This window comes from Anomaloglossus baeobatrachus, chromosome 12 (genome assembly GCF_048569485.1).
Source record: "Anomaloglossus baeobatrachus isolate aAnoBae1 chromosome 12, aAnoBae1.hap1, whole genome shotgun sequence".
NCBI lineage: Eukaryota > Metazoa > Chordata > Amphibia > Anura > Aromobatidae > Anomaloglossus > Anomaloglossus baeobatrachus.
In genome coordinates, this window is record NC_134364.1 from 38,368,118 (window position 1) to 38,512,296 (window position 144,179).

Below are 144,179 nucleotides of genomic sequence, written 5' to 3' on the forward strand. Positions count from 1 at the left end.
ACTTCGGTGCGTTTTTTTACATTTTTTTCCCGCGTGAGCGGAAATCTTTCAGAGCCTGCAGAATTTTCTTAAGAAAATTCCATTTTCTAGTGCGCACAGGCCTTAAAACGGTAACTGCCTTTATGTAATACTCTACTATATCATATGCTCACCTACACGTTGATTGCAGTGTAATCGCACTCTTCTGTAGATCTGCAACAACTTATAAAGAAATATATACACTTAACATATACATTTAACTTAAAACCTTATTCCATAAAAAAAAAAAAACAAAAAAAAAAACCAAGACACATGAGGGAGTGTTTAACCATTTTATTTATGGTCTGTGTGCTCTAATATTCAGACCAGGCCTAGGGCAGCTCATCATATATAAGAACATTTCCAGTTGCACCAAGCCGGCTTGGTAATCTTCATTTTAATATTAACATACAAACCAAAATAAAAAAAAAAAAAAAAATGAATCCCATTAAACTTCTGGCTCCAATTTTAAATACTTTTGACATACAATAATTTAATTAAAAAAAAAAAAAAAAAAAAAAAAATGTTGAAAATAAAATTCAAAACAGACAGGTAACACTCACAGTAAATTGGAAATACTCAAAAAAATTAAAAAAAAATTAAAAAACAGTAGAATTTGCACGAGCTTAACCCCTTCCCTGCTGAAGAGGATCCAGGTGCATTCAGTCTATGTTTAGGAATGGTATATAATTGGCCTATATATAAGAAGAGGCCCAAGCTACATAGTCATAATGTATTATAAAAGCAGACTGTCAACCTTATATTTTTTTTTCTCTTTTTTTTTTTCGTCATTTTAAAATAGCGTTACAACAATTAGTGACATTTCACAGCTAGCAAGCGTGCAAATGATTAACAGATATACATTATACATTCTGGAGATGTCAAATAAAAAAAAACAAACAAAAAACAAAAAAAACCCATACAGTGCATACTGCTCTACTCCGCATCCAACTAGATCTAGGATATGTTTGGTCAAAGCTATAAATTCTGCATATAAGATGTGGCGGGGGCGTCTGATAGAGCCGGGCGTCCAGCTGGAGATTGAGATCTTAGCGCTCCTTTCATTGCCTCTATATATAGGGTGACATTTTTAGTAAGGATCAGCCCCCACAAGGATATCATTTCTATATACGAATGATCCACCACAGGCAATTCTGAAGGATAATCACGGAAGGAGACTGTGTGTCCTGAGGAAGGACACATTTGGCTTCATACAGTAATTGGCTTAGTCATTGACTTTTTTCAGTAGACGACATATTGTAATTTTTAAAAACAAAAAAAAGCCATAACTAATCAATTTTATAAAGAAAAAGACTGATGGCACTTCCTAACACGCAAGTGTGAACAGGTGCATACTGAGCATGAGATATATTATAACAAAGACAGTTGCTCTCTGAAATACTAAGATATGTTAACAATGAACATAGGAATATAGACCTGCATTACTGTTAAGAAAATGCACTTTTCCTCTCAAAAAGCTTATAATCCGAATGTAGCTTACCGGGAGGAGGTGGAGAGGGATAAAAGGAGGCAGGGGCAATGCTGCAGGCACTATGCTGCTGGGGATGCATGCGCTGTGCTGTGGTGGTTGTGCTGGGGGCTTCAAATAATTGTGCCTGGAGTCTGTGCATGCGCAGATGGAGCTCTTGGCTCAAGATCTCATCTGCGCATGTGCCGCCTCTAGCCCACTGATCTCCCAGCAGCGGATGTAAGGAAAATGGCACCCGGAGGTGGTGCATGTGCAGATGAGATCTCGGCGCCTCATTGAGCAGATAGCGCAATCTGTACACGCGCCAACTCCATTTCTTTGAAGCCCGCACCGTCAAAAGTATCAGGATTTTGCTTATTTCAGAGTGCCAGCAGCGAGCATCTGGGACACCCACCTCTGTCTCCTGTGACCCCGCTCCAACCACCCCCCCCCAGTAAGACATCACCAGATTATAAGACTGACCCCTTTTTTTTTCCCCCCTCTAAATTTGGGGTGCGTCTTAGGCTACTTTCACACTTGCGTTAAACGACATCCGTTGCATTGCGTTGTGTGACGGATGCATCGGATGCGTTGCATATAGTGGCACAACAGATGCAACGGACCGTACAAAATAACGCAATCAGTTATAGGTTTTTTTTTTCTTGATTTTACACATCTGGGCATGCGCAGTTCTGTAAAGACGGTTGCATTAACGGAATCTGTCAAATGACGGATTCTAACGGCATCCACCACCATAGGCGTCCATTATAAAAACAACGGACGCCGACGGAATCCTGCAGGTTGCATTTTTTTTAAAAACTCTGCCAAGCGCAGAAAAACGCTACATGCAGTGTTCCATCCGCCAGGCGGATGCAGAGCAGCGTCTGCTGACGGATGCAACGCAAGGCCATCCGTTGCTATTAGAAGTCTATGAGGAATAAAACTGTTTCCTGCAACAGTTACCGTAATTCCTCAAGGCGGCGGATAGCAACGGAAGCCGTCCAACGCAAGTGTGAAAGCAGTCTTATAAACAAAAAAATACGATTATATATATATATATATATATATATATATATATATATATATATATATTTTTTTTTTTTTTTTTTTTTTTTTTTTTTTTTTAAAAAATCAAGATTCTTAGCATTTCAATAGGGGCCAAAAGCCAACATCAAGGCGTATTTCTTATACGCCTTGACATTGGCTGTTGGGCTCACATAAAACTGGCCTTTTTTTATATGCTAAGTATCTCATTTTTTAGATGTATTTTCTTAGAAGAATGCATATATTCCTATATTCATTGTTAACATAACATTTCAGAATGCAACTATGAATTGTATAGATCGTCTTCAACTACTCGCTTACCAAGAGCAAATGCCCTATTAGATCTTGTTAAAAAAAAAACAAAAATGTGTTATGTAATTTATTCAATCATCTACATAGGAGAAAAGTCATCCGAACACACAGATTTTGGCAGTACCGGTCTCTCGACTAAACCAGTCAGATGTCAGAGGAATGATAGATTGAGGGTGTTAAACTTTAGAGATAAGCTGCCACTAGAGGCATCTTGCAGTGACTTACACCCCTTCTGCCTGTTATTAACACATGCATGCTCATCCAAAACGAGCAAGCAAATGTTTGGAGGCATGTTCAGATGAAATATTTTTTTTCCATATTTTGACATAAAAACCACAACCTGCACCACCCTATGTCCTATGACTTGGCAGCCTTTACAGAACGCAAGTCCTAACCCAACCTGCTGGGTTATCTGTGTATAGACCAGACGACGCGCTAAATACTGAACAGTACAGTCCATCTTTGCTCTTGATAGACAACCAAATATCAACTTGTGATGGAAGATAAGAGGCAGCATAATATAATACAAGACACATGTATACAAAAATACATCAACCTGACAAACACAGCTTAATCGTTCACTTACAGCCAAAGGAAGAGAAAAACACACAGATTCATAAACCATGAACATCTGGGTCAGTGCACATGTAATGCCTACAAAATAAATCTCAAAAGCAAAGATAATACATTTTATCTTAAATAGGAATGAGTCGGCCTTTATCCATCAAAACATTCAGTGTTATATTTGGAAGAAAATGGTCTGGGATGAGTTTGGTCTATAATATCAATAATACTCAAAAGACCCCACATGGTTTTCTTGATGCATCCGTCAATCACACTCACATACTAGGCACATAGCACCATGGTGCAGACCGAGGGCACCTTACTACTGTAGTGGACGTAGCTTCAAGCCAATGGTAACACTTGTCAGACTTTGGAAAGGTCTCAAAGTGGTAATAAGTAGTGAAAAATAGACAAAGCTGAAGACGAGGGGTGTACGGAGGGGACAATTTCTAAAACATTTCTGTATTTTACCGGTAGAATCAGGAAACAACCCAATATGAATTAGGCCTTCTAGATTTCCTGATGACAAGTAGGGTTTGGGCAAGGGGATAATTTCCCCTCTGACGTCCGAGATAAGGGACATCAGCGGCATCTGCTCATTGCCCCCTTAAGATTCCATAAAAATTATGGAGCTGGTCAACCACATAATGTACATGTTGGCTTCCTGACATAAGATAGGTATGTTTAATTAGAATTCTTGACACCCCTTAGAAAAAAAAACACGTTTGCAGCACCTCAAGAAGATCCTTGCATGTGGCCAAGCAAAGTGGGACGCACGTCAAGGCCAAGGAGTCCACTTGATACAAGACATACCAAAGCCAAAAAAATGGACAGCATCCCAAAAGGTGAAGAACTCAATCCATCCTCTTTATTCTGTCATAACAGCCGATGTTTCGAACAGATATAGGTCTTTCTCCAGCATAATGAAGACCTGTAACAGATGACGTTTCGAACTGCTATGACAGAATAAAGAGGATGGATTGAATCCGTCACCTTTTGGGATGCTGTCCATTTATTGGCTTTGCTGTCATAACAGCCGATGTTTTGACCTCATAGGTCTTTCTGCAGCATGATGAAGACCTATATCAGGTTGAAACGTCGGCTGTTAGAATAAAGAGGATGGATTGAATTCTTCACCTTCTGTGATGGTGTCCATTTTATTGACTTCCTGGAGAAAATTCTGGGGTGTCTGGCAGTGGTTTTCTGTTCCTTCTCCTATTGCCAAGCAAGCACGGTGTTGAAGGACGAGAAAGCTGCCGATAGTAACAGGGTACCAAACGCTCGTTCTAAGACCCATGGGCTCCTTTAGGCATATCTTGAAGGTTATAACAATTCTGTAACAAGCATAGTTTATATTAACGAGACAATCCAGCATCAGTCGGCTAATTCAGTCGTCCACCATGTGGCACGTAGTCATTTATTTCATGACAATATGAAGGCATACTTGTTACTCTTCCCAAAAGAGGCTTCTAATGACCACTTCAAGTCTCAAAGGCCGGTTATACACATCCATAAAACACCGACCATGCTCGCATCGCAATACCCGGGCCTGACCGCCGGTCTCTTGACCCAACCATAACATAGGCTTGTATCTCTGGCGGCAAGTAGTGCAATCCTTAATTTTATCACTCTGAAGAGAGTCCTACAGTCCATAGAAAACTATGGTGGGGTAAAGTAGTACACTAAAATTTTGGGATCCTGCCAAACATCCGAAAAGCCAAAGTGGCAAAACCAAGATTAACATAAATCTTCTTGAGTAGTTTCTGAATACATTTTTGGCTTTGGAAAAACATACAGCACCAATCATATACAGCACTAAAAAATACCCTGTGCGGGAACATTACACAAGGTAACTCTTAAAAAGTTTCTATTTGACTCTTTGCAATCTCATGAAAGTAATACTGCTATAAAAATGGTAACATAACAAAAACATACAAAAAACAGATTCACACATTGATACTGTATATTAAAACGCATCTGGCCAAGAGTTAAACATCTGCAAGTCAAACATTATAATAAAGGGATAATTACTCAACACAAGCCAAATTTTATGTACTTTAGGTGTTATCTCCTGTAGTCACCGCCGCCCAAAATTATGCACAAAACAGGCAATATTCAGTGTTATTCGTTTACGTGGTATAAACCTGGATCGTCTATAGAGAGCAAAGAAGAGGAAAATAATTCAGAATTTGTTTCATGGAAGTAGAACAAAAATATATAAAAAATGTCAGATTATAAAAAAAGAAAAATACTAAAAATCACTCCAAAAACACCGAATAATATATACAGTACATACCAAAAGTTTGGACACACCTTCTCATTCCAAGAGTTTTCTTTATTTTCATGACTCTGAAAATTGTAGATTCATATTGAAGGCATCAAAACTATGAATTAACGCATGTGGAATGAAATAAAGTGTGAAACAGAAAATATGTCTTATATTCTAGGTTCTGTAAAGTAGCCACCTTTTGCTTTGATTTCTGCTTTGCACACTCTTGGCATTCTCTTAATGAGCTTCAAGAGGTAGTCACCGGAAATGGTTTTCCAACAGTCTTGAAGGAGTTCCCAGAGATGCTTAGCACTTGTTGGCCCTTTTGCCTTCACGCTGCAGTCCAGCTCAACCCAAACCATCTCGATTGGATTCAGGTCTGGTGACTGTGGAGACCAGATCATCTGGCGTAGCACCCTATCACTCTCCTTCTTAGTCAAATAGCCCTTACACAGCCTGGAGGTGTGTTTGGGGTCATTGTCCCGTTGAAAAATAAATGATGGTCCAACTAAACGCAAACCGGATAGAATAGAATGCAAGATGCTGCGGTAGCCATGCTGGTTCAGTATGCCTTCAATTTTGAATAAATCCCCAACAGTGTCACCAGCAAAGCACCCCCACACCATCACACCTCCTCCTCCATGCTTCACGGTGGGAACCAGGTATGTAGAGTCCATCCGTTCACCTTTTCTGCGTCGCACAAAGACACGGGGGTTGGATCCAAAGATCTCAAATTTGGACTCATCAGACCAAAGCACAGATTTCCACTGGTCTAATGTCCATTCCTTGTGTTCGTTAGCCCAAACAAGTCTCTTCTGCTTGATGCCTGTCTTTAGCAGTGGTTTCCTAGTAGCTATTTTACCATGAAGGCCTGCTGCATAAAGTCTCCTCTTAATAGTTGTTCTAGAGATGTGTCTGCTGCTAGAACTCTGTGTGGCATTGACCTGGTCTCTAATCTGAGCAGCTGTTAACCTGCGATTTATGAGGCTGGTGACTCTGATATACTTATCCTCCGCAGCAGAGGTGACTCTTGGTCTTCCTTTCCTGGTTTTTGCCACTGCACTTGGGGACACTTTCAAAGTTTTCCCAATTTTTAGGACTGACTGACCTTCATTTCTTAAAGTAATGATGGCCACTCGTTTTTCTTTACTTAGCTGTTTTTTTCTTGCCATAATACAAATTTTAACACCTCTATTCAGTAGGACTATCAGCTGTGTATCCACCAGACGTCTGCACAACACAACTGATGGTCCCAACCCCATTTATAAGGCAAGAAATCCCATTTATTAAACCTGACAGGGCACACCTGTGAAGTGAAAACCATTTCCGGTGACTACCTCTTGACGCTCATCAAGAGAATGCCAAGAGTGTGCAAAGCAGTAATCAAAGCAAAAGGTGGCTACTTTGAAGAACCTAGAATATAAGACATATTTTCAGTTGTTTCACACTGTTTTGTTAAGTATTTCATTCCACATGTGTTAATTCATAGTTCTGATGCCTTTAATGTGAATCTACAATTTTAAGAGTCATGAAAATAAAAAAAACTCTTTGAATGAGAATGTGTGTCCAAACCTTTGGTCTGTACTGTATGTACACAAAAATGTGAGACTTTTCAAAAAGTCACAATTGATAAATTCAGCCGTAAAATATCTGGAAACCTCAAATCCCACCAACAATTATGAATGGGAAAAAAAAAAATTGGAGTCTTGCATAAATTATTGAAAGGGGTTGTCTTGTCTTATTTTTTCAGTCCATAGACTGATAAAATAAACTGAGCTTTACTCGCCTGTCCCCAGGTCCTGTTTTTGTGCAGGCCTTTATTTATTGTCTGTAGTGTTGAAGTCACATTTACAACACTTGTAACCGCTGCAGCCAATCAGTAAAGGGGTATTCCCATGTCGAAGATCTTACCCAAATATACAGTAGGTGTAATAATAATATTAGCAAATTCCTCCCATTAGAAACGTAGTATAGTTCTCCTGATATAGCAATGTCTTAACCTCATGTGCAGGGCATTGCAGCCTAGTTGCTCGTGGTCATAACATGGATACCTATGCTATTGTAATGCCCTGCACTTAAGGTGACATAGCTAAACAGAAGAACTATACTACATTTCTGTCACCTTAAGTGCAGGGCATTACAATAACTTAGGTATCCATGTTATGACCACGAGCAACTAGGCTGCAATGCCCTGCACATGACGTTTCTGTCACCTTAAGTGCAGAGCATTACAATAGCTTAGGTATTCATGGTTATGACCACGAGCAACTAGGCTGCAATGCCCTGCACATGAGGTAAGACATGGCTATATCAGAAGAACTATACTACATTTCTAATAGGAGGTATTTGATATTATTAGTATTATTATTATACCTAATACATATTGGGACAAGATCTTAGAGATGGGAATACCCCTTTAACTGAATAAAAAGACGGGTGAAATATTGACTGCATCAGCGTAAAACCATGGAAGTGTTGATGCTACAAATAATTCTGAAACGTGGCCCCTTGTGGACGGACACCAACAATTTTAGAAAAAGTTGAAGAATGGATGTGGCATTTTATCGTCAAGCTTACAAAATGTATTTATTGCTTTCCACCATGATTAGAAGAAAGGAACATCCAGCAGGACGCCGCCGTGCAATGCCTTGCTGGATAATACAAGACAATTAAATTGTTGTAAATGGGTTATTGATCGGTAAACGCTCATTCCGCAGTCAGAAAGAAAATATGATTCTGGCGTCTCAGTAAGTAGATGTTAATATGATACCGGAGGAATCAAATCAAAATGTTATCCGGTGGAGCGCAGACACAATTATCCATTGCTTTAGTGTGCACTCGTCTCTGGAAAGAATATCATACTTCATATGTCGTATAAACTACTTTATCTTGTACAGATCCCAGGTCACAGAATGTGTTTAGTCTCCGCTATTCCCTGGACATCGGCAAGTTCAGAGAGATTTTGAGCTTAAATCATTCAGCATTCCCTGCTTATTCAGTGTCTGTATAGATTTAGCTGATGGATGACCCCTTTTAGGGAGTGTGCCGGTTAATGCTTTGTTGTTCTGAGAACTAGCAAGTTTTGTGAATGCAGTACATTACAGGCTCTGACCCCAGGTAAGGACAAGCGGAGTGCAGCAATAGGCCAAACTAAAAAGAAATAGAAAGTAACCAGGCACATTGCGTCTGATCTGGTTATAGAGAACGAGATGATGAGCAGATTGCTCTATAGTTTGTGGGAAAAGTTGCAACTTGTAACGCTGAAATCCAGCCTGCTCTTTGTATGCTGAAGTCCAGTGGGCGGTACTACTCGGTGGTAGTCCAGTGGCCGGTCCTACTCAGTGATTGACACCGCCCACTGGACTTGCATAACCAGCAAGAACTTCAAATCACTAAGTTAAAATTTATACAGACTATTCCACAAAACTACATAGGATGAAAACACCATCTAATAGCTCCACAGCCAACAAATATTCTAATTAAAGTATTAAAACGACTCAAATTTGTCCCCTAAAAAAAAAAGTTTGATCTCACATATGGCTATCAGGATTAAAAACATAGATGCTCTCATGAGTCCATAATGAGAAGAAAACTATCGCTAATATAAAAGGTGGGGAGAAAGAGGGAATTCCAGGTAAAATTAGCATGATGCGTTTCGAGCACAACTGCATAAGTTCTGCTCGAAACACGTCATGCTATTTTATTTTTTCCCATGGATTTGTTTGTGTTTTTTCTTTAAATGATGTCCAAATAATAAAAAAAAAAAAAAGTTAACGCTTCATTACCTGGAAGAATAATGGAATCTCCTCACTCTTCCATTTATCGCTGTGCCGCATCGGATGGATGAGCATCCACCAGGTTTGATTAGCCCCAAATCAATATGGATTTTTAAGCGTTGAACTAATACTTCATGATAATATAATGCTTTTGTACCCCTACAGCATCATGTCAACACTGGTCGATGTACTGGTGAGAATTTTTTTTTTTCAGCAGAAGTAATCTGAGGAACAGGAGGACGAGCGGTTTGCTCATTCGTCTGGCACACGAGCGCCCCCACGAACGTCTTCTAAACTGCTGCCTATATACTTTTTTGCAGGAGAAATTCAGAAACCGCATTCAGGATCCCCCAATTCTTGGATTTGCTCCTTTTACATTGGTATTTTACAGAAGAACCATTCAAAGCACCATTATTATTACGGTTGTTTTAAGAGAGCCTAGAGAAACTTAAGAGGTGCGCCTTAGGCTAGGTTCACATTTCCGTACTTTTCAATCCATCAGGTCCGTCAGTGACGGATCAGTCGTTTTTTAGATGTCAACTGACATGTTTTTCACAGGATTCCTGTCACAGGAATCCTGTCAAAAAACTGATCCGTCTGTGTTTGGGACAGCCCAGTGGGTGTGCGAAACATGCTGGGCATGCTCAGTAGAGCATGACGGAATCCAGCGCTGGATTCCGTCGTAAGACGGATTACGATGGAATCCAGCACCATAGACAAACATTACAAGCTTGACGGACTGCGACGGATTCCTGCGCGGTGTGTTAATTTTGACGGCCTGAAAAATGTTACATTCTGCATCGTTTCCGCCCTGCGGTCAGTCCAAAAACGACTGACCGCGGCGCAGCGGATGCAACGCAAGGTCATCAGTCACAATCTGCCACTAACACAAGTCTATGGGACACAACAGAATCCGCTAAACAGATCCAGTTGTTTACCAGAGCCACGGATTGAGACTGATACAATTTAACGGAAATGTGAACCTAGCCTTAGTCAGGGACTTCGCTCTGGGGTCTAACAGGGATGAGAATTGGGCATAAGATGGACATTTTAGCCAGAAATCAGAATATAAATCTAGACAAAGGAGGACGGGGGGAAAAAAATTGCTAATTTCAATGTTTGGCTGGACCTTCAAAAAACAAAAAAAAAAACCAAGAAAAAAACAAAACACATTAACGCGTAAATTGTTTTCTGAAGAAAACGGCAAAGTGGGTCAGTGTGGGTCAACTATGACAAATATTTCTTAAGCCCTACGTCAGCTCAGTCACACGTATACATTATAATTCACAAACGTCTGTAAAACTACGATCACCCGTCAGCCCAGAACTACAGCGATCCCAACCCCATCATTCAGCTCTGCAGCATGCGGATCACTACGCTACTCTATTACGATACGGACCGGACAAGAGCACCGATATCTAGGCCTTATATATATATATATCTTTTTGGCGAGGCAGTAAGGAAACCATTTCTGTGTGTATACTAGAAATAGCCATGTACTGCAGCTCATACAGTCAATTCATGACTTATTAAAACCCCCCAAAAAAACAAAAAGGGGTGGTCTGGTATTTGATAATAATAGGCTACCCATGCACATATGGAGGACAATAAAAACAGCGTTGTCAAAGGTGAGCAATTGTTAAAGCTGTAGACGTAAAAACAAAATAACACAAAAAAAAAATAATATTTGTGTTTCTTTTAGTTCCAGTGTAGGTTTGAGCCTAATATATGACATTTCCACTGCCAATAATAGCGGAAGGGACAGCAATGTCGATCAACACCATCAGATTCACCGACAGAGGGCACTTATTCAGAAGTTAGCCACAATAAATACATAAAAAGACACACGTTTGCATATATCATTGTGTGACATAAAACAATAGAAATGGGAAGAATAGGTACTGTACAGTGTTTGACTGGAATGGAGAAAGAAAAAAAAAAAAATTGGTCGTCAACGAAACTTCAGCAGTAGGAGAAAAATTAAAAAAAAAATAAAAATTTGGGATACCTGTTTCAGATCTGGTTAATTTTTCAACATGGGGAAAAGAAAAAAAATTAATGACCGATAAAAAGAAGCTCTTGCTGGGTTGTTGAAGTTTCTGAATTTAGAGTATTGCAAAGTCTTCGAGCTGAAAAGGCGTATTTAAGGAGTATTTAAGGATAATCAGGGCGAGCAGCATAATGACTACATTTCATATTGCCTTCCAGTGATCTAATGAATCCTCAAAGTGCATTCAGTGCAAGATACGCGGTCACGTCACACGGCTGCTGGCTGCAGGTAGATGTGCCGCTTTAAGACCAGAACTCTTGTTTTTGTTCACAGGTTGTCGTTTTGAAGGTTTTAAGTTTGGTTCTGCACAGCGGAACAGTGCTATCCTGACTCTGGCCTTCCACGTCCACATCCAGTAGTGTTCGTTCGCCTATAGGGTGAGTCACGTGAACAGGAATGAAACCAGAGAAGCCCGGCCTCTCCTCCACCGTGCTCCCGCTGCTGCTGGCAAAGCAGGAGTCCATGTTGCTTGGGGTTTCAGTGCATGAACTATTAGCAGGGGATTCACCCCGGTTTCTGCTCGGGGATACAAACCACCAGGAGTCCAGTCTCTGTCGGTTGGTGGAAGGTCGAGGTCTTGGAACAAACTCTAAAGTTTTGGGTCTTTCCAGTGCAGAATCTTGCTGAACATTCCAGCGCCGAGGAGTTGGCGGGAACACCAAATTGGGGTCGGGAAGACGGGGAACCTCTTGTGGATCTCGGTTTGGAGACACAACATCTAAAATTAGGAGAAACAAGAATGTTCTTTTGGATGAGATGTTTAAAGTGAGGCTCAGATCATATCTGCATAGAGTTTGATGAGAAAAAAAAAAAAAAAAAAAAAAAGCACCAGGCAGAACTCAACAGACCCAAACGTCACACACACACACACACACACACACACACACACACACACACACACACACACACACACACACACACACACACACACACTTTTTGGATTGTAAAATGCACTTTTCCTCCCAAATATTTGGGGAAAAAAAAAGAAGGGTGCTCATAATGCTAAAGTAGTTTACCGGGAGGTGGAGAATGGGGGCTTTGCTGGCTGCAGTAAGAGCTGTTTGGAGCAGGGCGGTGCGGGCTCTTGGCTGAAGATTTTATCTGCACACGCGCCACCTCCGGCCCATTGATCTGCCGGCAGCGGACTAAAGAAAAATGGCGCCCGGAGGTGGCACATGAGATCTCAGCTCGTCATTGAGCCGAGAGCTCAATCTGTGCACACGCCGACTCCGGGCGCCATTTCTTTGAATCCCGCACCACCGACAGAGCATCTGTGACACCTGCCGTACTACCTACAGCCAGCACGGCGCCTGCAGCCAGCACAGCCTCTGCAGCCAGCGCAGCCTCCGCCGCCAGCACAGCCCCCACCGCAGCATCGCCCTACTCCAGCAGTGCCCCGCCTTCTGTGACCCTGCTCCACCACCACGTGTGTACAGTCACGTATATAATAGCAGGGACTTAAACTTAACCTTTAAATATAACATATAAAATCGAATATCAAACAGTGCAGTTCAACATACAGGAAAAATGCCAAAAAGGCAATAAAATAGATAGATCTCACCCGATCTTTCTCCACAGGTAAGGATGAGCACCAATTAAAAGGAGAGGAATCACAGGCTGGAATCACCAGGGTCAGCAGTCAGGTTATCATGTAACAGCCCCTGTCGTGCCCCGTAAATAGACTTCCGCCCTGACAAGGGCAGCACCCTAGTAAGCTCTCTGCCCCGCACCCTCAAAGAAATGCCCTCCCGTACCACCGTCTATCTCTGCAAACATAAGTTTCTTTACCTGAAACTTTTATACCAATTCCTGCCACTGCAGGTGGATATCCTTCTCTTCCCTTATGAACTCTCTTTATTGAGCGGGAAATGCATTGCAACTGCAGGTGACATCTATTTTATTGCCTTTTTGGTATTCTGTATAATGCAATGCACTGTTTGATATTCGATTTTATCTGTTAGATGAAAGGTTAAGTTTTAGTCCCTGCTATTGTATCTGTATTTTTAGGACTACTGAGCGTTATCTGTTTTTGTTATAGTCATGTATATACATTATATTTATGCCATTGTGGAGTGGCCAAAGATCAGTACTACTTTATATTCCATCTGTTACCCAGAAATTCTTGATTATACATGTGTATGTATGTATACTACGTGTGTATAGTGATATAGATATCTCTCTCTCTCTATATTATATATATATATATATATATATATATATATATATATATATATATATATATATATATATATATGTGTGTGTGTGTGTGTGTGTGTGTGTGTGTGTGTGTGTGTGTGTGTGTGTGTGTGTGTGTGTATGTATGTATGTATGTATGTATGTATATATATATATATATATATATATATACATATACATATATACATATATACATATATACATATATACATATATACATATATACATACATACATATATACATATATACATACATATATATATACATACATATATATATACATACATATATATATACATACATATATATATACATACATATATATATATATATATATATATATATATATATATATATATATATATATATATATATATATATATATATATATATATATATATATATATATATATATATATATACACATACATATACATACATACATACACTAGCTGTACTACCCAGCTTCGCCCGGGTTAATAACTGCTGTTAACAAAATAGAATGTATTAACAAAAATGTATTCTGCACACAAAAAACACAAAACAAATAGATAGAAATGTAATTATAATGTCTGCCTCTCTGTGTCTGCCTGTCTGTGTCTGCCTCTTACCCTGTCTGTGTCTGCCTCTTACCCTGTCTGTGTCTGCCTCTTACCCTGTCTGTGTCTGCCTCTTACCCTGTCTGTGTCTGCCTCTTACCCTGTCTGTGTCTGCCTCTTACCCTGTCTGTGTCTGCCTCTTACCCTGTCTGTGTCTGCCTCTTACCCTGTCTGTGTCTGCCTCTTACCCTGTCTGTGTCTGCTTCTTACCCTGTCTGTGTCTGTTTCTTACCCTGTCTGTCTGTTTCTTACCCTGTCTATGTCTGTTTCTTACCCTGTCTATGTCTGTTTCTTACCCTGTCTATGTCTGTTTCTTACCCTGTCTATGTCTGTTTCTTACCCTGTCTATGTCTGTTTCTTACCCTGTCTATGTCTGTTTCTTACCCTGTCTATGTCTGTTTCTTACCCTGTCTATGTCTGTTTCTTACCCTGTCTGTCTGTTTCTTACCCTGTCTATGTCTGCCTCTTTCACTGGCTGCATTGTGACACGCCAACATTCCATATAAGGGCGTGGCTGCGCATTCCTCTGAAGTTCTGGCTGCACTGTGGCTCCCAGCTCCATTCGCTTTAATGGAGGCAGGTTTTTTGTCGAATAACTAAAGTGCGGGGTTAAAATTTCCCCTCAAAACATAGCCTATGACACTCTTGGGGTCCAGACGTGTGAGTGTGCAAAATTTTGTGGCTGTAGCTGCGACGGTGCAGATGCCAATCCCGGACATACATAAATACATACATACATACATAATACATACATACACACACACACACACACACACATACACACACATTCAGCTTTATATATATTAGATATAAATCTCTAAAAAAAAAAAAAAATCACTATACACACACGTAGTATGCATACATACACGTTTATACACACAATGTTTACATTATCCATACACACATACATACTGTACATGTGTATATATAATACACTATACATACATGCTCGTAATATCCATACATATGTATAAAAGGCAGAGCTGTGAATAATTCTTTACCGCTCCCACTTTTAAAACCCCAAATCTAAAAGTTCCACTTGCATTGGGACTGGGCCATGGGCAGTATGATGCAGGCCCCTCATTACAAATATGTTTTACTCAGACGTGTTGCCGTTTCAGAGATATACATAGTTAGAAACTGGCGCCAGGGAAGGGGTGACTATTCGAGGAGGTAGATCACCGCCGCCAGCTTCCCACCTCTCGCTCAGCTACACAGACACGACGAGTTTCTCCCCGTGTGTAGTCTAGAACCACTAGGAATAAAACATGCTATAAAACTTACTTGATCCGGTACAGCTTACTAAGCAATTATTGGGCGACGTCCCATTACTAATGACTGGGATGGATTTTATGGCACCATCTGAGGGGGTTCTTCGGTGTTCCTGGTGAGCTCGGGAGTTTACAGTCACGTGAGTAGGAGTCAGGGACTGGTTAGGGTCCCGTTTAAAAGTTTCAATGTGAATGTTCACCAGTGGATTGCAGACAACCGGTGCTGGCTCCTCCACAGGACTGCTGGGCATCTCGTAAACTACTATTTCATCACTGTCTGAGCGCAACAGGGAACGAGTAGAATTACATTCAGATATGGAAGACAGGGACTGCATCGTGATAGAGGTTGTTGGCTCTACCGGATGAGACGGAGAATCTTCTTTCCGAAAAAGTTTTTTAGAGGGTGGGCTGGTGCTTCTCCGGGGACGGGCGGCCCGCTGAAATAAACTCTCCTTTTTCTTCTTCTCTTCTTTTGGTTCAGGCTCGTCTTGACCTAGATTGCATTTACCGGCTTCTAACAGGTCAAAGCCAAGCCCCACAGTGGCAAGAAGAGCGCCACAGCCCAAGAGAACCATGGAGCATCTCTTGTGCTGAGAGCCACGCTTCAGGCTGTTGGTGGGAGTCAGCTGTGGAGTGCTCGTAGCAGAGTTCACCGGGGTGGGATTCTCACTGGTATCGCTGAACGGCCCCTCCACATCTTCTCCTTTGTGGAACGGTATGCAGAGGTAGGATTTGTTTGGAGTGGGTGTTTGGGAATCTTTGACATCCACCTGATTCACAAATGGCTCAGTGGCATTTTCAGCTTCTACACAAAGCAAATTTGGAAAAAATAAAAAGCATATCAGGCAACCATGATATTCACAGTATAGAAGAAATATAATACACTTTCATTATGCAACCAACAACAATATCTGAGCCATTAAAACATTGTTTTTTCGCAGAAGGTGCAGGTGAGGAGAGTTAAGGCTGCTTTACACGCAACAACATCGCGAACGAGATATCGTTGGGGGTCACGGAATTCGTGACGCTCATCCGGCTTCGTTAGCAACGTCGTTGCGTGTGAAACGCATGAACGACCGTTAACGATCAAAATTACTTACCTAATCGTTGATGGTTGACGCGTCGGTCCTTTCCAGATTATCGTTGCTGTTGCAGGACGCAGGTAGTTCGTCGTTCCTGCGGCAGCACACATCACTATGTGTGACACCGCAGGAACGAGGAACATCACCTTACCTGCGGCCGCCTGCAATGAGGAAGGAAGGAGGTGGGCGGGATGTTACATCCCGCTCATCTCCGCACCTCCGCTTTATTGGGTGGCCGCTTAGTGACACCGCACAAACCTCCCCCTTGGAAAGGCGGTGATTCGCCAGCCACAGCGACGTCGCTAGGCAGGTATGTGTGACGGGTGTAAGCGATGTTGTGCGTCACGGGCAGCGATTTGCCCGTGAAGCACAACCAACGGGGGCGGGTACGCTCGCTAGCGATATGGATAGCGATATCGCTGCGTGTAAAGTGCCCTTTAGTGTCCTCCTTGGCTTTTCTGCTTTATTACCCTAATCAAACCTGATCGTTAAAAGACCAATCTGAGCTTTTTAAAGACTTTTTTTCCCCCAAAAACCATATTTAGTGACGCAGGGTTTCACAGCTATGCTGAGAGTGTGAAGCATGCATTGGGGTCTATGTGAGTTTAATGCACTGCACTTTGTGGTCACGCGTAGGGATCTTGGATGTCATCCGTTTTCTTACTGTCGGACTCCATCCTCAATTAATACAATACAAGCATAGGTTTTCTTAGGTTGGTGAGGCTTCTCAGCAATCATCCCTATATGTAGATTGTCATTATTAGCAGTCATGGTGCTATTTAAGCCCTTAATCGTCTATCGAACGCTGAGGTAGGACACATAATTTGCTGTTTCGCTCTGTCTCCTACACATCCTGATACTATTACGTCAGTGTCTTCTATAAGTGCTGGATATGATCAAAACCCCACTAACAGATTTTGCAGTATGGCGGAGGGGTGTTGCGGATTATGGGAAATCCTGGAGTCCTCACAACATAATCATCTTAAGGCCGCTTTACACGCTACGACATCACTAAAGTGATGTCGTTGGGGTCACGGAATTTGTGACACACATCCGGCCGCGTTAGCGATGTCGTTGCGTGTGACACCTAGGAGTGATTTTGAATCGTCGCAAAAACGTGCAAAATCGTTAATCGATGACATGCCCCCTTATTCCTAATTATCGTTGCTGATGCTTGGACGATCTAGTTCGTCGTTCCTGCGGCAGCACACTTCGCTATATGTGACACCGCAGGAGCAAGGAACCTCACCTTACCTGCGGCAACCAGCAATGAGGAAGGAAGAAGGTGGGCGGGATGTTACGTCCCGCTCATCTCCGCCCCTCCGCTTTGATTGGGTGGCCGCTTAGTGACGTTGCTGTGACGCCGACCGAACCGCCCCCTTAGAAAGGAGGCGGTTCGCCGGTCACAGAGACGTCGCTAGGCAGGTAAGTATAGTGTGACGGGTGCGCGCAATTTTGTGTGCCACGCGCAGCGATTTGTCCGTGACGCACAATTGATGAGGGCGAGTACGCACGCTAGCGATTTCGCTAGCGAGATCGCAGCGTGTAAAGCGGCCTTTACAGCGCTAAACCTAAAACTATATCACATGATCCAAACGGCAGGATAACCCCAGGACAAAGTGTGAGGACAAGTAACAGGTAAAGCTTGAGTGAAGGAGTTTTAATATTTCTTTTTTTTATGTTAAATATCCTTCTGAATTGTCTACTAGTTATACAAGGAGGTTGATACATCAAACCTTTTAAGCCAGTACTCTGTCGGAGAAGCTTTGAACAACTTTAAAACAATAAAAACAAATATTAAAAATCCGCATCTTTAATAATTTTTTTACACCTGCTTAAAAGGGAACCTGTCACCAGATTTGTCCCCTATAGATTGGGGCCACCACCACTAGTGAGCCCTTATATACATCATTCCAGAATACTGTATATAAGAGCCCCGGTCGCACTGTAGATCATTAAAAACATCCTTTGTAATACTCCCCTGCGGGGCGGTCCGGTCTGGTGGGTGTCGCTGGTCCAAGTCCAGCACCTTATCTCTTCTTACGATCGCCATCCTCCTTCCCTGCTCCGTGTGAATGATTAGTCTTATGTGATCCACACAGTGTTTCCATCGTGATCCTGCGCACTTCAGAGAAGACAGAGCAAAGTATTGTAGTGCTTATGTGTGGGCGTTCTTTGACCTTTCCCAGCGCCTGCGCATGACAAAACTTTGCTCTGCCCTCACCAGGGCACAGAGAAGTGCACAGGAGCACAACGGAGGACACCGTGTGGATGACATAAGACGCATCATCCACATGGAGCTATGAAGGAAGAGAGGAGATGCCGGACTGAGCACAGAGACACCTATTTGACCGGACCGACCTGCAGGTGAGTATAATAAAAGATCTTTTTAGGTTATACAGAGCGCCCTGGGCTCTTATACACAGAATACTAGAACACTATATATAAGGGCTCAGTAGTGATGGTGGCCGCAGCTTATAGAGAACAAATCTGTCAACAGGTTCCTTTTAAAGTAGCTCTGGGAGGAGCTGGAGTGGGGTAGGGTCACGCCTGAACATCAAATTCATTAAAAGTGGCGGCGTTCCTTAAGACTGGAGAAGCATTTCTGGTGAGGCACACATCACTAATAAGATGTATCGAATGCATTAAGATGTGTGCTCCTAATGAATTTGGCCCCTCGTACCCCAGGGTGCGCTTCATTTAAGGCCCCGTTACACGCTACGATTTATCTGACGATAAGTCGTCGGGGTCACTGTTTTCGTGACGCACTTCCGTCGTCGTTAGTGACGTCGTTGCATGTGACACCTACGAGCGACTCCGAGCGATCGCAAAACTAGTGAAAATCGTTGATCGTTGACACGTCGTTCATTTTCAAAATATTGTTAGTCGTTGAGAATGAAGCAGACATATTGCTACGTTTGACACCCTGCCAACGACGAACAACATCGTTAGTGCGTCCATCATCAGTGACGTGGGCGTGTCGTTACGAGCAATGCTCCTCGCCTCCTCCGCTCTGATTGGTGTCACGCCAGGGTGTATGCTATGGACAATTATACGCCTCTGTTGTTGCCGGAATCGTTGGGAGGAATGCTGTGTGACTGTGTCCACACGACCGGCTTGGTCAAACAATATATCGCTGAACGATGTAGCGTCGTTTGTGAGATGTGTACGTGTGACCGCTATGACCGCTACAGAATAATCTATGAGCGATCTCGGCAAATCATAGCAACGATCTGGGCGTATCACATCGCTAACGAGATCGCTAGCGATATCGTTGTGTGTAAAGCGGCCTTTAGGCTGGCGTGCGCAGATCTTAATGAATCTATACCAATGTGTTAATCTCAGAGACAGATCACGTGTACATATACATTATTTATATTATATATACATACAAACATAAATACACACATACATACATACATACAATACTTTTGGTTTTCTTCCAATTCACACTTTGTGCGGCTGAGCGCTCATGTTGCTTACCTGTCTCAGTCACAGTGGTGAATCCAGGAGCAGCAGAAGTTTTCGTTGGCTTCCCGTGGTTGGAGGAACTTGAAGAACAAGACTTTGCGCTTTCTATAGATAACCTGCAGGTTAGAGAAACATTATTTCCATGATTTCAATATTTTTAATAAAAAGGATCAATCTGGTAAGTTGCTTCAGGACAATTGTGCAACATCCTGGGGTCAGATCACAGCATGCCCTACTGGCTCAATAGTGCGAGTGGGCCGCGAGGGGCATTTTGTACTCAAGAATAGGAATCTACTATAGGGTTAGACGGTCTGTAATAAGGCAGGACTGATGATAAATGTATGCTGCCTAATGGGAACTAACCAACCAGCCACAAGAATGAGGGTCCCATAGTCTCGTGTTGATGGAATAGTGTGCACCATACTGCTCCATTCACCAACAAGATCTTTTGAACTGAAGAAGATAGCTGAGCGCTGTACTTGGCCACATCTTCCAGTCCTGTAGTGGATAAAGAGGTAGTGCATATACCTGACCACCTTCCACATGGAAGACAAGACTTTTTTTTTTTTAGATCCGTGGCAGTCCCAGGAAGATATACATTTATCACCCATGGTTTGGACAGATGATGTTCTTAATTAGGGTAAAGCGCCACTAAAATTGTACCAATGTGTCTGAAACCGTTCCTGCTGTAGACTATCATGTTTTCATACACTGGCCTTTATATTGCACGTGGGCATTATAACAGCACTCGCCTGTCCTCGCCACCACTGGAGTCTTTACTACCCAAACTGGCCGGAGCCCAAGGACGAGACTTTTTCTTGGTCTCCTTCTTCTCCTCGTCTTCACTTTCGTCTTTCTGGCCACCAGTGCTGCGGTTTCTTGATTTATTGGAGTCTCCTGGGGTCACTGTGAGATGAAAAATATATAGTGAGAATAAGCAGTGCCAAATCCGTGAGGAGACAACACATAAGCCAACGGCGGTGATACACCAGCAAAAAAAAAAAAAAAAAAAAAAAAAAGGCTCTATGATCTATTGCCAGGATAAAACCGGAGGTCGTGTTAGTCACGGGGCAATACATTCATACAACCAAGAGACCAGAAATGTAATGCCCCGAATCCTCTATAATTTAACATTCCTACCCAGTTTTAGGATTGTTCACATTAATCATTGCCGTTGATTACTTTTTTCTTTTGGCATCTGATGCAGTTTTGTGCCACATTTTTCAAGATGCCGCAGAACTTTCATGTATTTTGTGTAAACCTAAAAATGTTTTTTTCACATTTTTAATCCTTTTTGCAATTATTTAGTGCAAAAAAAATTGCATGTTTGCAAAATAATAGAAAAAAAAAAAAAAAAAAAAAGTGACAATTTTAGGTGTACCTAAAATCCATCCAGTGGGAGGACCGGAATACATTTGTGGGTGGAAACCAGCCGGAAACCCCAAATGTTGCACATATTGGTAATTAAAAAGCAACAAAACAGGTGAACACATTAGGAAAACTTCTGAAAAGGTGCAAAATAAATGAATTATGTGCGAATAAAACAAAGGCAAAATACACCAAGCCCTTAAAAAAAAAGTGCAAATGCATAATGAATCGAGCTGTAAGGCCATGTGCCCACATTGCTTTTTTGTGTGCTTCTTTTCTGCACACAAAACGCATTTCTCTATCGCTTTCATTGGGGGACACAGGACCATGGGGTGTATGCTGCTGTGACTAGGAGGCTGACACTAAATGAACATGCACACTGCCAGGGAGGAGCTAACTCCCTAGCAGTGTACACCCTGAGCCAGAGGCGGATCTAGTTTTTTGCTTAGTGTCGTAGGAGGCTGAAGTGGGCCCATATCTCTGTGGGCCAACCTCAGCCTAGGCTATTCCTTTTTTCCGTTTTTTTGCTATTACGGCGCCGCTCAGCCTTCTCATTTTCTATTCTTTTGTCTCTTCTGCAGGGTTAAAGTCCCTGCAACAGAGAGCACCCCTCCCCTTCTTCATCCCTCCGGGTACCGTCCCCAGGCGTGTTAAAGCTCGAGACACGAGGCCCTCATCCCCCTCCAGCCCTACGGTACTGTCCCAGGGCTGCTTGGGGTAGAGTGTTTTTAAGGGCACACTCCCCGTCCTCCCCTACGCTACCGTCCCAGGGGTGTTTCTGGTGGAGGCAGCGAGGGCTCTCTGCATCACCAGTGGCTCCCCCATCCAGGACCCGGTGAGGATCGCAGGTTTCTGCAGCACAGGAGCGCTCAGCTGCTTCATGCCTCCCCCAGCGTTTACCCTTCTACCCTGGGCCCAAGCAGAGGATCCGGTCACTGAAGCGCAGGAGCGCTCTGCAGTGTTTCCCACAGCTCTCCAGCATCCTCCCCTGATGTCTCCCAGGGGCAGACTGGACTCACAGGCAGCCGCAGCAGGCAAGGATGGGGCCGAGTATCAGAGCGACACCGCCAGGACGCAGGCAAGATCTTCACCGCGTGCAGCGCTGCGCTTCCGGCGGCCGCCCACTAATTTAGTCCCCAGTTTGGGGCCTACCTCAGGCCGGAGCGCTCCGTCCCCCCCTGTTCTCGCGCGCAATCTCCCGGCCACGCCCCCCCCGCATTTTCTGCCCGTAGACAAGCCGGCCAGTCCCTCAGCACGCCCCCCGCAGCTAGAGAAGAGAGAAAAAAAAGCCCGCGCTTTCTGCAACTGCTCACCTCAGCACAGGCAGGCAGGTAAGCAGCGGCAGCATTATTATCTGGTACTGTCCCAGCTACTCTGAGACCCCTGCTGACCTGGGAAGGACACAGGACCTGGGTGAGTGCTGCTCCTGATTAGGACCAGCGACTTTTTATCTTTTTTCTCCCTTCTTCTTTCTTTTCCTAGCTCCTGTCTCCTCCCTAGTGTCACTAGTGAGAGTATCCTGAGCAGCCATGCCTAATTATAAGTCTTCCCGATCCAAACAGGCCCCCTTTATAATGTATTTTGCGTGCTCGTCCTGCAACAAAAAATTCTCCCAAGGCCAGGCTACGCCCCTCTGCTCGGCTTGCGTCCCTGACCTACAGCCCACGCAGATTGTCCCAGATGCCGACAGCCCCCCCCCGTCCCAGTCGCTACTGCAGCAGTACAGGACGCCCTGGGCTCCAATGCGCTCCCTCCCCCGAAGTGGTTGACTTCCCTCTCCCAGTCGGTGGACTCTCTTTCAAGGGCGTCGCTGTCCATCGCGCAGGCGTTGCAGTCGATCCCTACACCCAGCCATGCCCCCCAGGTCCAGCAGGACGACAGTCGGTCTGGCCCAGACCCGGCTACTGCAGCGCGGAAGCGGACCCGCACAGTCTCCTCTTCCAGTTCCCCCCAGAGGTCTCTCTCCCCTCCAAGGCCCGAGTACCACTCGTCTCCGGGACCGTCTGATCTTTCAGAAGAGTTGGATGCAGCCTCACTGCTGGACTCGGATCAGGCAGCCGATGTCAGGCGCATGGTGGATAGTCTGGTCGAAGCGGTGAATAAAACACTGAAGCTCCAGACAGACTCCGTCACCACCCAGGGCTCGCAAGTATCCTTCAAACGGGTTAAGCGTGCCCACAGGCATTTCTGTGACCATCCAGAATTTGCTGAGATTCTACGCAAGCACAGACAGCAACCGGACAGGATATTCAACAATGGTAAGTCGATTGATTTACACTATCCCTTCCCTGAGGATCTCAGGAAAGAATGGGCAGGCTCACCTGTGGTCGACCCTACGGTTTCCCGCCTGGCCTCTCGTACAGTTCTATCTCTGCCGCACGGGACATCTCTCCTAGACGCCACGGATCGGAACAACGAGAGATTCGCCCATTCGGCTTTTGAAGCGGCAGGCGCGGCCCTGTCGCCTGCTTTCGCCGCCGTCTGGGTAGCTAAGGCCATGGTGGCCTGGGCCGACACCCTCCGCAGAGGTCTTCGCTCAGGGTCTAGCGATCCCGAGTTCGCCAACATGGCGGCACAGATTGCTCTAGCGGGTGAGTATATCATTAACTCATCTGTCAGCAGCCAACTGCGCAGCACAAGCGGCTAGCAACACGGTGGCAATCCGTCGGGCGATCTGGCTCAGAGCCTGGAATGCAGACGCGGCTTCTAAAAAATCCCTTACCGCCCTCCCGTTTGCAGGAGGTCAGCTGTTAGGGGACAGGCTCGATCAGATTATCGCCGAGGCTACGGGAGGAAACAGCACCTCTCTTCCACAGCTGAGACCAAGACGTATCCCGCGTCGCCAGCCGACCTCAAGGTTTCAGCCTTTTCGCAGCTTCAGTTCCACTACACATCCTAGGAGGAACAGATCCCCGCAGAGAAACTGGAAGAACCAGTCCTTCAAATCAAACCCTTCCTGGCGTTCTAGGCCACGCCAGCCAGCCAAATCAACATCCAGATCACAGCGCTACCCCACCAAATGACTTGTGGTCTTCGCGCGCCAGCGCAGACCAGGTGGGCGGGCGCCTTTCTCATTTCCAACACGTCTGGCTGCCTTCGATCACGGACGCCTGGGTCAGAGAAATTCTAGTCTCAGGGTACAAAATAGAGTTCTCATCAATTCCTCCAAGTCGCTTTTTCCTCTCATCCTCCCGAGTCAGACGCGCAAGCTCGCCCCTTTTTTCACGCCATCAAATCTCTGCACCGCTCAGGGGTCATGATTCCAGTTCTAAGTTCGGAACGTTTCAAGGGAGTCTACTCAAATCTCTTCGTTGTCCCCAAAAAGGATGGCACTGTGCGTCCTGTTCTCGACTTCAAGATTCTCAACAGATACGTCAAACCCCGAAAGTTTCGCATGGAGTCCCTCCGATCGGCGATTGCCTCCATGGAGGTCGGCGAATTCCTCGCCCCTCTGGATATACAGGACGCATATCTGCACATCCCGATGCCCATCAGCACCAGAAATTCCTGCGCTTCGCTATAGCAGATGATCATTATCAGTTTACTGTCCTATCTTTCGGCCTCGCGTCTGCGCCACGAGTGTTCACGAAGGTCATGGCTGCTGCCATGTCTATCCTACACTCCAGAGGAGTTTTGGAAATCCCATACCTGGACGACTTGCTGATCAAAGGGTCTTCTTTCAACGACTGCCTCCTAAGTGTTCAGGTCACCATCGATACTCTGTCCCGACTAGGCTGGCTCATCAATCGGAAGAAGTCCTCTCTGACCCCGGCCCGCCGGATTACCTTCCTAGGCATGGAGTTCGATACCATCCAAGGACGCGTGTCCCTCCCACAGGAAAAGATTGTCTCTCTCCGGAAGGACCTCCAGACCCTCCACCACTCCAGAGCGGTGTCCATGCCCTTTGGTATGAGAGTCCTTGGTCGGATGGTGGCGGCAATAGAGGCGGTTCCATTTGCCCGCTTCCACCTTCGTCCCCTTCAGCTATCCCTGCTGAACAAATAGGACAAGTCACTTTTTACCTTAGATCGCAAGATACTTTTTCCCCCGGAAGCCCGCCGCTCGCTTCTTTGGTGGACCAACAGCCAAAATCTTTCCAAAGGAATGTCATTCTTACCGGTACACTGGCAGACAGTTACCACCGATGCCAGTCTTCTGGGCTGGGGAGCGGTGCCCCATCAACACACGGCTCACGGTCAGTGGTCCTCCCAGGAAAGCCGGCTCCCGATCAACGTTTTGGAGATCAGAGCGGTCCTCCGAGCCCTGCAGACGTTTCAGCGCTTAATACAGGGATCGCCAATCAGGATACAGTCTGACAACGCCACGGCGGTGGCATACATCAATCACCAGGGCGGCACGAGGAGCGTCATGGCAATGAGAGAGGTGAAGAAGATCATACAGTGGGCAGAGTCTCACCACTCCAGGATCTCCATGGAACATATCCCCGGCATGGAAAATTGGGCAGCCGACTACCTCAGCAGACAGGGTCTGGCGTCGGGCGAATGGTCTCTCAACAGAGAAGTTTTCGAACAGATCTGCCACAGATGGGGGACTCCGGATGTGGACATGATGGCCTCTCGGTTCAACAATCAAGTCCCACAGTTCATCTCCCGTTACCACAACAAGCAGGCGCTAGGAGTAGACTCTCTCATTCTTCCGTGGAATCAGTTCAGACTACCATTCATCTTCCCACCGCTTCCACTGATCCCAAGAGTCCTCAAGAAAATCAAAACAGAGGGCATTCCAGTGATTCACATTGCCCCAGAATGGCCCAGGCGAGCGTGGTTCGCAGAACTCGCACAGCTCATCGCAGACACCCCATGGCGGCTCCCAGATCAGCCAGACCTGCTGTCTCAGGGTCCGCTCTTCCATCAAGATTCAGGGGTTCTCAATATGACGGCATGGCTCTTGAATCCTGGCTACTAGCCCAGTCAGGTTTGCTCCAGAGGTGATACAGACTATGGTCAGGGCTCGAAAGCCTTCATCGTCAAAGATCTACTACCGCACCTGGAAGGCCTTTTTTCAGTGGTGCGAGGTCAACGGCAATTCCTCCCCGTTAGTTCTGTCACTCCCGGCGCTACTGGCTTTCCTTCAGGCAGGTTTACAAGCGGGTCTCTCGCTGGCGACTATCAAAGGGCAGGTTTCGGCTCTGTCTGTCCTTTTCCAGAGAAATCTAGCATCGCCTCCACAGGTCAAGACGTTCATCCAGGGAGTCGCCCATCTGGTTCCGCCCTATCGTTCTTCGCTAGAACCATGGGACCTTAATCTGGTTTTAGGATCCCTCCAACTGGCTCCATTTGAATCACTCAAAGAATCCTCATTCTCACACTTATCCTGGAAAGTGGCCTTTTTGGTGGCGATCACATCAATCAGGAGAATGTCTGAACTGGCAGCTCTTTCATGCCGGTCACCTTTTCTGGTTTTCCACCAGCACAAGGTTGTCCTGTGCCCGTCTCCTGCTTTCCTGCCGAAGGCAGTGTCTCCTTTTCACCTGAATGAGGAGATCGTGCTTCCATCTTTTTGTCCGGCACCCACTCGCTCCTTGGAGAGGTCACTGCACACTCTGGACCTAGTGCGAGCCCTCAGGACTTGCGTCTCGAGAACTGCGCCTTTCCGCAAATCAGACAACCTGTTCGTCCTGCCTTCTGGCTCCAAGAGGGGCATGCCGGCGTCCAAGGCTACCATTGCAAAATGGATAAGGTCAGCCATATCAGAGGTCTACCGGATCAGGGACAAGTCCCCTCCGAGGGGAGTAAAAGCCCATTCCACCCGTGCAGTTGGGGCGTCTTGGGCAATCAGACACCAGGCGTCAGCCGAACAAGTCTGCAAAGCCGCCACGTGGTCCAGCCTTCATACCTTCGCCAGGTTTTACAAGGTCCACACCCAGGCGTCAGCGGATGCCTGCCTTGGGAGAAAGGTGTTGCAGGCGGCCGTCGCACACCTATGAAAAGGTAGTATACAGTTGGACAGAGCTTTCTCACAGAATTTTTTGATTGTTTTTGGATCTGTAGGATTGCTTCTGTACCCACCCAAGGACTGCTTTTGGACGTCCCATGGTCCTGTGTCCCCCAATGAAAGCGATAAAGAAGGATTTTTGTGTACTCACCGTAAAATCTCTTTCTCTGAGTCTTCATTGGGGGACACAGCACCCACCCTGTTTGGATTGTGAGGTCTTAGTTAGCCGGATGTTCCTGGTTCTTTTCGGGACAATGTGTTTTTTCCACCCGGCTATTATACATTTATATATACGTTTTCATAAGGTACTGTGTTTCTCTTGGTATTACCTTGTTTAGTTATGGTTGTTCAGGTTTCCCCTACTACTGCTTGTACACTAAACTGGCGTAGATCCGCCTCCGGCTCAGGGTGTACACTGCTAGGGAGGAGCTAACTCTTTTTATGTTCACTTAGTGTCAGCCTCCTAGTCACAGCAGCATACACCCATGGTCCTGTGTCCCCCAATGAAGACTCAGAGAAAGAGTTTTTACGGTGAGTACACAAAAATCCTTCTTTTTGGCAGGAAAAATCCTGCAGAAAAAAAAATTGTAGTTTTTTTTTTTATTGCGTTTGCACATTTCACTTGCTTTTTTTCTGGTAATGGCGATTGTGGGAGTTCCTGCGCTGTACCACCGTGATTGCCGTCGGATCTCTGGCTGATGTTACAGGCAGGACCCAGCTCTCACTGCCCGGTGCGGTGCCCATGCCGCTCCTGTCAGTTTAACCCCCTGAATAATGTGATCAGTGTGATCGCAGTATTCAGAGGGCAGGGAGAGGGGTCGCATACCTCTCCCTGGCAATTCGGTCCCTTTAATGCGATCACAGGGACCCGATCGGTGCCATGGTAACCCTGGGTTATCACCATGATGACCCCGGGTTACTGAGCTATGGATCGCCTCACAGACCATGCTGTATGCACGGTGTGTGAGGCGAAGTGCTGCGCTATAATCCCCCATAATGTTAAAGCATTGCAGAAGATTATAGAAAAGCAGAAAGAAATGCAGAAACAATTAACACGCTGCTTCTTTTTTCAGCAACAAAATTTGCAAGGAAAAAAGAAGCAGCCTGTGCACAGCAAGTAAGGATTCTCATAGACTTTGCTGGGATGCTTTTTCCTTTCTTTTATTGGATAAAAAAAAAAAAAAAAAAAAAAAAGCAAGAAAAAAACACATGAAAAAACGCAAAAAACAAAGAAGGGAATTTTGTTTACTTACCGTAAATTCCTTTTCTTCTAGCTCCAATTGGGAGACCCAGACAGTGGGTGTATAGCTACTGCCTCTGGAGGCCGCACAAAGAACTACACTTAAAAGTGTAAGGCCCCTCCCCTTCTGGCTATACACCCTCCCGTAGGAGTACGGATTCCTCAGTTTTAGTACCAAAGCAAGAAGGAGGAAAGCCAATAACAGTTTCAAAAACAAATTCAATCCGATAACAAGATCGGAGAACTTAAGAAACAACATGAACAACATGTGCACCCGAAAAACGAAACCCTAAGAACAAATAGGGCGGGTGCTGGGTCTCCCAATTGGAGCTAGAAGAAAAGGAATTTACGGTAAGTAAACAAAATTCCCTTCTTTTTCGCTCCTAATTGGGAGACCCAGACAGTGGGACGTCCAAAAGCAGTCCCTGGGTGGGTAAAAAGATACCACATGAACGGGCTGTCAGACAGCCCTTTCCTACAGGTGGGCCACCGCCGCCTGAAGGACCTGTCTACCTAGGCTGGCATCTGCCGAAGCGTAGGTATGCACTTGATAGTGTTTGGTAAACGTGTGCAGACTCGACCAGGTAGCCGCCTGGCACACTTGCTGAGCCGTAGCCTGATGCCGCAATGCCCAGGACGCACCCACGGCTCTGGTAGAATGGGCCTTCAGTCCAGATGGAATCGGAAGCCCAGCAGAACGGTATGTGTGAAGAATTGGTTCCTTGATCCACCGCGCCAGGGTGGATTTGGAAGCTTGCGATCCCTTATGCTGACCAGCGACTAGGACAAAGAGCGCATCAGAACGGCGTAGAGACGCCGTGCGAGAAATGTAAATCCTGAGTGCTCTCACCAGGTCCAACAGATGTAAACCCTTTTCAAATTGGTGAACTGGATGCGGACACAAAGATGGCAAAGTGATATCCTGATTAAGATGAAAGGAAGAAACCACCTTGGGAGAAAACTCTGGAATTGGACGCAGTACTACCTTGTCTTGGTGAAACACCAGGAAGGGAGATTTGCAAGATAACGCCGCTAGCTCGGACACTCTTCGAAGAGACGTGACCGCCACAAGAAAAACTACTTTTTGTGAAAGCCGAGAAAGGGAAACCTCTTTCAAAGGCTCGAAAGGCGGCTTCTGGAGAGCAATGAGAACCTTGTTCAGATCCCAGGGTTCCAATGGCCGTTTGTAAGGAGGAACGATATGACAAACTCCTTGGAGAAAAGTGCGTACTTTAGAAAGCCGTGCCAAGCGCTTCTGAAAGAATACGGATAGCGCGGAGACTTGACCCTTAAGAGAGCTAAGCGACAAACCTTTTTCCAACCCAGACTGCAGGAAGGAAAGAAAAATTGGCAATGCAAATGGCCAGGGAGAAAACCCTTGAGCCAAGCACCAAGCTAAGAATATCTTCCACGTCCTGTGATAGATCTTAGCTGAGGATGGTTTTCTAGCCTGTCTCATTGTGGCAACAACTTCATGAGATAAACCTGAGGCCGCTAGGATCCAGGACTCAATGGCCACACAGTCAGGTTCAGGGCCGCAGAATTCAGATGGAAAAACGGCCCTTGAGACAGCAAATCTGGATGGTCTGGTAGTGCCCACGGTTGGCCTACCGTGAGATGCCACAGATCCGGGTACCACGACCTTCTTGGCCAGTCTGGAGCGACGAGGATGGCTCGATGGCAGTCGGACCTGATTTTCCGGAGAACTCTGGGTAACAATGCTAGAGGTGGGAACACATAGGGGAGTCGGAATTGCGACCAATCCTGAACCAAGGCGTCTGCCGCCAGCGCTCGGTGATCGTGAGACCGTGCCATGAAAACTGGGACCTTGTTGTTGTGCCGTGACGCCATCAGATCGACGTCCGGCGTCCCCCAGCGGCAACAGATCTGCTGAAACACGTCCGGGTGAAGGGACCATTCTCCTGCGTCCATGCCCTGGCGACTGAGAAAGTCTGCTTCCCAGTTTTCCACGCCTGGGATGTGAACTGCGGATATGGTGGACGCTCTGCTTTCCACCCACGTCAAAATCCGCCGGACTTCCTGAAAGGCTTGGCGACTGCGTGTTCCCCCTTGGTGGTTGATGTACGCCACCGCCGTGGAATTGTCCGACTGAATCCGAATCTGCTTGCCTTCCAGCCATTGTTGGAAGGCTCGCAGAGCAAGATAGATTGCTCTGATTTCCAGAACATTGATCTGCAGAGTGGACTCTTCCTGAGTCCACGTCCCCTGAGCCCTGTGGTGGAGAAACACCGCTCCCCACCCTGATAGGCTCGCATCCGTCGTGACCACTGCCCAGGACGGGGGAAGGAACGACTTTCCCTGTGACAATGAGGTGGGGAGAAGCCACCAACGCAGAGAGTCCTTGGCAGTCTGAGAGAGGGAGACAGTCCTGTCGAGGGACGTCGATTTCCCATCCCATTGGCGTAGAATGTCCCATTGTAGAGGGCGCAGATGAAACTGCGCGAACGGGACCGCTTCCATTGCTGCTACCATCTTCCCTAGGAAATGCATGAGGCGCCTCAGTGAGTGCGACTGGCTCTGAAGGAGAGATTGTACTCCTGTCCGTAGCGAACACTGCTTGTCCAGTGGAAGCTTCACTATCGCTGAGAGAGTATGAAACTCCATGCCAAGATAAGTCAGAGATTGGGTCGGGGTTAGATGAGACTTTGGAAAGTTGATAATCCACCCGAAACTCTGGAGAGTGTCTAGTGCCACCTTCAGACTGTGTTGGCATGCCTCTTGAGAGGGTGCCTTTATAAGCAGGTCGTCTAGATACGGGATGACCGAGTGACCCTGCGAGTGCAGAACAGCTACTACTGCTGCCATGACTTTGGTGAAGACCCGGGGGGCTGTTGCCAGACCGAAAGGTAACGCTACGAACTGCAGGTGTTCGTCGTGTATGACGAAGCGTAGGAAACGCTGATGCTCTGGCGCAATCGGCACGTGGAGATACGCATCTTTGATATCTATTGATGCTAGAAAATCTCCTTGAGACATTGAGGCTATGACGGAGCGTAGGGATTCCATCCGGAACCTCCTGACTTTTACGTGTCTGTTGAGCAACTTTAGATCCAGGACGGGTCGATACGATCCGTCCTTTTTTGGGACCACAAACAGATTGGAGTAAAAACCGTGACCTTGTTCCTGCAGAGGGACGGAGGTCACCACTCCTTCCGCCTTTAGAGCGGCCACCGCCTGCAACAGAGCATCGGCTCGGTCTGGTGGTGGAGAAGTTCTGAAGAAACGAGTTGGCGGACGAGAACTGAACTCTATCCTGTACCCGTGAGACAGAATATCCCTCACCCAACGGTCTTTGACGCGTGACAGCCAAATGTCGCCAAAGTGGGAAAGCCTCCCACCGACCGAGGGTGTGGGAATCGGAGACTGCAAGTCAGGAGGACGCCGTTTTGGCAACGGTTCCTCCGGCTGTCCTTTTTGGGCGTGACTGAGACCTCCAAGAATCTGAGCGTCTCTGGTCCTTTTGAGTCTTTTTTGACGAGGCGAATTGGGACCTGCCCGGTCCTCGAAAGGACCGATAACCAGACTGACCCTTCCTCTGTTGGGGTTTGTTTTGTCTGTGTTGCGGTAAGGATGAGTCCTTACCCTTGGAGTGTTTGATGATTTCATCCAAACGCTCTCCAAACAATCGGTCACGAGAAAAAGGCAAATTGGTTAAGCACTTCTTGGAATGAGAATCTGCTTTCCAATGTCTCAACCACAGGGCCCTACGCAAAACAACGGAGTTGGCTGACGCCACTGCCGTGCGGCTTGTAGCGTCAAGAACAGCATTAATTGCGTACGACGCGAATGCCGCCATTTGCGAGGTCAATGGTGCTACCTGCGGGGCAAATGCACGTGTGACTGAGTCGACTTGCACAAGCCCGGCTGAGATAGCTTGGAGTGCCCATACGGCAGCAAAAGATGGCGCTAACGACGCTCCAATCGCTTCATAGATGGATTTCAGCCAGAGCTCCATCTGCCTGTCAGTGGCATCTTTAAGTGCCGCTCCATCTTCAACTGCAACCAAAGATCTAGCTGCAAGCCTGGAAATTGGAGGATCCACTTTTGGACACTGGGTCCAACCCTTGACCACCTCAGGGGGAAAAGGATAGCGTGTATCTTTAAGCCGTTTAGAAAAACGCCTTTCAGGATAAGCGTGGGGTTTCTGGATTGCGTCTCTAAAGTCAGCGTGGTCCAGAAAAGTGCTTAATGTACGCTTAGGATATCTGAAATGGATTCTCTCGTGCTGCGAAGCTGACTCCTCTACAAGAGGAGCTGGTGGGGAAATATTTAACATCTTATTGATGGACGCTACAAGATCATTAACTATGGCGTCACCATCTGGTGTATCTAGATTGAGAGCGGTCCCAGGATCAGAATCTTGATCAGTTACGTCCGCCTCATCACCCATAGATTCATCTCGCTGGGATCCTGACCATTGAGATGAATGTGAAGGTCCCTCATAGCGAGCCCGCTTAGGCTGCCCGGGGCCATCGTCCGAGTCAGAGTCTTCACCCTGAGGTGTATGTGCCCGTCCCGGAGCTTGGAGGTAATTCAGCTGAGGGGGACCAGGGGGCAATGATTGCACAGTGTCCGTGGCCTGAAGTACAGGCCTAGCTCGCAATGTGTCAAGAATTTGTGACATAGTGAGAGACATTCTGTCAGCAAAAGCTGCAAACTCAGTTCCTGTCACCTGGACAGCATTCACAGGTGGTACACCCTGGGTCACGTCCAGCAGAGGTCCCGACTGTGCAAGCGCCGCAGGGGCCGAGCACTGCACACAATGGGGGTCAGTGGAGCCTGCCGGTAGAAAAGTCCCACATGCGGTGCAGGAAGCATATAATGTCTGTGCCTTGGCACCCTTGCGTTTTATGGACGACATGCTGTTGGCTCTCTGCAATGTGAGAGAGTCTATAGCCAAAAGGGCGACCAGCGCTATGCAGTACAAAGTATTTGCAGGAACAAAATACTAATAATACTACTGGCACAAGAGGGGTGAGCCCTGAGGGCTGCTTACCGCCCGCTGAATAGCGGGTAAGAGGCGCAGAATTCCTTGTCTGGGTCTCCCCGGCTCCCCTCTGCAGCTCAGCGTGTCAGCAGGAATGGCTGCCGGCGTCTGTGGAGAGGGGCGGTCCGTGGGAGTTCCTAAACAAAAGTGCGGGAAACAGTGTCCCCTCTGTGCCTACTGTGAGGGCTGGAGTATGTAAAAACGACTCCAGCCCTCAGCGCTGATGCACTGACCAGCGTCCCGCCCCTCTCCTGACTGGCAGGTCTGGGGGCGGGAACGAACGGAAGCAGGCCGCAAAAGCCGGGGACTCGAGTTATCAGCGCGGCCGCCGTAAAAGCGCGGCCCGCGCTGAAGTCCCCGGCGCACCACAAGTGCCAGCCGCGCCGCAGTCCCAGCGGCCGGCGCGACCGTGTCCCAATAGTGTGCCTGCTTCAGCGAAGCTGAATGAGGCCATGGCACAAGCGCCGCAGCGCTGATGTCCCCCGGCGCACTACAACACCCAGCATGCTGCGGTGTGAGCGCCAAATGCACGGGGACACAGAGTACCTTGAGGAAGCAGGGCCATGTCCCTGATGTACTCCGCTCCATCCAGCATCTTCTCCAGGGGCTGTAGATGGAGCACGGTCTCAGTGCCTGGAGACCAGTAAATCCCACTTCACCCAGAGCCCTGTAAAAAGGGATGGGGAAGGAATCAGCATGTGGGCTCCTGCCGCCGTACCCGCAATGGGTACCTCAACCTTACAAACACCTCCGACATACAGTGGGGTGAGAAGGGAGCATGCTGGGAGCCCTGTATGGGCCCTCTTTTCTTCCATCCGACATAGTCAGCAGCTGCTGCTGACTAAAAACAATGGAGCTATGCGTGCGTGTCTGACCTCCTGCGCACAAAGCTAAAACTGAGGAATCCGTACTCCTACGGGAGGGTGTATAGCCAGAAGGGGAGGGGCCTTACACTTTTAAGTGTAGTTCTTTGTGCGGCCTCCAGAGGCAGTAGCTATACACCCACTGTCTGGGTCTCCCAATTAGGAGCGAAAAAGAAAACAAAAAAAACACAGCCTTACCTTTTTTTTCCTATGTTTCTGGTATACAGAAGTATACAGATGTGTTTTCTCTCTCGCCTTATTGGGGCACACAGGACCGAGTATACAGATGTTTTTTCTCTCTCGCCTTATTGGGGCACACAGGACCGAGTATACAGATGTGTTTTCCCTCTCGCCTTATTGGGGCACACAGGACCGAGTATACAGATGTGTTTTCTCTCTCGCCTTATTGGGGCACACAGGACCGAGTATACAGATGTGTTTTCTCTCTCACCTTATTGGGGCACACAGGACCGAGTATACAGATGTGTTTTCTCTCTCGCCTTATTGGGGGGACACAGGACCGAGTATACAGATGTGTTTTCTCTCTCACCTTATTGGGGGGACACAGGACCGAGTATACAGATGTGTTTTCCAACATATGCCAGCATATGCAATGGCAAAGGGACTAAAAATGCCATGCTGCAGGAAGGCTAAGGCAATACCACACATCAGGATTAGATTACAAAACAATCCGAAAAATTCTGGGGGAAGAAAACCTTACTTTAAAACAGAAGTTTTCTGAAACCCTCAACTTGCACCTCCCCTGTTGTGGTGTTTGTGCTAAAATACCGGTAATGACATTTTCCCAATATCTGATCTACTTCTATCTTCCCTCATTCTTAAGGTGGTGTCACACACAGCGACAACGACGTCGCTGCTACGTCACCATTTGCTGTGACGTTGCAGCGACGTCCCGTCGCTGTCGCTGTGTGTGACATCCAGCAACGAGCTGGCCCCTGCTGTGAGGTCGCCGCTCGTTGCTGAATGTCCAGCTTCATTTTTTGGTCGTCGCTCTCCCGCTGTGACGCACAGATCGCTGTGTGTGACAGCGAGAGAGCGATGAAATGAAGCGAGCAGAGAGCAGGAGCCGGCATCTGGCAGCTGCGGTAAGCTGTAACCAAGGTAAACATCGGGTAACCAAGGTGGTTACCCGATATTTACCTTCGTTACCAGCCTCCGCCGCTCTCACGCTGCCAGCGCCGGCTCCTGCTCTCTGCACATTTAGCTGCAGTACACATCATGTAATTAACCCGATGTGTACTGTAGCTAGGAGAGCAAGGAGCCAGCGCTAAGCAGTGTGCGCGGCTCCCTGCTCTCTGCACTGTGACATGTAGCTGCAGTACACATTGGGTTAATTAACCCGATGTGTACTGTAGCTAGGAGAGCAAGGAGCCAGCGCTCAGTGTGCGCGGCTCCCTGCTCTCTGCACATGTTGCAGCACAGCGACGCGTGTCGTTATGATCGCTGCTTCGGCTGCTGTGTTTGACAGCTAAGCAGCGGTCATAACAGCGACTTACAAAGTCGCTGCTACGTCACAGAAAATGGTGACGTAACAGCGACGTCGTTGTCGCTGTCGTTTAGTGTGACCCCAGCTTTAGTCACCAGTTTTTTTTCTCGATCCCATTACCCGACAGCCTGATGGGACCCACGGATAACAGATCAGTTAATATTTGCTGTCTATTATCATGGGATTGATCCGCGTCTTCTTGGTGGAGATAAGGAAGTATTTAATAGAGAATGCCTTAAATATTCGTTACACAGAATACACACGGCTTCCAAATGTTTGCTCTGGTGTACAGAAGAATCGGACAAGCTGGGTTATAAACAATGCTCCTTTCTGACTGGAGATTAATGGTTTTCCATTCATTTTAATCCTTTATTTCTTAGGCTGCTTTCACACATCCGGTTTTTGCAGAAAAAACGCAACAGTTTTTTTTTTTTTGCCACCGGTTGTGTTTTTTCCGCATAGACTTTCATTAGTGCCAGATTGTGTCGCATTGCCTTGCGTTCGGTCCAGTTTTTGCCGAATGCGGCATATTGAGCCCATGTGGTGGCCGGATGGAACGTTGCTGGCACGTTTTTTTGTCCGGCGAAAAAAACCACATCGCGCCGCATCCTGCCAATGCGGCGCTTTTTCAAATGCATGCCTATGGATGCCGGATGCGGCAAAAACCGCATGCGGTTTTTTGCACTGTGCATGCTCAGTAGCGTGCCGCAACCGGCAAAAACCGGACGGGCCGCATGTAAAAACTTATGCAAAGGATGCGTTTTTTTCGCCGTATCCGTTGCATAGGTTTTAGAGCCAGATTTAGCCGCACTGCTAAAACCGGAGGTGTGAAAGCAGCCTTAGATGATCCAAGCTTAAAAAGTTTTAGGGGCAAAAAAAATAAACGTGGGGTTGGGAGTTTGAGGCAGAAATGGATCCAGTAGGTCCTTTCTTTAGGTTTGCCGATTCCCCTGGCTTTAGCAGTGCCATGTTTTATCAGTTCATTTGCACAGTGTTAATAATGCTGGAGCAAAAAAATACATATGTGCGCAAACTGAGGCTCAGAGGCAGCAATTAGAGGAGCGGCTAAGAATGGATGAGCGAGAGGCATGTGACGTGCACAGCCAGAATGAAGACCAGTCTTTTGCATGGCTACTTACACTGAATGGCTCGGAGGCGCGGGATAATGGTGGGACTGGCGGGAGGGCTGAACTTGGTACTAATTAAACTCTTCCTTTTGTCCATGGTAGGAGAAGCTTGCACAGTGAACTTGTGTTGGAAATCTGTAAAGCAAATCATAAAGCAGAGGAGCGCGGCTCAGCAAAAAGTGACGTCAATGGCTTTTTTGTGTTCAGGAGAATAAACGGAGAATTAAAATACAGCAACAAAACTGCAACACTGTCAGTAAAGTACACAACGACACCGAGATCACAACACTAAGACCTGGAATTAAGGAAATCACAGGATGGATAGACGCGCTACTGATATGCAAAATGATGGAAAAATGGAATCAAATTGTCCAAGCATCGCGATTTCTGCAGTATCGATGACTGGCATTGCAGAAATCCCCGCAGTGCGCAGTTTTTCAACTGCTACTCTGAACAGTGGCCTAAATATCTTACCCGGCTGCAGCATCTCCGGACTTGTCTTCCATGGAAAACATCTGGGACGTCATTGGTTGGGAATTAGAAAAGGGAGCTGCCAGCAGCGGATCTTGATGATTTGCCAAAGTACATTCACATTGGCAGAACAGTCAGACAACCATTAATAATCTCACTGATATGGGATTTCTGCACACAACGCTCACACTCTATATTGGAAAATTTGAGGTTATAAAAATTTAGTTCACTTGCATATCATCAACAGGTCTAACCATCCTGTGATTTCCATAATGTCATGACTTTTCCTTTTTGGTGTTGTAATTTCAATGCTGAGAAGCCCTTTGTCATCAGTGATCTTTTCCTGGTTGTACAGGGTTATTATCATCTTAGACAGTAATGGCCTACTGAAATAGCAGAGTTGTCAATCAGTGGCTGAAAAATACATAATGGCGTATCCTAGCAGTATGTCACCACTATATAAGATGGGGACGTTTTGCATTACATGGGTAGGGGGGCAGATTGTTGTGACCCACTATCAAGTTACATTAAGGAATTAAACAGTGCTAAATTCGCAAAGGGATTGCCATAGACTTTTTATGATATCATGAAAATGTTAGGTGCAAAAGAATCTTGTTAACCCTCTTATTGTATATAGTTAAAAGGGGAATATAATAAGCACTTTTGCAATTTCTTACTTACTGTAGTACCCGGCGTTGCCCGGGATAGTAACTGTGTCGCTGTCTGTCTGTCTGTCTGTCTGTCTGTCTGTCTGTCTCTATCTCTGTCTCTATGTGTGTCTGTCTCTCTCTCTGTGTCTGTCTCTGTGTGTGTGTGTGTTTCTCCCTTTGCCCGGTCTGTCTCTGTCAATCTGTCTTTTTCTGTCTCTCGCTATCCGTCTCACCACCGACATCTTATTACCTCACACATAAGCTTCTTATACGAACAGTTTATTTTGTTCCTATAGCAACCACTGACAGTTGCTATTTATAGCCTGTAGCTCCCACCTCCATTCAGTTTAATAGAGGCAGGATTTTTGGAGAGTAACTGGAAAGCACAGGGTTAAATTTTCCAGCCCAAACATAGTCTATGACGTTCCCTGGGTCACATGGAGTGTCTGTGCAAAATTTTGTGATTGTAAATGCGATGGTGCGGATTCCTATAGCGGACATGGACACACACACATACACTCACAGCTTTATATATTAGATTAAAGTTTTTAGCCATTCTTGAGATAAAGAATTTTCTTTTCTTTACAGCTCATTGCCTAGGAGACCGCTTGCCTCTGCTGTCTAGCAAGTAAGCACTATGCTGCTGACGAGGATTAGGAGGCAACAGTGTGCTCCAGTGATCCAGGCCAGTTTTATATAAGGGCTTACAAGCTTGATAGAAAATAGCTTGTAAGCTCTGCACATCTACTGATGTCGAGCAGCGTTGGTTGGTCTCCAAGGCAACAAGCTGTTCAAAGTATTATCTCAAGAATGGCTGAAAAATTTAACAAGCAGTAAATTGCAAAATTGATTGTATGTACACGCACGATCCAGGTATTGAGATGGGAATAATCTTAAATTGAGCTGCACTAAATCACGCACCTGATGGCAGACTGATGATGTTTCCGTCTTTCAGCTTAAGGCGGCTCTTCTTGAACTTGCCTTTGCGCTTCTTCACCTTAGGCTTCTCTTGGCAGAGCTGATGGATGATAATGTTTAATTCTCGCTCCAAGATGTCGATTTCCCTCTCTGCCAACTCTTGCTCCCTTCTTCGGAGAAGTTCCTCGTGATTCTTCTGCTCCAGGGCTGCCCGCGACAGCTCCTCCTCCCAGCTCCTTAGCTCCTACAAATTAATTAAAAAGGAAATAAAAACATTACGTCTGACTTATTTTGTCCTTTGGAATATAACCACAAAGAACTTAGAAAAGCACATGTCATCCGTACCTTCTCCTTTGCCCTGAGTTGGTCAAACATCTCCTGGATCTCCTGCTTCCAATCTTCTTGTAATGAATGGAAAGAGTCTTTGGGCATCTCAAAAAACCCAGATTCCTCTATTGTTGTCAACTGGAATAGGATGTTAGTAAATGAGGGGCGACAATGGGGATCTGGATTCCAACAATCTGTAGAAAATAAAAAAAAGATGTATACTAATGGCCTGCAAATGGTGATTAAATTAAAAGGATCAGCATAAAAGCTATTCACTAACAGGGCGTATAGGATGAAGAATAAATGGCTGCCTTCTTCACAACCAGCGCCACCCCCTAAATGCAGGCGGTGTGTGGTATTGCAGTTCTGCACTATACACTGCACTGGAGCACAGGTGCAATATCAGACACAATCTGTGGACAGATGTGAAGCTGCATGTAGAAGAAAAAGGAGAGAAAAAGAAAAAAAAAAAAAAAAGAAGAAGAAGAGGTATTCCCATCTCTAAGATCATCCCAATATGTAATCGGTGTGATAATATTAGCAAATGCCTGCAATCAGAAACATAGTATAGTCCTGATAAAGCCATTTGACTTACCTCATGTGCAGGGTATTGCAGCTTAGGTCATAACCATGGATACCTAAGCTGCAATACCCTGCACATGAGATAAGAGACATGGCTATGTCACGAGATTTATACTACAAAAAATTAACGAGATTTATACTACATGTCTAATTGGAGGCATATGCTAATATTACTACCGTATTTCCAGATTATAAGACTCACTCCTCCCCCCACCCCCCACCACCAAAACTGGGTGTAAGATGGGGGTGCATCTTACAATCCAGATATGGCTTACTGGGACGGCGGTGATTGGGCGGGGTCATAGGAGGCAGGGTCAGCAATACTGAGGGCTCGGGGGAGCAGTGGAGCAGCTCAGGAGGGTCTTAGGATGGGGTGTCTTGGTGGCAGGTGCATTAAATTGACTGTGGGCTCCACTGAATCGCCCAGTTAACAAGATGGACTTCAGCAAAATTGCTGTGGAGGCTGCGCGTGTGCAGATTGACGATATGGACATCAAGAGAATGGCCACAGAATCCTATCTGCCTATGCTCCTTCTCGGCGGCCATATTCTTGAAGTCCATCTCGTCAAACGCCAGCGATTCAACTGAGCCCGCAGTCAGAACAATGGCACTCGCCGCCGAGACACCTAGTCCTGTGACGCTCCTGAGTACCTCCCGCAGTATCGCTGACCCTCCTGAGCCACAACACCCCCACCTCTGAACCTGCAGCATCACTGACCCGGCCTCCTGTGACCTTCAAGAGCAGCTCCATCACCGCCGCTCCACCCTGGTGAGGATTAGGATTATGACGCACTAGGATTATAAAACGGACCCTCATTTTAACATTAAAAATTCCTATTTTCCTCCGCTAAAGTTGGGGTGCGTCTTATAATCTGGTGCGCCTTAAAAAATGAAAAATATGGTATATTATTACAACTACTACCTATTGGGACAAGATGTTGGAGATGGGAACAACCCTATAAGTGTGCGCACCTCCACTCTATTCAAGACTCTCAGGGCCCCAGGGATTCTAGTCCTAGCAAGTTGTTCCCTTATAGTATGGATAGGGGTTAACATGTCATATCGGGATTAACCCAATCAGATAAGAGTTTTTATTTTCAGCCATAAATTGACCAAAGTAATGGTGGAAACACTGTGTACAGAATGGCATCAGTCTTGATTATGACCATTGGTGCACATGGGACCTCACCTTCCATAAGTCTGGTGAAGGGTTCTGGGCAGGTGGAGGGAATTGGAAGCGACAGCTTATTCATGGCAACTCCATAAGCGACGGCTAGCCCATCAATTCCCCGAAATGGCACTTCTCCAGTCAACAACTCCCACAGCAGGACTCCATAGCTGTAGGAAAGAGAAGAAAGTCACTATGTCGGCTCTTGGCTCCGGTTATCACCTTTACGGCACATGTCTCGCCAGGGTCTGAGAATATATTCTGTATAAAGCTAAAACACCGCTGATCGGAGCAAAACAATGCCAGTGCATGCACTTCTCCTATCTTGCTACGTCTGGTAAAGGACATCCTCTCTAGAACAGAAGGAAATCCAGACACGCTTATTGTTTAAGCCAGCAACTTCAGTGGAAGCAAACCCTAAATCAAAGTATGAAGCAACCTGCGGATCAGCCAGATATTTTTTTTTTATTAATTATATTTCAATAATGCTATAAATACAGCTGTTCTCTGTAATGCTATAATATGTAAACATTGACTGTATGAAATTAGAACTACATTAATGCTATAGAAATGATAAGAAATTAGGTACTTAGTGCACAAATTGGCCAATTCATGAGTACCCAACGACCAGCGACAAGGCATATCCCTTTGTTGTGATCCAAACCTTATATGCTTCTACCCGGGCATTTTAATTAATTAGAGCTGGATTCTGGCTGCCCTTAAAATTTTAGGCTTTCAGCCCAAGTAGAGGCATAAGGTTAGCGTGCCAACAAAGGAGTAAGCCTTGTTGTTGGCTGTTGGGCTCTCATGAACTGACCAACTTATGAGCCAAGTACCTCATTTTTTAACATCACTTATATACCAGTAATGCAACTCCCAATATTATAATATATATATATATATATATATATATATATATATTTATATTTCGGACTATAAAACGCACTATTTCCCCACAAATGTTGGAGGGGGGGTGTGTGCATCTTATAGTCTGAATGTAGGGCATGGCTGCGAAGAATGAGGGTGCTGCGGTGGAGCAGGTCAGCGGCGGCATGTGCAGGCTGTAGCAGTGCCTGCCGTGACCACGTGTGCCCACTCATTTCATATGCATGCATCCTCCCGCCCATCATCTCTCAGCGCTGAAGCCGACGCTGAGAGGTGGGCGGGATGATGGGCGGGGGATGCACGCATAATAAACAGCCAGCCCGTGTGATCACCCCTGGCAACTACAGCCTGGAGTGATCATGTGTGGCTGTATTCACTGCCCCCCGCACATCATCATCAGCGCAGAGGGCAGTGAATAAGTACGGTATACTCACCGTTCCCTGCAGCATCGCGATGTCCTCCTGTCTGCGGGCTGCTGATATGTGAAGTGAGCGGTGAACACAGCGATGACGTCATCACTGTGCTCACCGCTCTCCACACACATCAGCCGGCAGACAGGAGGGCATTGCAATGCTGCAGGGTACAGTGACCGGCTCCACACAGGTCAGTGACGCTGCTGCTGACACAGACAGCAGGACGAGCGATGCTGCTGGAGTGAGGAAAGTGGAGTCTGAATGGGGTTTTTTTCTGTGCCACAGGATGCAGGCCATATAGCAGGATGGGGGTATATAGCAGGATGAGGGTATATATGAGATTATATATATATATATTATATATATATATATATATATATATATATACACACATATACACACACATATATACATATATATATATACACATATAGATACACATATACATACAGAGAGAGAGAGAGAGAGAGAGAGAGATATGGAATATATATTTATATATATATATATATATATATATATATATATATAGAGAGAGAGAGAGAGAGATAGATAGACAGGTAGATATATATCTATTAGGATGGGGTAAATATATATATATATATATATATATATATATATATATATATATATATATATATATATATATATATATATATATATATATATATGAGCAAGGATGGTTGACCTTAGGGAGATCAACATCCACCACTGCGGAGACACCATCACGTGTTTCTCAACGCAGTGATTCTAGAGCAATGCCCCCTGGGAAATATTCAAAGCAAGAAGGCCTGCGGAGACACCATCACATGTTTCTCAACGCTGGCAGGAAACTAGCCAGGTCTTTCACCTAAGGTCAACCATCCTTGCTCACATAGTCTTTTACTAGGCAATGTCCCACTAGCCAGATTCCTACTCCACACTGATAAGGGGCAAATACCCCGAAACTGCTGTCTGTGGATGGATACCATGTTTGGCATAGGTGGTCTCCTTGACTGGAGACTGCCCTTCCCGTGGTTGTTCCTTCCCGGTGAAAGACCTGGCTAGTTTCCTGCCAGCGTTGAGAAACATGTGATGGTGTCTCCGCAGGCCTTCTTGCTTTGTGTATGTATGTATGTATGTATGTATGTATGTATGTATGTATGTATGTATGTATGTATATATGTATGTATGTATATATGTATATATATATATATATATGTGCGGGTGTATGTCAGGATGCGGGTGTATGTCAGGATGCGGGTGTATGTCAGGATGCGGGTGTATGTCAGGACGCGGGTACATGTCAGGACGCGGGTACATGTCAGGACGCGGGTACATGTCAGGACGCGGGTACATGTCAGGACGGGGGTACATGTCAGGACGGGGGTACATGTCAGGACGGGGGTACATGTCAGGACGGGGGTACATGTCAGGACGGGGGTACATGTCAGGACGGGGGTACATGTCAGGACGGGGGTACATGTCAGGACGGGGGTACATGTCAGGACGGGGGTACATGTCAGGACGGGGGTACATGTCAGGACGGGGGTACATGTCAGGACGGGGGTACATGTCAGGACGGGGGTACATGTCAGGACGGGGGTACATGTCAGGACGGGGGTACATGTCAGGACGGGGGTACATGTCAGGACGGGGTAACATGTCAGGACGGGGTAACATGTCAGGACGGGGGTACATGTCAGGACGGGGGTACATGTCAGGACGGGGGTACATGTCAGGACGGGGGTACATGTCAGGACGGGGGTACATGTCAGGACGGGGGTACATGTCAGGATGGGGGTACATATCAGGATGTGGGTATATATCAGGATGGGGGCTATATCAGAATAAGGGCTATATCAGAATGAGTGACATACATACAAGGATGGGGATCATATACAAGGCAGGATGATCATTACCAAGATGGGGTAACTTAGTAGAGAATTTGGAGCACTGCAGAACCTTGACCGATGCAGTGCGCATACACGGCCTTCACTTATTGTCTAGGGGTCTGCTGAAAATAGAAAGTACAGCGCTTCTCTATTTTAAGCAGTCAGAACCAAAGTGATAAAGTAAACTATCCCCTATACTAGAGTCAAGACAAACTCAAGACAAAGTTAAAACAAAAAAAAACAAAAAACAAAAGGAATAAAGTATTAGATGGGAAGTAGTCCAAGCAGGAGATGAGGAGGGTATGTAAGGAGTCATTCCGCTTTGTAACATTCCTGAATAAAATCTGCCTAGTTGTGCAAGGATATATCTTTGGATTCAATATAGAAGAATAAATTACGTAGACTGACGTCTATACACCAAAAACGTTGGGTGGTAATGGCAATGGTGACCATACATGTTGCTGCATATACACTTTGGACTCTACATCTGTTACTTCTATTATACAGATGTATGCCATTACATATCTTACCTCCACACATCGCTGCCCTTTGAGAACATAGAGGAGCGGATGACTTCCGGAGCCATCCAGGCATACGTCCCGGCCGCACTCATCTTGGTGGTCCTGTGCCATTCTCTCGCAAGGCCAAAGTCCGTGATCTTTAGGACCTTGTTGCTGAGGTCACTGTTCTCCACCATTTCCAGAATTAATACTTTAATAAAAAATAAAGAAAACAAATTATTATTGAGAGAGAACAACTGTGACAAGTGATTGTCCATGTCCAGACAGAGGGGGGGAGGTGAAGTTCACGGTGGCAGCGACATACATTTGGCAAGTATTCTGTAGTAGAAATAATAATGAATACGGATTAAACTTGCACTTACCAGACACTAGTAAGTGTAATTTTTAATCCAAATGGCATTTTCACATTTATTTTTATAGAGAGAAAAAAAAAAAGAAAATATATTCGATCAGTCACCAAAAAGAGCATGGTCGGGTTTTTTTCCTCTTGTTTTATTCCAGACACTCTGAGAATTTTTTTTTCTTAAATCTGCCAAATAGTTATGGACCTTTTTATTTAGAGCAAATGTTAATGGCTTTTACCAAGTGGGCAAATGTCAGTGCATGCCCTCATCATCTCCCGCCTTGACTACTGTGATATTCTCTTCTATGGCTTCCCAACTAACAGACTTGCACCTTTCCAGTCCATCAAGTCTGCTGCGGACTAATCCACCTCCCTCCTAAGGGCAGCTTTGCACGTTGCGACATCGCACGTGCAATGTCGGTGGGGTCAAATCGAAAGTGACGCACATCCGGCGTCACTTTCGACATCGTACTGTGCAAATGCTAGATGATACGATGAACGAGCGCAAAAGCGTCGTTATCGTATCATCGTTGCATTCACCGACATTTCCATAATGCCGGTGCCGCGACAGGTACGATGTTGTTCCTCGTTCCTGCGGCAGCACACATCGCTGTGTGTAAAGCCGCAGGAGCGAGGAACATCTCCTTACCTGCCGCCGGCGGCTATACGGAAGGAAGAAGGTGGGTGGGATGTTTACATCCTGCTCATCTCCGCCCCTCCGCCGCTATTGGCCGCCTGCCGTGTGACGTCGCTATGATGCCGCACGACCCGCCCCCTTAGGAATGAGGCGTGTCGCCGGCCAGAGCGACGGTCGCAGGACAGGTGAGTGCATGTGAAGCTGGCGTAGCGATAATTTTCGCTACGCCAGCTATCACACGATATCGTACCTGCGACGGGGGCGGGCACTATCGCGTGCGACATCGCAGCATCGGCTTGCGATGTCGCAACGTGCAAAGCCCGCCTAACTACTACTACGCAAATTGGTTTCTAAAATTCCCAACAGATTCAGTTTAAACTGCTAAAATTGACCAACAAAGCCATCCAGAATCTGTATACTCCATATATTTATTTGCGAACTAATCTCATATCTTGCCACATGTAATCTTTGGTCCTCCCAAGATCTCCTCTTCTCCTCCTCTTTTGTACATTCTTCACCAAATTGCCTCCAAGACTTCTCCAGAGTATCCCCCCATCTTCTGGAATTCTGCACCCCAACACATCTTATTAACGCCAATATTCAGAGCATTCAGAAGGAACCTGAAAAAACCTCTCAGCCAGCAATACTCCAACTGCCATCCCAAACCTACAATCCCCCTCCCCTTTACTCTGTAGACTGGAAGGGCCCCCTCCTCTCTGTACCCGTCTGTCCATGTTATTTCGATCATTGTAAATTTATATTTGTATGTAAACCTTCCATATGCAAGGCACCATGGAACCAATGGTGCTGTAAAAAAAATAAAATAATAATAAATATAAATAAATATATATATAAATAAATATATATATATATATATATATATATATATATATATATATATATATATTATATAAAAATAAAACAGTACATTTTTCTTTAAAACTGTCATTAGTTTCCATATCACAATCATAAAAGATAAACATATTGCAATTTTCAATATTTCACACTGGATTATTTTTTTTTAGACGAACACCAATTTTTGGAAATGCACATGTAAACCGGCCACAATGAACAAATTGACCCTATCTTTTGTACTGAAGCATCTAATGAGCGTGTGCACAAGCCATTGTGAGGACAGGGTCAGCTGTGACATAACCTTTTATTAATGGGGAATTCTGTGTTATCAGCGGTGTATAAAAGGCGTTACTTGTCTTTACAATCTTGCCATGCTACACAGATATACGTTAATGCTGTAGTGCAAGATCTTAGGACAGATGACCAATATGGCTGCATTACTGTTATTACTTATGCAAAAAAAAGGTACAAAAAAAAGAAGCCAAGCATTCCCTACTCTTATGTCGTATATATCGGTGTGTTTTGGCAGGAAATCCTCTTCGATACCCACAGAATGCAGAGCTTCCTATATAGGTAAACTGCTCGTTCTGCTTCCACGTGTGTCAGGATTTCGGAGGCTGCAGAGCGTTCGGCTCAGAAAGACAAAAGCTCAGTGTTGTTGTGGCCTTATCTTTCCCACGAGCCCAGCAGGCCAGGAGTACATGTGATCCGGGCTTTTGTTCTGCTGCTGTATTATAGAAGACAAGGGATGAGATTACTGGCGGGAGTGGTGTGAGGTCCTGGAGCACATGACGCTTTACACAGAGGAGCTGCGAGAAACACAAGACGTACACCTCAAGACCTTCAGAACCTCCGTGCACACAAACAAAAGCAGAGGCGTGCACAGAAACAAAAGCAGAGGCATGAGCAGCAAAATTTTAGGTGACGTGGCTACCTTGGCTTATAGGTACTGGACACCCCCGCATTATGCATTTTGGAACCTAACTCCCAGAATGAAGTGTCACTTTTTAAAAGCAGCCACATGCGAATATACCCTTAGACTTCGATGTCAAAGAGCGACATCACCGCCGGCTCTTATGCCAGAGCTGTATTCACATCTACACCGCACAGTACTGCAGTGCAATTTGTAATATTCCTCTCCTGTCCCAGCTTAGTGCATGGGAGACATCACTGAGGTTAGAGGAAACAGGAAAGCTAACCATGCTCAGCTGTATGGCTCACCGCTAAATGCTGAGAGCGAGCACTCGTTGAGGTTAGTCTCTTCTTACCAGCTCAGAGTGAACTGCAGATGAGAGACGATGGCATTCAGAAGGGAACACTGATGAAAATGTACAATCTACGTCAGATAATGACCAGGAGTTTTGTTACCCTTCATTTATTCACCCAACAGTTTATTCTGAAAAGTTACCAAAAATGGCAGGTACTTTATTTAAAGGGGTTGTCCACCACTTTTACATTGATGGCCTATCCATAGAATAGTTAATCAATGTCTGATTGGCGGGGGTCCAACATCCCACTGTTGATCAGCTGTTGACGGTCCCGGTGGCGGCAGCAGAAAATGTTTAGTTCCGGAGCTGCCCCGTCTTCTGATAGTTGCCGCGGCCGAGTACTGCACATACACCTCTGATTCTAATCAATAGGAGGCAGATATGCAGTACCCAGCGTTGGCAGCTATCAGAAGACAGGGCAGCTCCGGAACTGAGCATTTCTGCCTGCTGATCATCGGCAGGGGTGCGAGGTGTCAGACCCCAGACGATCAGACATTTATGACCTAGCCTAAGGATAGGGCATCAATGTAAAAGTAGTGGACAACCCCTTTAAGTAACAAAAGGTAGAAAGGGGGGTGGGGGTGGGTGTAACAATTAAGATTCTTTTTAAAACACAATGCACACAGGTGATCCATATGTGTACCAAAATGCATCTATTTAGTTTCAAAAAAGGTATTGTCCATCTGTTATTGTGGTACAAAATGAAATTTTATTAAGGCTAATCTTTTTTTTTCTAATATACTGTATTCAACATTCAATATCCTTCCCTCAGTACTTGGCATTAATTTTTTTTCACACCACATACTCTGATAAATCTTCATTCGAGAATTCCCATTGCATATTGGGATACTCAAACAAGTCATCCTCAGGGTGCAAAGTCGCCGCCATTGTCCCCACCTTCAAATGAAGCGTCATCAGTGACGCCTGTTTCCGAGGCTGGGCGAGTTCCTGCCCTACCGAACATGCGTCCAGTTCTTCTCACTGCACAATGTCAGTGCACTCTCTTGCAGTCTCTAATGAGAGGAGATGAGCCGGCAACAGAGTGCACTGTCATTGCACAATGTAAAGAACGTGCAAGTAGAGACCAGCGCTGCCCCAGCAAGTCAAGCATCATCAATGAGGAAGTAGTGGGGGGAAATAAAATAAATAATAAAGCAGTTTGGCTTTTACACTTTCTGTATTCCTGCATTCAACTGTGATGTGGATTGTGGTCATAAATCATAGGAGAGGCGCTCCGAAAACCACAGATAAGGAGCTCATTGCCAGGTTCTCCGTTAACCCAATTTGTAGCTAGCAATAGACAGAGGCTAAGGGACGAAAACGGGGCAAAATTTTACAAAAATGATGAGCCACCTTGCTGTATTTACACTCTGCTTACTTGTATACTTTTTGCTTTGCCGTCCAGGCTACAATATGGAGTGTGTGAATTTCGACATGTGGATTATAGGATATATTTTTATTATTATTTGTAAAGCCTTTGATCTTCACAGTGCATGGGCACCTCGCCATCATCCAACCTACCCGTGTCGGACGCCTGACAGCGGACACAAACTCAATAAGTGACATAACCATTGCAGTACAGTATTTTCTAGGTACATGTACCCGTGTATCCAATTAGTGTTTTCTTTTTATAAAGTATATACCGTACCGTAATACGCTTTTTTGTTTTAAAACAGTGTGTGTAGTATTTGCAATCTGCAAGAGTTTGGCCCAATCCTTTCATAAACAGATAATGGGGAGTAAAGGATAATTTATAGAAAAGCTAATGACACAAACGAGCCACAAAAGACACGCACATTGCACTTTTGTAATATCTTACAACCCACATTTCTTGCAATGTATCATGTGGCATTAAGGGTATGTGCGTACGCTGCGTTCTGTCGAGTGCAGGAAAAAAACGCACCCTCTGGCAGACTGGAGAACTGTAAACACTGCCTTTGTGTAAAAAAATGCATCCAAAACGCATGCATTTTGAGAGTGTGCGTTCCCCCGGCAATTCAGCTCTGCTACATGCCCGCTGACAGCAGACACAGACAGTCGCGCGATGATAATGAACTCGGATGAACTTCACCAGACTTCATTGTCATCCAGCGGCTCTGTGTGTCGCGTCCTGATTAGCGGTCACCCGTGAAAAACTCACCGGTGACCGCAAATCCCCCGAGTGACTGAAGTGAGCCGCGTGATCAGTGGTGCAGTCACTCAGGTCACCCGCGGTCACAGCTGGCGTCCTCCACCTGAGAGCGGTGGCCGCGGGTAACGTCATCGCTGATCACACGACTCACTTCAGTTGCTGTGGAGCTGACAGCAAGCGGTGGTGTTCTACTGCCGCACCTGTCAGCTTCATGTAGCAGAGCTAAAAGCGTCGAGGGACGTGTGGATTACGCCGGACCTGAAGGGATGTTTGGGGATTTTAATAAAGTGGTGAAAGAGGGAGGTTTTTTTTGTCTTATTCCAAATAAAAGGATTTTTTTGGGTGTATGTGTTTATTTTCTTTAACTTACAGGTTAATCATGGATGGTATCTCGGGGAGACGCCTGCCATGATTAACCTGGGACATACTGGCAGCTATGGGCTACCATTAACTCCTTATTACCCCGATTGCCACCGCACCAGGGCAATTCGGGATGAGCCGGGTAGAGTCCCGGGACTGTTGCATCTAATGGATGCGGCAAATCCGAGCGGCTGCTGGCTGATCTTTTTAGGCTGGGGGCTCCCCATCCTGAGAAAACCAGCCTTCAGCCGTGTGGCTTTATCTTGGAAGTATCAAAATTGGGGGGGACAGCATGTTTTTTGTTAATTATTTACTTTACTGCATGATATCGACCCGCCCATCGGCGGCTGTAATTGGTAGCAGTGAGACAGCTGTCAGACTGCAACCAATCATAGGCGCCGGTGGGCAGGGAAAGAAGGGAATATGAGATGGAATAATGAGTGGCCGGCATTTTCAAAAGAGGAAAAGACGCCGAGCAGTGTGACAGCCGTGCAGCGCCACGCTGGTGATCGGTGAACGGTGAGTATGAAAGAGAGAGGGAGAGATCGACTGACAGAAAGAGACAGAGTGACCAACTGACAGAGAAAGAGACTGACCGACAGACAGACTGAAAGACCTGCGTTTTGTTAATCAAAAAAGCATGCGGAACGCAACAAAAATGCAGTCCAAGTGCATTTTGGTTGCGTTTTGACCCACATCATTGATTTCAATGGGTTGAGATCACAGCTACAACGCACAAAAGAAGTAACATGCTGCTTTTTTTTCCCGCAGCGATTTTTGGCACCCAAAACGCTGCGTTGAAGAACGCAGCCTGTGCATTGAATTTTCAGACTTCTCATAGACTTTGCTGGGGAAGCAGAACGCATGCAATTTGGCACTGAAATGCTGCAGTGTAAAATGCAGTATTAACGAAGGGAAAAAACGCAACGTGCGCACACAGCCTAAGACATTTTTCTTTGGCAGACGGCATCTTGAAACTACTCAGTTTTCCCGAGAGGAAGACACTTCTGCGTTTTTTTTTAGTAATTTCCCGAGCGCTTGCTTTGTTTTTGAGCACAGGCGTTTTAATGTTTTTCATCCTCTTAGGGTGGTCTTTTATTGGCGTTTTTCTGGGTTCTTTTGTACTTTAACAAAATTAGAGTTTTTGAAGTCAAATTGCTGGGACAATTCTCCAAAGTACGCCCAGGTATCTCTCGAGCTGGCCCTTTGACTCCTATTGTACCGTTTTGAGCAGAAGATGCCTGGAGAATGGTCGGATCACTTCTTTTATCTGCTTGCCAACTTCGGAAACCTGACGTGGTTAAAGGCACTCAAAAGCCTTAACCTATGAACATTAGGTGTTTTTTTTTTCCTTACATACAGATGCACATATCCATTCTTTTGAGCATTTTTGGAGCATCCTAAATCCTGCCTGAAAAAGATGGCGTGTGCACATACCCTTGGACTTCCGATTACACAAGAGGAAGGAAGGAGGAAGAAGAAAAAAAAAAAAAAAAGCTTTTAGGCTTGGAAATCCTTAAATATGCAGAAATTAAGGGGTTAATAGCTGACACAGCAGATCATTCAGTGTCATGGACAGCACAGGAAGTCTGCCCTAAGCAGATAATTGGCTTCCTGCGGAAAGGCTTTATGCTAAAATTACTGGCATCCAGTGGCAAAATCCCCAGTTTCAGTTACATTGCTGTGTCCATAACCATCCTCCGCTCATTGATAGTGCAAGCACCAGGAGAAGACACAATCCTGCAGGAGCGGGGAGGCCAGGACGGGTATTCCTGCGCTGCAGAGGATTCACCTTACCTGGGAGGGCATTTACTTCTGCAGAACGTGCTAGGAAGTTTACAATATCACACTCAGACTTTGGAAAACAGCAATTATTGTCCAGATAATACATTTTATAGGAGGAAGAAGTGATCAAAACGCCAACAGAGACGCTCTAAAATCAGCAGATCCTTTACATAAAATCCCGCATAGAACCCGATCCCAGAACCGATCCCGTAAATCTTGGGTAGACATTTGGCAAATTGGTAGCACTAGATTGTATTATATTAATATAATTACATATACACAAATATATTAATATACACATACTTATATATGAGAGAGATAGACATACATACATAGAGATTATATATATACATATATATATACATACATACACATATATATATACATACACATATATATATATATATATATATATATATATATACACACACATATATATATATGTATATATACACATATATATACACATATATATACACACATATATATATATATATATATATATATATATATAGATATATATTTATACACATACATACATATATATATATATATATATATATATATATATATATATATATATATATATATATATATATATATATATATATATATATACACATACATATATATACATATATATATATATACATACATATATATACATATATATATATATACACATACATACATATATATACATATATATATATACATACATACATATATATATTGTGAGACTGTGACCGGGGTTATCTATGACGGCCGGTATGTCTCGCCCCGGTTGTGCTCACTCCATGATAGAAAGTAAATCCACTCTAGGGTTAATGCTGTTTCCCTACAGGCTGAAGGAAGGGTTAAATGGAAACAGGAACAAGGGCAGGTGTGCCGAGTGTGAGGGAGTGAACAGAACTCCCTGAGTTCTCTGCTGGAGAGGCACATGTATATTGTTGTGGACTTTTGTTTGGACATTAAACCGTGTGCTGTGAACCTTAATGCCTGGATCCCGTGTCTTCTGCTGCGCAGCCGACCACGCTACCTCACATATGGTGGAGAATGCGGGCATGCCAGCCCGGTGAGGTGTAGCTTCCATTTCTGGTGACCCGGTAGCACATGTCCTGGATTCAAGCGGCTATACTACAGCCCAAACCCGGCAACGCCATGGAGGACATACTAAAGCAGCTGGCTCAGGCTACTGCACAGCAACAACAGATGAATACACACCTGCTCCTGACGTTGGATCATCAGCAGCAACAGCACCAGCAATCCTTGAAATTGCAGGAACAGAGGCACCAAGAACAGATGGTCCTCCTGGCCAAGTCGATCCGTGCCGGACCGGCAGCAACAACCCCGGGACCGGGTGACGACGGAAGCGTCCGGAAAGCGGTGAGACAAGCGTTGCAAAAGATGACCCCGGGGGATGATGTGGAAGCGTTCCTGGCGGTGTTTGAGCGGGTGGCCGAGCGGGAAAAGCGGTATTGTCGCCCTATCTGACGGGGGAACCCCAAAAAGCGTACCTGGACCTCTGTACCGAGGACGCCATTGACTATGTGACCCTGAAAGCCGAAATACTGGCTCGGTTGGGGGTGAATACCTATGTACGGGCTCAGCGGGTAAATCAGTGGTTCTATGAGGAAGCCAAACCCGTACGCTCCCAGGCCTATGACTTATTGCATCTTGTAAAAAAGTGGTTGCAGCCTGACACTCTGAGCCCGGCGCAAATGGTGGAAAGGGTAGTAGTGGATCGTTTTGTGCGCACTTCACCCGTCACCGTTCAACGGTGGGTAGGACAGGGTGACCCGAGTACCCTGGACCAATTAGTGTCCCTGGTAGAGCGGCATGTGGCTACGCAGGACTTGATACAGGACACTGAGACTTTGCGTACCGCCCGTCGGTCCGGCCCCTCCAAGCCTAGGGCCAAGGACCCACCGCTGACAACGGTGCAGGAGTCCCCTACCGTCCCGTCAGAGGCCGCGCCCGCCATTCCTGAGGTCCGGAAGGTTCTGTACCCTAAACGACAACCCGTCAAGGGGGTTTCCGTCCCCATTAGATGTTGGTGGTGCCAGCGGGTGGGACATATGGAAGCCCAGTGTCCACTCACCACGGAGCCCATGGATTGTGGGGTTACCCGGCGGGGTTCAATGTATGCTCAGGTGGTGTGTACCGCTGACCAGGTCTCCCCAAAGACGGAGCCCCACTTGTGTCAAATACAGGTGAATGGATGTCCGGTTACAGGATTGTTGGATTCCGGGAGCTTAGTGACCCTTGTGCGATCCACCTTGAGGGCTAAAGTAAAGGCCACAGGACGTACCGTGGGGGTGGTTTGCATACATGGGGACCGCCGAGACTATCCCACGGGGATTGTCACCATCACAGCACCTTGCGGTCAGGTGCAACATGAGGTGGGACTTCTTAACACTCTTCCTTATGACGTGATCCTAGGAAGGGATCTGCCCTATTTTTGGACTTTATGGAGGGGACCCCCTAAGTCCCCTCAGATATTGGTCAGTCCGGGACCTGAGCCCTACAATCCTGAATCCGGGACACCTGCCGTAGGGGTCACCATGATAGGGACAGAGTGTGAACCCGATAGGTCACCCCTAGAGGTATTGGCAGGAGAGGCTGAAATGGTCGAGCCCATCCCGGAGTTGGAGGCGTCCCCGGATACGTTTGGGACAGCCCAACTCCAGGACCCTACGTTAATACATGCCCGGAGTCGGGTGACAGTAGTTGACGGGGTGGCACAGCTGCCCGGTGCCCAGGTAAGGTACCCCCATTTCGCTCTTAAGCAAGATTTACTCTACCGGGTAGATGAAATACGGGGCGTGGGGGTAGAACAGTTGGTGGTGCCCCAGCCGTATCGCCGGCGGGTCCTCGACTTGGCTCATAAACACCTGATGAGTGGCCACCTAGGGGTCAAGAAAACGCAGGAGCGAATATTGCAAAGGTTCTATTGGCCCGGGGTTTTTGGGGAGGTAAAACGGTTCTGCAAAACCTGCCCGGAGTGTCAGCTTACCGCACCCCTGACCCATTTTCGCAGTCCGTTGGTACCGTTACCCATTATAGAAGTCCCTTTTGAACGGATAGGGATGGATCTGGTGGGGCCCCTCGTAAAGTCCGCTCGAGGGCACCAACACATCCTAGTGATCGTTGACTATGCCACCCGGTATCCCGAGGCGATACCTCTCAGACATACTGCAGCAAAGCTTATAGCTCGGGAGTTGTTTGCTGTGTTCTGCCGGGTGGGGTTGCCCAAGGAGAACCTTACGGATCAGGGGACCCCATTCATGTCTAAAGTGACCAAAGAGCTATGCCGGCTACTCCAGATCAAGCAGTTGCGTACGTCTGTGTATCATCCTCAAACGGACGGTTTAGTCGAGCGTTTCAATAAAACCCTGAAAACCATGCTCAAAAGGGTGATTTCAAAAGACGGGAAAGACTGGGATATGATGCTTCCCTATTTGATGTTTGCCATCCGTGAGGTGCCACAGGCATCCACGGGGTTTTCGCCTTTTGAATTGTTATACGGGCGACATCCCCGGGGATTGTTGGACCTGGCAAAGGAAACATGGGAGCAAGAGCCCACCCCCCATAAAAGTGTGATTGAACACATTTTCGGTATGCAGAACCGCATAAGCGCGGTCATGCCAATTGTGAAGGAGCATTTACAGGAGGCTCAGGCCGCGCAAAGCGGCCGCTACAATAGACAAGCCACCGTGCGGACCTTTAAACCCGGGGATCGGGTGTTGGTATTAATCCCCACGGCGGAGAGTAAATTCCTGGCTCAGTGGCAAGGCCCCTACGAGATAAAGGAAAGAGTCGGGGTGGTTAACTATAAAGTATTGCAGCCCGGTAGGCGGAAACCTGAACAAATATACCATGTCAACCTATTAAAACCTTGGCAGGAACGGGAAAGCCTGATGGCTGTTTTTTCCCCATCTCCCTCCTCTTCGGGTCGTTCACCTCCGGCTCCAGCGACCTCCGGAGAGGACGAACCGGAAGTAAGGATTGGAGAAGCCCTCACCAAGACTCAGAGGCGAGAGGCCAGACGGTTGGTTCAGCAGAACCCCGATGTCTTCTCCGAGCTGCCCGGTAGGACCAGTCTGATACGACATGATATTGTCACCGAGCCCCACCTGAAGGTACGCCTGAAGTCATACCGGGTACCGGAGGCTCGACGACAAGCCATATCGGAGGAAGTAAAGACAATGTTACGCCTGGGGGTCATCGAAAAATCCCGGAGTGAATGGGCTAGTCCGATCGTCCTAATACCAAAACCCGATGGCTCCTTAAGGTTCTGCAATGACTTTAGGAGATTGAACGAAATATCCAAGTTCGATCTCTACCCCATGCCCCGGGTGGATGAGCTGATTGATAGGCTGGGACAGGCGCGATATTTTACCACGCTCGACCTGACCAAGGGGTACTGGCAGGTGCCACTGACGGAGTCCGCCAAGGAGAAAACCGCTTTTGTTACGCCGGAGGGTCTCTTCCACTATGTTGTCTTGCCTTTTGGGTTACATGGCGCTCCGGCCACGTTCCAGAGGTTGATGGACTTAGTGCTGGAACCCCACCAGGCGTATGCATCAGCGTACCTTGATGACATTATTTACAGCTCCGATTGGCAGACCCACTTGGAACAGGTACAAGCGGTGGTGGACGCGCTTCGAACAGCCGGATTGACAGCCAATCCCAAGAAATGTGCGTTGGGGCTCACGGAAGCCCGCTACTTGGGCTACGTGATAGGCCAAGGAGTGATTAAGCCCCAAATTAACAAGGTTGAGGCGATCCAGAAGTGGCCTAGACCCCTGACCACGAAGCAGGTTAGGGCCTTCCTGGGTATCGTGGGGTACTACAGGAGGTTTGTAAAGGATTTTGCGGGACTATCAGCCCCCTTGACGGACCTTCTCAAAAGGCAAGAAGTCCGTCATGGTGCGCTGGACTCCGCAGGCCGAGGACTCCTTCCGGGCCCTGAAGGGGGTCCTGTGCGGACAGCCCGTTCTCGTACACCCTGATTTCCGGAAGGAGTTCATAGTACAGACTGACGCCTCAGAGGTCGGCCTGGGGGCAGTGTTGTCTCAGGTGGTTCAGGGGGAGGAACACCCTGTCACCTTCTTAAGTAGGAAGCTCACCCCTCCCGAGCGGAATTATAGCGTAGTGGAGAAGGAGTGCCTGGCGATCAAGTGGGCCTTGGAGTCCCTACGCTATTACCTGCTGGGACGGCAGTTTCGCTTGGTGACGGATCACTCTCCACTGGTCTGGATGAGGTCCGCCAAGGAACGGAATGCCCGGGTTACCCGGTGGTTCCTTTCTCTGCAGAACTTCCGGTTTACGGTTGAACATAGGGCCGGTGGGTTGCAGGGCAACGCCGATGCCTTGTCCCGCGGCCCGTGTTTGATGGCGGGAGTTCAACCCCGCACGCTTGAGCTGAGGGGGGGGGGTATGTGAGACTGTGACCGGGGTTATCTATGACGGCCGGTATGTCTCGCCCCGGTTGTGCTCACTCCATGATAGAAAGTAAATCCACTCTAGGGTTAATGTTGTTTCCCTACAGGCTGAAGGAAGGGTTAAATGGAAACAGGAACAAGGGCAGGTGTGCCGGGTGTGAGGGAGTGAACAGAACTCCCTGAGTTCTCTGCTGGAGAGGCACATGTATATTGTTGTGGACTTTTGTTTGGACACTAAACCGTGTGCTGTGAACCTTAATGCCTGGATCCCGTGTCTTCTGCTGCGCAGCCGACCACGCTACCTCACAATATACATATATATATATATATACACACATACATACACATTATATATATATATATATATATATATATATATATATATATATATATATATATATATATATATATACACACATATACATATACATATGATAGATAGAGGTATATATAGATAGAGATATATATATATTATATATATATATACATATACATACATACACACACACACACACACACACACTATCTATACATACATTAAATATACATATATACACACATATATACACATTAGGGTGACCGGATCTCATAGGGGGGGGGGGGCAATGTCGAAATCTTGTTCGTCTGGACCCCACAAAACAAAAAAAGCTGACATATGGAGCCATAACTCCAGAACGGTAAATAATAAAAACACGCTTAATATCTCAAAAGAAAGCTAATGTTGTTCTTCAAAATTTATATATGTTACACACAGGGTGCATGTAATTTCTATTTTAAGGATGGTGATTTTACTTCAGCGTACAACCGACCTTTTATTTATTCAGTTTAGTTTCTAAAGTGCCTTTGAGCTGGTTAGATCGAACAATTATCCAGTGAAGATATTTTAACGTTTTTTTTTTAATTTTTCAAGTGTGTGTGTTATTGTTTTTCCAGCTATTATAGTATTATTTTAAAAGATATTTGAAAATATTTTATTGAAATTAAAGTTTGTGATATATTTTGTTTCGTTTTTCTAGTTAACTGTTATTTACCTATTGGACTCTCAAATGGCATTCACATCAGGTGTACAAAGCTGGAACAAGGATAAAATATTTCTTGTGGGCTATCCCATTCACCAGATCACCGGTTGTAAACTACCCTCAAATCGTCAAGTCTTATGTGCTTTATTTTATAATTTACGTACTGTGAAATTAACTGTAAGAGAATCAGCAAAACCTTTATTTTATAATTTACGTACTGTGAAATTAACTGTAAGAGAATCAGCAAAACTGACAATACGAGAAGTGTTCATTTTTGGGGGGAAAGCTCGAATCCCGACTAAACATGAGCAAGATGCAATTACTAAGCTGGAAAAACTTCACGTCGAGTGGAGAAGTCTTCAAAAAGACCGGAAGAAAACATCGGAAACGGCCAAGAACAAATTTAAACAGTTTGTTGAAAAGTTGAATGATGTCTTTGATATTGGTCAACAAGATGCCTTGGCTCTGAAGAAATCGGAAGAAGATAAGGCGTTTCTCGTGAAACAGGCAGAAGGGCCGCCCAGGTTCCATGGCTGGAGTGGATCTCAAGTTGTCTCGAGCTGAAGAAATCAAGGCGCAAAAGGAACTTGCAAAAATGAATAGACAAACCCAAGAAGAAACTTTTGATATTGGTGAGTTTCTTTTATTATTATGATTCTAAAAAGTAGATAAATAAGTAAATAGTTTCATTAGAATTGAAAAAAAATTGTACATGAGAGCATCATTTGGCATCTTCATGATTGAGTTTATATTCTTATAATAATACCTATTGATAATTAGAAGTAGGTAATTTAGTACCTATGTATTATTACTATTCTGCTAAAACGACAAGTTTTTAAAGTCTTTTTTTTCCTCTTTCTTTTGTTGCTTCTTAGCGACAGATGATGAAGACAAGCTCGAAGAAGGAAAAGAAGAAGAAGAGGACAGCATCTACCAGGAACTTGAGAGCTTGGAGTAAATGGACATCCCTGAAGAAGCTGCAGAAGATCCAGGACCATCTGAGAGCAAGAGGATGAAAGTTTCATTTGCAAGGGGCGTTAAAGAGATTTTAAACATGAAATTATCCATGGTGTTAGATCGATGTAAGGTATCCGACAGAAATGCCACGAGGATTTTAATAGCTACTCTAGAAGCACTAAACCTTGACCTTAAATTTTTGAAGAACAACATTAGCTTTCTTTTGAGATAGTAAGCGTGTTTTTATTATTTACCGTTCTGGAGTTATGGCTCCATATGTCAGATTTTTGGCCAAAAATTTGGATTTTTTCAAACTTTGAGCAACGAGCGGCACGGGTTAACGTTGTTTGATCGAGCTCAAATTTTGGCCATCTCAATATCTGGAAAGGGGAATCGTTTTGTGGGGTCCAGATGGACAAAATTCCGACATCGAATTTTTGTGGTCACCCTAATACACATATACACACACACATACTGTAATATATATATTATATATATATATACATACATACATACATACATACATACATACATATACACACACACACACACACATATATATGTGTATATATATATATGTGTATGTATATGTGTGTATATATATGTGTGTATATATATACACATACATACACACACACATATATAGGTGTATATATATGTGTATGTATATGTATATGTATATGTGTGTATATATATATATATAATATATATATAATATATATATACATACACACACACACACACACACATACATACATATACATACATATATATATATATACACACACACACATACATACATACATATACATACATATATATATATACACACACACAAACACACACATTATTGTAATGTCACTATCACTGTATAGCTCTCCCTCTCCCCATCATGTTACCTTACACATAAGCTACTTATACGATGACTGTCCTTTGTTCTTATAGCAACCAATCATAGCTCCTATTAATAACCACTAGTTCCAGCTCCATTCACTTTAATGGAGGCAGCTTTTTGGAAAGTAACTGTAAAGCACGGGGTTATATTTTCCCGTCAAAACAGTCTACGACGTTCCCTGGGTCACATGGAGTGTCTGTGCAAAATTTCGTGATTGTAAATGCGACGGTGCAGATTCCTTTAGCGGACATATACACACACACACACACACACACACACACACACACACACACACAGCTTTATACAGTATATTAGATTATATACAGTAATATATAGGGATCAGAATACAGCATTTTCTAATCTGCGTACAAATGTTAAACCGGTAAGCAGCTTTGGCATCATCATGTGTTATTGGACTAATCAGTAGTGAGTGCCACTTTCTACTTTTGACTTGTCAGGAGAGCTTAAAAGGGGTATTTGCAGCTCTAAAATCCTATCCCAATATGTAGTAGGAATAATTATTATTATTAGCAAATGCCTCCAATTACAAATGTAGTATAGTTCTCCGGATTAGCCAAGTCTCTTACCTCAAGTGCAGGGCATTGCAGCTGAGATATCCATGCTTACAACCACTCATAGTGAAAGTAATTAGTTGCTCGTGATCGTACCCTGCACATGAGGTAACAGACATGGCTAATCAGAAGAACTATTCTACATTTCTAATGGTAGGCATTTGCTAATATGATTAAATATGACTATTTAAGGCTGGTTCAATGGGTCCAACAGGAATGGTCAGAATACAGATTATGGCGGAACATTGTGGCCTGTAATCAGAATATGAACGAAACCAGCTGTAAATACAATTTCACGCAGTGTGCCATGTGGTGGAGGCAGAACATATTACAATTATGTCATTTGTAAATAAAAGCAGCAAGTAAACTGAACATTGAAGTGTGTTTTTCCCTCCTTAATTACCAGTCTTGTAGTTTATACCGCACCAGACGCTCATCTCCCTGAAGAACCGCATTAAGTTGGAAGAGTGTGCCCGACTCACTGCACCAACGGCTGGAAATGTATAAGCCCTACTGTAAATAATTCAGAGCTGCAATTTATAACAAACCCTGCTGACGGGGCAGGAGTCATCAGATGCTACATGCAGAACAGGAGCGTCCATTACTGCAATACTGTGCACATTAAACTCATCCGTTCTGCGGTACACACACAACAGAGCCAATACTGCAGCATAAAGCCTCATTCAGACGGCACATTTTCTCAAGAAGGAAAACAAGAAAAGCAGATGGATTCTTCTAACCAGACTTTGATCAGAGTGTGGTCCGAGTGTCAGTTTTTCTTGATCGGTGGGGGGGGGTAGTCGGGGGCAGTTTCTCCACCTTCTCCTTCTTGACAGTCTGTGAGACTTGGACCACACCTGGATGTCATCGGAGACACTCAGATCAAAAACTGGTCATGTCTCCGAGATTTTTCACAGACTGACTGATCTATGAAAAATTATGTGAATGGCTCCATACACCAACATAGGTACAACTTCATAGGCAAAAAAAATATACTTCTGAATGTGCCCAAAAAGGTGGCAACGATCAGAATGCTGCAGTGAGATCTCTCTACTCAAACTCTTGTTGGGGGAAAAAAAAAACTAAAAAAAAAAAAACTAAAAACAAAATAAAGGAATACTTATTTACCTGCACCCAGGTAGGTAAATGTCCGTTTAAACATTTGCGGTAGAAAAAAAAATTCAAAGTGCAGCAGCAGGGAGAAAATTTGCTTCTATTCTCCCTGCAGCTGCTGCTCATCCTCGGAGCAGCACTGGGGCTGTAACACTTCTCTGCATCATGACTGCACGCTTACAGCTCTATTTACCTGCAGATTACCACTGAAGCTCTAAGTAAATAGGTTTTGGGTTTATTTACAGGCTCCCTTTAAAATGCTACAACTACTGCACTTTCTTGGATTAAACTGTGTATTTAATTATCAAAAGGTTTCCTAAATCAATAGAACAAGATCAATTAAAACAGACTTGTGTACAGTCATGGCCAAAAGTTTTGAAAATGCTACAAATATTAATTTTTACAAAGTCTACTGCTTAAGTTTTTCTAATGGCAATTTGCATGTACTCCAGAATGTCATAAAGAGTGATCAGCTTAACAGCAATTACTTGCAAAGTCAATATTGGCTAAGAAAATGAACTTCAACCCCCAAAACACATTTCAACATCATTGCATTCCTGCCTTAAAAGGAGCAGCTAACATTGTTTTAGTGATTGTTCCAGTAACACAGGTGTGGCTGTTGATGAAGACAGGGCTGGCGATCAATCAGTCATGATTAAGTAAGAATGACACCACTGGACACTTTAAAAGGAGGCTGGTGCTTGGTATCATTGTTTCTGTTTAGTTAACCATGGTTATTTCTAAAGAAACACGTGCAGCCATCATTGCTCTGCACAAAAATGGCCTAACAGGGAAGAGTATCGCAGCTACAAAGATTGCACCTCAGTCAACAATCGCATCATGAAGAGCTTCCATTGTTGCCAAAAAGGCTCCAGGGCGCCCAAGAAGGACCAGCAAACACCAGGACCGTATCTTAAAACTGTTTCAGCTGCGGGATGGGACTACCAGCAGTGCCGAGCTAGCTCAGCAATGGCAGCAGGCTGGTTGTGAGTGCTTCTGCACGCACTGTGAGGCGGAGACTGCTTGAGCAAGGCCTGGTTTCAAGGAGGGCAGCAAAAAAGCCACTTCTCTCCAGAAAAAACATCAGGGACCAACTGATATTCTGCAAAAGGTACAGGGAGTGGACTGCTGAGGACTGGGGTAAAGTCATTTTCTCAGATGAATCCCCTTTTCGATTGTTTGGGACATCTGGAAAACAGCTTATTAGGAGAAGAAGAGGTGAGAGCTACCACCAGTCTTGTCTCATGCCAACTGTAAGGCTATGTGCCCACGCTAGAATGTCCCTGCGGATTTTTTTGCCTGAAAATCCGCGACTTTCGCGGCAAATCCGCACCCGCGGATTTGCCGCGGATTTACCGCGGATTTTTTTTTTTTTTTTCCCCATTCAAAGCCAAAAATCCGCACCAAATCTGCACCAAACAATTGACATGCTGCAGATTTTTCCGGATCAAAATCCGCGGCAAATCCGCCGCGGAAAAATCCGCAGCATGGGCACAGCATTTCCAAAATGCCATTGAAATGGCTTGGAAGTGCTGCTGCTGCAGATTTTCGGCAAATCCGCGGCAAAATCCGCGGTAAATCCTGTAGCGTGGGCACATAGCCTAAAGCATCCTGAAACGATTCATGTGTGGGGTGGCTTCTCAGCCAAGGGAATCGCACCACTCACAGTCTTGCCTAAAAACACAGCCATGAATAAAGAATGGTACCAGAATGTCCTCCAAGAGTAACTTCTCCCAATTGTCCAAGAGCAGTTTGGCGCCCAACAATGCCTTTTCCAGCATGATGGAGCACCTTGCCATAAAGCAAAGGTGATCACGAAATGGCTCATGGAACAAAACAGAGATTTTAAGTCCATGGCCTGGAAACTCCCCAGATCTTAATCCCATTGAGAACTTGTGGGAAATCATCAAGAGACGGGTGGACAAACAAAAAACAACAAATTCTGGCAAAATGCAAGCATTGCTTATGCAAGAATGGACAGCTATCAGTCAGGATTTGCTCCAGAAGTTGATTGAGAGCATGCCAGGGAGAATTGCAGAGGTCCTGAAGAAGAAGGGTCAACACTGCAAATATTGACTTGCTGCATTAACTCATTCTAGCTGTCAATAGAACCTTTTGGTGCTCATATGATTGCAATTATATTTCTGTATGTGATGTAAACATCAGACAAACACAATTAAAAACCAGAGGGCAACAGATCATGTGAAAATATAATTTTGGTGTCATTCTCAAACCTTTTGGCCATGACTGTAGTCGTCGCTCCCCCTGCCCTACAACACTGCTCATGTAGAACACTACCCGCTATGTTAGCTTCCATACACAGCACACATGAAGAGGAGATATTGAGCAGTGCAGCAAAGGAACAAGCTAAAAAGTAATAGAGGCATTTAAAAAAAAGTGCTATACAGTAATTGCAATACAGACCGAGCAGGTCCTCATCACCTTTTGCAAGGCACTGACTAGTTCACGATCTCTATAACTAGATATCACATGGACTATGCTACTTGACTAAGTTCTCCAGTTCCTTGGAATAATTTAAGTTTCCATTTCACGTTTCTAAATTCTCTGATGTATTCGAACAGCTCCCTGCTGATATATACTTTTTTTGCAGTTTTTGTAAAATTTAGACATTAATGTATGTGGGAGAGTTCGTTGCATCAGGGCATTCCCCTCCTGGGTCTCCTAACCTTCCCGTAATGATGTGTTCAGGACATAACCGAAAAGAACAAGGTCTTTTGAAGTGTTACTTTTTATGACCCATTGCAGACTCCTAATCTCTGGTGTACCTTAAAGTGAACTTAATTATAAATCTGTCAATAAGCTGCCACTTGTGCTTAATGGAGAGCAACCAAGACCCAGCCAAGAGTGCGCAGAATCCTTGATACCAGTCTACTACCATGGTCTGCCCAGAAGACTCAAATTGCCTTACTGACGAACTCCAGGTTTTGCCTAGCCAAGTTTTTACGCCATAAAAAAAAAAAAAAAAAAAAGTACAGAAGTACACATCCAATAAAGATCGGATGTTTCGGCTACGCTGAAGAATGACCCAAGAGACAATGGTTTACTCAAACCTGTATTGGGTTGGTAGCTCAATAAACCATCTTGTCCTCCATGACAGCACCACAGGAGGTTGCCTCCCTGTCCTAATAGAGATGAGAAACAGAATAAATTACCCCTCACCACCTCCAATCCTCTGTATTTTTCCTGTCTCTAGGGGCATGAAGAGTTTTCCTGGGAAGCTGTGCCTCGAGAACAGTCACTCCATATAATTTAACCTTTCTTACATAGCCGGGCAGTAGAGGTTGATTGTGCTGCCTTCTTCCTCAACATGCTGCTCCAGCTTCCCCCAGGAGCAAGACCGCACATTCCCCCATTCATCTGTGCCTAAGGGAAATTCTAAATGGTGGTAGGATGGGGTATTCCCATAGCTCCCGAGCCTCTCTCCCCCGTTCCTTCCAGCATACAGTGCAAGCATCGGAGGTGACATAATACGTTGGTCTCTTTCTGGGGACATCACTTCCGGTTGCATTCCACCTTGGAACGCACGGCAGTTTCCTGGCCATCCGGGGGAGAAAGCACAGTATCAACAGGAGGAGGACGCCAATGGCTGTTAGAGTGTCCTCCTCCATGTGGAATCTCGTGAGAATTCACATCTGAGGGATGCCTACTGCGCTGGGTCGAGGTCACTTTGATATCAGTGTTCCGGACAAAAAGACACACTAAAGATAAGACTGATTCCCTATTGCCATGAAGGGTGCGTCTCCTCTTCCCTATGCATCTGCTAAGCCCAGAGTCAATTAGGGGTAATAGTATGTCAGGAAAACCAAACTTCTCTAGCCACCTTCTCTCAATCAGTTTCTGTGGCTCTGCCTGTGACCAAAAAGAGGAAGATGTAGTAGACAGTCCACAATTCAAATTTCTTGCCGAATAGCGCTACGCTTTCCACCCTTCAAAGGACTAGAAGTGACATCACGCTCCAGTCCTCCTGTGGCTCGCGTCACTTCTCGTGCCCGTGTAGCACGCTAAAGAAGGCAGGGAAGGAGAGGGACGCGGGCTGAGGAGCAATGGGAGAACTCCAGCCCAACACCATTCAGTGTTACCCTGAGGCGCAGAAGAATGGTGTGGTCCCATCCCAGCAAGAACGGGAGCGGCATACAGGGGAGGAAGGCAGAACGATCGATCCTTGGCTGCCCGGCTACTACAACTTAAAACTGCAGGACTGACTGTTTGCAGACCCCAACAGCCTCCTAATTCTCTTAGGGCAATTAACCCCTTCACCCAGGGCCACTAAAACACCCTAATGACCGGGCCATTTTTTGCAATTCTGACCAGTGTCACTTTGACAGGTTATAACTCTGGAACGCTTCAACAGATCCTGGCGATTCTGAGACTGTTTTTTCGTGACATATTGTACTTCATGTCAGTGGTAAATTTAAACCGATAATTTTTGCGTTTGTGAAAATTTAGGAAATTTTGCAAAAATTTTGAAAATTTTGCAATTTTCAAACTTTGAAAATTTATGCCCATGAATCAGAGATATCTCACACAAAATAGTTACGAAATAACATTTCCCACTTGTCTACTTTACATCAGCGCAATTTTCGAAACAAAATTTTTTTTCGTTAGGAAGTTAGAAGGGGTCAAAGGTCATCAGCGATTTCTCATTTTTCCAACAAAATTTAGAAAATAATTTTTTTTAGGGACCACATCACATTTGAAGTGACTTTGAGAGGCCTAGGTGACAGAAAATACCCAAAAGTGACCCCATTCTAAAACCTGCACCCCTCACTCTGCTCAAAACCACATCCAAAAAGTTTATTAACCCTTTAGGTGCTTCACAGGAACCAAAGCAATGTGGAAGGAAAAAATGAAAATTTTACTTTTTAAACACAAAAATGTTACTTTAGCCATAAAATTTTCATTTTCACAAGGGAGAAAAGAGAAAGTACACCATACAATTTATTGTACATTTTCTCCTGAGTACGCTGATACCCCATATGTGGTAAAAATCAATTGTTTGGGCGCACAGCTTAGCTTGGAAGGGAAGGCGCGCCATTTGAATTTTTGAACGCAAAATTAGCTGCACTCATTAGCGGACGCCATGTCGGGTTTGAAGACCCCCTGAGGTGCCTAAACAATGGAGCTCCCCCACAAGTGACCGCATTTTGGAAACTAGAACCCTCAAATAATTTTTCTAGATGTTTGGTGAGCACTTTGAACACCTGGGGGCTTCACAGAAGTTTAGAACGTTGAGCCGTGAAAAGAAAAAAAAATTTTTTTTACCACAAAAAGGTTGCTTCAACTAGGTAGCTTTTTTTTCCACAAGGGTATCAGGAAAAAATGCACCATAAAATGTATTGTCCATTTTCTCCTGAGTACGCAGATACCTCATATGTGGTGAAAATCAAATGTTTGGACACACGGCAGTGCTCGGAAGGCAAGGAGCGCCATTTGAATTTTTGAGTGCAAAATTAGCTGCACTCATTAGCGGACGCCATGTCGGGTTTGAAGACCCCCTGAGGTGCCTAAACAATGGAGCTCCCCCACAAGTGACCCAATTTTGGAAACTAGAGCCCTCAAATATTTTTTCTAGATGTTTGGTGAGCACTTTGAACACCTGGGGGCTTCACAGCAGTTTAGAACGTTGAGCTGTGAAAGGAAAAAAAAATTTTTTTACCACAAAACTGTTGTTTCAACTAGGTAGCTTTTTTTTCACAAGGGTATCAGCAAAAAATTCACCATAAAATTTATAGTGCATTTTTTCCTGAGTACGCAGATACCTCATATGTGGTGGAAAGTAATTGTTTGGGCGCATGGTGGGGCTCAGAAGAGAAGGAGCGCCATTTGACAGCAAAATTGGTTGGAATCATTAGCGGACGCCATGTCACGTTTTGGAGACCCCCTATGGTGCCTAAACAGTGGAGCTCCCCCACAAGTGACCCCATTTTGGAAACTAGACCCCTCAAGGAATTTATCTAGATGTTTAGTGAGCCCCAAGGGGCACCACAGAAGTTGATAATGTTAAGCCATGAATACAATTTATTTTTTTTTCATTACAAAACTGTTACGTGAACCAGGTAGCTTTTTTTTCACAAGGGTATCAAGAAAAAATGCACCATAAAACGTATTGTGCAATTTCTCCTGAGTACGCAGATACCTCATATGTGGTGGAAAGTAATTGTTTGGGCGCACGGCGGGGCTCAGAAGAGAAGGAACGCCATTTCACTTTTCAAACGCACAGACGCGGTGCACTGATCGGCCGCTGCAGGACGCACGGACGGACGGACGGACGCGATACAAAAAGCGTCGCGAATACGGAAAAAAGTCACGCCAAAAATTGAGCAGGGATGCCGATCCGTTATGTGCATCCCTGATCAGCGCTCGGCGGGACGCACAGACGGATGCCATACAAAAAGCGTCGCGAATACGGAAAAAAGTCACGCCAAAAACTGACCACGGATGCAGATCCGTTATCTGCATCCCTGATCAGCGCTTGGCGGGACGCACGGACGGATGAGGTGTAAAAATGGACAGGATACAAGAAAAAAAAAAAAAAGTTATACTCACAGTACCAAGAGGATCACTGACCAGAAGAGCTGCAGAGGAACAAAAAGGCAGTGAGATAGACAGCTTTACACCAGCAGCAGGCAGGACGTTGGACAGATCAGCAGAAGGACCCAGCGATGGAGGCAGATGTGATCGGGCCAGTGAAGACCTCGGACGACCCGTGAAGGCAGGTAAGAGGACGTCGGGGGGGGGGATGGGAGGGGCATGGGGGGGATGGGGAGAGGGGGAGGGCAGATGGGGGGGGCAGAGGGAGAGCAGAGGGGGCGGAGAAGCAAAGGCAGAAGGAAGGAACCTTGGAAGCAGAATAGAGATGACAGAGGAGGCAGGCAGATCGCGTGGGGAGCAGATCGGGATGCCGGGGGGCAGATCGGGGCATAGGGGGGCAGGGCACGGGCAGGGGCCTTCACGGGAGCGCGCAGGGGCCATCGCCGGAGCGCAATACTTACCATTGGAGCAGGAACGGTGACAGCAGAGGTGGCGTCTGCGGCGGCAGCAGCGGTGGCGTGGTACCAAAAGTACCAGCCACTCCACGCTGCAGACATGTTGGGGGAGGGTCCCCAGACCAGGACAGGCCTGGGGAGGGCGGCCACCCGCAGATCAGACCACCCCTCTGCACACTGATTGGAGCGATTGCGCATCATAGCACGATCGCTCCAATCAGTGCTGCAGGGGCTGGGGGCGACATGTTTGAGATCCACCTATGATCTGCTGTAGCTGCTACGGCATCTCATAGCTGGATCTCACAGTCTCGCACTAATTCGGGCATTATTTTTGCCGAAATTAGTGCGAACGATGTGGTTGGCGGTTCAGATTTGAACAGCCAATCACATCGATTGCCTATGGGGGGTGGCTATGCCACCCCCCCTGGGGTCAAGCAAAGGTCCCCTGCTGTAAGAAACAGCAGGGGACATCATTTGAAAGCCGTTGCTATGGCCACGGCAATCAAATGAACTTTAGGCAGTAAAATTACGTCCCTGGTCGTTAAGTCACGTTAAAAATAGGACGTAATTTTACTGCCCGCGGTCGCGAAGGGGTTAAAAAAAAAAAAAACAGAATGGGAGGGAGGGACTATTTAACCTCCTATTGTGCTGTCTCGGAGGGAGATTAGAGAAAATATTTGTAACTGGGTTAACAACTAGCTAAGTTATAGGAAACATCATGGTCATCAATGAAACACACTTCGATTGGGTCACTGAAAAGGATCAGTATTGGGCCCTCTTCTTTTCAATGTACTTCTTAATGACCTTGTAGGAGGACAATAAAATTTAAATATTTGTAGAGTATACTTAACACTACACTGTCATCAACAGAGAAGAATAATTTTTTTTTTGAGAGGGATTGGGGGAATCTAAATATACAGTAAGGTCATGCACTCAGAGGAAGCAAAATGTACAGTTATATACTGAAAAGTAAAATCCCGTGTAGAACTGTCACCAATCTCATTTCAATGTACAAATTATATGAATGGATAATATAGAAAACATACACCTAGGCAAAGATGACAAGAAAGGATTCTCTATGTATGGCGTTAAAGGTTTAATTCACATCACAGACGGGTTTAATTGTAATAGAAGTGCGACTATGAACTGAAATATGATTTCATAATGGTTGAATCACTAAACAAGCTGAACGAGGGCCTGAATGCCTTTCTTGATAAGTATAATATTAAAGGCTATGGGAACTAGATTTTTCGACATGCTATTAATCCAGGGGAGAAGTCTGATTACCATATGTGGGATCGGGAAGTAATTTTTCCCCTAATATGAGAATTTGCATCACTCATTTTGCCATCCTCTGGATCAACATACACTTGCATCTTGGTTAACGAGAACAATCTGTTCTGGGACTGTGCTTGTAAAGCAAGTTACTAGTCTAGCAAAGCAAGATTTCCCATAAGAAATCATTGCAATGCAGACAATTCCTTCCACAACTTGTTCAATGTCCCATTCCACACACACACACACACCTCATCTTCCATCGCCAGCCTCCTGGTTCTTGCAGTTCGCCGGTACAGCATGTGTATTGGGTAACCATCGCAACCGATGCTGAACGTCCGCTGCCAGAGCGCTGACGTCAAAAGCAGGAGCCGCTTGCCTCTGATTGGCCAGCACGCTGTCGTTGAGTAGCGGCTGACAGTGGAAGCTCCTCCATCGTTGCGATGGTTACCCGATAAACATCCTTTAGCGGCGAACTACAAGAATTGGGAGGCCGGTGATGGAACAGAAGGTAAGGTAAGCATAATATGTGTGTGTGCGTGCGTGCGTGCTTGTTTGTGCGGACTGCAAGAGCGGGTTAGAGCACGGTGGATGTACGGAACCAGAAGTGTGTGCAGTATTTGCTCGTACGGCAAAGCTTTCTCGTAAACCGAGTAACAAATTTACAGCAAGCTTTGCTCGTAGAGCGAAATACTCGCTAACTGGGTTACTCGTTAACCGAGGTTCCACTGTATTATGGTACAGATTGAACTGAATGGACTTGTGTCCGCTTTCAACTTTAAAACTATGAAACAATTACAAAACTTTAACAATGAACGATGTTTGAAACAAGTGTTTGACACCATCATGGTCTGAAAAGAAAATCGGCGGTGCTGAAATTATCTAATAGTTCATCCAACCTTCTTAAGATACAGTCACACTAAGCGACTCTCCAGCGATCCCACCAGCAACCTGACCTGGCAGGGATCGCTGGAGCGTCGCTACACGGGTTGCTGGTGAGCTGTCACACATGCAGATCTCACCAGCGACCAGTGACCAGCCCCCAGCCAGCAGCGACACGTGGAAGCGATGCTGCGCTTGGTAACTAAGATAAATATCGGGTAACCAACCCGATATTTACCTTGCTTACCAGCGCACACCGCTTAGCGCTGGCTCCCTGCTCTCCTAGCCACAGTACACATCGGGTTAATTACCCGATGTGTACTCCAGCTATGTGAGCAGGGAGCCGGCACTGACAGCGTGAGAGCAGCGGACGCTGGTAACGAAGGTAAATATCGGGTAACCAAGGAAAGGGCTTCTTGGTTACCCGCTGTTTGCCATGGTTACCAGTGTCCGCAGAAGCCGGCTCCTGCTCACTGCACATTCAGTTGTTGCTCTGTCGCTGTCACACACAGCGATCTGTGCTTCACAGCGGGAGAGCAACAACTAAAAAATGGTCCAGGACATTCAGCAACAACCAACGACCTCACAGCAGGGGCCAGGTTGTTGCTGGATGTCACACACAGCAACATCACTAGCACGTTGTGCCTCAGCAGCGATGTTGCTAGCGATGTTGCTTAGTGTGACGTGGTCTTTATAGAAAGATCGTTCACACCTGCAGATGAATTCTTTGGAGTCCTAAAACTGCAAGGGCTGATCAAAGGGTTGTTTGATTACCTCCTTACCGCTATCTAATAAGTAAGGCCACATGTAACAGACAGCATTCTATTCTAACCATATACAACATCATCTATTAAGCAGGCATCTCAGTAAGCTTATATTGATAAAATATATGAGAACACCGAGGAACAATCCCATCATTGTAGCGTTTTAAAAGGCAACCCGTCAGGTGCTCGAGGTCTCCCAAACTGCCCCCAAACAATAAACCCGCACACCAATCGTGTCCATGATATTCCCTATAATAGTTACATGTGCTAGAACAACTTTTATTGCCATCCTCAGAATAGGACAATTCCTCAGACAAGTTAGACTAGGTTCACATTTCCGTTGTTTATGATCAGTCACAATCCACTGCTCTGATAAACAATGCAATCCGTTTGTCGGATTCCGTTGTGTCCCATAGACTTGTATGAGCGGCGGATTGTGACTGATGCCCTTGCGTTGCATCCTCCGCCTGACTGATCAGTCGTGGAACAACTGACCGTCGGGCGGCAGGAACGTAGCATGTAGCGTTTGAGCAGCGGAATCCTTTTGATTGCGCTGCGCATGCTCTCGCTCGGCGGCCGAGCGATCAGCTGATCACCCGGCAGCAACCTTCTGTGAGCGATCAGCTGATCACCCAACGGCCGGCTTCTGTGAGCGATCAGCTGATTGTTCACAATAGCCGGCCGCTAAGAGATCATCTGATCTCTCTCAAAAGCCGGCGGCCGGCTATTGTGAACGATCACTTATTTTATAACGGAATCCGTTTTCTTGAGACAATGAATTCTAATTCTTGTCACCCGTCGTACATTGCATCAGTCACAAGCATCAAGCAACACGTAAGACTACTTTCACACATCCGGTTTGAGCCCTGCGGCTCAATCCGGCTGTGAAAACTATGCAACGGATGCGGCGAAAACACCGCATCCTTTGCATAAGTTTTTACATGCGGCCCGTCCGGTTTTTTCCGGTTGCGGCATGCTACTGAGCATGCGCAGTGGAAAAAACCGCATGCGGCGACCGGATGCGTTTTTTTCCGCATCGCGCCGCATCCGGCCTCCATAGGTATGCATTGAAAAATGCGCCGCAGCGGCCGGATGCGGCACGATGCGGTGTTTTTTGCCGGAGCAAAAAACGTTGCAGGGAACGTTCGATCCGGCCGCGGCATCGGCTAAATCTGCCACATGCGGCCAAAACCGGACCGAACGCAAGCCCCTGTGGCACAATACGGCACTAATGTAAGTCTATGCAAAAAAAAACCGCAACCGGCGTTCCAAAAGCCGGTTGCGGTTTTTCTGCAGAACGCCGTATTGTGCCGCAGAGCAAAAATCCGGATGTGTGAAAGTAGCCTTAACTGATACAAAACAACGGAAATGTGAACCTAGCCTTAGGCGAGATGACATTTAAGGCTGGTTTCACACTACGTTTATTTAACATCCGTCCATAACGTTTTTTTAGCGGAAAAACGGATCCAGTGCAAATGCGTTTTCACTTCAATGCATTTGCAATGGACTCGCGTTAACATGCGTTCACCTGCGTTTGCGTGCGTTATAGTGAGGATCCAGCGACTTGCAGTTTTTTAACATCTTTCAAAAACGCTACTTGTAGCGTTTTTGAGCTGCGTCCAAATACTGCATGTCACCGGATCCTGACTAAACAGCACGCAAACGCAGGTGAACGCTGGCGTGCTGATAGGCAGGATCCTGCTTGCTCTACTGAGCATGCACAGAACCAGTCTCGGTGATCTGTCTCTCTCTCCTCCTCCCTCCCTCACCCTCTCTCTCTATCTCTGTCTTTCCCCCTTCCTCTCCTCCCTCTCTCTCCCACCTGAGAGCTGCGGACACTCGTAACCAAGGTAAATATCGGGTAACCACTTATCTTAGTTACCCGATGTTTACGTTGGTTACGTGTGCAGGCAGCCCTGCTCCTAGCAGCTGCAGACACTCGTAACCAAGATAAATATTGGGTATCCAAGCCCGATGTTTACCTTGGTTACCAGCGTCTGCAGCTGTCAGAAGCCGGCTCCCAGTCTAGTTCCCCTCACTCCCGATCACATGACTCCAATGCCCGCCCCTAAACATCCAGTGACAGGATCCTGCAAAATAACAGATGCGTTTGCATGCGTTTTTTGCTGTAAAAGCAGGATCCGCTTTTGCAGCAAAAAAACGTTCCTGACGCATGTTAAATAAACGTAGTGTGAAACCAGCCTTATCCAGGGCAATCTGGTCTCAGCTGCTGAAATTACGCCCCCATTCGCCGGTCAGGATCAACATCCTCTTTCAATGGCCACATCATGTCTGCAGAGGTGGAAATGTTGAGCATGTGCAACATACTTCCTGCCCGAGCAAGCACAACAAAGCTTGCTTGCTGTCCTCTCCCTGCTTTCATCTGGACATTGTCCATATGCTAGGGGTGGCAAAAAATGTATTTATTGTACAAAATACTTATTGTAGTGCAGGTCAATATTTCCTGCAGTCCAAGAGCTAATGATTGAGGTTCATTTCCTTATAAGAAGATTTTCAAAACAAGAAAAAAAAAAAAAAAATGTTCAGAAAAACTCTAAAAATGGGCAAAACAGCCATTATCAGAATTCTCCAATCTCGGCTATAAAAGAGCAGAGTGACCACAACATTTTGCACGATTACGTGATGCCGCAGGATCTGTACTCTCAGCACCGTGCAGTACTTGCATACGGACACCATGGGTCAGAAGGGGTTACAAATTAAATGCAATCTCTAAGTGCAAAATCACTAGAGGTGGATGAAAAGCTCAAATAAGTGCACAAACTTCACAAAACAAAATTAAAAAAAAAAAAAAAAAAAAATATAGTCATTGTAAACGGATATGAAAGAACTATGGAAAATTTCCTGGGCCAAAGAACAGGAATCATTTTCCTTATAAAATGTTGGAGTGGACATTGTTAATGTATCCATTTCAGATTGCCCTACCACCAGTATGTACATACTGTATACATGTATACACATACCATGAAATCTGCAAATACCAGCAGTGCAGTCAGGTTTATCAAGATCAACTCCGTGCAGGTGGATATTTCAGCCTTTCACTAGCGTTATGGTTTTCATGGTTAGAGGAACGGCCAAAGAAACCCAAAAAAAAAACCCCCCAAAAAAACAAACTATTTTCCTAAAAATACAAATGAATGTATAGTGTCATTGCCGGTCTCTCATCTCTGTCTTCTGTCTGCGGCGGCCGCTCAGTACTGTGCTGCAGAAAGGAGACCGCGATAACACCGGCAATAACCAGAGATGTCAGCAGCTGCAGCGTCTGCAAAACCACCAGCGTCAATCAAGACAAGACAGAGCTCAATATACAGTGTGTCCACCCATAGCCTGTCCACCGCCATTAACTTGAGAACGGCAGCAGCTATAGGCATAGAGGTGGTGTCTAGGTATAGTAAAGTAGCCATGCGCTACGCAATGAAACCACCTATAGCGTCACCTGGTGGAAAACAACGGAGTTAGCATTTTTATCTCGAAAACGGAACGAGATAGAGAAAAAAAGTGAATTACAAAGTTGTAGGTCATCATCTATTCAATACGAATCGACACCTTGCATACAGAAATGCTATGATTAGAACGTGTAAAACTCACAAGGCTGTGGACGTGAAGCGATACCTCATGGAGACCTTCCTACAAGTCATTGGGTATGGTGGCTGCGTGGCGTGTCCTCCACGCTCACCTGACCTGACCCCATTGGACTTCTTTCTGTGAGGTCACATCAAACAGCAGGTGTATGCGACCCCTCCACCAACAGTGCAGGACCTACGACGACGTATCACAGATGCTTGTGCAAACGCGTCACCTACCATATTGTACAACGTGCAGCAAGATACAGTATGCTGTGCAGAGTCCAGATGTGCATTGCAGCTGACGGGGGCCACTTTCAGCATCAAAGTTACATGAGCGCCATATGCGTGACCAGCATTCAATGTTTTGGGGGCTCATAGGTTTCATATTATAGCATTTCTGTATGCAAGGTGTCGATTCGTATTGAATTGATGATGCCCTACAACTTTGTAATTCACTTTTTTTCTCTCTATCTTGTTCCGTTTTCAAGATAAAAATGCTAACTCCGTTGTTCTCCACCAGGTGGCGCCATAGGTGGTTTCATTGCGTAGCGCATGGCTACTTTACTATAACTAGACACCACTTCTATGCCTATAGCTGCCGCCGTTCTCAAGTTAATGGCGGTGGACAGGCTATGGGTGGACACACTGTATGAATGGAGGGGGAGCAGAACGGTGCACACTGGTCACACCAAGGATGCACAGAAGCCTTTTTTTTATAGCACTGCTGGAGTGGTGCTTTAAATGCAAGTCCCCTGCCCTTTATATTTTAGACCCTCTGGCGACTTCGTCATCTATTGCAGCTTCTCCGGTCGATCTCCTGTGATTTGTGATCTGTCAGCAGCTCCAGTATTTCATGGTGGCACCAAAGGTCCCAACTCGGTACAAGTCTTTGAGACCCTTGTTCAGGCCTCTTTCTGGCTCCCATAGAGATGTATTGGAGCTTGTGACATATCTTGATTTCCAGCCAGTCAAATGTTAATGTCACAAGATGGTGCTGAAGAACAGGAACAGCTCCAGTAAAAGGTAAAGCTGCCTGAATTCGACTAAGTATGAAGCGTAATTTCCGAACGAGTTGCGAGTCTCCTGACCCAAATGCAATGGTCACAGACAAATATTGGTCTGGAGAACAGCAGCCGCTCAGTTGACACTTGAACAGTTTTTCACAGACATCCCAATTTGCCGTTAGAGTCTGTGCCCACGTGTGCGTATTGCACTGCAGCGTAACTGCACGCGTCCTGCGTCCCCAGCACAATCTATGAAGATTGTGCATAATCCATGCACACGCTGCGTTTTAGAACATTGCATGCTGCCAAATCGCTGCGTTCTAAAAAGCAACATGTCACTTATTCCGTGCGCTTTGGATGCAGCCCCCGCTCTGTCTATGGAGGGGGCTGCATCCAGAGCGCATGAAATCGGCTTTTTCACTGTATTCATTACGCAGTGTTTCTGCAGAGATTTGAAGCGCACATGTACTGTTCAAATCACTGCAGAAATTTCTGCAAGGACACAACGCAACGTGGACACATAGCCTTTCCCTCCATCCAACACTTCCTGTAAAGTACAAATCCCAGGCATACACAATCTGGCTTGCATCCTGCAGAATCAAAACTGTGCAGTAATGTTATGATCAACCAGTGCACAAACAAATAGCACCGAGCGTGCGCAGAGAGATGCAAACAGTGGTGTAAATACCGCGGTCACCATTGAGACTGGGTCCGGCAGATCAGCAGCCAGCTCCTTTCTGTGCAGGCGGCCGCTATATGACCCGGTCGCCGCCGCTGACACCGGGCCCCTCTGCCTGGTATCAGCGGTGGCGTCACCGCGCTCCCGTCACCGCACACTGCTTTGATTTTGCATCATAGAGCGGCCGGCGCCGCTCTATGCATAATCATTCTTCCCCCGTGCCTGCGCGGTGACGTCACTCCTGTGCGACTGCTGTGTGTGGGGAGAGCACAGAACGCAGGAGGACGCCGACCGGAGCCACGGGGGAATGAGGACAGAAGTGAGGACGAGCAGCTGTGAAAGAAGTAGAGGTGAGGACAGACCTGCGGTGGAAGTAGAAGAGAGGCGAGTACTTGTTTTTTTTTTTTTTTTTTTTTTTATAAATCAGCGAGTACACATGGGAGGCCCTGGCTACATGACACATGGGAGGCCCTAGCTACATGGGAGGCCCTAGCTACATGACACATGGGAGGCCCTAGCTACATGACACATGGGAGGCCCTAGCTACATGACACATGGGAGGCCCTAGCTACATGACACATGGGAGGCCCTAGCTACATGACACATGGGAGGCCCTAGCTACATGACACATGGGAAGCCCTAGCTACATGACACATGGGAAGCCCTAGCTACACGACACATGGGAGGCCCTAGCTACACGACACATGGGAGGCCCTAGCTACACGACACATGGGAGGCCCTAGCTACACGACACATGGGAGGCCCTAGCTACACGACACATGGGAGGCCCTAGCTACACGACACATGGGAGGCCCTAGCTACACGACACATGGGAGGCCCTAGCTACATGACACATGGGAGGCCCTAGCTACATGACACATGGGAGGCCCTAGCTACATGACACATGGGAGGCCCTAGCTACATGACACATGGGAGGCCCTAGCTACATGACACATGGGAGGCCCTAGCTACATGACACATGGGAGGCCCTAGCTACATGACACATGGGAAGCCCTAGCTACATAACACATGGGAGGCCCTAGCTACACGACACATGGGAGGCCCTAGCTACACGACACATGGGAGGCCCTAGCTACACGACACATGGGAGGCCCTAGCTACACGACACATGGGAGGCCCTAGCTACATGACACATGGGAGGCCCTAGCTACATGACACATGGAGGCCCTGGCTTCATGACACATGGAGGCCCTGGGGGGGGGGGGCTGGCTACATGACACATGGGAGGCCCTAGCTACATGACACATGGGAGGCCCTAGCTACATGACACATGGGAGGCCCTAGCTACATGACACATGGAGGCCCTGGCTTCATGACACATGGAGGCCCTGGCTTCATGACACATGGAGGCCCTGGGGGGGGGGGGCTGGCTACATGACACATGGGAGGCCCTAGCTACATGACACGAGGGGCCATTGCTACATGACACATGGAGGCCCTGGCTTCATGCATGACACATGGGCTGGCTTCATGACACATGGGAGGCCCTAACTACATGACACATGGGAGGCCCTAGCTACATGACACATGGGAGGCCCTAGCTACATGACACATGGGAGGCCCTGGGAGGGGGGGGGGGGGCTGGCTACATGACACATGGTGGCCCTGGCGGGGGGGGCTACATGACACATGGAGGCCCTGGGGGGGCTGGCTAGATGACACATGGAGGCCCTGGGGGGGGGGGGGGCTCTGGCTACATGACACATGGAGGCCCTGGGGGGGGGGGGGGGCAGGCTGGCTACATGACACATGGGAGGCCCTAGCTACATGACACATGGAGGCCCTGGCTTCATGACACATGGAGGCCCTGGAGGGGGGGGGGGCTGGCTACATGACACATGGAGGCCCTGGGGGGGCTGGCTAGATGACACATGGAGGTCCTGGGGGGGGGGGGCGGGCTGGCTACATGACACATGGGAGGCCCTAGCTCCATGACACATGGAGGCCCTGGCTTCATGACACATGGAGGCCCTGGGGGGGGGGCTGGCTACATGACACATGGAGGCCCTGGGGGGGGGGCTGGCTACATGACACATGGAGGCCCTGGGGGGGGGGGGGCTGGCTACATGACACATGGAGGCCCTGGGGGGGGGGGGCTGGCTACATGACACATGGAGGCCCTGGGGGGGGGGGCTGGCTACATGACACATGGAGGCCCTGGGGGGGGGGGGGCTGGCTACATGACACATGGAGGCCCTGGGGGGGGGGGGCTGGCTACATGACACATGGAGGCCCTGGGGGGGGGGGGGGGGGAGGGGCTCTGGCTACATGACACATGGAGGCCCTGGGGGGGGGGGGCTGGCTACATGACACATGGAGGCCCTGGGGGAACTGGCTACATGACACATGGAGGTCCTGGGGGCGGGGGGGAGGGGCTCTGGCTGCATGGAACATGGAGGCCCTGGGGGGGGAGGGGCAGGCTGGCTACATGACACATGGAGGCCCTGGGGGGGCTGGCTACATGACACATGGAGGCCCTGGGGGGGGGGGGGGAGGGGCAGGCTGGCTACATGACACATGGAGGCCCTGGGGGGGGAGGGGCAGGCTGGCTACATGACACATGGAGGCCCTGGGGGGGCTGGCTACATGACACATGGAGGCCCTGGGGGGTTGGCTACATGACACATGGAGGCCCTGGGGGGGCTGGCTACATGACACATGGAGGCCCTGGGGGGGCTGGCTACATGACACATGGAGGCCCTGGGGGGGCTGGCTACATGACACATGGAGGCCCTGGGGGGGCTGGCTACATGACACATGGAGGCCCTGGGGGGGCTGGCTACATGACACATGGAGGCCCTGGGGGGGCTGGCTACATGACACATGGAGGCCCTGGGGGGGCTGGCTACATGACACATGGAGGCCCTGGGGGGGCTGGCTACATGACACATGGAGGCCCTGGGGGGGCTGGCTACATGACACATGGAGGCCCTGGGGGGGCTGGCTACATGACACATGGAGGCCCTGGGGGGGCTGGCTACATGACACATGGAGGCCCTGGGGGGGCTGGCTACATGACACATGGAGGCCCTGGGGGGGGGGGGGGGCTGGCTGCAATGCACATGGAGGTCTATGGGGCTGCATTATACATGGAGGTATATGGGGCTGCATAATAAACATGAAGGACACCTTATACATGGACTATATGGATGCATTATACATGGAGGAGTATGGGGCTGCATAATACAATATGAATGTTTATGGGGTTGCATTGTAATACATATAGGACTATGGGGGCTACATTATAATATATGGAGGACTATGGAGGCTACTTTATACATGGAGGATTATGGGGGTGCGTTATAAAACATGGAGGACTGTGGTGCAGTATAATATATGGAGAACTATGGGGTGAATTATAATACATGGAGGACTATGGGAAATGCATTATAATACATGAAGGACTATGGAAGTGTATTATAATATATGAAGGGTTATATGGGACCCTTTATAGTATACGGAAGGCTATGTGGGGGGCCATTATAGTATTTGGAGAACTATATACGAGGGGGGACAAAGATACAAGCATGGGATGGGAATGTTTTGTGCTGAGGGAAATAGTCTCTCTCTCAGCACCCGGCTTTCCCATGCTCTGATGTACATCTCTCAGCACCCAGCTTTCCCAAGCTCTGATATGGGAAAGCTGGGTGCTGAGGGAAAGATGTATAGCAGAGCATAGGGAAGCTGGGTGCCGAGGACAAGATGGATATCAGAACATGGGAAAGCTGGGTGCTGATAGAAGGATTTCAGATCATGGGAAGCCTGGGTGCTGAGGGTAAGCGCCAAGTGTCAGCGTCATTATCCTGTACCCCAAGTGTCGGTGTACGTGGAGGGGGGGCCCGGTCCAAATTTTGCACCAGGGCCCATCAAACTCTAGTTATGCCACTGGATGCAAACACTGAATATATAATTTTTACTTTGCATTACCACCATGTAGAGACTTACTTGTGTATCTGAGTCTTAAAAGCACAGCACCATTTCTACTGGATGGTACAAGCAGCAGGGCTTTGGAGTCGGAGCTCATTTTGGTGGAGTCGGAGTCTGTATAAAATGCACCGACTCAGACTCCTAAAATATATAATAGATTGGGGACAGTAGTGCAATGCAGAATGTGCTGAATATTTTTTCATATGAATTTGGGAAAGTTATGAAATGTCCTATAAATGTCTGTTCTATTCCTGATCTAAGGTTGCATTCACACACAGCGTTTTTGCTGCGTATTTTAGCTGCAAAAGCAGATCAACTTTTTAAAAACCGAATCACCTGAAAGGTTTTTGAGTGTATAGATGTTTTCAATAGCAAAAGCAGATTAGAAAAACGCCACAAACTGACTGCTCATTCTTTGTGAGGATCTGTTTTTGAGGCCTCCAGTTTCTGCAGTGGAAAAAGTTCTGCAAGATTATGAACTCAAAAAAGATCAGGTTCTTGCTATTGTAACGGACAATGCTTCAAACAGAAGTACAATTAAACTGATGAATGAGAGGAATGAACAACAGCTAGAAGAAAATTTAGGATTCAGTATGCGTGAGACGGAGCCACAATGCTGCTCATGTAACTGAGGTACAAGCAGATATTACAACAGAAGAACAGCAAAATGATACTTTAGGATTAGATGATCTTGTTGAAGCGGCTTCAAAACACTTTCATATTCATCACATGCGCTGTGTTGTGCACACGCTGCAGCTGGCAATAAGAGAGAGTCTGCAAGAGGAACATGCTGGAAATCTGATTGGAAAAGTGAGGAAATTGGTTATTGCCGCCAGAACCCCTAAAATTGATTCCATCTTGAAGAGACGTGCTGAGAAAGGGGCAATTGTCGAACAAGCCACTCGATGGGGCAGCATGTATTTAATGATTGAGCGATTGCTTGAACTGAAACAGTTTCTTATAGATATGGCGAACCTTCAAATAACCCTAAATGAAGGTCCATGGACCCAGGTGGCTGAATTGAAGGAATAACTTCATCATCCATTTACCGTGACTAAAAAATTACAAGCTGAGGATTTAACTCCTGGCATTTTCATAAGGGAGTGGAAGAACTTGCCATTTTGCCCGTCCCAATAAGGAGGTTTAATTGCAGATGGCATTTTCTGAAACGGAGAGAGACACAGCTATTGGAAAATAAAATTCTTCTGGCAGCTGTTTATGTGGACCCAAGTCATCGTATACTATTGATGAGCAACAGTTTACTAAAGGAAAAGAAGCTCTGACTGAGGTAGCAGTTAGGATGAGCAGCTCAAGGACTGCCAGGCGTAAGAGGACTTGGGTTCTAAAGTTGTATTCCAATAAATATATGTTCTACCTAATTATCTTGAATATTGTATCATAAAAATGATTAAATGTCTGATGTTCACATTGTACTACAATAAATTTTTCACTTAAATATAAGCAATATATGTGGGAGTCGGAGTAAGGGAAATCGAGGAGTCTGAGTCGCAGGTTTGGCTTACCGACTCCACAGCCCTGAGAAGCAGCACATGCTTTCAGGCAATTTTTGAGGGATAGATATAGAAATTGTTGAATTGGAATATCAAAATTATAATAATTACCCATAAGCAGCAGATTTCACGATTTATTTCTAAAGGCACAGTGGCAGTGGGGGGAAAGCGGCGGTGGGGATGCCAGATTTTGGCAACATTGCAGCAGCTCCCTGTCTGTAAGGGAGAGCCTGCAGCCAGTCAGGAGAGCCCGCAGCCAGTCAGGAGAGCCCGCAGCCAGTCAGGAGAGCCCGCAGCCCTCAATGGATCCCTCATGAAGCTACAGTTGAACCATGTTACTACATATGGCCAAATGCAGAAGACATAACATGGAAACAAGAATAAAAAAAAAATCTAATAAAAAAGTGCATTACTCATGATATAAAGCACTGTACACAACACTACTAGCTAATAGATTCACCATTTCATCCAATGCCATTTCTTTGTGTGCAGCCTGTATCACACTCACCGTTGCTTGACTTAAGGTCACGATGGATAACGGGGACAATGGCTTCATCATGCAAGTAGTTCATCCCTCTGGCGATCTGTACAGCCCAGTTTACAAGTATATCTGGAGGGATCTTCTTCCCAGAAAGCACCCTATTCAAGGATCCACCTCGGGCAAACTCCATGATCAAACACAGATTGGGTTCCTTCAAGGAAACTCCCCTCAACGCAATGATGTTGGGGTGATCGAGCATCGCAAACAGCTTGGCCTCCTGCCGGACATTCTCGATAGTTTGGCTGATATCTTCATCGGGGTCGTGGCGTGCAGCTTTAACCGCCACCTCCTCTTCTCCCCAGATGGCACGGTAAACTTTCCCAAAGCCGCCAATACCAATTATTTCTTCCAGTAACAGCTCATTAAAGTCAATTTCTTGTACTGTATAAAAATAAAAAACAAAATCAACATAAGATAACTTTTTCCTCTTATGCGACATGGAGAGTAGCAGCACGATAGATAGATAGATATTATATATATATATATATATATATATATATATATATATATATATATATATATATACACATATACATACACATACATACATACATACACATATATATCTTATACCCACGTAACTGGGCACTCACATGTCTATGTGTCTAATGCTCATCAGTCCAAAAAGTAGATAAAGAAAAAGGAGACATCGATAGGAAAAGGGGAGGGGGAGATGAAGCTGCAGATTGCTCGGCATCAGCATTCATGCAACACAGGTGGTAAAGGAATGAGACTATTTGTATAAAAAATAATATAATATTTTCTCTTTCTATTGCGGGGCTGTTCTCGGTACAGATCAGATATTAATGGCTTTGAGATTATAATATTATATATATATATATATATATTTTATAATATAAACAAAGCCATTAATGTCTGATCTATACCGAGAACAGCCCCGCAATAGAAAGAGAAAATATTGTTAAATACATATTTAAAATATAGTATTGTATTTAATATTTTTGGAATTTTATCTTTATTATTTCTGATTTATTCAGGATTATTACATTTAAGATTAATGAAGGTAAGGGAATAAAAAAAAAAAATGCAGTTTACATGACGTTTTATTTTCACAATTTTATTTCTCTCAGAAACCTTGAATATAGTTTCCCCATATCTGGTCCACTCATATTTATAAATATTTTAAATGGAATGGTAAACAACACCACAAAACCTGATAAGAGACGCATTGCTGAAATCTGGTTTACCCTCTACAGCATGCTGTCCCTCAGATTACATAGCAAAAACCTGCTGACAGATTCCTTTTAAAAACATTTTAAAGTGGCACAGATATTAAAAAGTGAGAATAGCTTTAGTGCACCATACCAGATGCAATAGCTGCAAATCCAGAATAGTAAAATTATACATAGTAATGCACGATCAGATATGCAAAACGTATTTCAGAAAAGAAAACATCTGGCACGATTTCCCTTTTGTTGCCGATTTGTAGTGAATGCAATGTGCTGGCGCAGCATTGCTAGGTTTTATTCTGACAGTGTAGATGATTAACGATATTCACTGACAATCATTTAAAAAATATTTTTTTTTAGGTTTCCAGTTGAGGAAATCGCTGCAGATTTTAAAAGGTTACAGCCAGGGATATTTAAAGAGAATTGTATGGGATTTTCAGTCATACTCACAAACAAAGCTACGTAAAGAATATTGTAGAGGGCTGGCCGCCAGCTGCATAATGTAATTTATAACACACGTGGCCGCGCACTGTGCACTGCCTCCGTCCTGCCGAAGAGCATCAGACAAGTGTTGCGGCTACATCCCTGTCGCTAGAAGGAGCTGCCTTGGTAGTGGGCGTGACCGGCTTGGTTAGTGGCCGTGGCCACGTTTCCTCCCGTCCACTATAATTATGCAGGTTTCCCCCCCCCTCTCCCTGCGCCCCCCTCCCCGGAGGTCTTACCTCAGACCCCCGCTTCTATTATAAACAACTTCAGGGCCACGTGGAGTTTCTTTCTGGCATCAGCTGTGTTCACTGAGGCCCCGCCCATTCTGATCACATGGGCAGGACGTCACCACAGGTCCTTTAACACACTGATTTACCATCAAACAAGTCTGTGGGCCGCACGGGAGAGAAGTGTCCCCCAATCATCAACAGTAAAAGCCCCTAGTGTGTGGGTGTGTGTGTGTATATGTATATAGGAATGTGTCTATGTGTATGATTATTTGTGTGTGAATGTTTTCAAATATGTATACGATTCTATTTGACTATATCCGTGTGTGTCTGTGTACATGTGTGTGTATACGGCTGTACACTGTGCGTGGGCGTATACAGCTGTGCGCGTATACGGCTATGCGTATGTGTATACGGCTGTGTGTATACGGCTGTGCTTGTGTATACGTGGGTGTACACAGCTGTGCGTGGGTGTATACGGCTGTACCCTGTGCGTGGGTGTATACGGCTGTGCGTGGGTGTATACGGCTGTGCGTGGGTGTATACGGCTGTGCGTGGGTGTATACGGCTGTGCACGGCTGTGCGTGGGTGTATACGGCTGTGCGTGGGTGTATACGGCTGTGCGTGGGTGTATACGGCTGTGCGTGGGTGTATTCGGGTGTACGCTGTGCGTGGGTGTATATGGCTGTACCCTGTGCTTAGGTGTATATGGCTGTACACTGTGCTTAGGTATACGGCTGTACGCTGTGTAGGTGTGTATATGGCTGTACGCTACATGTGTCTGTGTATATCTATGTGTATACGGCTGTACGCTGTGTGTATGTGTGTACGGCAGTACACTGTGTTGGTATGTGTATACGGCTGTACGCTACGTGTAAGTGTCTGTGTATAGGTGTCTGTATACTGTGTGTGCCCATCTATGCCGTGTTGGTGTACATGTCTGTATATGTGTACATATCTCTGTACTGTATGTTTACAATCAGTGTTTCTGGGGTTGTGTATGTTTGTGCAAGATGCCTGCATGTAAGGCTGTGTGCCCATGATCAGTGTTGACAGTGTTTTGGATTCAGAGTGTTTTTGCTGAATTGTACATGCGCAGTGGATGGGATTTCTAGAAATCCTTTACCCACTGTGCATGTACAACCCACAGCGAAAACTGACCTGTAGTGCGGCTTCCTGTGTTCTGCCATGTCAATTTATTGCTGTGTAGCCACAAGTGTCTCCACAGAGAAGACAGAAGAGAGAGACCACAGCGGCCCAAACCCTGACTGAGCACCAGGGATTAGCCGCCGCTGCTGTCGCTGTCCTACGGGGCGGATGGTAATAGCAGCTAAGATGGTTTCGCTCCCCACAGGTGGAGGTGGAGTGGGACCTGAGGAGGATACTGAGGGGAGTAGTGGCAGTGGCCGTTGGCACCGAAGCGCCGGTAACAAGAGTCTGAGTCGGCTGCTGCGGTTCCAGGTGTCTTTACTAAAAGTCTTTGAATTGACCAGGAGGCACCGCCGTGCTGGGCCCCGTCAACCTCGGATAAGTTGGAGGAAGCCACCGGTGTTTAGAAAGTGCCCTATCCAAGGGGTGTCCCTTCAGGAGGGGGGGAACCCGGGCCGAGCATCTTGCTCCAAGCCTCAGGCCCCATGAAAAGAAAAAGGAGAATAAGTGGTGTTGTGTCGCAAGAACTTAAGTCCCGACTTGACTTCCAGCTGTGTGTGATACTCCTCTTCTACCCCAAGTGGAACCCGTCCCCCAGGTGGTTGTCCTAGTGACCGGGAAAGTCCCAAGCTTCGTGCTGGCCAACCCCCTGCCTACCCTAGTCTAGCTCCCCAGTGAGAAAGCTCCTAAGCTGTATGTAAAGTATGTGGAACACCGGTGATTAACCCCCTCCTTACCCGAGATGAATACTGCACCTTAAATGAGGTGCAGTACCCTGTGGCGACTGGAGCCGCAGGGGCGCCACACTAGTTTCTTTTGCGGGAGATCGCATCAGTGTATAGTCCATGTGCCAGCCGTGTTCCGTAGAAGTTTAACATTGAAAATATAGAAGCTTTTTAATTGTTGTATATGTAGTTAGCTGGGATATGGTACTATATCTATGTAGTAAGAGTGGTTTTGCTTCTATATCAATACAGTAAGCTCAGTTATGGTACCATAGTTAAGCAGTAAGCTTAGGTCTGGTACTATGTTTATGCAGTAAGCTTGTTCTGTTCTCCTAGCTATGTAAGAGGCTTGGTTCTGTTGCTGTTTCTATGTAGTAGACTAAGTACAATTTTGTTCCTGTATGGGTACAGCAAGCTCGATTCTGCTCCCGTATCTCTGCAGCAAGCTCGGTTCTGCTCCCTTACCTCTGCAGCAAGCTCGGTTCTGCTCCCTTACCTCTGCAGCAAGCTCGGTTCTGCTCCCGTATCTCTGCAGTAAGCTCGGTTCTGCTCCCGTATCTCTGCAGTAAGCTCGGTTCTGCTCCCGTATCTCTGCAGTAAGCTCGGTTCTGCTCCCTTACCTCTGCAGCAAGCTCGGTTCTGCTCCCTTACCTCTGCAGCAAGCTCGGTTCTGCTCCTGTATCTCTGTAGTAAGCTCGGTTCTGCTCCTGTATCTCTGCAGTAAGCTCAATTCTGCTCCCGTATCTCTGCAGTAAGCTCGGTTCTGCTCCCGTATCTCTGCAGTAAGCTCGGTTCTGTTCCCGTATCTCTGCAGTAAGCTCGGTTCTGCTCCCGTATCTCTGCAGTAAGCTCGGTTCTGCTCCCTTTCCTCTGCAGCAAGCTCGGTTCTGCTCCCGTATCTCTGTAGTAAGCTCGGTTCTGCTCCTGTATCTCTGCAGTAAGCTCAATTCTGCTCCCGTATCTCTGCAGTAAGCTCGGTTCTGCTCCCATATCTCTGCAGTAAGCTCAATTCTGCTCCCGTATCTCTGCAGTAAGCTCGGTTCTGCTCCCGTATCTCTGCAGTAAGCTCGGTTCTGCTCCTGTATCTCTGCAGTAAGCTCAATTCTGCTCCTGTATCTCTGTAGTAAGCTCGGTTCTGCTCCTGTATCTCTGCAGTAAGCTCAATTCTGCTCCCGTATCTCTGCAGTAAGCTCGGTTCTGCTCCCGTATCTCTGCAGTAAGCTCGGTTCTGCTCCCGTATCTCTGCAGTAAGCTCGGTTCTGCTCCCGTATCTCTGCAGTAAGCTCGGTTCTGCTCCCGTATCTCTGCAGTAAGCTCGGTTCTGCTCCCTTACCTCTGCAGCAAGCTCGGTTCTGCTCCCGTATCTCTGTAGTAAGCTCGGTTCTGCTCCTGTATCTCTGCAGTAAGCTCAATTCTGCTCCCGTATCTCTGCAGTAAGCTCGGTTCTGCTCCCATATCTCTGCAGTAAGCTCAATTCTGCTCCCGTATCTCTGCAGTAAGCTCGGTTCTGCTCCCGTATCTCTGTAGTAAGCTCGGTTCTGCTCTCGTATCTCTGCAGTAAGCTCGGTTCTGCTCCCGTATCTCTGCAGTAAGCTCGGTTCTGCTCCTGTATCTCTGCAGTAAGCTCAATTCTGCTCCTGTATCTCTGTAGTAAGCTCGGTTCTGCTCCTGTATCTCTGCAGTAAGCTCAATTCTGCTCCCGTATCTCTGCAGTAAGCTCGGTTCTGCTCCCGTATCTCTGCAGTAAGCTCGGTTCTGCTCCCGTATCTCTGCAGTAAGCTCGGTTCTGCTCCCGTATCTCTGCAGTAAGCTCGGTTCTGCTCCCGTATCTCTGCAGTAAGCTCGGTTCTGCTCCCTTACCTCTGCAGCAAGCTCGGTTCTGCTCCCGTATCTCTGTAGTAAGCTCGGTTCTGCTCCTGTATCTCTGCAGTAAGCTCAATTCTGCTCCCGTATCTCTGCAGTAAGCTCGGTTCTGCTCCCATATCTCTGCAGTAAGCTCAATTCTGCTCCCGTATCTCTGCAGTAAGCTCGGTTCTGCTCCCGTATCTCTGTAGTAAGCTCGGTTCTGCTCCCATATCTCTGTAGTAAACTCCTTGCAGTTCCCATATCTATGTAGTCATATTGATTCTGTTGCAGTATCTATGTAAGCGCGGTTCTGTTCCACCGCGCTTACATAGTATATGTACCAGTCTGTTCATAAAGCCTGTTACCACTGCTGCTTTAATGTAGCGGCCAGAGAAACAGACCAAAGGTTGGCTGCGGAAACTTGAGGGACACTGCTTTATAATTGCCCCCCAGGCTAAAATCTGCCAGGCAGCCCCAGCACAAGGTTATACAAAGCTAAAATGGCTCACAGCGCCCCAGTATGTTCTACATACACGGCTTATCTCAAGGTCACCTGTATCACAAGGATGAGTTTTTTGACGCTGCATCCAACAGTTCTAGGAACATAGATGGGATTTATAAAAATCTCATACCCACCGTGCGTAAACTGAACTGCAGTGCATGTTTCACATTTGCAACATGTCAATTTCTATCTCCAGGTTTTTAATATGTAATCTGAGAGCAGCAATATGTAGGGGCTGAGACCCTGATTCAAGTGATGTGTCACTTGCTGCCATTTTGATACAGTCTCTAAATGCTGAGCTGTGTATAACCTTGTCCACATCCCTGATTGGCAGCTTTCTGCTTATGCAGTGTACACAGAAAGCTGCCAGTGGTGGGGGTGTAATTATACAGAGCAGTTGCATAGGAAACACAAGAAGCCTAGCCCTGCAGTGAGAAAATCAGTATTTTATAGATTATGAAAACACCACCACAAAGGCAAGAACGTGAAACATCCCTGTAATCAGCCCCTACGTTACACAGGCCTCAGATTACATATCAGAAACCTGATGACAGATTCAAAAAGAGTTAAAATTATGGACAGCATCTCGGGGGTATTTTCCATAGATTTTATTCCATCAAACACTTATGCAACGCTTCGCCCTACAAATGTGCTTTTTCAAGCGTGCAAACGTTGCTCAAGTTTTTGATGGAATAAAATCTATGGAAAATACCCCCGATATGCGGTCTGCTTTTTTGGATATTTTATGCCACGTGAATTCCCTGGATTACTATATATATTTTGTTACTGAATTATTATAGAACTGATATTTGTACAAAGAAACACGACCTGATCTTCACTTCCGGCTTGTATCCGACACAGGAACGTTTTGCTGTGGGGTCTAGACAATTACGATAGGTAAGCTAGTCTCCTCAATATATGCATCTAAGAAGGGGGTTGGCTTAGTTATTGAAATAGGCAACCAGCCCCCTCCAGACATATCACATACTGACAAATGGAGCGCTCTCCTAACTCAAAACACAATCCAGAATTTGTGTGGCCAGGCTTTGGGACCAATTGTTCCTTACCCATATAAATGTCTCCATTCAATGTGTAGCGGCCCCTGCTGGGGACTGCAGAACAGCTCCTATTCACAGTGCTGCTGGAGCAAATGACAACAAATCAGTGAGGGTGCCCGGTGTCAGATGCCCACTGGTCTGAGATTTATCACCAACCCTAAGAATAGACCAACTGTAAGGCTGGGGCCACACGGGGATTACTGAGATCCCCTCGCATGACACTCGGCTCGCGCTGGCAGTACAGCAGAGCCGAGTGTCATGCAAGTGTCCCTGCGACTGAGGTCCGGTCATGCGAGCGGACCTCAGCTGCGGGGGTGGGGGCTGGCCGGCAGGGAGGAGAGGGATTTATCTCCCTCTCTCCTCCGTTGCTGGCTATTGCCATTCTCGCCCTGCACTCGCGACCACCGGTGTTTGCGAGTGCAGTGCGATTTTTCTCCCGCCCCATAGACTTGAATGGGTGCGAGAGAAGCAATGATCGCATTGCACCAGCAGCATGCCGCGACTGTTTTCTCGGTCCGATTAGGGTTGAGAAAATAATTGCTCAGGCTAATATTGGTCCGAGTGGTATGCGTTTTTTTTATCACACTCCTCTCGCACCGATTTTCATGCCGTGTGTCTTAGGCCTAACATGACAGAGGGTATGTATGGTGGCTCTGGGCCTTGGGGGGAGGGGGGGGGGGAATCTGGCTTTCCACATACCATTTTAAAAGACACCATAGGCAGAGGGTGTCTGTTTGTTTGACACATGTTCTGTGTGTGGAGTTAAGACCTCTTGTAGGATCTTGATGAGAGATCCTGAGCGCACCCCGGGGGAGGGGGCTGTGCACCCCAGCCAAGGGGGGGGGGGCTCCCGGCACAGTCTGCACCATAGCAAGGTTACAGGCTCAGAATGAACAGGAAACAATGTAAACGCTCAACAAAGCCGGATCCCTATACCATGAACAGGGAGCAGGTTTCCTCCTCTTCGATCCACAAGGTGTGGAACACATTTACAATAGGAGGCCGAAGCGAGAGAAAAAAAAAAAAAAAAATCAACACAGGGCGTGTATTCATTATGTGTCACCATCTCAGATTAAATCGCCTCTAAAATCCTGAAAAACATTCCATTGAAACACACAGGAGCATTGCTGGGGCTTACTGTGCATTTATTAAAAGGCTGTTGAGCAATTATATAGGAACATGATCTGAATATCCGGCCCAGGGAGGCCTTATATTACACTTATATTACACTGCTGATGCTGCACATCTCAGCTGCAACAAGGGGCGACTCTCCTACAGCGACATGCTCTCATCTAACTGCAGAAACCATGCAAAGACGATAGGTGATCCCAGACCACCACCAACTACTCAAACCTAGGGGTCTTCATGCAATATAGAATATGCATGTGGCAGTAAAACTTTCATGAAAAAGTAAACGTCAGGAGTATTTACTGACAGCAGCCTTTAAGGAAGGATATATACACACATACACAGTATATATATATAATAAAATAGTGTATATATACTGTGTATTATATATATATTATATATAATATAATATATAATATATATATATATTTGGCTGCCTCTATTCAATAGCAGAATATGTATCTCAGTTCGATGGATGTCTGTGTACATGGTGGGAGATTTCACAAGGGAGACATTCCCTGCAAGAAAAAAAAAATAAATAAATAAAAAATATTCAATATATTCACGGTGGAAAAAAAATCAAGACCAAATGCATTAGTGCTACAGTTTTACGTAGTAATACAATTGGGTGAAATGGATTTGTCTCATGGGACTCTTCGGGTGCGCACCGCTCCCAGCCCCCTTCTTTGCTGGAGGCGGTACAGTCTTGAAGATTGACAGTTCAGACCAGCGGCATGATCATCACGCTGCTCCGAGCTGAGTGCGCCCCCATACGGCCTGCGTAGGCAGCATCCGTCCATCTTCAGAGTGATGCAGGCTGGTTGTAAAACACAGTTTTTGTTTTTTCTTAAGATGAGGGAATTTTTAATACAAAGTAAATTGCAACGTTACTACTTTTTCCAACCACTTTGAAATTGTCTCTCCAGGAATGGAGACAAACTGTAGCGCAGCACCACCCAGCCAGATCAGAATCCCAATTTGTAGACACGGTGTTTCGGGGTGCTTGCCCCTCGTCAGTGCAAAGTATGGGGTGTCTGATCTGGCTCATGAGAAGCTTTGTGGGGACCACGGGGGAAGACTGTTCTCCTTAAGGAGACTTTGCAAGCCAGTCTGACAGCCAGACTGGCTTGCAAAGTCTCCTTAAGGAGAATAGTGTTCCCCCGTGGTCCAACCACTTTGTAATTTTACTCATCTATAAACTTGAGTCAAACCCTTGGAGGGGCTGCAGGGCTATATCCAGGGCTCCCAGAAATCATAGCCAAACTTAAAGAAAAGCGAAGGTTATATAGGTGTCTGAAAGTGTTGGCAGCCTTTAAACTGATCCAGAAAATTAAGTATTTCTCCCTGATAATTATTGCAATTACACACGTTTTATTATATACATGTTTATTTCCTTTGTGAGTATTGGGGGGGGGGGGGAATAAATTTTGGACATAATTTCATATAACACCCCAAAAATGGGCCAGAACCTCCAGGACACAAACCCAGTTTTCTAACACTAGGCTCTACATTGCAACCCAAAATCCTATGGTGCTCTTCAGATTTCATGATGTGTTGCATGCAGTCAACACACCCAGTGCCAGAGACCGCAAAACATCTCTGACCGCCACCATATGTGACTGAAGGTAGTGTTTTTTTTCTTTGTGGGCCTCATTCTGTTTTCGGTAAAGAGTAGAATGATGTGCCTTATCAAAAAGCTCCATCTTGGTCTCACTTGTCTACAAGACGCTTTCCCAAAAGGATTTTGGCTTACTCGCATATATTTTGGCAAACTGCAATCTAGCTTTATGTCTGTGTCAGCAGTGGGGTCCTCCTGGGTCTTCTCCATAGCGTTTCATCCCCTTGTGGACAGGTAGTTTGCACTGACACTGATGCCCCCTGAGCTTGCAGGACGGATTGAGGCTATTTATCCACCATCTGGACTATCCTGTCTTGCAAACGGTCATCAATTTTTCTCCACGTCCAGGAAGATTAGCTACAGGAAGATTAGCTACAGCGCCAAGTGTTGTAAATTTCACGATTCTTTTGCACCATGGACAAGCATCAAGATCCCTGGAGATGGACTTGTAAGGTCGGTGTCACACTTGCGCGAGTCTCGCAGTGCATCGCTCAGACTCACACACTCTGGCCAGGAGCGTCTCAGCTGCATAGAGATGCATGTAACCGACCTGCTCCTGTGAGGAGAGTGTGAGTCCGTGCCGGGTGATGCACCGCGAGATTCTCGCAAGTGTGACACCAGCCTAACCGTGAGATTGTTGCTATTTTCCCTCAATTTTATTTCTATAGTCCTCAGACAGTTCTCTTCTCCCCTTTCTGTTCTCCATGCTTAGTGTGCCACACATACAAGTAAGTTGACTCAATCTTTGCATTGTTAGCCTTTTTTTTTTATCTGGTCTTAGGTGTGATTTTCATATTGCCCACATCTGTAACTTGCCACAAGTGAGTTTGAATGATCACATGCTTGAAATAAAATGGTTTACCCACAGTTTAGGAAAAGTGACAACAATTTTTTCTGGACTGTGTCGAATTTCACCGTTTTCTTTTTGCATTGTTCCAATATACACGTTTATTTCCTTTGTGTGTAACAAACGTATAATTGCAATAATTTTCTGGGGAAAAAAAATGCTTTAATTTTCTGTAATAATTTCTAGGGTGACAACACTTTCGGCCATGACTGTATCTCGCATTACTTTAGGAGATGCAAACGTTCCTTTCATTAAATCTGACTTTGGGAACATTACAATTCTGGTTTTGGACTTCGAACTGGATTAATTTTCCGACGTGTAGTCACGTTGGTTCGTTTTCCCCTTGAAACTGGGCCCAACAGACACAGTCAACAAACACAGATACAATCATATAGAAAGATATGGTTCATTTTAGATTTAGTGATTAGCCGATAATCAAAACAAACACAACCTCTAATATACACTGCGATTTTGATCAGATTTGGGGGAGGGGGGGGGGGGCGGGGGGGGAAATCTAAAAAATTCCCTGCCCTGCTCCATCCAGTACTAAAGTGAAAGCTTTACTGCCAAGGGATGAACTGCTCATTGTACATACTGGATGATTTGCTTTGTTTTCTTCACCTGGTTTTATGACACTTTTTTCACTGGCTTTCTTGCTTGCGATTTTAACGTTCAGTAATAGCGCTCGCTCACATGCAGCTCTGGCAAAAATTAAGGGACCACTGCAAAATTTTCAGTTTTTCTGATTTTTCTCTTTATAGGTATAATTTGAGTAAAATGTAAATTGTTCTTTTATTTTATAAACTACTGACGTCTCCGAATTTCCAAGCAATACATGTTATATTTATTTTCTGAATATGAGAAATGGTCAAAATAACAAAACAATGCATTACTTTCAGACCTCGAAAAATGCAAAGAAAAATTCATAATCATTTAGAAACAACAATACTAATAATGTTTTAACTCAGGAAGATTCAGAAATCAATATTTTGTGGAATAACCATGAATTTTAATCCCAGCTGTCATGCGTCTTGGCTGCTTTCCACCAGTCTTTCACACTAAATTTTGGGTGACCTTATGCCACTCCTGGTGCAAAAATGTAAGCAGTTCTTCTTTATTTGATGGCTTGTGACTATCCATCTTCCTCTTGATTACATTCCAGAGATTTTCAATGGGGTTCAGGTCTGGAGATTGGGCTGGCCATGACAGGGTTTTGATGTGGTGGTCCTTCATCCACACTTTGATTGACCTCGCTGTGTGGCATGGTGCATTGTCCTGCTGGAAAAAAAACAGTCCTCAGAGTTGGGGAACATTGCCTGAGAAGGAAGCAACTATTTTTATAGGATAACCTTGTATGCGGCTTGAGTCATACGTCCTTTACAAAGATTAATCTGCCCAATTCCAGCCTTGCTGAAGCATCCCCAGTTCATCACCGATCCTCCACCAAATTTCACAGTGGATGCAAGACACTGACTTGTACACCTCTCCAAATCTCTGTCTAACAATTAGACGACAAGGTGTTGACAAAGCTGAAAATTAGACTCATCAGAGAAGATTACAAATTACCTTACTCCAGTTCTCTATGGTCCAATCCTTATAGTCTTTGGCAAACTTCAGCCTGGCTCTCCCTTGCTTCTCATTGATGGAAAGGCTTGTTTCTAGCTTTAAATGACTTGACCCCTGCCTCTATGAGCCTGTTACGAACTGTTCTTACCAGGCACTTCACCCTAGCTGCCATTTACCATTCCGTTTGTAGGTCACTGTCATGGCTAGCCCAATCTCCAGACCTGAACACCGTTGAAAACCTCTAGAGTGTAATCAAGAGGAAGATGGATAGTCATAGGCCATCAAAGAGAAGCTGCTTAAATTTTTGCACCAGGAGTGGCATAAGGTCACCCAAAAGCAATGTGAAAGACTGGTGGAAAACATGCCAAGACGCATGAAAGCTGGGATTAAAAATCCTAGTTATTGCACAAAATATTGATCTCTGAACTCTTCCCGAGTTAAAACATTACTATTGTTGCTTCTAAATGATTATGAACTTATTTTCTTTGCATTTTGTTATTTTGACCATTTCTCATTTTCAGAAAATAAATAAAAAAAACTTTTTTTGCATGGAAATTTCGAGATGTCAGTAATTTATAGAATAAAAGAACAATTTACGGTACATTTTACTCAAAAATATACCTATATAAGATAAAATTTAGAAAAATTGGATATTTTGCAGTGGTCTCTTAATTTTTGCCAGAGCTGCATGTGAGCGAGCGCTTTTACTGAACACTAAAATCGCAAGCAAGAAAGCCAACAAAAAAAAAAAAATAAAAGTGTCAAAACCAGATGAAATCAGGATGGACGGACCATCCTAGTGGCATCTGATTTTTACAGATGCATTGCCATTCTGTAGCGTAGAACATTGTCAATGGTCCAAAATGATTGTAGAATAATGGCTGCTGAGAAGTAATAATAAAAAAAAAAAACGAAAAAAAACGAAAACTACCACCACACACTTGCATGACACTCGTCCGACTTTTCTGGACCACAGACAGATTTTTATACGCAGATGTGAGATTGCCCAGAGAGTGATTAACTTTATAGTTCTTACTCAGCTGCGTCTTGTTGTGTTCACACTAATTTCTTGCTATATACAGGAAGGATTATTGTGCTTCTTATTTGCATGGATAAACTTAATGGTGTCAGAAGGACTGGAGACACTAGTCATACACCGCAGCAGCTTTAAGGGCTCGTGCGCACATTGCGTTTTTTTTCTTTGCGTTTCTGCAGCGTTTTAAGCTGCAGCGTCACATTGTCAAAATTTATGCGTTGTGGTTCCCCACTAAAGTCATGCAAAATCCGTGCGCACGATGCTTTTTTAAACGCAGCGTTTTGTCAAAAATTTGACAAAATCTCTGCGTTTAAAAAAGCAGCATGTCAATTCTTTTGTCCGTTTTGGCAGCGTTCTACACCCATTGAAATCAATGAGTTGTAGAAAACGCTACCAAAATGCTAAGCAGTGCGTTTGCACTGCATTTTTGTTGCGATACGCATGTTTTTTTGACATAGCAAACGCAGGTCTTACGGTCTCTCCCTCCCACCCCCTCTCTAATACTCACCGATCCATGATCACCGGCGCGGCGATCACACTGTGGCAGCTTCTCTCCTTTTAAAAATGCCGGTCACTCATTATTCCATCTCGTATTCCCTGCTTCCCCCGCCCACCGAGACATATGATTGGTTGCAGGCAGACATGCCCCCACGCTGAGTGCCAGCTGTCTCACTGCAACCAATCACAGCTGCCGGTGGGCATGTCTAGATCATGCAATAAAAAAAAATATATAATTAAAAAAAAAAAACATGCGGTCCCTCCCAATTTGGATACCAGCCAGGGTAAAGCCACACGGCTGAAGGCTGGTATTCTCAGGATGGGGAGCTACACGTTATGGGGAGCCCCCCAACCTAACAATATCAGCAAGCAGCCGCCCGAAATTGCGGCATCCATTCAGTCCCGGCACTCTACCCGACTCATCCCGAATTGCCCTGGTGCGGTGGCAATCGGGGTAATAAGGAGTTAATGGCAGCAGCCCATAGCTGCCACTAAGTCCTAGGTTAATCATGGCACGTGTCTCCCGGAGATACCTTCCATGATTAACCTGTAAGTTAAAGAAAATAAACACACACATCCAAAAAATTCTTTATTTGCAATAAGACAAAAAAAAAAACCTCTTTCACCACTTTATTAATCCCCAAAATACCCCTCCAGGTCCGATGTAATCCACATGAGATCCCACAACGCTTTTAGCTCTGCTACATGAAGCTGACAGCGAGCAGCCACAGACCACGATCGCTCTCTGTCAGCTCCACGCAACAACTGAAGTGAGCCGTCACTCAGGTTACTCGCGGCCACCTCCCTCAGGTGGAGGACTGCAGCTGTGGCCGCGGGTCACCTGAGTGACGGCACCGCTGTTCGTGCTGCTCACTTCAGTCACTGAGGGGCATTTGCGGTCACAGGTGAGCCCTTCACGTGTGACCGCAAATCAGGCTGCGTCACAAAGAGAGAGAGACGCGCAATATCAGTGAAATCTGGTGAAGCTCTGACGTTACTGCTGCGGACTCCTGTGTCCTGGCACTGACCTCGGAGGTTCATCTAAGTTCATGACAGCACACAGAGGAAAGAGCCGCGGGACGACAATCAAGTCGGGTGAAGTTCATCCGAGTTCATTCTCATCGCCCGACTCTGTCTGTCTGCTGTCAGGCGGCATGTAGCAGAGCTGGGGGACTGCACTGACAAAAATGCATCCAAAACGCATGTAAAATGCATTAAAAATACATGCGTTTTGGATGCATTCTTATTGTCAAAATGCCGCGTCAAGTCTGCCAGGGGATGCATTTATTTCTGCACTGGTCAGGACGCAACGTGCGCACGAGCCCTAACACTCGATTTAGACATTTTTAATAATGCAAAAGTTAAGCATGCAGATAGGACGAGTGGGAAAGGTGCAATCAATTAGGCGGCTGGCTACTACACAAAAAAAAAAAAAAAATGTAAATATATATATATATATATAATATATATATTTATTATAATTCCCATCCTCTCTTGAAGTAACTACGACACCCTCCATTCACTTGTATCAGGCTATGCTGCAGAACCCTGCAAAACTAGGGATTTTGGCCAAGTGGTTCTCATAATTAGCAGTAATGTTGCAAAGGATGCTAGCTGACAAAAATTGGGTTGATGATCTTTGTACAGTGCTGTGGAATATGTTGGCGCTATATAGGTCAAGGGAAATTAAAAGGATGTATTCACACGTGGAGGATTTGTTGCAGAAATGTCCAAAGTTGGCAATCATGTGCTAAATTGACCCCAGTCATATGTATGGATGAAACCAGGGCTGTGGAGTCGGAACTCATTTTGGTGGAATCGGAATAAAATGCGCCGACTCCGGCTCCTAAAATATATAATAAATTGGGGACAGTTTTGCAATGCAGAATATTTTACTAAATAATAACATCTAGTATAATGCTGATATTTAAGTGAAAAATGTATTGTAGCACAATGTGAACATCAGACATTTAATTATTTTTATGATACAATAAATCAAGATATTTGGATAGAACATAAAATATATTTATTGGAATACAACTTCAGAACACAAAATAAATTGTAAATATGTAATACAATACAAATATATTATATATATACATTTACACACACACACACAAGATATATATGTAATCTACTGTATATTACATAGTGTATTACATATTTACAATTTATTACAGTGTTGTAAAGTTGTATCCAATAAATATATTTTATGTTCTATCCAAATATCTTGATTATTGTATCATAAAAATTATTAAATGTCTGATGTTCACATACACATGTTCATGTATTACAATAAATTTTTCACCTAACTATAAGCAATATATGGAGGAGTCGGAGTCGGTGCAAAAGAAATTGAGCAGTCGGAGTCGAAGGTTTGGTTTACCGACTTCACAGCCCTGGATGAAACCCCAGCAGGCTGACACATTTCAGCACGGAAACACCAGCAGAATGGTTACAGGTAAAACCTGCAGCAGATTATGGTAGCAGAGAAGAGGATGAGGCTGTAAGATCCATACGTAGCCGTGTCTCCACCCCATACTATAAACACGCTGTGGACTTCTAGCATACTCATTCTTTTGAGAGCTGCAGATCAGGTACCTCTGCTGCTGAATATTCTGTAGAAACTCTATACATCACACAAAGCAGAAGAATTATCGTGATGGACAATCACAAACTACAAGAACCTCCGACTTCCCTTTCATTTATGCAGATTTATTGAATAGGGGGTTTTCTGAATAATTTAACTGCAGTTTTTGACTTCCTTGACCCGGATTTTCAATATTCTGTTACTACAGCTGTCCAGGATTGGGACCAAAGTTTACAGGATGCAAGACTGCTGAATCATGACAGTGCGTAGACTGACCAGTGAGAGCGGGCGGTCACAGGAATACTTATGAAATCTGCTGTTTATTTAGACTCAACCGGCTCCTCTCAATTCACATTTATGGCAAGAAACTGAATAAGTCTAGTGGGCACATGATGCCTAAATACAGTCACATGACGACCGCTCGGACTGGTAATACCAGGGAATCGTGACCGCAGAGTTTCAATTCTGGACATTCCCTTTAATAAGTGACGGATTGTAGCCCTTGGGGACAGGGAAGGGGGCAAAGGAGACGTCTGGTTATAGATGTCCTGACCTGGCCAAAAAAAATAAATAAAAATAAAATCACACCTGTAGTGTGGATTTTAATTATTTACTTAGCAGGCAAAAAATATTTAGAATGCAAATAAGGGGTCTTCGGTGCCCCCGTCTGGCATGGCCAAGAGCTCCGTGCACAGCAAATGCACCTGAATGTGCATACTGAGCGTTCTCTGCGCCTCGGTATGATCCAAGCCTAGCACCTTCAGCAGCTGTGCTTCATAAAAGGTGTATACAGTGCTGGCCAAAAGTATTGGCACCCCTGCAATTCTGTCAGAGAACACACAGATTCTTCCTGAAAATGATTGCAATCACAAATTCTTTGGTATTATTATCTTCATTTAATTTGTCTTCAATGAAAGAAAAAAAAAAAATTGTCATAAAGCGAAATTGGATATAATTCCACACCAAACATAAAAAGGGGGTGGACAAAAGTATTGGCACTGTTTGAAAAATCCAGTGATGCTTCTCTAATTTGTGTAATTAACAGCCCCTGTAACTTACCTGTGGCACCTAACAGGTGTTGGCAATAACTAAATCACACTTGCAGCCAGTTGACATGGATTGAAGTTGACTCAACCTCTGTCCTGTGTCCTTGTGTGCACCACATTGAGCATGGAGAAAAGAAAGAAGACCAAAGAACTGAGGACCTGAGAATCCAAATTGTGAGGAAGCATGAGCAATCTTAGGGCTACAAGTCCATCTCCAAAGACCTGACAGTTCCTGTGTCTACGGTGCGCAGTGTCATCAGGAAGTGTAAGGCTATGTGCGCACTAGGCGTTTTTGCCGCGTTTTTAGCGGCGTTTTTTACCGCGTTTTTGTGCTGAAAACGCAGTGACATTGCTTCCCCAGCAATGTCAATGGGTTTTCAGAAGTGCTGTCCTCACACAGCGTTTTTTTTTAGCTGCGTTTTTGTGGTGACCACAAAAACGCAGCATGTCAATTATTTCTGCGTTTTCCACTGCGTTTTTCACTCATTGAATTCAATGAGATGTTAAAAACGCAATGAATAACGCATATAGCCGCGTTTCTATGACTAAAAACGCAGCTATAAACGCAAGGGGTGGGTACTACAGTGACGTGTACAGGAAGAGGATTCCTTCTGTTGGTAAACACAGAAGCATGAATCCTCCCGGTACCGTCACCGCTGCCTCCACCTCCCGTCCTGTGCATGTCAGCTCCGTGCGGCGCCATGTCTGGGCGGGAGGTGGAGGCAGCGGCGAAAACCAAAGTGAACAGTAGAAAAAAAAAAATGTCATATACTCACCTGTCCCCAGGGTCCCGGTGCCATGCCCGCTCCCAGCTCCTCCCGGTCCCGCCGCTCTGGCTGTGTGCAGTCTCCCCGGCCGGCAGGACCTTGCTTGCAGGACCTGGCGCTGATCACCTGATGCAGTCACCTGACGCATCAGCTGATCGCGGTGTCGCCGGCTTTTTCGCGCCCGGCCGGCTATCAGCTGATCCTGCCGTCAGGGGACTTCATCAGCTGATTACCGGCAGCGATCGTATAGGATCAGACTCCTGTCCAATCGATCGCTCCAGGAGCTGCCGGTAATCACCACAGCACATAAGTGAGTATTATTTTTTTTTTTTTCTACTGATGCATCAGCTGATTGTATAATCGGCTTTTATACAATCAGCTGATGTGTGATGGGATTCAGGCACTTGATCCTGACACATCATCTGATCGCTCTGCCTTCCAGCAAACCGATCAGATGATATTGGATCCGGATTGGACGGCGCGGGACCCTGACCCAGGATTACTGCGGAGGGGGGTTTATTTCAATAAAGATGGAGTCACTAATTGTGTTGTGTTTTATTTCTAATAAAAATATTTTTCTCTGTGTTGTGTTTTTTTTTTATCATTACTAGAAATTCATGGTGGCCATGTCTAATATTGGCGTGACACCATGAATTTCGGGCTTAGGGCCAGCTATACAAGCTAGCCCTAACTCCATTATTACCTAGCTCGCCACCCGGCTTCAGGGCAGCTAGAAGAGTTGGATACAGCGCCAGAAGATGGCGCTTCTATGAAAGCGCCATTTTCTGGGGTGGCTGCGGACTGCAATTCGCAGTGGGGGTGCCCAGAAAGCATGGGCACCCTGCACTGTGGATTCCAATCCCCAGCTGCCTAGTTGTACCCGGCTGGACTCAAAAATTAGGCGAAGCCCACGTCATTTTTTTTTTTAATTATTTCATGAAATAATTAAAAAAAAAGGGCTTCTCTATATTTTTGGTTCCCAGCCGGGTACAAATAGGCAGCTGGGGGTTGGGGGCAGCCCGTACCTGCCTGCTGTACCCGGCTAGCATACAAAAATATGGCGAAGCCCACGTCATTTTTTTTTTCTTTTTGGGCAAAAAACTGCATACAGTCCTGGATGGAGGATGCTGAGACTTGTAGTTCTGCAGCTGCTGTCTGCTCTCCTGCATACACTAGTGAATGGAGGATGCTGAGACTTGTAGTTCTGCAGATGCTGTCTGCTCTCCTGCATACACTAGTGAATGGAGGATGCTGAGACTTGTAGTTCTGCAGATGCTGTCTGCTCTCCTGCATACACTAGTGAATGGAGGATGCTGAGCCTTGTAGTTCTGCAGCTGCTGTCTGCTCTCCTGCATACACTAGTGAATGGAGGATGCTGAGACTTGTAGTTCTGCAGCTGCTGTCTGCTCTCCTGCATACACTAGTGAATGGAGGATGCTGAGACTTGTAGTTCTGCAGCTGCTGTCTGCTCTCCTGCATACACTAGTTCTGCAGCTGTCTGCTCTCCTGCATACAATGAACATTTTGAAGAAGGAAATGACATCAGACCTTTTTTTTTTTTTTTTTTCATCAACAATCTTTAATGGCATTGTGCACTGATTAAAAACGCAGTGAGCAAAAACGCAGCAAAAAACGCACCAAATCGCGGCAAAAACGCATGCGTTTTTGCCGCGTTTTTTTAGCCGCGGGTGCGTTTTTTAGACAAAAACGCACATAAAAACGCAGCGTGAAAAAACCGCCTAGTGCGCACATAGCCTAAAGCCCATGGCACTGTGGCTAACCTCCCTAGATGTGGAAGGAAAAGAAAAATTGACGAGAGATTTCAACGCAAGATTGTGCGGATGGTGGATAAAGAACCTCGACGAACATCCAAACAAGTTCAAGCTGCCCTGCAGTCCGAGGGTACAACAGTGTCAACCCGTACTATCTGTCAGCGTCTGAATCAAAAGGGGCTGTATGGTAGGATACCCATGAAGACCCCACTTCTTACCCCGAGACATAAAAAAGCCAGGCTGGAGTTTGCCAAAACTTACCTGAGAAAGCCTAAAACGTTTTGGTAGAATGTTCTGTGGTCAGATGAGACAAAAGTAGAGGGTTTTTTGGGGGGGGGGGCTAGGCATTCAAAGAAAAGAACACGGTCCCTACAGTCAAACAAGGCGGAGGTTCCCTTATGTTTTGGGGTTGCTTTGCTGCCTCTGGACTGCTTGACCGTGTGCATGGCATTATGAAGTCTGAAGACTACCAACAAATTTTGCAGCATAATGTAGGGCCCAGTGTGAGAAAGCTGGGTCTTCCTCAGAGGTCATGGGTCTTCCAGCAGGACAATGACCCAAAACACACTTCAAAAAGCACTAGAAAAAGGTTTGATAGAAAGCACTGGAGACTACTTAAGTGGCCAGCAATGAGTCCAGACCTGAATCCCATAGAACACCTGTGGAGAGATCTCAAAACGGCAGTTTGGAGAAGGCCCCCTTCAAATCTCAGGGACATGGAGCAGTTTGCCAAAGAAGAATGGTCTAAAATTCCAGCAGAGCATTGTAAGGAACTCATTGATGGTTACCGGAAGCGGTTGTTCGCAGTTATTTTGGCTAAAGGTTGTGCAACCAAGTAATAGGCTAAGGGTGCCAATATTTTTGTCTGGCCCATTTTTGGAGTTTTGTGTGAAATAATCAATGATTTGATTTTTGTTTCATTCTCTTTTGTGTTTTTTCATTGCAAGCAAAATAAATGAAGATAATACCAAAGAATTTGTGATTATTATCTGACAGAATTGCAGGGGTGCCAATACTTTTGGCCAGCACTGTATTATCCCCCGAGACCCCCCCTCAAAAAAAAAAAAAAAAACAACTTTTAATAGTCTCCTGTACTGTATGTAAATCTGGACGGTCTATCCCTCCTCTTCGCTGCTGGTTGTGGTCCTTTTCCTCTAATTGATGCCTCTTGCGTCATAAAAATAGCCAAGAGAAATCTGGCGCCTGTGCAGACATATTGCCATCATGCGCACTTTGTGCTGCAAGACTGCAAACAGGGAATAAAACATAAGTGCGCATGCGCGAGCCGACGATGCGTACACACCAGATTTCCCCCCGACTGTGTGGATGACACAGGAGGTCTCATTCATGTCAATCAGACGAAAAGGACGGCAACCAGCGGCAAAGAGGAGGGACAGATGCTGCAGCAAGGATGTCCATTAGCACAGAAGAATATAAAAGTTTTCAGGGGACATACAGGGGGAGTCAGGGGATAATATACACCTTTATGGGATGCAGCACAGGCTCTGCTGAAGATGCTTGTCTTAGTTCACACATGAAAAATCTGGTGACAGGTTCCCTTAAAGAAGTTCAGAAGCCAAACTGTGAACATATGTCTCCATGTGCCCATCTGCAGCGTGGACGGGTGGAGGAGCAAGCTCCTGTGTACAAGCGCTATTTGTATATAGACTTGAATAGGTGAGGCTTGGCCGATTTACGCGTCCACTAATAGTATGCCGCAATTTTTTTTCTTCACTCCGAAAAGATCTGAGAAAACAATCGCGGATCTGCTCTGCCTCACTGAGTAACGTGCGTCTGAGTGCAATCTCTTTTTTTCCCCCTCACCTCGCACTCGTCTGAGTTATCTGTTATTGTGAGCGAGGTCGGAGGTTGGAGTTTGCATCAAGATACGGACATCACAATCTGTGCCCAGAATGTGCGATACCGGCCCTGGAGATCGCGGCTCAGGATCACACGACGACCTCCAAATGCCCCAACAGTGTCACATAAGGCTATGTGCGCACTAGGCGTTTTTGCCGCGTTTTTAGCGGCGTTTTTTACCGCGTTTTTGTGCTGAAAACGCAGTGACATTGCTTCCCCAGCAATGTCAATGGGTTTTCAGAAGTGCTGTCCTCACACAGCGTTTTTTTTTAGCTGCGTTTTTGTGGTGACCACAAAAACGCAGCATGTCAATTATTTCTGCGTTTTCCACTGCGTTTTTCACTCATTGAATTCAATGAGATGTTAAAAACGCAATGAATAACGCATATAGCCGCGTTTCTATGACTAAAAACGCAGCTATAAACGCAAGGGGTGGGTACTACAGTGACGTGTACAGGAAGAGGATTCCTTCTGTTGGTAAACACAGAAGCGTGAATCCTCCCGGTACCGTCACCGCTGCTTCCACCTCCCGTCCTGTGCATGTCAGCTCCGTGCGGCGCCATGTCTGGGTGGGAGGTGGAGGCAGCGGCGAAAACCAAAGTGAACAGTAGAAAAAAAAAAAAATGTCATATACTCACCTGTCCGCAGGGTCCCGGTGCCATGCCCGCTCCCAGCTCCTCCCGGTCCCGCCGCTCTGGCTGTGTGCAGTCTCCCCGGGGCAGGACCTTGCTTGCAGGACCTGGCGCTGATCACCTGATGCAGTCACCTGACGCATCAGCTGATCGCGGTGACGCGGGCGCCCGGCCGGCTATCAGCTGATCCTGCCGTCAGGGGACTTCATCAGCTGATTACCGGCAGCTCTTGCAGCGATCGTATAGGATCAGACTCCTGTCCAATCGATCGCTCCAGGAGCTGCCGGTAATCACCACAGCACATAAGTGAGTATTATTTTTTTTTTTTTTTTCTACTGATGCATCAGCTGATTGTATAATCGGCTTTTATACAATCAGCTGATGTATGATGTGATTCAGGCACTTGATCCTGACACATCATCTGATCGCTTTGCCTTCCAGCAAACCGATCAGATGATATTGGATCCTGATTGGACGGCGCGGGACCCTGACCCAGGATTACTGCGGAGGGGGGTTTATTTCAATAAAGATGGAGTCACTAATTGTGTTGTGTTTTATTTCTAATAAAAATATTTTTCTCTGTGTTGTGTTTTTTTTTTATCATTACTAGAAATTCATGGTGGCCATGTCTAATATTGGCGTGACACCATGAATTTCGGGCTTAGGGCTAGCTGATAATATACAGCTAGCCCTAACTCCATTATTACCTGGCTAGCCACCCGGCTTCAGGGCAGCTGGAAGAGTTGGATACAGCGCCAGAAGATGGCGCTTCTATGAAAGCGCCATTTTCTGGGGTGGCTGCGGACTGCAATTCGCAGTGGGGGTGCCCAGAAAGCATGGGCACCCTGCACTGTGGATTCCAATCCCCAGCTGCCTAGTTGTACCCGGCTGGACTCAAAAATTAGGCGAAGCCCACGTCATTTTTTTTTTTTTAATTATTTCATGAAATAATTAAAAAAAAAGGGCTTCTCTATATTTTTGGCTCCCAGCCGGGTACAAATAGGCAGCTGGGGGTTGGGGGCAGCCCGTACCTGCCTGCTGTACCCGGCTAGCATACAAAAATATGGCGAAGCCCATGTCATTTTTTTTTTCTTTTTGGGCAAAAAACTGCATACAGTCCTGGAAGGAGGATGCTGAGCCTTGTAGTTCTGCAGCTTCTGTCTGCTCTCCTGCATACACTAGTGAATGGAGGATGCTGAGACTTGTAGTTCTGCAGCTGCTGTCTGCTCTCCTGCATACACTAGTGAATGGAGGATGCTGAGACTTGTAGTTCTGCAGCTGCTGTCTGCTCTCCTGCATACACTAGTGAATGGAGGATGCTGAGACTTGTAGTTCTGCAGCTGCTGTCTGCTCTCCTGCATACACTAGTGAATGGAGGATGCTGAGACTTGTAGTTCTGCAGCTGCTGTCTGCTCTCCTGCATACACTAGTGAATGGAGGATGCTGAGACTTGTAGTTCTGCAGCTGCTGTCTGCTCTCCTGCATACACTAGTGAATGGAGGATGCTGAGACTTGTAGTTCTGCAGCTGCTGTCTGCTCTCCTGCATACAATGAACATTTTGAAGAAGGAAATGACAGACCTTTTTTTTTTTTTTTTTCATCAACAATCTTTAATGGCATTGTGCACTGATTAAAAACGCAGCAAAAAACGCACCAAATCGCGGCAAAAACGCATGCGTTTTTGCCGCGTTTTTTTAGCCGCGGGTGCGTTTTTTAGATAAAAACGCAGCGTGAAAAAAACGCCTAGTGCGCACATAGCCTAAATTGGACTGTTTTGTGATTTGGGTGCAGTTTACAAATGGAATATTTACATGTTTCATCAATAAAGCTATGTATGCGCCTGTATCCCGGCCAGTGAAAAACTTAAGTAAATTTACGCCGCAATCTAGACAGACGACTGTAACGTGGCCACATCTAGTGTCCGTATCACAGAACCGATTCCCATCCCAAACACTGGTTTTATTACCACAACTCCCAGCATCACAAGCGTCTATGCGCACCAGAGCATGGTAGTGCCCGCTCATCACTGGTTACCAGTACAGAGCACCCGAGCACGGTAGTGCCCGCTCATCACTAGTTCCGAGTACAGAGCACCCGAGCACGGTAGTGCCCGCTCATCACTATTTCCGAGTACAGAGCACCCGAGCACGGTAGTGCCCGCTCATCACTATTTCCGAGTACAGAGCACCCGAGCACGGTAGTGCCCGCTCATCACTAGTTACGAGTACAGAGCACCCGAGCACGGCAGTGCCCGCTCATCACTAGTTCCGAGTACAGAGCACCCGAGCACGGTAGTGCCCGCTCATCACTAGTTTCGAGTACCGTAGTGCCCGCTCATCACTAGGTTACGAGTAACGAGCACGGTAGTGCCCGCTCATCACTAGTTACGAGTACAAAGCACCCAAGCATGGTAGTGCCCGCTCATCACTAGTTACGAGTACTGAGCACCCAAGCATGGTAGTGCCCGCTCATCACTAGTTACGAGTACTGAGCACCCGAGCATGGTAGTGCCCACTCATCACTAGTCGCTATAACTGCAGAATAGCCAAGAATTACTTTGTTCTACTAGTCCGGATTTACTAGCCACGGAGGCGTTTCTCTTATAAAGTGAGGGCATATCATGATAAGCCATCACTTTATGATCGGTGAGTGTCCAGAAAACCGGGGCAACTACCAAAATGTTGAAAATGAATGGGACGCAGCACATTTACTCATCAGTTTTTGACAGTCTGTACTTGGTCCATGAACACGGACTGGGCTGCGGGCCTGCAGACAAAACCTGACATCCTCACAGGCACAGGCAGTCAGGAGACCCTTGGCCAGGCATTGGAGTTTGTGCGTAGACGATGAAAAACTAATGTGTGCTTGCGCCATTATCATTCCCTTTAAAGGTCACCCTGCACAGCGGCTCCGTGGGTCAGTAGCCAGCATGGCGGCGGTGGGAGAAGTGTCAAGCATGATGGGGGGCGCACAGAGGCACCGCTCTGCAGGGTGAAATAATGGAGGCAATGCAGCGCTGCTTCCAGTACATTTTCGGGATCAGTGGAGGTACCAGCCATCAGACGCCACTGATCATAAAGAGATGTGCCATCACTTAAAATGGGCACATCACTTCAAACCAACGGACGCCAGCAAAATGTCCCCGTGCTTAAAACCTTGACGTTGGTGAGGCGTTTGATACACAGACACAGGACATCCCTACTGACCGTATGCGACTTGGCCTAACGCCACATTCACCGTAAGACAACCCAATATCCTTACGTTGTAGGGCAGACGCCGGGCAGCAGGGCAGCTCCTCCGCTCGCTTGCCTTGTAGCTTACTGGAGAAGCTCTGTGTCCTGGTCACATAGTTGCTTGGGAAGATGCCCACCCGATCCTGGATCTTTCCAGTCCACCACCCCTCATCGCCGGACACCCGCGAGTCCTTGGAGAGCACTTGGACCAAGTCCCCAAGACGAAGGGTCAACTCATCCTCCGCAGAGGCCTCGTAGTCAAACACGGCAGTCCAATACAGGGGGTTAGAGAGGGAGTCGGGCGCCTGGCCTCCGGCACTGCTGCCGCCCCCATCGTACTCCTCCAGATACTCCGCTCTAGTGGGGGTGCCCTCGCGATCTTCCTGGTCCTCTTCATAGTCGGTGACCAGCGGTACTGGGAAGGCATTGGACGTTCCTCTGGTGGCGGGGAGGGCGGCTTTACTCGTGCCAGGCAGGGAGAGCAGAGATCTGAGGGGCTCCATTGAAGCGATCCATAGGTGAAGCCGGGTGTATGGCGCCTGGTGCCCATGCACTGCAGGTCATAGACTGGCACATGTACGACTGGCACCGTGCCCACCCAAGCTGCAACACAGGCTGCTCCTCCTGGGGAAAAGTTTCTTACCAATCAGCACTTTTCATTTCCTGCAGCAGACAGACGTGCAGTCCCATGCAAAAGGCAAATGCTGCAGTAGGGAGCAGCCCCAGAGTGGGAGGAAGGTGTACAGCAACCGGAGCAGCATGGGCGCCCCACACCGCAGGACTCACACGGCCTAAAGAAGACACCACAACTTGCCGTAAAGAAAGGATGCCAACCAAATCCACCTCCCGTCCACAGCCGAGCGCAGCACTTCACTTTACGGACACACCGGGCACCAAGAGGCTGACCCGCAGCATCTCTCCTCTCCCCAGCGCCCGCTATCTGCTGCCCGCACCCATCCGCCGGCACCCCCTCACCAGGGAAGGAAGCGCTCACACTACGAGGCGCTCAGTCATCCGATTGGCGGCCGCCGCCGTCCATCAACTCCGCTTCCCATTCTGATTGGATAATAGACAACCTCCTCTACAACCTATTGTTCACGCCTCCTCTGTCTTCAAACCTGCTGACCCTCAGCGCTTTTTTTTTTTTTTTTTTTTTTAGACAAAACTTTATTGGTTATACATTTCAAAATACAAAATCGTTCTGTCAGGGAGATGCTTCTAGTTTATGAGAGGAAAGTGAAGAACAACATTAAAAATGTACGCCAAAATTGTCAGAAAGTGACATGGGGGAAAAATTACATTAGTAACAGATATTATTAATTTTTGTCCATTAGTTTGGTTTCCTTTTTGCTTCATGAGGGTGAAAGTGACGTTTCTGACCCCAAAACCGCCCACAAATCTGCATGATTTGCTGCTGAATATTTCCCACAGCGGATAAGTGCCACATGGACGTTTCCTTAAGGCTACTTTCACACTTGCGTTCAACGCATTCCGTTACTATGGAGAATAGCGCAGTCCATTAACGCACTGCGCTATTCTCCATAGACTTATATAGACGACGCACTGTAACGCAAGTATCTGCGTTGCATGTGCTGGACGACGCAGCGTCGTTATTTTGACGCTGCGTCGGGCGGATGGAACGCAGCATGTAACGTTTTTCTGCGCTTGGCAGAGTGTCAAAAAAACGCAACCTGCAGGAATCCGTTTGGCGTCCGTTGTTTTTATAATGGACACCTATGGTGGCGGATTCCGTTAGAATGCGTCATTTGACGGATTCCGTTAACGCATCCGTCTTTGCATCCGTTGCGCCACTATATGCAACGCATCCGTTGCATGCGTCACACAACGCAATGCTACGGATCCCGTCCAACGCAAGTGTGAAACTAGCCTCACCCCTTCTTTCCGTCCACATCGTGGTACGGGGGCTTCTAGTTCCTCACATTTTTTTTTACTATGTTTATAGCACAGGGTAATCAGAGGGATTGTCCCTTTTCAGTTAACCCACAGTTGCAGCTTAGCATTAAAAAAAAAAAAACAACAAAAAAAAAAACAGCCTGTGCTTTACTCACCCTCCCTGGGTTCATCTGTCTCCTCTGCTGCTCCCAGTGTCTGTTATTGTCTGCAGCGCTGATCCCAGCAAAATCAATGAGAATCCTGAAGTCTCATTTACACGTTATTTATTTTCTCCTTGCAGATTTGGTGCAGAAAATAGTCTGCAGCATGGCAATTCTTTCTGCATCTTTGCAGCATTTTTTCACCCATTGACTTCAATGGAGTCAGTCAAAAACGCAGGTATAAAAATGGATTATGCATTTACTTCGTTTTTGCTCTAAAAAAAACACATGGGTGGTAACTAAAGGAAAGCTAGATAGATGACATAGGTAATAGATAGATACATAGATAGATAGATAGATAGATAGATAGATAGGGGATAGATAGAAGGATAGATAGAGGGATAGATAGAGGGATAGATAGAGGGATAGATAGAGGGATGGATAGATAGATAGATAGATAGATAGATAGATAGATAGATAGATAGATGAGAGAATAATAGAAGGAAAGATAGATAGACAGATAGATAGATAGATAGATAGATAAATAATAGATAGAAGGATTGATAGATACATAGAAGGATAGATAGATAGATCAATAGATAGGGGGATAGATTTTAGTGCTGAAGTGCACATTTAGTGCTGGCTTTTTGTTTTTCTTCTTTGGTGCAGAAAATAGTCTGCAGCATGGCAATTCTTTCTGCATCTTTGCAGCATTTTTTCACCCATTGACTTCAATGCAGTCAGTCAAAAACGCAGGTATAAAAATGGATTATGGATTTACTTCGTTTTTGCTCTAAAAAAACACATGGGTGGTAACTAAAGGAAAGCGAGATAGATGACATAGGTAATAGATAGATACATAGATAGATGGATAGATAGATAGGGGATAAAAGGATAGATAGATAGATAGAGGGATAGATAGAGGGATAGATAGAGGGATAGATAGAGGGATGGATAGATAGATAGATAGATAGATAGATAGATGAGAGAATAATAGAAGGAAAGATAGATAGACAGATAGATAGATAGATAAATAATAGATAGAAGGATTGATAGATACATAGAAGGATAGATAGATAGATCGATAGATAGGGGGATAGATTTTAGTGCTGAAGTGCACATTTAGTGCTGGCTTTTTGTTTTTCTTCTTTGGTGCAGAAAATAGTCTGCAGCATGGCAATTCTTTCTGCATCTTTGCAGCATTTTTTCACCCATTGACTTCAATGCAGTCAGTCAAAAACACAGGTATAAAAATGGATTATGGATTTACTTCGTTTTTGCTCTAAAAAAACACATGGGTGGTAACTAAAGGAAAGCGAGATAGATGACATAGGTAATAGATAGATACATAGATAGATAGATAGATAGATAGGGGATAAAAGGATAGATAGATAGATAGGGGATAGACAGAAGGATAGATAGAGGGATAGATAGAGGGATGGATAGATAGATAGATAGATGAGAGAATAATAGAAGGAAAGATAGATAGACAGATAGATAGATAAATAATAGATAGAAGGATTGATAGATACATAGAAGGATAGATAGATATGTCGCGGGCGGGGAGGAGGGTGTCAGCGTACTACGCTCACCCCTTCTGCTCGGGTCCGGTGGTTGCTGCTCAGTGGTGGCTCGAGCTGTGGGCCGGATCCCGGGGGTTCTCGAGCGGCACTCCTCGCCCGTGAGTGAAAGGGGGGTGTTGGGTGTGGGGATAGTTTATTGTCCGTGACGCCACCCACGGTTGTGGTGATTTCACCACCGCTGCTCAATATGGGGATCCCGGGGATGGTGATACGGAGCAGCCAGGTGTTGTGTTGCCCCTCCGTGGGTAGTTGTTGGTGATCCCGGGGCCCGGTGATGAGATGGGAGATGCAGGGCCTGGTGGGCGCAGGGACGCGGGGGCAGCGCTGTGCCTTGCGGCACTGTGGTACTCACTCAGCCTGAGACGTTGACACAGTTTTACGGTAAACCACACGGCTGGAAAGACGGTTCCCACAGACGGCTGCACTTGCTCTCCCAGTAGGTGACGGTGATGTCCCTTTTCCTTGCACCTTTGTTTCTGTGTTGGTAGCGATGGGTTCCCACCGGTAACCCGCTCCCCGGCTTCAAGCTGGACCGGAGGAGCTCTACTCTTTGCCCGCAGGCGCTGGCCTTGAGAAACTGGTGCCCTGGCGGTGGCGGTGTTCCTACTACAATGGTTGGGCTGTTGCCTTCAATCGGGACTTGGTTGTTGGGGGATCTGCGTCCCCTTCACTGACGGATTTTGCAAATTATGGCGACTCCAAGCCTTGCCGGGGTCCGAGAGGCCCCTGCCCTGGTGCTGACTGTCCTTTGGTACACTGCTCCAGACCGCCGGGCCACTACCCGTCCGCGGTCCTTCCAGGAACTTCCAAACGGTCCCCCTCCAGACAGTCACCGCCGTTGCTGACCTTGCTGACCCTGTCCTGCACACAGCTGGACTCACTTCAGGCTTTCTTTCTGTCACCTTTCACCTTCTAAACTCTTCTTCACTCTAGCCCTGCCTGGGCTCAACTCTGTTGTTTCCTCCTTCACTCCCCTCACTAGACTGACTGGTTTCTCCCGCCTCCAGAGCTGTGAACTCCTCGGTGGACGGAGCCAACCGCCTGGCCCACCCCCTGGTGTGAACATCAGCCTCTGGAGGAAGGCAACAAGGATTTTGGTTAGCTTTGATGTACCTAACTGGGGTGTAGGGTGTGTTGGTGCAATGACCTGTGACCCCTGGCTTGCCCAGGGCGTCACAGATAGATCGATAGATAGGGGGATAGATAGAAGGATAGATAGCTAATAGATAGGGGATAGATAGAAGGATAGATAGATTAGATAGATAGATAGAGGGAAGGATAGATAGATAAATAGATACAGAGATTAGAGAAAAACAGAAGGATAGATAGATAGATAGATAGATAGATAGATAGATAGCTATAGAGAAAATAGATAGATCAGGGGTGGGCATATCATTGGTGCAATCAGGCCCAAGAGGTCAGGGGGTCCATTTTTTACCTCTAAAGCAGGTGGAATTGTACATTTTGATAAGTTATTGGGATGAAAAGGGGCCCATATACTGTTCTTGCACAGGGGCCCTTTTCTGTCTATGTCCGCCAGTGAAATACACACTGATGAGGGGCAAATACCCCGAAACAGCTGTCTGTGGATGGATACCATGTTTGGCATAGGTGGTCTCCTTGATTGGAGACTGCCCTTCCCGTGGTTGTTCCTTCCCGGTGAAAGACCTGGCTAGTTTCCTGCCAGCGTTGAGAAACATGTGATGGTGTCTCCACGGCTTTCTTGCTTTGAATATGTCCGCCTGTGAGATAGATAAATAGATAGATAGATAGATAGATAGATAGATAGATAGATAGATGGATAGATAGATAGATGGATAGAGGGATAATAGATAGACAGATGGTAGATAGATTATGATGATGATTATTATTATTATTATTTATGTCCGCTAGTGAGATAGATAGATAGATAGATAGATAGATAGATAGATAGATCTCTGACAGCAGTATTTAACACATCCCTATCAGCAGCCTTTTGACGTGATCACGGGGTGTCGATGGGATGTCATGCCAGCCGGGGGTCAGCTGATGATCCCTGGCACTGTCATGACGTTGCTCCTGCGAAGGTCGGCTGAGCACCAGCAATCATAGGAAGACAGTATTTGTGCTGTTCAGAGCGATTGTCATTGTTGCCAAACAGTAGACAAAGTCAGGTAATTATATACAGACACCGGATACTGTGACACTCAGTGTTTTCTCTCAATGGATATTAAAGGAAGTCCGTCCCCCCCAAAATGCATTTTACATGGGCTCAGTGTTGCAGAGGACTTAGCCCCTGAAGCAACCATATTAGTGCTGTATCTGTTATTAGTACAGTGGTTGAAAAATATAATTTCAATTTATATGCAAATGAGGCTTCGGTGCACCCTTGGTGTGGGCCAGAGTTTGGTGCGCTGTTACGTCTCTTCATTTGCATAAAGCGGCCCTTTTCCTTTCCTGATTGACAGTGCTCGCTTCCCACATCAGTACTGTCTGAATGCTGCCGGCTGTATCAGTGTAGTGAGCAGCATCAGAATAAAGGAGATAGGGAGGAGAAAGCATGGCAGCACACACCCGCAGCATTTAGACTCTTCAGAATTCCCCATAGGTATTTGATTTGGTTCAGATTGGGAGAAATTTGGCTACTGAATCACTTTCACACTGTTTATCAGAATATAAAAGTCGCTTTATATGCATGTTTTGGATCATTGCAATGTAGGAAAATGCACGTCTACCAAAGGCATGGAGTGATGATAGTATGTTCTCCTTCATTATAGAGCCGGCCGTGGTGAGTGAGATGGCGGCGCTACAAGGGGTGACAAAGACAATGGTTCAAATCTATAAAATGTATCAAAAAATTTCCACATCAGTTCTGTGCCTATATAGAAAACACACGGTTTAGTACAAAATCTACATGCATATCATTCATACAAAACTAGGCATCCTTCTTAGGTAACAACCTGTTTTTATGGACTAGTTAAATCCACATTGACTTCAAGCAAAACTATAAAAAGGGAGTTGCTAGGAAAGTGAATATGTTTGTTTAACAAGCTTGAAAACAAACTTTTCTGTTCCTGGAGTTATGTGGCACTTCAACCTCCAACTTGTGTGAGCACGCAGAAGGATCATCATAGCCAACTGGAATAAATGGATGGTGGCCAATACTATTGTGATAACACAAGATAGTATTAGGATTTTCAATAGGTCATTTAGTAAGATCATTATTTTTAATTAGAGTAAGTAATGCTTATAATATAAAACCTAAAGGCCACTTTACACTTAACGACATCGCTAACGAGATGTCGTTGGGGTCACAGAATTCGTGACGCACATCCGGCCTTGTTAGCGACGTCGTTATGTGTGAAACGTACGAACGACCGCTAACGATCAAAAATACTCACCATATCATTGATCGTTGACACGTCGTTCTAATCTCAAATATCGTTGCTGTTGCAGGACGCAGGTTGTTAGTCGTTCCCGAGGCAGCACACATCGTTATGTGTGACACCGCAGAAACGAGGAACAATATCGTACTTGCGGCCGCCGGCAATGAGGAAGGAAGGAGGTGGGCGGGATATTTCGGCCACTCATCTCCGCCCCTCCACTTCTATTGGTCGGCGGCTTAGTGACGCCGCTGTGACGCCGAACGAACCTCTCTTTTAGAAAGGAGGCGGTTCGCCGGCCACAGCGACGTCGCTAGGCAGGTAAGTATGTGTGACGGGTCCGGGCGATGTTGTGCGCTACGGGCAGCAATTTTCTCATGACGCACAACCGACGGGGGCAGGTACGCTCGATAGCGATGTCGCTGTGTGTAAAGTGACCTTCACACTCCAAACCTTATGTGGGCACCGGTGCGATATTTAAAATAGGAGGCAAGTCTCTGATGGATTAGCGACCTATCATTTACCAACAGGAGGCAGACGAAAGCGCCAGGGCACCAAGAGGAGATCCTGCCCACAAGTCCGCCCGGATGCAATAACTTCAAATAATGATTTCACAAAAACATCAAAACGGATTTCTTTAACACAGGTATCATATCAATCAGTATTACAGCGCCAATATGGCGATGCCTGTACTTTACTTAACAAATCCTACTGATAGGTTTTCTTTAAAACATAACTGTTATTGTAATTTTTATTTCATAAATCAGTAGTACACATGAAAATAAGTAACTTTGTAATATATCATATCAGAGAAATCTGCTTCATTCTCTGTCAGAATTGATCAGTTGTAACATCTGTGCCGATTCCGCTTCGGTCGCGAGGCGGCGTCACACTGTTCTTGTGGGTGATGCTTGAGTTAACAATCCTTTTTAGGCTAGTTTCACACATCCGGCTTTTCGCCGGTTTTCCGGATTCGGCACACACCAGTACAGTGTATACAGTACAATGGCAGCGTGACAAGCTCCGGTGACATGCTGTCATGTAACCGGAGCATGTGACTCGGATGTTACAGCGCTGCCACTGTACTGTATACACTGTACTGGCGTGCGCCGAATCCGGAGAACCGGCGAAAAGCCAGATATGTGAAACTAGCCATATTCCTGGGACTTAGGCTATGTGCGCACAGTGCGTTTTTCGCGGCGTTTTTGCGCGTTTTTCGGGTGCGTTTTTGGCCTCAAAACTGCAGGACTTTGCTTCCCCAGCAAAGTCTATGAGTTTTCATTTTTGCTGTCCGCACACAACTGTTTTTTTAAGCTGCGTTTTTGAGCTTGAAAAAAAAAATGGACATGTCAATTCTTTCCTGCGTTTTTCTGCGTTTTTCCCCCATGCAATGCATTGGAAAAACGCAGCAAAACGCAGAGATCAAAAATGCAGCAAAACGCAGCCAAAAACGCACCAAATCGCGGTAAAAACGCATGCGTTTTTTTACGCGTTTTTTCGACGCAGGTGCATTTATGTGCCTTTTTAGCGGCCAAAAACGCACAAAAACGCAGCGTCAAAAAGACGCAGTGTGCGAACCTAGCCTTATGGTTCTGTGCAGTCTGAAAGCTGCAGGGTAAATCTTGTTGTCTTGATTCCTGTCTGGTGTCAGCACTGGGTGGGGCTGTTTTATATAAACCCCAGAGATCCAGCTCCCACTATCAGGCAATAGAGATTCTATCCTGGTTTGTTATAAACGCCTGTGGATTGACCTGATAGTCCCAATCATTGACCAAGGCTTTAGACTTGACCACCCACTTATTGTTGATTCTGTTCCTGACGTGACCACCTGCATTTGACCCAGCTTCCTGATTATTCTTCTTACAAGCTTGTGCCACCGAACAGTAACTGATTCTGTAGCCCTTACCCAGGGACATCCAAGTCCAGATCCCTGTACAGGGGATAAAGGATGAAAAACCGACTTTTACCCTGGGTTCTGAGAAATGGAGTAGCTTTCACTAAGTCTGTCCATGGGAGCCATTTTGGAGCTTAAAACAATAGTTACACTTTAAGTAATTATCTTTTTAATTCTTCTAATTAGGGTTAGAGTACATATAAGTTTTGGAACAGAATAAATGGTTATTATTGTAACGTCTGCCTGGATCCACAGACTCAGATGGGCTGTAAAGGGGAGGCTAGAGGGAAGCCACTCACCAAGCAGGACCCCCAGAACCCTGAAACCCTTTAACCCCTATACAGGGATTTGAAATTACACAGGGCCCTGGAGATCACTACCTGTGGAAGGCTGCAGTCCGAGAGAGTAGTAGTCAGGCAGGGTCAAACCAGGAATAGCAGAACAGGGACAGAATCTGTAGACAAGGACGTAATCAGAAAACGTAGCAGAGGTCAAATCCGGATCGGGCAGTGAGGTACATATACAGCAGGCAGGAGGGTAGTCAGAAAACACGCAGAAGTCAGCACACAGGAATCACAAAACAGAACAGGATGGAACAGGAACCAGAATTTCAGAACTATCTCTGGCAGAGGTCAGCAGACAGGAGGGGAATTAAAAAGGGTGCGGTGTCTCCCCATTGGCTGTAGCCAAACAATGGTAACCTCAGCTAGGAGACACACGCCACCTACAGTCAGCCAGTGGTACTGCGGATCCCAAGGAAACCCAGCCTAGTGGATGAGCGGAGCCTGCGCCCACCGGCGCCGCTGGCATTGACTCCTCTCCCATCACCAGCACTATCCACGGCAGGAACATGGCTTTGCTTGGCGATCGGAGCAGAAGTCACTGGAGCTGACTCCGGTGGTGATGTAACAATTATCTTGTTAGTTGAAGTATGGGTGTGATTTGTTAATTTATTCATTAGTTACATAGCATTGAGGATAAGACCACACAGTCCACCGTGGGTGGGGGGCGTTTTAGACATATACAGCGGCTGCCCACAGGGTCTCTCCCTAACATGTTCTACATTCACTGAACAGAGTACATTCACAATCTTCATATTGCTCCCATTTTTTTAGAGGATATTGAAACCTTTGGGCACATTTTTGTTAAACTAAGGCTATGTTCACAGAGCACATCTTTGCTAACCACAAAGATGCAGCGTTTTTGACCCCAAAAAACACACAAAAGCACACCTGCAGCAAAAACACATCAGAAAACGCGGGCATTTTTTATGCGTTTTTACCGCATTTTGCTCAATACATTTTTTAAGACCCGCAACACACATCCGTTTTTTTTGTATGTGTGCGGTACGTATTTGCACGTACCGGAGACACGGAGACACGGAGACCCATGTTATTCAATGGTAGATGGCACACACACGTAAAATTACACGGAACGTGTGTCCGTGTGGTAAGTATGTGTGTGCGCTTTTCTACACGGACGACATGTCCGTTTTTGGCCGGCAGCACGCAGGCACGGACCCGCTTTAGGAGTATGTCCTTGTTCAGCACGTATCGTCCGTGTCCGTTTTTCATCAGAAAATCTGAAACACTTGTTACCAATCTATCAGGTCAATTGAAAGCAAACAACAACACCAGGATCTCATGATGAATGATTAAAATCGTTAATTGGGTAAGAATGCGGGCCTTTAAAAACGGACAGCACACGGACAGCACACGTACGTATTTTATGTCAATACAGACATTCCACATGCACACACGGCTCGCATACGCCATCACACGGATGCCATACGTACCGGAGAAACGCCCCTAAAAACGGAACACGGACCTGAAAAACGGACCGTAAGACATGTACGTTTTTTTTGCGGAAGTGTGTTTAGGCCTAAGTGACATCTATTGACTGAAAGGGCTCAAAAAGGCTGGAAACACAAAAATAATTGACATGCTGCATCTTTGGTGCATCTTCAAAAACCCAGTCAGAATGCAGAAGAGCAAAATAGAAAGCTCATAGACTTTGCTGGGGGAAGGAAATGCATGCATTTAGGTGCATCTTTGTGACCTCAAAAATGCACCAAAAACGCAAGAAAAGATGCTCTGTGTGAAGATAGCCGAACATGTATTTTTCAGTGAAAAGCATTTACAGAATAGAGTTTATTTAATCATTGTGACATGTTAAAGGGAACCTGTCATCACTTTTTTGCCTTATAAGCTGTGGCCAGCACCAGTGGGCTCTTTTACAGCATTCTAACATGCTGTATATAAGAGCCCAGACCGCTGTGTAGAACATAAAAAACACTTTATAATACTTACCTAAACGGTCGCTGCAGTGGATGTGGCTCAAATGGGCGTCTTCGTCCTCCTGTGCCGGCGCCTCCTCTTTCGGCCATCTTCGTCCATCAGCTTATGAAGCTGCAGTGGTGCATAATGCGTCTACGTCAGACACACTCGCTGGTCCCACGCAGGCGCACTACAATACTTTGATCTGTCCTGCTCAAGGCAGATCAAAGTGCACCTGCTGAGGGCCTGAATGCCGGCGAGTGTGTATGACGTTGGACCCGTCATGCACCCCGGCTTCAGAAGATGGAGGACAAAGATGGCCGAAAGAGGAGGCGCCGGCACCGAAGGACGAAGACGCCCCTTTGACTCACTTCCACCGCAGCGACCGCTATTATAAAGTGTTTCTTATGTTCGAAGCATGTTAGAATGCTGTATATAAGAGCCCACTGGTGGTGGCCGCAGCTCAGCTTATAGGGCAAAAAAATGGTGACAGGTTCCCTTTAAGTTTCACCAGCCTCTACTTTGTTCACACGTTGAATTTTTGTTGTATTCTTTTTTGCAGACAAAACCTGCTCTCTTGGCAGTAAAAAAAAGCTGCTCACAAAAAGCAAATTTTACTGCGTTTCTTTATTGCGTTTTTTCTTGGTTTTGGTGTAGATTTAATGTGTCATTTGTCTACAGTACTTTGACATATCTTCACATGATTGGGGTCTTCACTGATGGCACTATTTTCACACATGTGTGGTTCACTGTGTGATATTTACTGGCATAGTATATTAAGTTATAGGCTTAAAATATAGGGGGGGCAACCTCTTAGTAACCTCTTTTAGTAAATTATGGTTAGTTATCCACTGCCACCTGTTCAAAAGGTTTTTGGACGGATGCCAGGGATATACATACATATGGTATGTATTCAACTATATGATTTAGGTTTAGATTATTATATTAATTATATTTTTTTAATCAGAACTTTGCACTGTATATTTATTCTTATGTACTTAGATATGTAGCATTTTACTAAATAAATATATATATATATATATATATATATATATATATATATATATATATATATATATATATATGATTAGGGTATTTATTCTCTTGATGTTTTGGGGTCTTAGACATTTTTATATATTTCCTATAGTATTTATTATGACAGATTTTATATTTTATTTTGTTTATACTTTATAATTCTGTCATATGGGTTCTCTTATCTTGCCACTATAGCGAATGTTATGATACATATGTTATTTTTTTTAATGTTTTTATGTGTCCTGAATATGACGGGGGTTTATTGACATATGGGTTATTCCAATCTAAGTATTGGGCTTTTGAATGTAATTTGCTGTCATTCTAATACCAGCGATTAATTTGAATTACTGCATTCCAGGTATTCGGTAAGTGCGCATTGTTTTTTGACAGTGAGCTGCTAATCTGGTTGTCTACTGCTGCCTTGGTAACCTAGGACATCAAATGATTGAATTCCAGATGTAACGTATCGAGTTTACTTATCCCGCTATTCCGGATATGACCTAAGGTGGTTGCCCTGGTAATGCGCGACTACTTCGGTTGCGTACTATGCTGGTTTACCATCACCTTGGAGACTGAGGACGTCACATGATTGGTTACTGGGTATGACCTAGTAGGATTGCCTCTTCCGCTACCACGGATACAATTAATACACTCTGGGACCTGCATCATTTAGTACTTGGAAAGCTCAACTTTAAAAGGGACTCTGGATTACCATCTGATCACTCCTGGACAAAGCACTTTACCTGCGAAACGCGCGTTGGGTGCGAGGGGACACCGCATTGTCACCTTGGTTTGGGCCTTGTATGCTAGTAATCTATTTACTAACTTTTGAATGTATGATGCGATGTCTATGCCTATATAGGTTTTCACACTTCTGAATATATAACATATGCCCTATAGCTCAAATTGATGTAGGTTATATTTTCTTGCATCTACTTCTTTGATTGTGATTTATATATATTATACAGCTTAGCTTTGTGGATCCTTATATTACTACAGTGTTGGTGTCGGGTCCCCCATATCAATACCATCCGTCTCTTGAGTCATTCCATTCTTTTTATATTGGGTTTAATATTTTTGGTTAATTAAGATTAACATTTTTATATTTTGTGGATTGCATTGGTTTTCTTGGTGTTTATTTTGTGGTATTATATGCATAGATCCTCCCATATTGGTTATGGCTTTGGTGTTGTATAGTACGTTTAAATAAAGTTATTTTCATTCACCAAAAAAAGCAGCAAAAATGCTGAAAAACAGAGTGGTTCTGTTTTTGCAGCTTTTTCGAACTTTCTCATTGATTTCTATGGTGAAAAAATGCTACGAGAAATGACGTGCTGCTCCTTTCAAAAACGCATCTTTTTTTTTTCCTAACTGAAATGGAAAACTATCATGTGCATACGATTTCTGGAATCTCATATGTCTTGCTGGTACGGTAAAAATCCGATTTTGCATAAAAAAACGCTGCACAAATGTACTGCCCCAGCAGCGGTCGAACTGCTCGGATCCGGGTGTCGCTACTCGTGGCTCGAGGGTCTCCAGACCCGGGGGCTCAGGGTCACTCTAAAATGTGATGGGGGGTTATTTACAGGGGATTAGATAGTTTGTGATGCCACCCGTGGTGTGTAGTAATAGGGAGTACCGCCGCTGCCATTGGGAGTACCCAGGGTGACGGATTGGGGGCAGCCAGATGACGTTACCCTCCACGGGTAGGGAAGGCCCCGGGGCTCTGGATGGTGGGATTGGTTGCAGGGGATAACACACGGATAACACACGTGTCACGGATAACACACGGAGAACACACGTGTGCCATACACACGGCACACCGAGGGCAATACGCACCTTTGACACGTCCGTGAAAAACGTGCGTGATTTTCACGGACATGTAAAAGAGGCCTTAGATGTTGCAGTCAGGACCTCCTGGGCGTTTTTCATGCCCACATCATGTCTGATTTATTCTTGCGGAGACGCTAGTACTTGGAGCAGGAGAACACAAGGAAATTACGCTGGGTCAGTAACTCTGATCTTGGGCACGGAAAGTGCATTCTCCTACCCAGGACACTGGCATCTCTGCAAGAAAAGACACGCTGCATCCAGAACACTGGCACTCCTGATTGTATGCACGTACCCAAAGAGTATGTTTCCACAGTGCAATGATGCAGTAAACTTTCTGAATGCATATTCACTTTTGGCATACGCACTCTGAAAAATCTCTGCAGCGTAAATTGATAAGAGTTGCAGGTATAAAGGGCACGTTACACGCTACGATATATCTAACGATATGTCGTTGGGGTCACGTCGTTAGTGACGCACATCCGGCATCATTTGACATATAGTAGGGTGTGACAGCTACGAGCGTCTGTGATCGAGCAAAAATACTCACCTTATCGTTGCTCGTTGACACATCGCTCATTTTCCAAAAATCGAACGTCCTTCTGTGCGCCGGTTGTTCATCGTTCCCGGGGCAGCACACATCGCTCCGTGTGACACCCCGGGAACGATGAACTGCAGCTTACCTGCGTTCCGCCGGCAATGCGGAAGGAAGGAGGTGGGCGGGATGTTAGGTCCCGCTCATCTCCGCCCCTCCGCTACTATTGGCCGGCTACTGTGTGACGTCGCTGTGACGCCGAACGTCCCTCCCCCTTCAGGAAGAGGATGGTCGCCGCCCACAGCGAGGTCGTTTGGAAGGTAAGTACGTGTAACGGGGGTTTACGACTTTGTGCAACACGGGCAACAAATTGCCCGTGCCGCAGAAGTGATGGGGGCGGGTGCGATCGCAAATGCGATCGCACGACATATCGACAGGTGTAAAGCGGGCTTAACTTCTGTAGCATGTTGATATATTCTGTGGATGTCAGGGTGAAATCTGTTTCTTTCCCACCTTCTTTTCCGCAAGGGTAAATGCTTCTGCTGATATCACTGTGGGATCTCCTGAAGGAAGTTTGCAGTTAATATCTTTTATCAGGGTGGACATGTGATGCCCTGGACTAGCCAGGTAGTCACATACATAACAACATACACACCCCCCACCCTAGGCAGCAACAACAGTCAACCAAAAACCCTTGTTGCCTTCCTCCAGGGTCTGATGTCCACACCAGTTGGGGCGGAGCCAGGCAGTTGGCCCCACCCACCGAGTTCACAGGCCTGGAGGCGGGAAAAGTGTGAGATCAGTTTTGGAGGTGAAAGTGAGAGGAGTAAACACTTCAGGTGTCTGGGTCAGAGCCCAGGCACTTACAGCAAGGTTGGCAGACGGTGGTGGCCGTCTGCAGGAGTTGGTGGAACTCCGCAGAGCCGTAAGGACGGGGTCGGGCGTCGGCCCGCCGGTACCGGACCGAGGAACGGAGTGAATGTGACAGGAATCCGGGAAAACGGGCTCCTACGGTACCTATACGCCGGGGAGCGGACTACCGGTGGGCAACCACAGGAGTCAAGAAGATCTTCACAGGTGCAGGGAAAGACAGCCACCATCAGCCGTCCGGGAAGAGCACGACAACAACAAGAACACGGCTGCAGGACCCGTCCATCCGGCCGCTTTTGGTTTACCGACGACTCTGTCAGTGATTGTCTGAGTGAGTACACCAGTGCCGTCCGGCACCGCGCCGCGCAGTCCCTGCACCCCAGCCATCCGGCCTCCCCGTTACACCACCGGGCCCCGGGATCATCAACCCCCCTACCCACGGAGGGGACAACATCCTAGCTGCACCCTACCATCTCTCCCGGAATCCCCGTTACCAGCAGCGGTGGTGCCATCATCACCACGTCCCATGGGTGGCGTCACGAACAATCTCCCTAAACATACCACTCCCTTTTCACTCACGGGTGAGGAGCGCTGCTCGAGTGCCCGGGTCCGGTCCACCGCTCGAGCCACCGAACAGCAGCAGCAGAAGCCCCAGACCTGAGCGTGGCGAGCGCGTCCCCTCCGCCCGCGACAACTATATCATTGGTGCCACCAAAGGCCCAAGAGATAAGGGGGCCCATTACTACCTCCAAAGTCGGTGTAATTATGCAATTTGATGAGCTACTGGACTGCAAAGGACCCATTTACTGTTTTTTTTTGCACAGGGACCCTTTTCCGTCAGTGCACGCCAGCGCCTTCTATAGGAATATAGTCTAATGGGACATGTATTCATTATGAGCAATTTAATGTGGACAAGTCATGTATAAATGGGGGATGGGACCTCAGAGCCCTCTGCCCGTGACAACTTGGCGTCACGAACAGGATAGAATCGATCTACTTTCCAGTAGAAGTGCGCCTTGCAGTCCCCGCCGGCGGCCTCCGGCCGAAAAATTTGGAGCGCCGCCATCTTTGGCAGGAAGATTTCCCGCTCGAGCGTCTTCCCCGAGCAGGGAAGACGTGAAAAGTGAAGCCCCGCCCCCAAAGAGGAAGTGCTAGAAAGAACCAAGGGGGGGGCGGGTGAAAGCCTGCCTAAGGTAGCCGAGGGCATAAAAAGCGGGGACGCCAGGACTCTGCAACATATCCGGTTCCTGGAAGCCTGCCAGCAAGCATGTCCGTACCGTCCGCTGATGCCGAAATTCCCGAGCCCACGCCAGGAACGGCGGCGTGGGTGGAAGCCCGGACCGCACAAATGTGCTGCCGCCTGCAAAATCAGGTCCGGTTCTTGATGGAGCGCTGGGTGGCCGAGATGGAGGAAGTGGTGGCGGCCGTGCGGAGACGCGAGGTGGAGGCAGTGTTGGAGGAGCGGGTAAGCGACCCACGCCCCTGTGTCCGAGAAGGACCGGTCGCTGCGGCCAAGGGGCCCGGTCTGCGTCCGCTCACCCTCCTGTCTTCCCCGCCATCCGTACTGGTTGCTGTTGCCCCTCCACTCGGCCCGCTACCCCCAACATCAGTAGCGGAATCTAACCCGCCCACCTCAGAGGACCGGCCTGTGGGCGTTGACCGGAGACGGCCCGTACAGATTCCACTGCCGTGAAAAGTCCCTATGGAAGTGCCCGTCCGTGGAGCGAAGCCGTCGGCCCCGGAGGCAGCCGCACCCGAGACCGTCCCGGCCCCGGCCGTCCGCCCGGCCGTGGAAGAACCGGCCGCTGCGGGCCCAAAGGCCCAACCGGTGAGGCCAGCTGTCCCTGAATCCCACGCCTCGGCTAAGGCTGCGCTGGGCAGCCACTGCAAAGCGGCAGTCCAGGCCTCGTCACCGCAGGACCCCCACAAGAGAGTACCGGTTGTGGCCGGTGTGGGCGCGGTCCAGCGGGGCCCGACCTGAGCGCAGGGGTATGCCAACACCCCTTACTGGGATAGGGAGCCAAGCCAGTTGGGCTGAGAAATTGCCGCCAGGGAGCAGCAGAGGGCCAAAGTGATGGCGCGAGTTATCAAGGAGAAAGATGCTCTCCGCAATGCCACCTTTCGGGTGCGGGGGCCTGGTGTATGAAGGCCAAGTCCGGCAGTTTGACCCACGAAGAGGGTTCGGCTTTTTTTATGAACCGGGCCTGGAGGCCGAAGTGTTTGTGGCTCACTGCGACGTGAACTCACACCTCCCAACGGGCCACCCAGGTCGCGATCTGTTGCCAGGCGACCTGGTGACCTACACCCGACACTGTGGGGAGAGGGCCTGGACGTTAAACAGAGGGAAAGCCGCAGTGTGCAGATGCTGCCCCAGCCCCCTCCTCCACCGTGCCATCCGGATATCGAGCTGGAGGAGGTCCTTGATGAGTGGGACCTCAAGTAGTGGCAGCGGTCCTCCGTTGCAACCAAGTTGTCCCCGTTGGGACCCTCAGCACTTTGAATGAACACTAAATCAAACCGAGTTTTCATCTGATTGTCTACCGTGATTATCCCGGCCATTGCCGGCAAGTTGTCCCCGGAGGGACCCTATGTGTTTTACCGCCCACATGAGAGACTGCTCATCAACATGGCCGAGAACTGGCAGGCCACCCACGAACTTGTGGGTTTGTAAATAGTTTGGTGGGCTGGTTTCCGTCCGTGCCGCCTCCGGAGAGGCAGATTGGAGGAAGGGCCCGCAGCAGAGCAGGCTGGGGCCCGGCCACCACCAGGACCGGTGGCCATCCTCCGGGGGTCAGGGGTCCCCCTGGACGTGGGGTCCCCTGAAGTGACAGCCGGGTGCGAGACACCGTACCCGTTCCCGCTCGGGTAACCTGGACCAGGACTGGGGAAGAGGGGTGCTGCCCGTTTCTTAGGGGCAGCATCAAGGATCAGGTTATTTGAGTGGGGTAGCGGATGACCACGAACCCGTCCATTTAATAAAAATGTTCAATATTTGAAACGTTAAAGCACTGCACCTCCCGTATGGGAAGACTTGAAAATATACGTATGTTGAATGTTTTCATATGTTAATTTATCTTTTACAGTTTGAAAAATAAAACCGGTGATGGACGGGCAGCCCGCGGACGGTCTGCATTTTACCAAGGGGGAGTGTGACGCCCTGGACTAGCCAGGTAGTCACATACATAACAACATACACACACCCCCAACCCTAGGCAGCAACAACAGTCAACCAAAAACCCTTGTTGCCTTCCTCCAGGGTCTGATGTCCACATCAGGTAGGGCGGAGCCAGGCGGTTGGCCCCACCCACCGAGGAGTTCACAGGCCTGGAGGTAGGAAAAGTGTGAGATCAGTTTTGGAGGTGAAAGTGAGAGGAGTAAACACTTCAGGTGTCTGGGTCGGAGCCCAGGCAGTTACAGCAAGGTTGGCAGACGGTGGTGGCCGTCTGCAGGAGTTGGTGGAACTCCGCAGAGCCGTAAGGACCGGGGTCGGGCGTCGGCCCGCCGGTACCGGACCGAGGAACGGAGTGAAGCTAAGCACACAGGCAGGGCCATCGGACCCCATCCATACTTGGAGCCACCGTCAATAGTCATATCCGAATGTGACAGGAACCCCAGGGGTTTCCTAACAACCAAGTCCCGATTGAAGGCTACAGTCCACCCAGAGAGGATATACAGCCACCGCCACAAGCTAGAGATCCAAGGGCCAGCGCCTGCGGGCAAAACGGGCTCCTACGGCACCTATACGCCGGGGAGCGGACTACCGGTGGGCAACCACAGGAGTCAAGGAGATCTTCACAGGTGCAGGGAAAAACAGCCACCATCAGCCGTCCGGGGAGAGCACGACAACAACACTGCAGCCGGCTGCGGGACCCGTCCATCCGGCCGCTTTTGGTTTACCGACGACTCTGTCAGTGATTGTCTGAGTGAGTACACCAGTGCCGTCCGGCACCGCGCCGCGCAGTCCCTGCACCCCAGCCATCCGGCCTCCCCGTTACACCACCGGGCCCCAGGATCACCAACCGCCCTACCCACGGAGGGGACAACATCCTAGCTGCACCCTACCATCTCTCTCGGGATCCCCGTTACCAGCAGCAGTGGTGCCATCATCACCACGTCCCATGGGTGGCATCACGAACAATCTCCCTAAACATACCACCCCCTTTTCACTCACGGGTGAGGAGCGCTGCTCAAGTCCCCGGGTCCGGTCCACCACTTGAGCCACTGAGCAGCAGCAGCAGAAGCCCCAGACCCGAGCGTGGCGAGCGCGTCCCCTCCACCCGCGACAACTATATCATTGGTGCCACCAAAGGCTCAAGAGATAAGGGGGCCCATTACTACCTCCAAAGTCGGTGTAATTGTGCAATTTGATGAGCTACTGGATTGCAAAGGACCCATTTACTGTTTTTTTTGCACAGGGACCCTTTTCCGTCAGTGCACGCCAGCGCCTTCTATAGGAATATAGTCTAATGGGACATGTATTCATTATGAGCAATTTAATGTGGGCAAGTCATGTATAAATGGGGGATGGGACCTCAGAGTCATTTCGTCTAATGAGCCCGGTCCAACTTACGATTGAAGTTGTTTTTTGCAAAGCAAAAAACAAATGTTAATCAGAAAAAGATTTGTTGTATGAATTGGTGTGGACCCTGCGGGCTGACCTCAGCATACCGTATGATACATTCTGTGGACGTCTGTGCATTTATACATAAACATATTTATTATTGATACAGTTTTTGATGCTTGGTAATCAAAAAGTATCCTTGTAGACAATATTACTACATGGAGGAGTAACATTCTGGACTGGAAGGTAAACATGTTTACATGCTGTGAGTGTCCTCTTGCTTTAGGTTTACGGTTGCTTCATAGCTGTCCAGGAAGCTCGGCTTAGCTTCAGACTTTGCAGTATTCATTGGCTGCCAGGAAATGTCCCATTGTTAACAGAAAAAAAGGTTTCCTATTGCGGTTGTATTGTGTGAAACTCCCACAAGATGCTCATTATAGTGATGGGGCTGTATAGGATAAATTTACTTCTGTTTTTTGTTTTCCATTTCATAGACAACATTTTTTTTTTCTCTTTAGGGCCATGTTGACACATAGGTTGTCCCAGTGCAAACATTTGCCCATACAGTAGAGATAAAAGAACTCACACTACAGTATTATTTAAAGATGACTTTTCACTGGATTTTGTAGTTTACAGGGATCCTGACAGTTGATGCATTCTGACTGATCCACGGGCAGCAGGTAACCGGGCACTGGTTGCACGATTTCAGCCAACAAAGTTGCGTTGTTTTGGAGAAAATCATACTTTACATACCGCCAAGTTACACAGGAACACTGCACCACACCCACCAGACACACTAATGGGTGGCCTGAAGGGAATAGGGCCGCCCACTTGGGGGGTTGGTTAGGGATCATCAGGAGTGTCAGGAGACAGTGGAGTTGAGGAGTGACTCTCAAATGGAGAGGTCAGGAGCTGGGCTCCTTGAGACTACTAGGTGGCAGACGTTGGTCTGGGCCTGGTAGAAGCTGGAACCCCGGTCGCAGGGCATCGTGACAAGGGGCACGGAACTGCCAAGAAGGGCAGCCAGCAGCCTTGTGCCATCTCCGGGCAAGGGGCCAGGGCACAACGGGGTACGTGGACCCTAGGCCGGGAAGTAGCTTCAAGCGTCCTGTTAATTCACCGGACGAGGACGCAGCCTTAAAGATTCATTCTCCACCCGCTCCAAAATCGGGGTACTAGCGCAACGAGGGGGATAGGACTTTCCCAATCCGCAGTCCAGAAAATCCCAAGCTTGAACCCTGAGAGAAAGCTCACCCAGTTAGCCACTCTGGTGAGTGGGACCCGACTAGTTTTACACTATAGGGGCTAATCAGTAGAAAGGTGCCAAGGAAAAGGTCACAGGCTAACAAGCAACACCAACGGGCACCAGATCCAGGTGTGCTCCCTCCCTGCTGTAGCGGTGCTCAGAACTTTGGTTTACAAGTTGTCGATGTCAGCGTTATTGGAGTGAGTACGCAGTGACCCTTACCTCCCCAACGGAATCCCTCCGCCAGCATCACCGAGCCCCAGGGCATCCCCCCTACCCGTGGAGGGGTTAAACACCTGGCTGCCATCCCATCGCCACCGGGTGCTCCAAATGGCAGCGGAGGTACTCCACCTTACCACACACCGTGGGTGGCCTCACGAACCTTAAATATACAGTCCCCTGTAAATACCCCCTTTTATTTCGAGTGGCCGCACGACCCCCGGGTCCGGAGACCCCTCGAGCCACCGCGGATCCGGATCCGAGCAGCTCCGGCTGCTGACACGGGGGCGGTACACATGCATCAGCTGTCAGGTTCATCCTCCAAATGTCACTGTTCCACTGATTCTGGAGTAGTTTGTATTTTTCTTCTTTGCCCCTCCATTCCAAAGTTATGCCCATCAGTAAAGAAGCAAATTTTCCTTTCAACCAGTTGGGCATGTGCCATAGAACTTCTCTGTGTGAGTGGGTTTGCATAAGTCTAAAAAAGCCCCAGTGGCCAATATGAGAATTGCAAGAGTACTATGGATTGGGGTTTTTTTTTGGTTATTTTTAAATACATATTACATATATACCTGGAAAGGTTTTAAAGGAGCTTACCAAAGATTGCAAGTTATCCTTGCTGATCGCCAGAGATCCGAGAGCTGTATTTGGCTTTCTCTTGCAGCCCCATAGAAAATAAATGCAATAAATGGAATGGAGGCAAACCCTGCACATCCTTGCTCCATTTAAATGGACTCTGTTAGCACAGAATGACTGTCCAAACCAAGCACAGGTGCTCGGTGCATCATGACGGGGCCAAACATTTAGCGCACCTTCCCACCTGCTTGTTTTAATCTCTCTCCTCCCTTCTCTGGCTCTATGAAGTCAGAGCTGTCGATAGGGGGAGGTAGATGGAAAACAAGTAGGTTGTCACGATAGGTACAGGGAAGTATCAAGTGAACGGCGAAAGGGAAGGGAAACCCTGTGTCTAGGGAAGGGGTAGATGTTGACCCCTAACCAAACTTTCTGCTGGTCCCTGGGGTCCCTCACCACCCTAGATAGGTTCTGCACCTATGCGCCGAGCCAGATACCTGACCCTAGGTATCCCTAGTGCTGGACCCTAAATAGGAAACGGATGGGATGAGCTCTTCGGCAACCCCAATAAACATTAGAGAAGACACAAGTGGGACACACAAGGGAAATGCATGAACCACTTATCCACAGATAAAAACTAAGGATAGAAAGTGCAATAGGGCCTTACGCGGTAAACATATGAAAGTTGATAAGGGATTGTGCTCACCTTATAGTGTTGTGTTATACAGAACCAGTATTTAGGCACTTAATCAACTACTGCAGAGTCCACACGCTCATAGCTAGGGATAATCAAGAACCAAATAAAAGTAGAATTGTTCTGCGCTGCTGTGGGAATGGATTTCCTGATGAAGTGAGGTCACACTTCAAAACGCGTGGAATAAAGCTACCTACTATTCAGCACCTTTGGATTTATGTCCCACAGCAGCACAGAATAATTCCACTTTTGTTTCCTGATTATCCCTGACTTATGAACAGATGACTCAGGTAGAGGTTCAGCAAAGTTTCAGCAATGATACCACAGCGGAGTGCAAACCACCTGCTTGCAACCAGAGTTTGAATGAGCTGAATAACATCACCAGCACTAGTCCAGGAAAAATGGGGGTGTTTAAACACAAGGGGAATACTGATAATCAGCAGCTGGATAGAAGGAGGGCTCCGCTGGGTATAAAGGGGAATAAATGAAAATCCAGCAGGAAAGGTACCTAGTACAATGAATATTAACATCATGAACAATAGAAAGTTAGGGAGCATTTTGCGCAGCCAAACGCTGTGACCTTTTATTGCCAGAAACCACATGACTCTCTGTCACCCGTGACACACCCCTGACACAGGTGGGAAGATGCTCTTAAATATTTGACCACTCCATTATGCACTGAGCGCCTGTACTTGGTTTGAACAGTCATTCTGTGCTGACAGAATCCCTTTGACACATCTAAGGAGTCCCATTCTCAGGATCACTAAGGGTCCTAGTGTTCAGATTCCTAGCAATCAGCAAGTTATGTTCCGCTATCCTGTAAACAGGGTATAACTTTTGATCTTGGGAAAATCCTTTAAATTACTTATTTGTAAAAAAATAACCCAGCAGTATTCTTAATTGTCGTGTGTAAAACCACAAGTAACACACATTGATCCGACACTATGTGACAAACCCAGCTCTGCCACAATAACAAGCTCTGGCTATACAAACTTTCCAATCATGTATTATCACAGTAAAACCACTACCACCCCCATCATCACCGCACACACCGCCACTACCACCCCCATCATCACCGCACACACGCAGGCACTACCTGAGTGGCGTCACCTCTGACAGTGCAACTCAATTCAGTTACTCCGTGGAGCTCACAGTCAGCGGCGGTGTTCTAAAGCCGCTCCCTTCAGCTTCCGATGTAGCAGAGCTGAAAGCATCGTGCGACCTCATGTGGATTACGTCGGACCCGGAGAGGTATTTGGGGGTTAATAAAGTGGGGAAAGAGGGTGGTTTTTTGTCTTTTATTTCAAATAAAGGATTTTTCGGTGTCTGTGTTTATTTACTTTCACTACAGTTTAGTGATGGGGGAGTGTCTCAAAGACACCTGCCATCACTAAGCTAGGACTTAGTGGCAGCTATGGGCTGCGATAATCTCTTTATTACCCCCATTGCCACCGCATCATGGCAGTCGGGATGAGTCGGATAGAGTACCAGGACTGTCGTATCTAATAGATGCGGCAATTCCAACTGACTGCTGGCTTATATTTTTAGGCTGGGGGGCTCCCCATAACGTGGGGCTCCCCATCCCGAGAATATCAGCCATCAGCCGTGTGGCTTTTCCTTGGGTGATATCAAAATTGGGGGGACCACACACCATTTTTTAAAATTATTTATTTATTTTACTGCGCGATAAAGACCCGCCCACTGGCGGCTGTGATTGGTTGCAGTGAGACAGCTGTCACTCAGCGTGGCGCGTGTCTGACTGCAACCAATCATAGGCGCCGGTTGGTGGGGGAAGCAGTGAATACGAAATGGAATAATTAGCAGCCGGCATTTTCAAAAGCAGGAAAAGCCGCTGGAGCAGTGTGACAGCTGTGCAGCGCCGCGCCGGTGATCGATGAGTATGAAGGAGAGAGAGACCGACATCGACAGAGAGAGACCGACCGACAGAGAAAGAGACCGACAGAGAGGGAGACCGACATCGACAGAGAGAGAGAGAGAGAGAGAGACTTTCTGTGACCAGAAGTGAATTTACTCAACGTCTGAGCATGCCCAGAAACAAAAACCGGATCCATCGTTGGTTTCCGGCATATGCCAGATACGCCGGATCCGGTGCCCATAGGCTTCCATTATACAACATGCCGGACGGCGCCAGTTCCGGCGTGATACTTTTTATGCCGTTGTCAAAAAGTTCCATGCTGCGTCCTTTCCAGCAGCCGGCCGAAGAAATTTTGCCGGATCCGGCGGACACCGCATGCAACGCACGGCCATTCGGCACAATTCGGCGATAATACATGTCAAAGGGGAATACAACGGATCCGGCGCCGGATCCGTTTTAACCGCATTTGGCCGGATTGTGCCTGAAGGCAAAAACCGGATGTGTGAAAGCAGCCGAGGAACATACTAGTGTTCCTCTAGTATGCCGCCACAGAGGACATTTAGTTATTTTATAGTCAGCAGGTGACGGGGTTGTGCAGTGCTTTTATATTGATGACCTATCCTTAGTGGAGTACAACAGACCTGTCCCTATTAATTCAAATAGGGGCAGAAGTGCAGAGCCCGATGATGCCCACTATGCAGTTGACAGAGCCATGCTGTGCAGCTCTGCAACACATCACATGCTGTCTCCATGTCACACAGGCAAGGGGATGCTCGGCACACCACAGAGGTTACAGGGCTGGAAATCCTAGGAGACAGGTCACCTCCTGAGACCACCCTGTGTCTGAACCCTCAGGTCCCTAACATCCCTAAACGGGTCCTTCCCCCTATTGTCGTCACATGCCTAGTCCCTAACTGTCCCTTCACTCACCCTGGATAATGCAAAAGCCGATGAGTGCACTAGATGTCACCAATAAAATAATAAGACACAGGGGAAGAATGACAGATAAGGGGACATAGATAAAAAGGATATGCACCAACTCTACTATTGCAACCAAACACCAGGGCTGCAGGTGACCCGACTTTTGCAACTAACAGAGACTAGCCTTTTCCACGTGGTCAGTTTCAAAATTGATTCTATAACCGGCATCAGGTGATGGAACATGTGACTATTTAAAGTGGAGAGGAGTAGTCAAAACCCAGCTGCACCTGTGATTGGACTAACAAGGAACTACCAGCAAGGGAAAATCATTAACCCTTTGCTGCATCAAAAGAAAGACCACACATTTAAAGAACAAAGTTTCAGAAAGCTAGAAGACACTTGTGACACTCCACCAGGAATGGGAACAGCTATTCGGTGGGGCTGCCAAAAGTCGCACTCCCACCAATCTGATATTGACGACCTATCCTAAGGATACATCATCAATATAATACTGAACAACACCTTTAAACTCTGTCAATAAAGTTGCAAGTTTAGCCTCATAACTTCTAGGAGGAGAGAGGTCCTTATGAGAGCCACTCCATATCATTGGGGCATTGGCCTAAAGATACTGACAAAATAGATCAAGCCAGTTATATTACACTTGCCAGTGATTCATGCCTTTTCTGTTGTTATTATTCTATTCTTTTATTGTTATTATTGTTATTATTATTAAAGGATCTAACGCGTGCAAGGAACTGTAAGATTCCCGTTTCTATTTAGTTAACTAGATCACTTCTCCAACTGAAGTTCCAAAAATATCAATTGACCATTTACAGTTCCCTCTTTATTTACAAGGACAAAGCCAAATTAGATGTGAATTGCATACCTCTTACCTGGCACATATATAACAGCACAGTACCGAATTTGTAAATGTCACATGTCCTGAAGGTCTTCTCAGGTTGTTCGGGTACTACATGGACTGGCAAAGAGACCACCAGTTCAGTAACACGGGTGCAGTGATCACAGATGTGATTCAATGCTTGTGTGGGGACAACATCTTGTGTTGGGCAACTGTTAAAGAGGATCATGCTGTATGTGCGGGATTGATTTTGTGTGCATCATACTGGGTTGTGGGACTAAGGTGGCATCATACTGTGTTGGGGGGGGGATTGAGGGCATCATACTATCATGCTAGGTATGAGGAAGTACTAGGTGAAAGGGAAAGGAAACCTGCCTGTGTTCACTGTGAAAAGCTGCCAATCATTGGTGGGGGCGGGTTTACACAGAGCTCAAGAATATAGAGGACTACATGGCACAAGATGCCTAGTCCTCTTGTGATAATCTCCTGCAGATTAAACACTGATTTTATTGAAACAACAACAAAACGTTCAGTAAGTAACACATCGCTGAATTCAGGGTATCTGCACCTACATCATGCTGTTCTGAGATTAAATAGCAAAAATCTGCTGACAGATCCGTCAAATGTTTTTTGCACCTTTTTGTTTATACATTCAGCTGGAGCCAATATAAATGGATCCCAACCATACAGAGCCTGAGGCTGGACAAAATTGCACTTGGTAAGTTTTGCTATATGTATATTTTGAAGTTGTGCTACCCGGCAGTCCTCGCCTGCTCTTCATAAATAAATCATAATAGTAATTCACCACACTCTGAATATTGCAGCTGGGAAAGATTGATAAACTGCAACTTAAATGTATTCCCATTGCTCTGGGGTATTGGAAATGCTTCTGAGTAATACTGCCACTCTCTGCTTCCTCATGTATGTGGCAATGTGCCTAATGAATTCCAGCATACCTGAATCTGAGACGTGGACCAGGCATAAAACTGCTGACTCAATTAGGCTTTATCCCTGTTATTGTTTCGATCATTCCGCAGTGAAAATGCTGCACAAGTAAAAGCCTGCCATCAAGTGACCGAGAGCGGGAACATCACTGCTATCAGAGAGACTTTACGTCCATTCACATGTGCCCAGGTTGTCTTCTCTGCTTGGCATTACTATTTCATAAGAACGTTCAGTGGGTAAGAGCCGGGAAGTGTCGTGATGTACGACCGCAACATACGGCACTGCACGTTGACCACCACCATTGTAATATCGGTGTAGGGTCATAAAGTAGTAATGATATAGGAACACAAGGGGGGCGATTCACTAAGACTGGGATTGCACATTGCACCATAAATGAAGGGCTCGCATCCGGTTTTTGCTCTGTGGCACAATACGGCGCACTGCAGAAAAACCGCAACCGTTTTTTTTTTCCGCCAGTTGCGGGTTCTTTTGCATAGACTTACATTAGTGCCGTATTGTGCCGCATGGGCTTGCGTTCGGTCCGGTTTTTGCGGCATGCTGCAGATTTAGCCGATGCCGCGGCCGGATGGAACGTTGCCTGCAATGTCTTTTGCTCCGGCAAAAAAAAACGCATTGCGCCGCTTCCGGCCGCTGCGGCGCATTTTCAATGCATGCCTATGGACGCCGGATGCAGCGCGATGCGGTAAAAACCGCATCCGGCCGCCGCATGTGTCGCGGGCGGAGGAGGGGACGCCGCGCTCTCCCACTGCTCGGGTCCGGCTGCCGCTGCGGCTGCTGCGGCCTGCTGCTCGGTGGCTCGAGCGATGGGCCGGATCCCGGGGACTCGAGCGGCGCTCCTCGCCCGTGAGTGAAAAGGGGAATTGGTGTTTTTGGGATAGTTTATTGTCCGTGACGCCACCCACGGTTGTGGTGATTGTGTGGACACCACCGCTGCTCTGTATGGGGATCCCGGGAGCGGTGACAGGGAGCAGCAAAGTTGTCAGTTCTCCCCTCCGTGGATAGGGGGTGGTTGTCCCGGGGCCCAGTGATGGGGTGTGTGATGCAGGGCTTGGTGGGGTGCAGGGACGCGAGGGCAGCTCTGTGCCTTGCGGCACTGTGGTACTCACTCAGCCTGAGACGATGACACAGATCTCGGTAAAACACACGGCTGGAAAGACGGTTCCCACGGACGGCTGCACTTGCTTTCCCCAGTAGTTGACGGTGACGGTCCCTTTTTCCTGCACCTAAGATGATGATGGTTGCGATGGGTTCCCACCGGTAACCCGCTCCCCGGCTTGGATATGGGCCGGAGGAGCCCTACTTTGCCCGCAGGCGCTGGCCCTGAGAAACTGGTGCCCTGGCGGTGGCGGTGTCTCTCTGTTACGGTTGGACTGTTGCCTTCAATCGGGACTTGGTTGTTGGGAGACAGTCGTCCCCTTCACTGACGGATTTGGCAAATTATGGCGACTCCTAGCCTTGCCGGGATCCGAAAGGCCCCTGCCCTGGTGCTGACTGCTCTTCGTATACCGCTCCAAACCGCCGGGCCACCACCCGTCCGCGGTCCTTCCAGCAACCTCCAAGCAGTCACCCCTGTGGACTATCACCGCCGTCTGCTGACCTTGCTGTCTCTCAGTCCGGGGCACACACCCGGACCAACTTCAGGCTTTATAACTGTCACTTTTACTCCTTCACTCAAGCTTAACTCTGTTCTTCTTCCTGTCCAAACTCTATCTGCCTGGTTCTCCCGCCTCCAGGGCTGTGAACTCCTCGGTGGGCGGAGCCAACCGCCTGGCCCACCCCCTGGTGTGGACACCAGCCCCTGGAGGAAGGCAACAAGGATTTTTGGTTAGCCTTGGTGTTCCTAACTGGGGTGTAGGGTGTGGTGGTATTGTGACCTGTGACCCCTGGCTTGCCCAGGGCGTCACACATGCAGTTTCTTCCACTGCGCATGCTCAGTAGCGTGCCGCAACCGGAAAAAAACGGACCGGCCGCATGTAAAAACTTATGCAAAGGATGCGGTGTTTTCGCCGCATCCGTTGCATAGGTTTCACAGCCGGATTGAGCCGCACTGCTCAAACCGGATGTGTGAAAGTAGCAGAGGCGCAAGAATTTTATGGAGTCACACCTCGTTCCCGCCTAGCTTCTCCCCAGAACTGCTTCAAATTGGCGTGAAAAGTTTCAACTTTTTGCGCAACACCTTGTTGAGCAAAATGTGACTTTTGAAAGTGTTTTCTGGTGTAAAACACTTTGATTAATTGGTCCGATGCTATGTCTTCCCTAAATCAACCAAGTGGACATTTGTAGGCAGGATGTATCTGGGCCTCGATGCCTGAAGGGGCCACATAACGCTGCTTTCACACCTCCGGTTTTTGTTATGCGGCACAATCCGACACTTTGCAGGAAAAACGCAACCGTTTTTTTTTTGCTGCCGGTTGCGTTTCCTGCATAGACTTTAATTTGTGCCGCATGGCCTTGCGTTCGGTCCGGTGTTTGACGCATGTGGCAGATTTAGCCGATGCGGCGGCTGGATGGAACGTTGCCTGGCACTTTCTTTGTGCGGCAAAAAAAAACGCATTGCGCCGCATCCAGCCGATGCGGCGCTTTTCTCAATGCATCCCTATGGATGCCGGATGCGGCGTGATGCGGCAAAAACCGCATCCGGCCGCCGCATGCGTTTTTTGCCACTGCGCATGCTCAGTAGCATGCCGCAAGCGGCAAAAAACGGACGGGCCGCATGTAAAAAACGTATGCAAAGGATGCGGTGTTTTCACCGCATCCGTTGCATAGGTTTCACAGCCGGATTGAGCCGCACGGCTCATACCAGATGTGTGAAAGCAGCCTAAACAGACACCAGGGACAAAAAGAAAGATTGGTATCCGCTCACCTGTAGCCAAAGGAGGGGTCACCGTATCCAGGACTCGTGCAAGGGAAAGGGTATACTGGCAATCCAGATTGTAGACAGAGGGTAATCCAGCAACAAAGTCCGAGGGATATTAAAATCCAAAAATTTTATTAAATCAAATTAAAATCCAGTTGTTTCTACCCTGTTTGGACCTTTTTTTATATGGATTTTAATTTGATTTAATAAAATTTTTGGATTTTAATATCCCTCGGACTTTGTTGCTGGATTACCCTCTGTCTATAAACAGACACCAGTATCACAAGTGGCACATGGGTGCTGGGAGCTCAATTACAAATTCTGCATAGATCTTCACAGGCTTTATCATCATTGATATTATTATTTATTATTATAGCGTCATTTACTCCATGACGCTTTACATGTGAAAAAGTGTATACCTAAGGCCTAAAACACACTTCCGCATAAAAAACGTCCCTGTAACACGGTCCGTTTTTCGGGTCCGTGTTCCGTTTTTTTAGGGCGTTTCTCCAGTATTAATGGCATCCGTGTGATGGCGTATGCGAGCCGTGTGTACGTATAAAATGTCCGTGTTTGTGTGTAAAATGCCCGTGTATGTGTACATGGAATGTCCGTGTGGAATGTCCATTTGTGTGTTGCACAATGTCGTTGATACATGTCGGCTGACTGCAGACAGAGTTGCGCGATGAGAATGAACTCGGGTGAACTTCACCCGACTTCATTGTCATGCCGCGGCTCTGTCTGTGTGCCGCGTACTGATTAGCGGTCACCTGTGAAGGATTCACCAGTGACCGCTAATCCCCCGAGTGACTGAAGTGAGCAGCCCTCTCTCATACTTACCGCTCCCCGATCACCAGCGCAGCGAGGAACAGCTGTGCAGAGAATACGCGGCAACAATTACTTTGAATATGCCGGCCGCTCATTAATCAATCTCGTATTCCCTGCTTTCCCCACCCACAGACGCCTGTGATTGGTTGCAGTCAGACACGCCCCCCACACTGAGTGACAGCTGTCTCACTGCACCCAATCACAGCAGCCGGTGGGCGTGTCTATACTGTGCAGTAAAATAAATAAATAATTTAAAAAAACGGCGTGCGGTCCCCCCCCATTTTAATACCAGCCAGATAAAGCCATACGGCTGAAGGCTGGTATTCTCAGGATGGGGAGCCCCACGTTATGGGGAGCCCCCCAGCCTAACAATATCAGTCAGCAGCCGCCCAGAATTGCCGCATACACTCTTCCCGATTTGCCCTGGTGCTTCAGTCGCCACAGGGTATTGCAGGGTATTGCATCTGACTTAATATTCATCCCGGGTAAGGAAGAGGTTAACCACTGGTTTTCACTTACACAACACACACACAGCTTAGCAGCTCCCGCTGAAACTAGGCTAAAGGTGGTCACCATAACAACGGGTTTTTCCCAGCCACTAGTGAGTCATCAGGAAGGTGGGGGCAGCACAGGGGAAGTGAGAGAGCACACACACATTCACCTCAGAATAGTCTGAGACTCAGAAGAACACGGTCGCTATAGAGCGTGCTTCAGAGCTTCTATAGTTTGGACCAGGCACACTGGAAGGAGCAGGAGATGACAGTGGAGGAGTGGTTAACCAGTAGCTCCTGTGGGACGAAGGAGAAACATGGTTGCTGAGGGGAGAGCTTCATTGCTCCCTTGGAACCGGCGCTAATCAGGGTGCAGAGCCCTAGGGTGGAACATACTTCACGTTGGATCACCAGAATCTGCAGGACAGGGGAATTTCATGTCCCTCTGGCCACCACAGTTCCCGGAGCACAGTGCTACAAAGAGTCCAAGGTCGTGATCTAAGTCAGGCCCCACCACGGACCCGTGGCACCTGCAGACAGGGCAGGAACTTTAACACTACACCGGAGTCCCCAAGCACTTCAGGTCACAGGGATCCACCCTAAAAAGTGCAAGGAGGAAGGGCCCACAGACTACCACACCAGTTCTGACCATTGACTTACCCAGGATAGGCTGGAGTTTAATCGCAGCGGAGACCGGTGCCTCTGGGCAATCTACGAACTGGGAGTAAAAAACCTGGAACCGCAATTGCCATGTCACTCCTTTATTGCCAGCGCCCCGTGCTTCGGTGCCAAAGGCGACCGTCTCCCCCATCACCTCCCCAGGGCCCGCTGATCACCCGCAGCGGCGACTAATCCCTGGCCGCGTACCACTGGTGGCGTCACAAGACAAACATTAAACTTCCATCCCATCACTATCCTTCCCTTTTATTGTAGACCTTGGGGTCATGAAGCCGGGTAGGGCCACCCGTGACATCCCCATACCCGACATCATCAGGCCCGGCGACGAGTAATTCAACCCTTGCCTCGTGGGTGCTACACTTACAGCGTGTAATATACTCACTGTAAGGATTCAGCTCCGCTAGCTGGTTCCAGCACTCATCACATGGCCCTCATATGCTATTTTCACACTTACATTCACGTGACATCTAGCTGTTCTTCCCGCCTTTCTCAATGATGCAGGGCTGTAGTCTTCCATTGAACATTTAAAGAATTAGGAAGAGCACCTCGCTGGCACGTGTATGCAAATCGCATTTCAGCGGTCACTGCACACGGAGGGGGGAAAACTGAATTCTTGCCCCAAGTGCTGGAAAACCTAGATCTTCTTCCGAGGATCCATAAAGAAGACCTTTTTGTGGATTTTTTAATGTAACCTGAATACCTCCTCCTCCTATTGGTGCTGTTAAAGGGAACCTGTCACCACTTTTTTTGCCTATAAGCTGCGGCCACCACCACCGGGCTCTTATATACACCATTCTAACATGCTGTATATAAGAGCCCAGGCCGCTGTGACAACATAAAAAACACTTTATAATACTTAACGGTCGCTCTGCAGTGGAATAGGGCCATATGGGCGTCTCCGTTCTCCGGTGCCGGCGCCGCCTCTTTTGGCCATCTTTGTTCTCCTTCTTCTCTAGCTGCAGTACATGACGGGTCCGGCGTCATCCACGCTCTCCGGCATTCCGATCCTGAGCTGGCGCACTTTGATCTGCCCTGAGAAGGGCACATCAAAGTATTGTAGTGCGCCTGCGCAGGATCGGTGAGTGTGTATGACGTAGCCGTGTCATGCACACAGGCTTCAGAAAGAGGACGAAGATGGCCGAAAGAGGCGGCGCCGGCACCGGATAACGGAGACGCCCATGTGGCGCCCCAGGACCTGGTCGCCACAACAGCATTGCCCCTCCAGAGGGGTAATGCTGAGCCTGGAGGTAATTGGGGAAATCATTGGACAGTAGGTACCAACATCCAACGTAGTTTCTCCCTCAGGCCAGCAGAGGGAGCTCTGAACCTGGAGTTCCAGGGAGCATTCCTCAAGTCTGACCTGAGGGAGGAGTTAGTGTTCAGTCTGTGAAGAGAGTCCAGAGAGTGAAGACGCAGAGTGTGCTGTCCTGTGGAACTGGAGCCTGGAGCTGGAATATCTTGGCCCAGTGAAGCAGGATTGGCAGAGAGGCCCGGAGAGAATCAGACATCGGAGTCTGTGGTTGCTAGGGTGTAAAACCCTTCCCTGGCAGCCGAATCCGAAGAGCAGGAGAGCTGCAAGCACCTGGCCCATAAGCAACCTGAAGGTACAGCTGCATCACCAGGGCCCGGTGTGGACTCCAGCAGAGAAGCACCAGAGAGGGCCTGCGCAGCCTACCACACAGGGAGAGGGACGAACCACCGGTCCCAGCAGCAAGAGGGCCATTGGTAACCCAAAGTGCAGGGTCCTATAACAGCAAAGAAAGAGCAGGGAGTAGGCCTCATACTCGACTGGCCAAAGAGACGACCCCAGCTACTTCCAGGCCGGCCGGAGCCCTCTACCACCTGTAACGGTCTCCCAGGACTAACCGTTTGTACAGTAAAAGAGGTGAAGGTAAAGAGACTGTTGTTTGTGTCCGGTCCTTTCACCACCCTGTCGGCCATGCATTAAACCGCAACTACATCGACACTTACAAGCACCAACAGTGTCCCCGGGGCACCGCTCCACCTGCGGGGAGCAGTACCACCATTGCTGCCGTTCCATCACCCCGGAGGCCCCATACAGCAGCGGCGGCTTAATAGCCGCAAACCACAGGTGGCGTCACGAATAATACAAACTTTAATCACCCCCACTGAAGCCATATTAATTGACCCCACCAGGGTACGGAGTTGGGCCCAGCCACCACTGACGACCATCCGGACTAGTCTCGCCCGGCACCGGGCCATATGGGTGGGCGAGTCACCCATATGGCCCTATTCCAACGCAGAGCGACTGTTAGGTAAGTATTATAAGTGTTTTTTATGTTGTCACAGCGGCCTGGGCTCTTATATATGACTCGCCCACCCCAGGGCTATGGGACACCCGGTGCCGGGCCGGACTAGTCCGGTGGTAGTCAGTGGTGGCTGGGCCCGGCTCCATGGCCCTGGTGGGTGTCAGTAGAATATGTGGTTTGATGAATAAAGTTGTGTTCGTGACGCCACCTGTGGTGTGCGGCTATTAAGCCGCCGCTGCTGTGTGAGGCCACCGGGATGATGTTATGGCAGCAATGGTGGTACTGCTCCCCACAGGTGGAGCAATGCCAGGGGCACAGTTGGTGCTTGTGAATGTCTATGCAGCTGAAATAACA

At 46.7% G+C, this 144,179-nt stretch overlaps 1 protein-coding gene across 1 annotated transcript; it reads right to left on the reverse strand.

The window, feature by feature from the left end:
- Positions 1-7,870: 7,870 nt before the first annotated feature.
- Positions 7,871-110,329, reverse strand: MAP3K9 (mitogen-activated protein kinase kinase kinase 9). The gene is made up of 11 exons (XM_075331068.1): positions 109,376-110,329; positions 83,540-83,953; positions 45,005-45,185; positions 41,327-41,475; positions 39,574-39,749; positions 39,232-39,472; positions 37,202-37,324; positions 20,868-21,027; positions 20,134-20,237; positions 15,582-16,373; positions 7,871-12,219 (listed from the first exon to the last, which is right to left on the reverse strand). The coding sequence occupies exons 1-11, from the start codon at positions 109,848-109,850 to the stop codon at positions 11,744-11,746; spliced, it is 3,291 nt and encodes a 1,096-aa protein (XP_075187183.1). The 5' UTR covers positions 109,851-110,329; the 3' UTR covers positions 7,871-11,743.
- Positions 110,330-144,179: the final 33,850 nt, after the last annotated feature.

Bases quoted from the DNA above. Each gene is read 5' to 3' on its own strand.
- MAP3K9 (XM_075331068.1), bottom strand. From the start codon at position 109,850: ATGGAGCCCCTCAGATCTCTGCTCTCCCTGCCTGGCACGAGTAAAGCC. The intron at 39,473-39,573 runs GTACGGATGACA...ATTAATTTGTAG, and splicing joins AACTCAGGGCAAAGGAGAAG to GAGCTAAGGAGCTGGGAGGA. The intron at 12,220-15,581 runs GTAAGTTTTATA...TCCTAATTTTAG, and splicing joins AGTAAGCTGTACCGGATCAA to ATGTTGTGTCTCCAAACCGA.